Source organism: Periophthalmus magnuspinnatus, chromosome 18 (genome assembly GCF_009829125.3).
Source record: "Periophthalmus magnuspinnatus isolate fPerMag1 chromosome 18, fPerMag1.2.pri, whole genome shotgun sequence".
NCBI lineage: Eukaryota > Metazoa > Chordata > Actinopteri > Gobiiformes > Gobiidae > Periophthalmus > Periophthalmus magnuspinnatus.
The window spans coordinates 27,167,734-27,297,632 of NC_047143.1; the positions used below are offsets into that span (position 1 = coordinate 27,167,734).

Consider the following 129,899-nt stretch of genomic DNA (forward strand, 5'->3'; position numbering starts at 1 on the left):
GAGTGAGCAAATAGTCCAATGGTCTAAGAACAACGTTTCTCAACGTACAATTGCAAGGAATTTAGGGATTTCATCATCTACTGTCCATAATATAATCAAAAGATTCAGAGAATCTGGAGAAATCTCTGCACGAAAGCGACAAGGCACAAAACAAACATTGAATGTCCGTGACCTTTGACCCCTGAGGTGGTTCTGAATTAAAAACACACATGAATGTGTAAAGGATATTACCACATGGGTTCAGGAACACTTCAGGAAACCATTGTCAGTGAACACAGTTCGTCGCTACATCTCCAAGTGCAAGTTAAAACTGTACCATGAAAAGAGAAAGACAAATATCAACAACACCCAGAAACACCACCGGCTTTTCTGGGCCCGAGCTCACCTGAGATGGACTGACACAAAGTGAAAAGTGTGCTGTGGTCTGACGAGTCCACATTTCAATCTGTTTTTGTAAATCATGGATGTTGTGTCCTGTGGCCAAAGAGGAAAAGGACCATCTGGATTGTTATCAGCACAAAGGTCAAAGGCATCTGTGATGGTCTGGGGTGTGTTCATGGTCTGGGGGTGTGTTCATGGTCTGGGGGTGTGTTCATGGTCTGGGGGTGTGTTCATGGTCTGGGGTGTGTTCATGGTCTGGGGGTGTGTTCATGGTCTGGGGGTGTGTTCATGGTCTGGGGGTGTGTGTTCATGGTCTGGGGTGTGTTCATGGTCTGGGGGTGTGTTCATGGTCTGGGGGTGTGTTCACGGTCTGGGGGTGTGTTCATGGTCTGGGGGTGTGTTAGTTTTCATGGGGAACACATCTGTGAAGGCTCCATTGATGCTCAAAGGTACATTCAGGTTTTGGAGCAACATTTGCTGCCATCCAACCAACGTCTTTTTCAGGGACGTCCTGCTTATTTCAGCGAGACAAAGCCAAGCCACATTCTGCACGTGTTACACCAGCGTGTCTTCATAGTAAAAGAGTGCAGTACTATTCAATTCAATTCAATTCATTTATTTTTGTAACGCCCAAAATCACAACAACAGTTGTCTCGAAGGGCGTTCATGTTTTGGTTGATGGGGGAAACCGGAGTACCCGGAGGAAACCCATCCAGACACGGGGAGAAACATGAAAAACTCCACACAGAAAGGCCTGGTGACCCGGGGATCGAACCAACCTTCTTGCTGTGAGACATGAGTGATGGCACTCAGTCACCGTGCCGCCAAGACACAAAAAACAAAACAACAGGAAGAATCAGACACAACAAGAAAAATCAGACACAACAGGAAAAATCAGACACAACAGGAAAAATCAGACACAACAGGAAAAATCAGACAACATAAGAAATCGGCCAGGAGACCAGACGAGGAGGAGGAGAGCCCGGCGAGGAGGAGGAGAGCCAGGCAAGGAGGAGGTCCAGCTGTCATCGGGGCATCTGAAAGAGATACACTCCACAGGGGGAGTGGGACAGGGGACAACATGTGAATAGCATTGCTGATGAGAAAATAGGACAAAGCAGAGGATAGTGCTCAGGTTGCCATACTTCCCCCAGCTAGTTACTCCTACTGCAGCTTATCTTATCCCGGGTTTTAATAACCCTAACTCCCTCACTATGTAACCTGGTCTATACCGAAGAGGAAGGTTTTAAGCCTGGTCTTAAATACAGAGACTGTGGGGGCCTGTTTAACATCAACAGGGAGTTGATTCCATAGCACAGGAGCTTGGTAACTGAATGCTCTCCCTCCCACTGTACTTTTGGACACTCTAGGAACCACTAATAGTCCTGCATTCTGAGAGCGGAGTGCTCTGTTTGGCTGGTACGGGACAATAGCATCTTGCAGATAGGATGGGGCCATACCGTTTAGGGCTTTGTATGTCAGGAGGAGGACTTTGAATTTGATTCTAAGCTCGACAGGAAGCCAGTGCAGATATTTTAGTACAGGACTGATGTGGTCTCTTCTTTTAGTTCCTGTTAGGACTCTGGCCACTGCATTTTGGACCAACTGGAGGCTCCTTATAGTACTTTATAGTACTTTATAGTACTTTATAGTACTTTTGGGGCAGGTGGCAAGCAGGGAATTACTAGACTGTCCTGTCTGCAGTCCAGACCTGTCTCCACTGAAAATGTGTGTACAAAATAATTTTCAATTTTGTTTGAGGATTTGAATGTAAATTATAAACAAAATATTTACATTTACATGTTTTCTTCAGTAAAAAAAACAAATTAAAACATTGAGATGGTCCAGACTGTAAATGTAATACTGAAGAAAAACACAAACATAATGTGGTTTAACGGTGACGTTTTGATCTGAAAAAACTCGTCACCATAGTCAACGTTTCTAAGAGACGGACCCTAAAAAGAGGAACTTTGAATAAAACCTGAAGCTGCGTTTGCTTCTCAGAATGTGTCAAAACTCTAATCTGATAAACAAACTTCTTCTTTCTGTTTTTGTGGAGACATCAGCCAAACCATCTGTGACTTTAGTTTCACAGTCAATGGAGAAGTTACAAGGGTTTAAAGTTTAATTTATTCTCTCAAAAAGTTCTTATTTTTCCACGTTTTCATTTAGTCTCTTCATCATCTGCAAAAGTTTAATAAAAAATAAATAAAACCTCACAAATATTTCTAAGTCTTGAAAGCTGCATTATGTAACTTTTCCACGGGCCATGAGCTCAACGATCTCTTCTATTATAGTCTCTTCTAAACATGGAACTATTTGAACAGGAGGCACTGACCTCATTTACAGGCATTTGTCATGGAATTTCTAATAGTAAAAACCTTAAAAATATAAAATCAACAGAGAAGTTTTGTTGAATGAAAAAGTCTGGTTAATTGAATCAATTGTGCACAAAGGTCAAAGAGCTGTTCTCTCTAGTGTCGTCTCGCCCTCAGCTGATAAATGAAAATACATACAGTGTATTTATACCATCAAATCAATCACACACGTTTAGTTTAGTCAAAGTGGCTGGAGGCAGTGAGACGCACAAACAAGAGACACACTCGTACATAACAACAGATGGTATAACAAAGGCTCGGTCAAAAAGATCCATAACAATACAAATAAAGATTTAAGGTGAAGAAAGACATAACACATTCCACCCACGCATTGGTATCGACGTGTGGACGACAACTAGACCAAAATCTAAATTCAACACATGGAACTCTTTACTGCACATATTAATGCAGTGGATCCACACGTCAAGTTCACACGAGAAGAGGCCAAGAAGAACAAACTGTCCTTCTTAGATTGTGCAGTAACAACAGGAGAGGACCAGTGTCTCCAGGTAGAAGTCTTCAGGAAACACACACACACTGTTTGTTTCCCACCATCCACAAACTCAGAGTGATCTGTATCTACAAAACAGAGCTCAAGTCCACAGAGGGAAAAGTGAAGGAGGAACATGTGGAGAAAGCCTCTCTGCTTGTGGATGTCCAAAATGGGCCTTCAATAGATCTAAGAGAGACAAAAAACAGGACAACAGGGAATCTGAACCTAGAAGGAAAAGTGTAACTATTTATTACACAGCTGGTGTCTGAAAAGATTGAGAGAATTTTCAGACAGTACGACATTCTGTTCTATTTCAAACCTACAAACACTTCAAGACAAAAACTGATTCACCCAAAGGAAAAAACTCAGAGTCATAAACAAAGTAATGTGTTTACTCCATTCAGTGAAGAGTGAGCGTCACACTGGAGAAACTAAACACACTCCGTAAAAGAATGAACCAACACCGAGAGAGAGCAGCTCAGGACCACAGTCTGCTGTTCATCTGCATCTCAAAGACACTAATCACTCCTTTGAAGATAATCCCCAGACCCAAAGCAAACAAAGAGAACAAAGAGGTATCCAGGATGCCAATAGGTGCGAAACAACCATTAAGAGTTGAATGAATATGCTAAATATGCCTAAGGCACAGTGGACACTTAGTGTAGCTCAATAGATCTGTCCTAGAAACAGAAACTGTAAACAAAAGCTGTTTATAGTTTAATGTCATTAGCTCCCCCTTCAGACAGATATAAGGCAGTGTCCAGCAGGAATCTGACCACAACTGAAGAAGAGACTTGATCCATAGTAAAAGACGAGCAGCCAAACATCTTCACTCTAAAACCTTTTGTCCAGTGACAGATTTTAATTTTCTTTTACTGTGGATCAGACCTGGACGACTGAGACACTGTTATTACTGTTTGTACATTCAGGAGTAAAAATACATCAGGCCAGTCTTTCCAGTTCAACACAAATCTGACAGATGGATCTATAAGTGTGAAAAACATGGACAGACCTTTGCCCTTTGTACATTTACACAAATGGTCCTAATTAAATTAACAGAACCGGTGACAAAGGGCAGCCCTGGCGGAGTCCAACATGCACCGGAAACAGGTCTGACTTACTGCCGGCAATGAACACGGCTCCTGCTCCGGTCATACAGGGACCGGACAGCCCTTAGCAAAGGGCCCCGGACCCCATACTCCCAGAGCACCCCCCAAAGGACACCACGAGGGACACGGGCGAATGCCTTCTCCAGATCCACAAAACACATGTGGACTGGTTGGGCAAACTCCCATGAGCCCTCAAGGACCTGATGGAGAGTATAGAGCTGGTCCAGTGTTCAACGACCGGGACGAAAACCACACTGCTCCTCCAGAATCCGAGGTTCGACTATCGGTCGGATTCTCCTCTCCAGTACCCTGGAATAGACCTTACCGGGAAGGCTGAGGAGTGTGATTCCCCTGTAATTGGAACACACCCTCCGGTCCCCCTTCTTATACAGAGGGACCACCACCCCGGTTTGCCATTGACTTGGGGTACTCGGGGCGGATCTTGTCCACCCCCGGAGCCTTGCCACTGAGGAGCTTGCCAACCACCTCAGTGACTTCAGCCAGGGTGATGGACGAGTCCGCCTCCGGGTCCCCAGTCTCTGCTTCCTCCTTGGAAGACGTGACAGTGGGATTGAGGAGATCCTCCAAGTATTCCTTCCACCGCCCGACAACATCCCCAGTGGAGGTCAGCAGCTCTCCACCCGCACTGTAAACAGGGTTGCTGAAGCACTGTTTCCCCCTCCTGAGGCGTCTGACGGTTTGCCAGAATTTCTTTGAGGCCGTCCGATAGTCCTCCTCCATGGCCTCCCCGAACTCCTCCCAACCCCGAGTTTTTGCCTCTGTGAATGCGCGAGCCGCGGAACGCTTGGCCCGCCGGTACTCATCAGCTGCCTCAGGAGTCCCACGAGCCAACAAGGCTCGATAGGACTCCTTCAGTTTGACGGCATCACTTACATCCAGTGTCCACCACCGGGTTCTGGGATTGCCACTGCGACAAGCACCGCAGACCTTAAGACCACAGCTACGAGCGGCCGCATCGTCAATAGAGGTGGAGAACATGGCCCACTCAGAGTCCATGTCTCCAGCCTCCCCCGGGATCAGGGAGAAGATCTCCCGGAGGTGTGAGTTGAAGACCCCTCTGACAGAGGGCTCCGCCAGACGTTCCCAACAGACCCTTACAATACGCTTGGGTCTGCCAGGTCTGTCTGGCTCCCTGGCTTCTATTCATTATGTTTATGGACAGAATTTCTAGGCGCAGCCAGGGGTCGGAGGGGGTCTGGTTTGGGAACCACAGGATTTCATCTCTGCACAGGATCTGCAGCTCTGGGGCGGTTTGCAGCCGAGTGTGAAGTGGCTGGGATGAGAATCAGCTCCTCCAAATCCGAGGCCATGGTTCTCGACTGGAAAAAGGTGGTTTGCTCTCTCCGGGTGGGTGGTGAGTCTCTGCCCCAAGTGGAGGAGTTCAAGTATCTCGGGGTCTTGTTCACGAGTGAGGGAAGGATGGAGCGTGAGATTGACAGGTGGATCGGTGCAGCGTCTGCAGTGATGCGGTCGCTGTATCGGTCCGTTGTGGTGAAGAAGGAGCTGAGGCCAAAGGCGAAGCTCTAGATTTACCGGTCAATCTACGTTCCTACCCTGACCTATAGTCATGAGCTCTGGGTAATGACCAAAAGGACAAGATCGCGGATACAAGCGGCCGAAATGGACTTCCTCCGCAGAGTGGCCGGGCGCACCCTTAGGGATAGGGTGAGGAGCTCAGTCACACGGGAGGAGCTCGGAGTAGAGCCGCTGCTCCTACACGTCGAGAGGAACCAGCTGAGGTGGCTCGGGCATCTGCTCAGGATGCCTCCTGGACGCCTCCCTAGGGAGGTGTTCTGGGCATGTCCCACCGGAAGGAGGCCCCGGGGAAGACCCAGGACACGCTGGAGGGACTATGTCTCTCTGGCCTGGGAACGCCTTGGGGTCCCACCGGAGGAGCTGGAGAACGTGTCCGGGGTGAGGGAAGTTTGGGAGTCCCTGCTGAGACTGCTGCCCCCGCGACCCGGCCCCGGATAAGCGGAAGAAAATGGATGGATGGTCCTAATTAAATAAAAGTAAGAAAATGAGCTGTTACTGTCTGCAATCTTTATTTAATTTAAAAATAAAACAAAACATTATGTTGTTAGTTCCACATTAATATAAAACAAGTATTTGACACTTTGAGCTGCATTTTACAAAGAGATAACGATGAACTGAAAGAAAACAGGGAAGTCGACAGTCAAACCTTAAAAAGGCCACTGCCAAATTACATAAAAGTCATACTGCACATAATTACAAAAATGAACTAATTGTTGAACTTAAAATAATCCAACATAACATAAATATATGTACATTAGGTCCATACAGGTTTATCATCCCATTACAAAAGGAGCTTTGACTAAACAAACAAAAATGAATCATCATGTTTTTAAAAGATCTCAACATTTGTCACGTTCAGTCTGGTGAAGGCAGAGACTGGAAAAACATCACTGAAAAACACTTGCAGATTGAAATGTTACATGATATGGCATTAAACAAGATAATGTACAAGTCAGATCTGTGGAGAGGCGACCCCAGTGACACAAAGAATCTTTTTTTTTCAAGGTAGATAAACATGGACCTGAATAATCCAACATAGACACATTTGATATCAGAACAATCCAAACAAAGTAATAACATCTCCACGGAAACAAGCGAGAGACAGAACTCAACCAGAAAAGTTACACAGTGTAGCTTTAAGGCTGTGGTCCATTTGTATCATATGAAGTTTTTTACTGTGTGTTTTAGTTGTTGTCCAGAAAAACTCTTTCATCTCAGCTCAGGTCGTTTGGACAGACCTGGAGAAAAAGTGAAGTATTTGAATTAATTATTATTTATATATTTTAAACCTTTAAAATGTCTTAAGTTCTTGCATTAAAATGTAAAATCAGTAAAGTTAAATGCACCTGAGCGGTAAATTGCTGTAGTCCCCAAGCTGTTCATCTTAAAGTAAAACAAACATTACATTTACATACATTTAAATCTAAAAATAAAGACAGAAATAAAGTCATTTACCATCCCTGTTTCTTTTGTCTTTGATAGTTTCATACACACAAACGTCGCCTAAAATGCAGGAAACATTCAACGATTAGACTTTAGTTTAAAATATCTTAAAATGTGGTGTAATATTTTCATCTGACCATGGAGAAGAGATGAGTACAGTTGCTGCTGGTCGTCTTGTCCCGCCCCTGTTTCATTCTCACTATTGTTAAAATAAATAAATTAATAAAAAAGAAACTCTACACTTGAATTATGATGTACGAAGGACAAGACTGACCTGGACGAGCTTTGGCCTGAAAAACAAATACAAAATTATGATTCTGATAAAAACACAGACTTTACAACTCAGACTACATCAAGTCAGATAAAAGTGTTTAAATTAACTCAAAAACACATTTGACATTTACTTAATATCACATAGAACAAATGTGTCAGTGACATTTCAGCTTGTCTGTTTTCTCGTTTTAAACATTTCAAACCTTTTGACAGATTGTTTTTCTAATAACACTAAACAGTACAGATGTGGACCATGAAAATAACAGTTTGTGAAATGACTTTTTACCTTTATTTTTTATGTGGTGCCACAGAAGCAGCAGCAGAATGAGTAAAACCACTGCACACACAGGTCCAAGCGCCCACACCACAGGAAATGTCTCATTTATAGACACAGGAACAGCTGTAATCAACCAGTTATAGTCAATGTATATGTTTGTATCTTATATTCTACAGAAGACATATTATACACTTGTGTGCCATAGATTCCCTTTAAAATCAGCTATTTGTCAACTTGAGATGAATGATTCACGTTTTCTATCTTCAAAGAATCTCTTCATTTGGAAAACAATTATAAATCACTCCTTCCTTTCTAATGAGGCATTTAGACGTTGGAGCTCCCTCTGCTGTTAACAATGGGAATTAATAATGGGACAGTCAACAAATGAATCCTTACGCTACATGAATGCTATGCTAACAGAGCCATGCATTCATTAAGAAGACAATTTGAGCACAGAATGAGTCTGGAAATGGTTTATGGAAATAAAAACTGTAGGACTCTGGACTTTTACCTCTGTTGTAACAATGACAAAATGTGAACTGAGTATTTTTCAGGGCTCAGAGACTATGATAGATTAATGGATTAATGAACTAAGTAAAATACAACTACACTGCTCCAGGTACAAATTTGAAAAGACAACAACAATTTAAAAGATCAAAAAAGTCAATTTGACAAAATATGTGTCTTTAAAGAATAGTTTCACTGACTTTTAACCGACATCCAACTCTCTGGAGATATGACAGTCTTTGGTGTTGGCCGTAGTTTCCGTTGTCCCTCACATTTATAAAAGCCTTGGTCAGACCTGGACACTGCAGTGATGTTGAGCTCTGGTTCAGTCCCATTTTGAATCATTTTTCCATTTTTATAAAATTGAACTGAAGTAAAAGTCCCTGTGTTCAGTTTACAGCTGAGAGACACAGACTGTCCCTCAGTCACTGCACTCACTGGGCTCATAAGGATGATGTCCCCTGTGAAGTTAAACATGTCAAATACATAAAATACTTTAAAACACAACTTATACTTTATATCAAACTTACTGTGGACTGAGATGTTGACGGCATTGCTCATTTCTCCTGATCCAGACTCACACCAAAACACTGCACTGGTTTCCTCACGTAAACTAAACTCACATTTAGATTTAGTCCAATTACACTGTTGTGATAATCTGTGATCAGAAAACCTCCTCCAGACTGTGCTGTCTGCTCCAGTGGAGTTGAACCCACAACTCAGAGTGATGACATCATCAGTGAAGTGCTGTGCTCTGTCAGGACTGACCGAGAGAGACACTGGAGACTCAGCATCTGAGGAGCACAAGACCCAGGCTTAAGGAACACAGGCTTGAGTGAGTCAGGCTTTAGTGAGTCGGGCTTTAGTGAGTCAGACTAAAGTGAGTCAGGCTTTAGTGAGTCAGGCTGTAGTAAGTCAGGCTTTAGTGAGTCAGGCTTTAGTGAGTCAGACTAAAGTGAGTCAGGCTTTAGTGAGTCAGACTAAAGTGAGTCGGGCTTTAGCGAGTCGGGCTTTAGCGAGTCGGGCTTTAGCGAGTCGGGCTTTAGCGAGTCGGGCTTTAGCGAGTCAGACTTTAGCGAGTCAGACTTTAGTGAGTCGGGCTTTAGTGAGTCAGGCTTTAGTGAGTCAGGGTCAGAGGTCAGTGACATGAACATGTGGGACGTACCTCCAGACCAGACAAAGGCGGGGTCACTGTGTTCAGAGGAGAAGGCGGGACTTCCTCTTTCTGTTCGACACACAAACGCTGCTGAGTGTTTGAGGCCCTGGAGGATGAAGGAGTCCTGTTTAGAGCCGGCACTGGCCCCCGGGAGCCGCTCATATGTGTAAGACTCTGACTGAGTGATAGGTTCACCTTTTTAACCTATATTACAGTTCAAAAGAGAAGAGAAGACAAGAGAGATTATTTTGTCTCAATATTGAGGAGAAAGAGCGGGGAGGCAAAACCTTCAGTTTACAACCTCACTCCTTTCTGAAGTCTCCACCGTCTTTCTCCTCCTTTTATTTAGTTAGGGACCCTAGTTACAAATGCATTCTCAAGGGATGGGGGACATAGTTTACATAACAAAATAAAAACATATGATAAGATTCACAGAGAAATACATTTTGTTTTCGCATCTCCAAAGGTCATTCCCAAGATGTTTCTGTTTCACACATTCAGAGTGACCTTCTTCCCGTGGGATCCTGCAACTTTCAAAAGATAACTTCTGCAAGACTCAAGAACAAACATTAGTGCAGATTACATAGTTTACATAGTTGAAATTAATATAATGATTATAGTAACTACAGTTACAGTACAGTACCTACAGTACCTTTAAAATGAACAGTGAGATAACATCATATAACTTGAATATATATTTTGAATCCATCATTCCCTCCTGTTTATCGAACTGTGATTTGGAAGTGCTCCTTCAGGGTTCTCGTCATCACTGCCCTCCAATAGGTACATCTGCACCCCTTTGTCCTCAGGTGCGGGTGAGATGGCAGCGGTTATTAACCTATTGATCAGGGAACGAAGACAAGGAATACAACAGCATCCACACAAGGTTAAAATAGCTACAAACACAGCAATTGATACTAGGACCGATGAGACCAGTGCTCTGCAGCGCCCAAACCCCCTTAGCCAGTCATCCCAGAAGGGGGTACTCAACCCAGACTGCTCCTTTAAGCGTCTATTCATCGCACGCAGGCTGCCTATAGCTCTAGTCAGGCTTCCGTCTGCAGCGGTATTGTTAGGGATGACCACGCAACAGCTGGCCCCAATAACAGAACAAACTCCTCGTTCTGCCAGGAGCATGTCAACAGCTATGCGGCATAAGTGAGGTGGCGCTTAATTGCTCGTGCACTGCTTCAAACCCCTCCTGTGTGTAGTTTCCCAATTTTTGTAGTGGATGTAGTTGATTCTGTCTACGTTTTTTTATTGGGAGTGATTGGAATTATAGCGGCTATTAAAGGAATATTTTCAAATCCTGTGGCAGTTTGATTAGCTACTTTATATTTATCAGGAACCCCTCTGGGCACTCCAATCGCATGGTTTTCAGTAGATTGTTGTTCAATCAATGCTGTTAATTGTTTTTGTTCTATTGACATTACTTCTATAGGTATTATCAGATTAACTGGAGCGCATACTCCAGTAAATTCATTTGGCATATTTGCTCTAAGTATTTTCCCACTGGGTAGTGCTTTATTTGTAGTCAGATTTTTTTCACATAGATTTCCATCAATATTACCTAAAACATTTGTTACCGAATTTGAGCGTTGGATACAGGTGTAATTTCCTTTTGGCAATTTGGCCTCAAATATTGGTTTTTGTTTTTCAGGCCTAGTTAGTGCCTCTGGTGCTGTTTTAGTTAAGATATCCTCCACACATTGCACTGTTAATTCAGGAGGTGTTGGTACCATTCTCAAAAGCGGTCTGGGTCCCGTACAAGCAATACAGTCTTTATTAAAGTACTTTGATGCCTGTTCTATCATTGTTAGCCAATTGTTTCCAAAATCAGATACACCAGTTGCCATATTGAACACTTTATATTATTTATTGTTACCAGTAGATTGGATTCGGTTTTGGCTAAGGTTAGGAGCTCTGCCTGCCTACCTGCCGATATATTTGACCTATATGCTTTACCATCCCCACTGTTGATACATGTGAGACACCATGTGTCAAAATTGCTGCATATTTTAAAAGATTTTTTGGTAAAATAGGTTTTCCTTCTGGTAGTACTAATGTATGGAAAAGTATCACTAGTGTCTAATTTGGAGGAGTAAAATGCCACTGCTCTGAGCTTATCCCCATGTTTTTGTGTTAAAACTGACGTCATAAAATGACTTCTGTAAATGCTTTTTCACTCTCCTCTGTCCATTGTAGTTTGTCATGCATATTTATTGTCACATCATACATCATTTTACTCAATGGATGGGTGATTTCAGCATAATTAGCTATCCATTGTCTACAGTAATTAGTTAATCCTAGAAATGACATCATTTGTTTCTTTGTTTGAGGTTTTGGTGCTTTAAGTATAGCTTCTTTACGTCCTGCTATTATTGTACGGCCTCCAGCACTTAAACTATGTCCTAAATATTTCACTGTATTTTTGAAGCTTATTTTTACTCACTTTATGGCCATTTTCTATAGCATCAGGTTTTAATTTATACTGTTTCACACAAGGTCTGTATTATTCAGATTTGGGTCTAATTGTTACCGGTATTACCCCTTTAATCAGACCTACATCAGATGGCCCTTTTGACCACAAACACTGTGGTATGTCACTTAATATGGCCTCTTCCTCTTGTGTAAGTTCTAATGCATTTCAGGGAAACAGTTCTTCCTCGTCATTTGGGTGAATAACATATAAGTTGTTGTTGGTCTGAACTTCATCACGACCCAACAAATTTAACGGGCAGTCAGGGAAATACAATACAGCTAGTTTTATTGTCTTTCCCTTTGGATCTTGTATCATGACAGGTTTTGTCAGTGAAACATGTGTAACTTCCCCATTTGCTGCTCTCCCCACTGTGTATCATATGTGGGACTTTAGTTTTCATGGTGGTTTTGCACACACCAGTATCACTCAAGAAAGAAATTTGTACCCCATTAACTAGTAGATTTTGTTTGTTTTGTTTTCTTTTTGTTTTTGTTTGTTGTATCACACATCTGGACTATTGTATTTTTGTTAATGGTGTCTTATAAGCTGTGGAATTTAAGGGCTCGGCATTCTTTGTATGCAAGACACAATAATAAACAAACTAAAGTAGAACTAAACTAAAAAGTAGAGTAACTTTTGGTAAGGTGCGTCCGCACCCTAATGCAGCTTGTAAATCAACTAGTATTTTTCCTTCCTGTGGTTTTTTATCACTTTATCTGCATGCATTGCATGATCTACATATTGGTCTAGTGCCCCTGTAGCAAAATTTATATAATGCTTGTCAATCCAATTACGAATTCTTGTGGTAGAATTAGCGTGCAAAGCATTCTTTAATTGCTGTCTGTATGCACAATTTTCATTACCAGCTTCATCTTCTTTTTGTTTAGTTCTGTTTATTTTCATATAATTTGCTCTCCTAGTGAATCTATTTTGGATCCTTGTTTTTAATGCTGTCAACCTAACTAGGAGTTGTTTGTCATCATGGGACAGTATTTTTCACCTTTAGCTTTTGCCTCACTTCTAGTTTGTGTAGTTTTCATCTGGTGTAATAGCTCTGTTGCCTCTTGATACGGGTGATACGGAGGAGGGGGCACTTGCTGCTCCCCTCCCGCTACTGCTCCCTCTATCTCGGCTTGAGCCTGCTGTACTGGTGTTTCTGGCTGAGCCGCTATTACAGATTACAGTGGTGAAATCATCTTCCTCCTTTGTATTAAGCATAATTTGTTGCTTACGTTTTGCCTCTGGTTGGCCTTTTTCTCTGGCTTGTGCCAATTCCAACCATCTTTCCAAATGATAGTATAGTATAGTATAGTATAGATAGTATAGTAATGATAGATGGTTTACACATATCATATTCTTTATTTTTGCATTTTTCCTGTATTTTATTTTGGATTTTATTTTGGATTTTATTTTGGATTTTATTTTGGAGCTCCATTATTTTAGAAGATTTTAACTCGCCTTCAAATTTATATTTTGTTACCCACAAATCTAACTGTGTACATTTTTCAGGATATTTTGCGTGCACGGCTTTCTAGTCTTTTACTTTTGGTGTCAATTTTGTAGTTTTATTTCCCATTTTTATTTCCTCAAATTTAGTCCAGCTTTTAACTCCTAGGGAGGTCTCTATCGCTGGAATACAATAACAGGTTGGTACGAGTGATTAGTGTGGTATCTCTCACTTTAGCCTCAGCAGGCGGAGAGATCTTGCCTCTGCATCCACAGAAATACACCGTATTTCCCAACCTTTTTGGTATGAGATTCGTCACCTAGTGGTTCAGAATCTCCACTCACACGTCTCTCTCTCACACACACCCTTGCTTTTTATTCCACGGTTTTGTACCAGCCAGTAAAATATCACTATTTTACCCGGTAACGGGACTCCGCATCCGTCCCTCTTATCACGGTTTTGTACCAGCCAGTAAAATATCACTATTTTACCCGGTAACGGGACTCCGTATCCGTCCCTAGTACTACTACTACTATTAGTATTAGTAGGTTTTAGTACCTAATTGGAGCCTAGGATAATTAGGGTTTTTTCTACGCGCATGACCCCCAGTCATACCGTTTTTTTAAAGCAAGACTTACTCACTCGTCTCGTCTCTCTCCCTCGGTATCCCGTCAACCTTTAGACTCCAAAAGATATCGAAGAGACCAGTCCTGGAAAAGGTCTCATATGCTGTGGCCACAGTCTCTCCTGGGTCTCCGACATCCGCTGGAGTCCTCCAGTATATTGGGATCCGGCTCGAAGGACCAAGTTGATAGGTTCACCTTTTTAACCTATATTACAGTTCAAAAGAGAAGAGAAGACAAGAGAGATTATTTTGTCTCAATATTGAGGAGAAAGAGCGGGGAGGCAAAACCTTCAGTTTACAACCTCACTCCTTTCTGAAGTCTCCACCGTCTTTCTCCTCCTTTTATTTAGTTAGGGACCCTAGTTACAAATGCATTCTCAAGGGATGGGGGACATAGTTTACATAACAAAATAAAAACATATGATAAGATTCACAGAGAAATACATTTTGTTTTCGCATCTCCAAAGGTCATTCCCAAGATGTTTCTGTTTCACACATTCAGAGTGACCTTCTTCCCGTGGGATCCTGCAACTTTCAAAAGATAACTTCTGCAAGACTCAAGAACAAACATTAGTGCAGATTACATAGTTTACATAGTTGAAATTAATATAATGATTATAGTAACTACAGTTACAGTACAGTACCTACAGTACCTTTAAAATGAACAGTGAGATAACATCATATAACTTGAATATATATTTTGAATCCATCACTGAGGAACAGCCCTGTACCAGTGAAAGCTCCATCCTGCAGAGGGCCCTGTCACAGCACAGCTCAGAGAGACAGAGGCCCCAGGACTGAGCCAGGACACAGACGCTGACAGGACAGGACGGGGGGCTCCTGAGGAGTGGATGTTATATTTAGATCATCACAGACGATGTCATTGTGTCATATTAAATATAAACTTACTGTCAGACACATTTAGTGTGAGGGGGCGGCTCCACTCAGTGACTGTGTGTGGCAGGACTCCTCTGCAGCTGTAGGGCCCTCTGTCCTTCACTGCTGCTCTTCTTATGGTCATTTCTCTTTGTTTGTGCTTCAGGCTCTGTCCAGATCTCCTCCATTCAAACGTCCACTCAGCGTCTGCTCCGTGAGCGTTACAGGTGAGAGAGAGCTGCTCTCCAGAGAACAGCTGAGACCAGGGGGGGTCCACAGAGACAGAGGGGCTGGGGACTGGACACACAGATCACCACATAAAAGAACATGTACAGCACATACACATGGAAGTATAAGACACGTGTTAAGAGTCAAACTGACCAGTGGCTCTGAGTCTGAACTTCAGGCTGTGCTCAGTGAAGTAGGGAGGGCGCCCTCTGCTGGCTCTGCACTGGTACTCCCCTCCCTCTGACACTGAGACCTGTGCCTCAGATGAAGACTGTTTAAAGAGCTGCTCATTTCTGCTCCAGTCATATTTCCACCCAGAGGAAGGTGGAGAGACAGAGCAGAGCAGCTCCACACTGCCCCCTGTTGGCACCTCTGAGGCTCCACTCACTGTGAGCTGAGGTTTGTCTGTAGAAAACATAATTACATCAAAACATGAACTTCACACATTAAAGGCTCATATTATGTATATTTATATGTTCTAATGTTATTTCCTCATCATAAACAGAACTGGAGTTGTGTTTTGTTTCATTCACAGATGCTGAACACATGAACCCTGGACATTTAGGCTGAGTTCTTTTCTCTAACTGAAAACACTCCACCTTGTGATGTCACCATGTGGTAAAACAGGGAGAGCTCCACCATGTTTTTAAAATCCACACACCTTCATTTGGATAATATCGGCCCTGAAAGTTCCAATCTCAACTAAATAAGAGGTCAAATGTAGCTGTTGATTTGAAAATTAGACCTTCAAAACATCACAAGGTGGAACAGAGCATTTTTGGAGATGTAACAGACTAATAATAATAATAAAGTGTGACTCAAACATGTGTGAATGAAACAAAACACAACTTCAGGTCTGTTTTTGAGGGGGAAGAACATTATAACATGGCTTAAATTTCACAAGTCGAGATAAATTTGCGTAATATGGGACTTTAAAAACATGGAGGACAAACCCACAGTTTGTACAGTAAAAGTGCACATACTGAGTATAGTTACAGTAGTTCTGCTCCACACAGTGGTGAGGTGTGGGCCTCTCTGGGCTCTGCAGCTGTAGGCTCCTGTGTCAGACTCAGTCACTCTGGACACTCTGTATTCTCTGGTTGTTGGAGGTGGGTTCAGTCTGTTCCTGCTCCAGTGATAGGTCCACTCTGTGTCTGCTCCCTCCACCTCACAGATCAGACTCAGACTCTCTCCCACAAATAACTTAGACCAGTTTGGCGTCAGAGACACTGTGTAAAATAGAAATACTTCAAATACAGAAGGAGACTCTGATGCTGACCACAGGGCCAGAGAACAGGACTCACCAGTTTGTCTGACAGTGACTTCAGGACTTTGAGGTGTGAGGATGAACTGGTCCTGTCCTCTGCAGCTGTACTCTCCTCCTCTGGAGACACGGACTCTCTGTGAGGTCTCAGGTAATGTGTCAGTTTGAGAATAACTACGTCTGAACCATCTGTATCCCCCTGTAAACCCCTCTATGTCACAGCTCAGAGTCACACTGCCCCCTACTGGAATAACTGAGGGCCATGGTCTCACAGTGACAGTGCGTTGTGTTTCTGCAAAGAAGGAAAAGAGAAGGTAAAATGTTCAGACATAAATCCATAATAGAATATTAACTGTGCAGACCAGGGTAAATGTGGTTCAGTTGTGTTAAATACTGACGTGTTACTGTGAGTCTCCAGGGGTGTGACTGTACTTCCTCATTGATCCCACAGGAGTACTGACCCTCGTCTGATTCTGACACTGTGATCTTCAGTTGGACTGTTGTTGTAGATTTGTGCTGAGGCTGATGTTGAACAGGTGATCCATTTTTGAAGAAGAGTAACTGTCTCTGAGCAGGACCAGAACAGACCAGAGTCACTGAGTCTCCCCGATACACAGCCTGGACTGGAGTCTGCAGGTTCATACTGGCATCTGTGCAACAGGGGGCGATAGTGAGAAAACACTTTTAAATCACTTATTCTTTTTGACAAATGCCATAACTTTAACAACATATTTTATATCATTATTGACAATATCTAAAAGGAAAAAGCTAAAAAATCACCACTTTTATGATGTGAAAGTGCAAAGAGCTCCAAAAACACAACCCAAAAGAAAAATAATCTGACTTGGCGACTCTGTCCAGGAGCAGGGTGTAAACAGGCTGTTGTGGAGGCTGAACCCTGCAAAGCCCCTGGCCGTGATGGTGTCTCCTCTCCACCCTGAGACACTGTGCAGATGAGCTCACTCCCGTCTTCACAGACATCTTTAACTCCTCCCTGGAGTCATGTCCCTGTTTCAACTCATCCATCATTGTTCCTGTCCCCAAGAAGCTCAGATCACTGGACTCAAAGACGACAGGCCTGAGGCCTGACGTCTGTGGTCCCCCCACCCACATTCAACATTAAAACACCAATAGTGTAAAGTGCATTTAAACTGACACTGGATCAACAGACAAAAACACAAATGGTGCAATGCTGGATGCTCCTTTAGCGACATCTTCATTCACCTGCTCCTTTGTAAAGTCACAGTGTAAACAGAACACAGACTCACTGAGTACAGTGACAGTGGTGGTGCTGCTCCACACAGTGGTGAGGTGTGGGCCTCTCTGGGCTCTGCAGCTGTAGGCTCCTGTGTCAGACTCAGTCACTCTGGACACTCTGTATTCTCTGGTTGTTGGAGGTGGGTTCAGTCTGTTCCTGCTCCAGTGATAGGTCCACTCTGTGTCTGCTCCCTCCACCTCACAGATCAGACTCAGACTCTCTCCCACAAATACATCCAACTGACCCGGACTCACAGTGGGGACTAGAAGATTCAGAGAAAAAACATATTAAACTTGTTCAGTTTGTGACAGAAAGATGATAATAAAACATGTAAATGTCAAACTGAAGGAGAGAGATGCATAAAGGTAATGTGTTCTTTATATTCTGTACTCACCAGTGTTCACAACAGTGACGTCATTACTTTGTTCTGTGGTGATATGATTGTTCCACCCTCCGCACAAGTACACTCCATGAGAGACACTCAGAGTTTGTTCAACATTTAAAAGATCTTTCCAACCAAATCTAGGGTCGGTTTCTCGTCTGACCCACTGGAGTGTTTCATTCCACTCCTCTACATCACAGCTCAGTGTCACACTGCCCCCTACTGGTATTTCTGTGTTTGACACAGTCAGTTCAACTCTGCGGGTACTTTCTGTGAACAAACAGGAATAAATACATAAAACGTCTGATGTGTGTTTTATTCAGGGAGGATCATGTGCTCAGCCTACCTGTCACTTTCAGTTCTTTCTCAGGGGATTGTGTTTCCTCACTGGCCCCACACGAATACAAACCCCCATCTGATTGTGACACTGAATAAATGTTCAGATATGAAATGCCTGAATAATAGTACAGCACATGTTGTGAGTCCTTTTGTACGAGTTTCCCATCTTTGTAAAACTTCAGTACTTTTTCTCCATGACCTCTGCACTTCAGATCCACTGTTTCCCTCAGATACACAGACTGTTGAGTGACATCTAGAGTCGCCCTGTCACCTGTAACTGAACAAAAGAGAGTCCCAGCATGAACAGACACATGGAAAAAGATCAATATTTTATGATGGTACATAACTCTAGACACAGATGTACTGTACATTACCGTATTTTCCGCACTATAAGGCGCACCTAAAAGCCTTTAATTTTCTCAAAAACCCACAGTGCGCCTTATAATCCGATGCGCCTTATATATGGATCAATATTGGTCAATTATGACACCCGTAGTCAGGAGCCGTCACTGAAGTAATAGCGGTAATAACCCTTTAAGGACTGAGCACACTGTGGGCCAGTATAGCTCACCTAGACCTAGACTTTTATTCTTTTTTAGCCATAAAAATCATGTTAAACGAAGTATCAGCATTTGCTGCATTTTTTCCACACAACTACTTCTATTTTACACATCCATCCGTATTTTGTCTTTTACGCGTCGAATAAATGACTGACGAATGAGAGCGCGGGGCTGCGGAGATTTTCCCACCTTTGAGGGACAACAGAGGCAGATTACCGTAATGACGGTAAAATATTTAGATAGCCCCGTGTCTCCGCTTTGAGATGCCGTTTGAATTTACATGAGAGCACGACCGGGCGCGGAGTTACGCTGCTGGAAAGTCTGCAACCGCGAGTCTAACGGCGACGATAGGATCCGACGTTAAAGGGATAACGGGGAGACAGCGCCGTGCGATATACGCCACAATCTGCCAATGGATCGCGGATGCCTGGGCTGATATATCAGTCTCAACTGTGGTCCGAGTTTCACGAAGGCAGGAATTGTCACTGAACTGTTAAGACAACAGCAGCAACACGGATAATGGCGATTTTGACAAGACAGAATCGAGCACTTTGAATGAGCTCGACCAACTGTTCAACTCAGACACTGAAGAGGAAGAAATCGAGGGATTCGTGAATGAGGAATGAACTGAAAAAGTGAGGCTTTACATGTTTCTTTCACGTGTTTACAACTAAACAAGGCTGGAGATATTGTGAATATGGACATTAACGTTTGAACAACGTTGAGTTATTGTTATTACGTTGCACTATTTCGAGAGTTACTATATTGTGATGCATTAACTTGTTTTGTGAGTTTGACTGACTTATCTGACTGTTTTGTTGACATTCCCTTTAGCGCAGCTCCATCTCGTGGATGCGTAACACAACTCCAGCTACTACAGTAGTTTATATTCTATGCGCCTTATAATGCGGTGCGCCCTATATATGAAATTTGTTTTAAAATAGGCCATTCATTGAAGGTGCGCCTTATATTCCGATGCGCCTTATAGTGCGGAAAATACGGTACATTTAAAACAAAAGCTTCAGTTGGTTATCTTTTATTAGCATATTGTTAGAACAAGAACAAGGTTATTTTTGGGACGATAAAACGATAGCTGGTTTGTTCTAATTAATAATTTGAACAACAGTTTGTCTAGACTCTAGATGAGATGTACACTAATGAAGTATTTAATCACAATGCATCTTCAAAGACTAAAAGGATTTAAAAAGATATATACACATTACAACATTCCCCATGGAATAGTTTTTATGAACCAACCAGCCCACTACATTTAAAGTTTAATTTGAAATCATCATAAGCATGAAATGAATCACTTCAAGAACTATAGAGCATAGTCACCAAGTCCACATTAAATAGAGTTTATTACCTGTTGTCTGTTTGCAGACGGCGACACAAAACACTGGAATAAAAACATATAATGCCACATAAATCAGAGTTCATAATATTGGGAGATTGTAATATAGATTGTTGATGACAAAGTTTGATTTCTCACAGATTATTATTATTAGACAAGAAATACAAAATCTATTAAGACTGAGACTTAATAAATAATTATTTGAAATAATAATTGATGTCATGTAATTTTCTGACTAGATTTTGACTGGATCATAATTTAACTTTAATAGTGAGAAAACTAACCTAAAGGACATTATAAAAGCCCCAAATCTAAAAGTAAAAAGTGACATTTCCAAGTTAGACAGTGACTTAAAACAAATTGGAGCAACATAATGGAAGACAATGAAGTTGATAGAAGTTATCGGCACATCATGAGGATAATTGAAGAGACTGTGAGCAAATATAAAAATAAAGAAAACACAAATCCCTTAGATTAGAAAACCTGTTAAAAAAACTTGTGAAGCAACAAGACCTTTTTTTTTTTTTTTTTTGACAATTACAGAGGCCAGAGGAAATGTACCTATAATGTGGGAAACGATAAAAAACTTTAAAAAAAAAAAAAAAAAAAAAATCAAAAGTAGAACACAGTCCCAAGAACTTAAAACTGGAGAAAAATATTGGAAATAAAAGTAAACAGCTCAAAAACTTAATAGTTATTTTGTTACATCGATAAATTGTCTAATAGTTTTATTTGAGTCTTTGATCTACACCATGATGTCCTCATACCACTCCTTTCCACACTTTATGTCAATATATGCAGACGGTGCAGTTGTGTATGTGTGTGGCAAATCTATGGAAGCCATTACTGCTTCAACACCATCTAGAAACTGTAGCAGTCTGGTTTCAAAACTCTGGACTTAATCTTAATGTCAGTAAAACAGTGTCAGTTTGCTTCTCTTCTAGAGCACGTCCTGTTGAGGATCTGCATCTGACAAGTGGACAAGATGTCAAAAAAGTGAAAGGACAAATATCTGGGCCTTATCCTGGACTCACATGTATTATTTGAAAGTCATGTTAAAAAGGTTCTAAGAACAAAATCTAACTTGCACAGCTTCAAAATGATCAGAGACTGTTTGCCATCCCATGATGCAAATGTTTTAATGCAGTGATATTTTTCCCAGGTCAGTTATTTGTTTCAGCTGCTGGTCACAGGAAACAGCATCGACAATGAAGCCACTAAGAATGATTTACAACAAGGCCATCAAAATATTAGACGAAATAACCTATTAGAACAAACCATTGCCACTGCAGAGATTACACTTTGTTGGGTTTGAAAAGTGTATTAGATTTTGTCATTTAAAACTGATGTATAAATGTTTGCACAGTAGAGTTCCAGATGCCTTCAGTAACCTCAGAGTCACTGGGAATGACTAGAGTTTAAACACGTTAAAGAGGAGTTAGACATGTCATCACTGACAAACCTAACCTGCATTTGTCTTTGTACATTGTTAAATTATAAAGTGAACCCTGTGTGTTTGTTTTTGTTAAAACTCTTCTAGGGACGGACACTGCAAATCAGTCTTGGCTATAAATGTTGTAGTATGTTACACATCTAATGTACATACTTGTCCCTGTCAAATAAATAAATAAAAACACGTGTATTACTGTGTACATGAATCTAGATGACATTAATGCACACATTAATCTACATTAATGTAGTGACCCAGGTCTAAACTCTGACCCAAAGTGTAGTACTCACAGATGGACCGCAGTGTCCAGAGCAGAGAGGCTCCCATCCTCAGAGTCTGAACAGGCTCAAACTAAACACACAACTAAACACACTTTTGATAAAGGCTCCGTTTATGCACTTCATGATGTTTAACTGGACTGTGTCAATGTGTTTCCTTCCTTTTCACACCACACACAAAATTAGAAAACACATAACCAAGGAAACACATAAACAAGGAAACACATAAACAAGGAAACAAGTACAAAGGGCGATATAATCTAACATGACTTTAGTTGTTTTCAGACGTTCAGCAGTGATCATCAATACATCAGATTAAATGTGCCCACATGTGTGAGACTACTCTACAAGAGTAAAAATCACAAAGGATTCAATGTGATGATCTAGAAATAAAATAAAAATCACAATTATTTAGAATTATCATTGTTTGTTCACAAAATCATTTGACAGTGTAGTGCATGTTGATAATATTGATACTTTATAGTGACAGAGAAGTGCCATTTATTTAAGATCTTTCTAAAAAATGAAAAAAAAAACCCTGATCATCTGCAGTGTCAGAAAATACAACTTTAACAGTAACATTTGATATAACAGCTGCAGTTGAGTGTATAAAGTTTTGTTAATATTTGAGTGAGCAGTAGTTTGGCTGTAGCATTACTGTGATATTAAATGTCTGTGTGTGAGTGGACTGTGTGATCTCATACGTGTTAAAACGGCTGTGGTGAAGCCATGAACTTTACTCAGGAAGATGTGGTTCACTCTTGAGTGAATTTCCTCTTTGCTCCTCGGCCTTTACACCTCACATTAGTCCTGTATCAGCAAATTAAAGTGGCTATGTAACTTTAAAGATGGTGTTGCATTGCCTTGAATCTTCCACAAGACAGTAAACTTATCAATCTTGTAACAATTCAAGTCGTTTTACATCAAAAAACAAAAAGGAAAAAACAAAACAATAGAGTAACATGCATTCTTACAGTGAGAATGCTGCCTGTCTTCATGGGGATACACGTTTAATGTAATTCTGTGTGTGGTATACAGCTGGGATGTGGGATATAGCAAGGGTAGTTGGGGGGCCAAAAAAATGAACATTTATTGAAAATACAAGAAAACTGAAGATGTAAAGGACTGCTGGTATAAAAATGAACTGGGCAAACACAAGCTATACATTTAGAAATTGTGCAACACATTTAAAAATTAAGAATTATGATGTAAAGCTAAAATTTAGGTCAATTTGTTTATAAGCTTATACTGATAAAAACAATAACAAGAGGTAAAATCAAAACAAAAAGAGCTAGCTGGAGCCACTGACAGTGAGCAGACGACTCAAGAGAAGTGCTCAGGAGGGCTGCCTTATACTCAACACAGTGGGCACAGAAGACAGCAAAGCAAAGGAAATGTGCAAAACTAAACTTGTGAACCAGTAAATCACATGCATAGATGGGGGAATCTAACCAATGTGCCCACCAACCACCAGGAGGCGCATGGTGTCACTGAAACAAAACAAAAAATGGTTTATGCATGGACCCAGTTGGTGCGAACTACAGCTGCTGAGTAAGTAAACTATATTTATAAAGTGCTTTTCACACACACAGAGCCACAAAGTCCTTCACAGTAAAAATGGGATTAATGTTAAAGTTATAAATTCAAAACATTTAGACCTTTAACCAAATCAAAGACAAGGCAAAAAATAATAATAATAATTCAAACAAGTTAAAATGAGAAAACAAGTAAATATACCAAACTAAAGCAAAGCAAAAACTGTGGTGAGACAAAAAAAGCAAAATGTAAAAACAGGAAATGTAGTAAAGCTAAATGTTCAAAATTCAAAACATAAGTAGACAAGACATGATATGTAAAACCAAAACAGGGTTTAAGAAAATTATGGTAAAGTAAAAAATTCCAAAAACACAAATACAGCAGCAGCTTAGCCTACAAAAGGAGAAGGGATGTGTTAAAAAGGCTCACCTGTTTACCTTTGTCCGGTACCAAACTTACTACCCTCAACGCTACAGGAACCAGATCAGCGCTACACAGACATTTTAATGTTGTGATAAATGCTTTGTTTTGGTCAACATTTTGAGGACATTTTATTATTCAAAAGACAAATTAATTTAAATTCTAAATTATTATTGAACCAATATGTACAGTAACTTCAAGTGAATCACTGTTATTACTGTTTGTACAGGAGTAAAAATACATAAGATGACTGAAACATGTTCTGGAATTTCAGGAACAGATGACACTGCAAGACTGCCTATGTATGGTTGAGTGCAAAAAATAATATAGTGTTTTACTAATACAGTAGACGGGACTAAAAAAAGAGGAAGGGGATTATGTGATGTAAGTTGCAGATACATGTTATAAGCAGTATAATAGGCAAATACATGAAACCATTGAATGTTTAAGGTTTACAGTAAACTACACAATTGTATTTCATTCTCTGTTTTCCCTAAAGTAATATTAGTTGCTAACAGAGCAGAGCCTCAGAGATAATGCATTTTTATTTGTGCCAAGTATTATGTTGTGACATTTGCATGATTGTACACCATTTTCAAAATACGCTACGTTTTCTCTCAAACACGGGGCAATTTATTTTCAACTAGCTCACTCACAGATTTTACAGTTTTGTCATTCTTTGTTAATACTATCAAAACCTGAACAAATTGTCGAGTTCAAAATAGAATGCATGTAAGTACATTTACTTACCTCTGTAAACATTATGTCAGTAAATTCTAATGAAGGCTGAACATTTGTCTTTGAGAATTGTTTGGTTCCTGCTCATTCAAGTGTGTGTTCACAACACTGCAGCTGCAGTTCCACTTCACGCCAGGTGTGGCAAAAGGGCACAAAAACTTGAGCAATGCTGTAACTTGAGCAATGCTCCTTTAAGTTTCAATTGCAATTTTACACCAAGAATAAAATGTACATTCTGCTTAGCGTCATCCCCTTAGCTTCATCCCTTTAGCGTCGTCCCCTTAGCTTCTATTTGTGACAATTATTACATTGAGATATTTGCATGATTGTACACGGTCTTCAAAATAGACTACATTTTCTCTCAAACATGGAGCAATTTATTTTCAACTAGCTCACTCACAGATTTTACAGTTTTGTCATTCTCTGTCAATTACAAAATCTCAACAAGGTGCTTGTCTAGTCCAAAATAGCATGCATGTAATTACATTTTCTTAACTCTGTAAACATTATGTCCATAAATTCTAATGAAGGCTGAAAATCCAAGTTGCAGTTCCACTTCATGCCAGGTGTGACAAATTAGCACAAAAACTTGCACAACTCTGTAACTTGAGCAATGCTCCTTTAAGATTGAATTGCAATTTACCTTTTTACACCAATAATAAAATGTCCCTTCCCATTAGCTTCGTCCCCTGAGCGTCTTTATCTTACCTTCTTCCCCTTAGCTTCTATTTGTGCCATGAGTGCGTGATTGTACACTATTTTCAGATTAGATGTTTTTTCTCAAAAACTTTTACCTTTTTATACCAATACTAAAATGCCCCTTCCCCTTAGCTTCTATTTGTGCCAAGTATTACATTGACACATTTGCGTGATTGTACACTATTTTCAAAATAGACTACATTTTCTCTCAAACACAGGGCAATTTTCTATCATACATGGGGCAATTTATTTACAACTTGCTCACTACTCCGAGTTTACAGTTTTGTCATTCACTGTCAAACAAATTGCATGTCAAGTTGAAAATAGCATGTATGTAAGTACATTTGCTTAACTCTGTAAACCCAGCTCTCCTTCTCCTCGCCTGGCCCTCCTCCGCCCCCTCCCTCCTCCTCCCCTGGCCGATTTTTCTTGTTTTGTCTGATTTTTCCTGTTTGTTTTTGTGTGCAAGCAGCACGGTGGCTGAGTGGCAACACTCATGCCTCACAGCAAGAAGGTTTGGTTTGATCCCCGGGTCACCCAGGCCTTTCTGTGTGGAGTTTTGCATGTTTCTCCCCGTGTCTGGATTTCCTCCGGGTACTACGGTTTCCCCCATCAACCAAAACATGAACGCCCTTCAAGACAACTGTTCTTGTGATTTTGGGCATTACAAAAATAAAATGAATTGAATTAAACATTATGCCTGTTAATTCTGATGAAGGCCAAAAATTCATCTTTGAGAGTTGTTTCCACTTCACACCAGGTGTGGCAAACTAGCACAAAAACTTGAGCAATGCTGTAACTTGAGCAATGCTCCTTTAAGTTTCAATTTCAATTTTACACCAAGAATAAAAAGTACATTCTACTTAGCGTCATCCCCTTAGCTTTATCCCTTTACTGTCTTCCCCTCAGCGTCGTCCCCTTAGCACCTTCCCCTTAGCTTCTATTTGTGCCAAGTATTACATTGAGACATTTGCATGATTGTACACTATTTTCAAAATAGACAATTTATTTTCAACTAGCTCACTCACAGATTTTACAGTTTTGACATTCTTTGTTAATACTATCAAAACCTGAACAAATTGTCGAGTTCAAAATAGCATGCATGTAAGTACTTTTACTTACATCTGTAAACATTATGTCAGTAAAATCTAATGAAGGCTGAAAATTCATCTTAAGAGTTGTTTGGTTTGTGCTTATTCAAGTGTGTGCAGAGTGAATACGCTGTGGCAAACTAGCACAAAACTTGCTCAATGCTGTAACTTGAACAATGCTGCTTTAAATTTCAATTGCAATTTACCTTTTAACACCAAGAATAAAATGTCCCTTCTCATTAGCGTCTTTTTTTATCTTAGCTTCTTTCCCTTAGCTTTTATTTGTGCCACTTGTGCGTGATTGTACGCTATTTTCAAAATATACTACGTTTTCTCTCAAACATGGGGCAATTTATTTTCAAATCGCTCACTACTGAGTTTACAGTTTTGTCATCACTGTCAATTACAAAACCTAAACAAATTGCACGTCTTGTCCAAAATAGCATGCATGTAAGTACTTTTACTTACCTCGGTAAACATTATGTTGGTAAATTCTAATGAAGGCTGAAAATTCGTCTTTTTGTTTGGTTCGTGCTCATTCAAGTGTGTGTTCACAACACTGCAGCTGCAGTTCCACTTCACGCCAGGTGTGGCAAACTAACACCAAAACTCGAGCACTGCTGTAACTTGAGCAATGCTCCTTTAAGTTTCAATTGCAATAAATCCTTTTTACACCAAGAATAAAATGTCCATTCTGCTATGTGTTGTCCCCTTAGCTTTATCACTTTAGCGTCTTCCCCTTAGCGTTGTCCTCTTAGCTTCTATTTGTGCCAAGTATTACGTTGTGACATTTGCGTGATTGTACACTATTTTCAAAATAGGCAACATTTTCTCTCAAAAATGGGGCCATTTATTTTCAACTAGCTCACTCACGGAGATTAGTTTTGTCATTCACTGTCAATTACAAAATCACAACAAAGTGCTTGTCGAGTTCAAAATAACATGCATGTAAGTACAATATGTATATTCTGCTTAGCATCATCCCCTTAGCTTTATCTCTTTAGCACCTTTCCCTTAGCATCTTCCCCTTAGCGTCATCCCCTTAGCACCTTCCCCTTAGCTTCTATTTGTGCCAAGTATTACATTGAGACATTTGCATGATTGTACAGTATTTTCAAAATAGCCAATTTATTTTCAACTAGCTCACTCACAGATTTTAGTTTTGTCATTCTCTGATAATACCATTAAAAACCTGAAAAAATTGTCAAGTTCAAAATAGCATGCATGTAAGTACTTTTACTTACCTCTGTAAACATTATGTCGGTAAATTCTAATGAAGGCCAAAAATTCATCTTTGAGAGTTGTTTCCACTTCACGCCAGGTGTGGCAAACTAGCACAAAAACTTCAGCAATGCTGTAACTTCAGCAATGCTCCTTTAAGTTTCAATTGCAATTTTACACCAAGAATAAAATGTACATTCTGCTTAGCGTCATCCCCTTAGCATTATCTCTTTAGCGTCTTCCCCTTAACATCTTCCCCTTAGCGTCGTCCCCTTAGCACCTTCCCCTTAGCATCGTCCCCTTAGCACCTTACCCTTAGCTTCTATTTGTGCCAAGTATTACATTGAGACATTTGCATGATTGTACACTATTTTCAAAATAGACAATTTATTTTCAACTAGCTCACTCACAGATTTTACAGTTTTGACATTCTTTGTTAATACTATCAAAACCTGAACAAATTGTCGAGTTCAAAATAGCATGCATGTAAGTACTTTTACTTACCTCTGTAAACATTATGTTGGTAAATTCTAATGAAGGCTGAAAATTCGTCTTTGAGAATTGTTTGGTTCGTGCTCATTCAAGTGTGTGTTCACAACACTGCAGCTGCAGTTCCACTTCACGCCAGGTGTGGCAAACTAACACCAAAACTCGAGCACTGCTGTAACTTGAGCAATGCTCCTTTAAGTTTCAATTGCAATAAATCTTTTTACACCAAGAATAAAATGTCCATTCTGCTATGTGTTGTCCCCTTAGCTTTATCCCTTTAGCGTCTTCCCCTTAGCGTTGTCCTCTTAGCTTCTATTTGTGCCAAGTATTACGTTGTGACATTTGCGTGATTGTACACTATTTTCATAATAGGCAACATTTTCTCTCAAAAATGGGGCCATTTATTTTCAACTAGCTCACTCACGGAGATTAGTTTTGTCATTCACTGTCAATTACAAAATCACAACAAAGTGCTTGTCGAGTTCAAAATAACATGCATGTAAGTACAATATGTATATTCTGCTTAGCATCATCCCCTTAGCTTTATCTCTTTAGCACCTTTCCCTTAGCATCTTCCCCTTAGCGTCATCCCCTTAGCACCTTCCCCTTAGCTTCTATTTGTGCCAAGTATTACATTGAGACATTTGCATGATTGTACAGTATTTTCAAAATAGCCAATTTATTTTCAACTAGCTCACTCACAGATTTTAGTTTTGTCATTCTCTGATAATACCATCGAAACCTGAACAAATTGTCAAGTTCAAAATAGCATGCATGTAAGTACTTTTACTTACCTCTGTAAACATTATGTCGGTAAATTCTAATGAAGGCCAAAAATTCATCTTTGAGAGTTGTTTCCACTTCACGCCAGGTGTGGCAAACTAGCACAAAAACTTCAGCAATGCTGTAACTTCAGCAATGCTCCTTTAAGTTTCAATTGCAATTTTACACCAAGAATAAAATGTCCATCCTGCTATGTGTTGTCCCCTTAGCTTTATCCCTTTAGCGTCTTCCCCTTAGCTTCTATTTGTGCCAAGTATTATGTTGTGACATTTGCGTGATTGTATAATATTTTCAAAATAGGCTACATTTTCTCTCAAACATGGGGCAATTTATTTTCAACTAGCTCACTCACGGAGATTAGTTTTGTCATTCACTGTCAATTACAAAATCACAACAAAGTGCTTGTTCAAAATAACATGCATGTACGTATATTTGCTTACCTCTGTAAACATTATGTTGGTAAATTCTAATGAAGGCCGAAAATTCATCTTTGAGAGTTGTTTCCACTTCACGCCAGGTGTGGCAAACTAGCACAAAAACTTCAGCAATGCTGTAACTTCAGCAATGCTCCTTTAAGTTTCAATTGCAATTTTACACCAAGAATAAAATGTACATTCTGCTTAGCGTCATCCCCTTAGCATTATCTCTTTAGCGTCTTCCCCTTAACATCTTCCCCTTAGCGTCGTCCCCTTAGCACCTTCCCCTTAGCATCGTTTCCTTAGCATCGTCCCCTTAGCACCTTCCCCTTAGCGCCTTACCCTTAGCTTCTATTTGTGCCAAGTATTACATTGAGACATTTGCATGATTGTACACTATTTTCAAAATAGACAATTTATTTTCAACTAGCTCACTCACAGATTTTACAGTTTTGACATTCTTTGTTAATACTATCAAAACCTGAACAAATTGTCGAGTTCAAAATAGCATGCATGTAAGTACTTTTACTTACCTCTGTAAACATTATGTTGGTAAATTCTAATGAAGGTCGAAAATTCATCTTTGATAGTTGTTTGGTTCCTGCTCATTCAAGTGTGCATTCACAACACTGCAGCTGCAGTTCCACTTCACGCCAGGTGTTGCAAAAGGGCACAAAAACTTGAGCAATGCTTCTTTAAGTTTCAATTGCAATTTTACACCAAGAATAAAATGTCCATCCTGCTATGTGTTGTCCCCTTAGCTTTATCCCTTTAGCGTCTTCCCCTTAGCTTCTATTTGTGCCAAGTATTATGTTGTGACATTTGCGTGATTGTATAATATTTTCAAAATAGGCTACATTTTCTCTCAAACATGGGGCAATTTATTTTCAACTAGCTCACTCACGGAGATTAGTTTTGTCATTCACTGTCAATTACAAAATCACAACAAAGTGCTTGTTCAAAATAACATGCATGTACGTATATTTGCTTACCTCTGTAAACATTATGTTGGTAAATTCTAATGAAGGCCGAAAATTCATCTTTGAGAGTTGTTTCCACTTCACACCAGGTGTGGCAAACTAGCACAAAAACTTGAGCAATGCTGTAACTTGAGCAATGCTCCTTTAAGTTTCAATTTCACACCAAGAATAAAATGTACATTCTGCTTGGCGTCATCCCCTTAGCATTATCCCTTTAGTGTCTTCCCCTTAGCACCTTCCCCTTAGCTTCTATTTGTGCCAAGTATTACATTGAGACATTTGCATGATTGTACACTATTTTCAAAATAGACAATTTATTTTCAACTTGTTCACTCACAGATTTTACAGTTTTGTCATTCTCTGTTAATACTATCGAAACCTGAACAAATTGTCAAGTTAAAAATAGCATGCATGTAAGTAGTTTTACTTACCTCTGTAAACATTATGTCAGTAAATTCTAATGAAGGCTGAAAATTCATCTTAAGAGTTGTTTGGTTTGTGCTTATTCAAGTGTGTGCAGAGTGAATACACTGTGGCAAACTAGCACAAAACTTGCGCAATGCTGTAACTTGAACAACACTGCTTTAAATTTCAATTGCAATTTACCTTTTAACACCAAGAATAAAATGTCCCTTCTCATTAGCGTCTTTTTTATCTTAGCTTCTTTCCCTTAGCTTTTATTTGTGCCACTTGTGCGTGATTGTACACCATTTTCAAAATATACTACGTTTTCTCTCAAACATGGGGCAATTTATTTTCAAATCGCTCACTACTGAGTTTACAGTTTTGTCATCACTGTCAATTACAAAACCAAAACAAATTGCATGTCTTGTCCAAAATAGCATGCATGTAAGTACTTTTACTTACCTCTGTAAACATGTCGGTAAATTCTAATGAAGGCCGAAAATTCATCTTTGAGAATTGTTTGGTTTGTGCTTATTCAAGTGTGCGTTCACAACACTGCAGCTGCAGTTCCACTTCACACCAGGTGTGGCAAAAGGGCACAAAAACTTGAGCGATGCTGTAACTTCAGCAATGCTCCTTTAAGTTTCAATTGCAATTTTACACCAAGAATAAAATGTATATTCTGCTTAGCATCATCCCCTTAGCATTATCCCTTTAGCGTCGTCCCCTTAGCTTCTATTTGTGACAATTATTACATTGAGATATTTGCATGGTTGTACACGGTCTTCAAAATAGACTACATTTTCTCTCAAACACGGAGCAATTTATTTTCAACTAGCTCACTCACAGATTTTACAGTTTTGTCATTCTCTGTCAATTACAAAATCTCAACAAGGTGCTTGTCTAGTCCAAAATAGCATGCATGTAATTACATTTTCTTACCTCTGTAAACATTATGTCCGTAAATTCTAATGAAGGCTGAAAATCCAAGTTGCAGTTCCACTTCATGCCAGGTGTGACAAATTAGCACAAAAACTTGCACAACTCTGTAACTTGAGCAATGCTCCTTTAAGATTGAATTGCAATTTACCTTTTTACACCAATAATAAAATGTCCCTTCCCATTAGCTTCGTCCCCTGAGCGTCTTTATCTTACCTTCTTCCCCTTAGCTTCTATTTGTGCGATTGTACACTATTTTCAAATTAGATGTTTTTTCTCAAAAACTTTTACCTTTTTATACCAATACTAAAATGCCCCTTCCCCTTAGCTTCCATTTGTGCCAAGTATTACATTGAGACATTTGCGTGACTGTACACTATTTTCAAAATAGGCTACATTTTCTCTCAAAGGACATACACCAAGAATAAAATGTCCCTTCTCTTTAGCCTCGTCCCCTTAGCTTTATCCCCTTTCCCTCGTCCTGTACAAAGGCACAGTGAGAGAACTATAGAGGAAAACATCTCTTAGTTTCTAACAAATGTGTTGGACCCACTCACTCACACTGTCAAGTTTACTCACGGTATCGGAGCTAAAAGATGAGCTAAAAACTCGGCGCAGGACGGTCTGGGTCTGGCAAAACATTGAGTGCGTTGAAATATCGCAGTCTGGAAGGTTCTGAGAGCGAAGCAAAGGGACCGGCAACTCCACTCAGCTTACACCGCTCAGGCTCACTCTCACTGGGCAACTCTGATCACGGCTCCTGCTCCTTTTCTCCCGCTCTTTTCACTCCCGCTCCTTTTCTCCCGCTCTTTTCACTCCCGCTCCTTTTCTCCCGCTCTTTTCACTCCCGCTCCTTTTCTCCCGCTCTTTCTCTCTGTTCACAGACTCACCAGTCCGCGCTCCTCTTCTCTCGGTCTCCCGCTCCTCCTCTCTTTCTCTTTCTCTCCCGCTCCTCTCCCTCTTTCTCTCTGTTCACAGACTCACAGTCCGGGCTCCTCTTCTCTCTGTCTCCTGCTCTTTTTTACCTGATCCGTGCTTCTTTTTAACTTCTTTTTGCTCCAGATAATCGGAGCCTCCCGCGCGACACACTGTTCATCTGAAAGAGCGCGCATGGTCACGTGTACCCGCTTTACGTACAGCCAATCACCATCGAGTATTCAGAGGGAACGCCCCTAACGTCCAGTAATATTTTAATATTATTTTAACTAATTAATATATGAACCTTTTTTTTTTTACTTTTAATCACTTTAATGAAATCACAAAATATTTATCTATTTTTAATAATTTATAAAATAATCTGTGTTTTATATTGGGAATCATGAGTCACTCATTATTTATGCAAAGTAAATAAATGTTTACTTTTTACTAATCTCACCAGTTTGTGTGAAAAAAAAAAAGGATTAACACATCGAGTTTATTTTACAAGGTAATACCAAAGTTTACCACCGAGAGGCGTATGTTTCACACTTAAAGGCTCATTCTGTGTGTGCGCTGCTCCTCATGGCTCCTCTCTGCTCCTCATGACTCCTCTCTGCTTCTTATGACTCCCCTCTGCTCCTCATGACTCCTCTCTGCTCCTCACGGCTCCTCTCTGCTCCTCACGGCTCCTCTCTGCTCGTCATAGCTCCTCTCTGCTCCTCATGACTCCTCTCTGCTCCTCATGACTCCCCTCTGCTCCTCACAGCTCCTCTCTGCTCCTCACGGCTCCTCTCTGCTCCTCACGGCTCCTCTCTGCTCGTCATAGCTCCTCTCTGCTCCTCATGACTCCTCTCTGCTCTTCATGACTCCTCTCTGCTTCGCATGGCTCCTCTCTGCTCTCTCCTCATGACTCCTCTCTGCTCCTCATGACTCCTCTCTGCTCCTCATGACTCCTCTCTGCTCCTCATGGCTCCTCTCTGCTCCTCATGGCTCCTCTCTTCTCCTCATGACTCCTCTCTGCTCCTCATGACTCCTCTCTGCTCCTCACGGCTCCTCTCTGCTCTCTCCTCATGACTCCTCTCTGCTCCTCATGACTCCTCTCTGCTCCTCATGACTCCTCTCTGCTCCTCATGTGGAGATGTTCAGTGTTTCATATTGATTTTTTTTATAAATACCAAGTTTGACGTGATGAGTTGTGTATGCACATCTCTGACCTCGTTTTGTGCAAATGGAGGTTTTATAAATGAGGCCGAGGACTAGACCAGGGGCCTCATTTTGAAACGATTGCAGAGGAATTTCCCTGAGTGTGTATGTGCTCCTAATGACCACAAGGGGCACACGACACACAAACTCCTGACTTATAAAACTCTGGAAGATTAAAGCTCTCCTAAAGGGATATAAGAGTGAGGTTTATGGAGAGGCAAGCTCACAGCAAACAAAAAACAAAACAAAACACTATGTGGCTGTTAATGTTAAATCTGGTTCTTACGTGGCCCTGGTTTAGTCGTCTCTGTCCTGGTTTGGATAAAGTTTTAGTTTAATCGACTTTGACCTGGTTTAACCCTCTGGTGCACAGCGGTCACTGCAGTGGACAGTTACTAAAACACAACTTTCTCTTTAATGTATTGGTTTATGTGGTGGAGCTTCAGCCTCTAGAGTGCTCTCTGCTGCCACACTCCATTGAGGTTAATTCAGTGGTCAGTTGATGTAACTGCAAGTAAATGTCCTCTGGTTTTCTTATTCAGGCCTAAACATTGCACCTAAACAGTGTTGAAATTTCCCCAAAAATTGTTGAAATGTTTTTCAAAGCATAAAAAGAAACATGAGTTTGTATATTTGCAATAGAACACAAGTTAATTCATTTTTACAGGCAGCTCACAATGTTGTTTCACGTCCTGAGAAGAAGAAAAACACTTCAGAAAAAAAAAAAATCTTGACCAAGGCTTTCATAATTCATGCATCAGAGGGTTAAATGGTTAGAGGAAAAAAACAACAATGCAAGAACTGTCATTTATCGTTATAATTTTATTTCAAATACACAGGAAGCGACATGTAAACAACACGGAAACAGTGCATTTGGAATTGTGCTCACAACTTTAAAAACTTCAACCAACAATTCACACAATTTATGGCTTTTACCAGAAACTTTAAATCTAAACTTCACCTGCTACATAAATAGGTTTATAAAAAGAGTTTGAGGGAAGAAAGTGCTTTTCTTAAATACTAAAAATAGGATTTATTGAGGTACAAATGGTCAGAGAAAAGGTAAAAAAGGGACAAAAAGGCATTTAGAGTCATGCATAGATCAACTAAGACATTAACGTCAATCTTAAGAATATAAAGGTGATAGTGACACGAGTTTAAATCTTTCATTACTACAGGAGGCTATAGCGCCCCCTGGAGTCTAAACCCAACCTGGAGCACACTGGAAAAACACGATTAGATTTGAAATTATTGTTAAAAAAAAACCCAAAAACATCTTAAATCAGTGCTGTTGTGCTTGTGTATGTTATAATTCAGACATGTTAAATCACAATATTCATCTAAAACGACTTTTTTTTAAAATGGCGGCGTCCAACAGGAGCTGACGTCGCCGTAAACGTCATCACAACAAAGCGTCGCATGCTGTAGCGCCCCCTACGGACAGCTGTGTTGTACCAAAATTACGACGAGACGCGGCCGAATCCTACGACTGTCAGCGATTAAGAAAATAAAACTGAAGAAGGAAGTGCGGACGTCACAGTGGAGGTGAAAACAGATCAGCAAAAGCGATTAAAGATGATTCAAGTACGAGTTTTTTTTTGTTTTCCTTGCGGAGAAATAGAGTCTAAGGACGGCGGATGTTCTTTTGTTTTTGTTTTCTTCTGATTAAATCGCTCGTCTGTTTCTGTTTCATTGTTGATTTTTTAATTTTCTGTTCGTTAAATTAATTCTCATGTTCAGCCCTGTTGTGATTTGGGACTTTACAAAAATAAATTGATTTGAAATTGAATTGACTCACTCCAAATCCAACTCCGTATCAGTCCATTCTTATTGTGAACGGTGAAAAAGTGCTCAAAATGGCGCCTATAACAGAATCCTGAAACCCCCTGACTTCATCTGAGTCTGAATGAATCATGATGATGGAAAATAAGACAGTATTTTCTAAACACGTGGGCAGCACAGTTCAGTCTTTTGCTCATTTAAAAAGGACGACAGGAGCTAAAGTGACTGAGACGTGATATGTTTCTGTTTCTGTGGTTGTGGACGTCTGTAGGTCTGATTCTAGCACAGTTCGGTTTGGCACAGTTCAGATCAAGGCTATATACAGTAAACAGTTTGCTGATTATCTTTGGGTTTTGACCTGGTTTTAGGCTTTCGCATTTGTCCTGGTTTGGTCCTGGTTTGGTCCTGGTTTGGTCCTGGTTTGGTCCTGGTTCGGTCCTGGTTCGGTCCTGGTTTGGTCTGGTTTTAGTGCTAGTTTAGCTCCAGGTTTTGTCCCAGTTTAATCCCATTTGTGATGTGGTACGTGAAGTATGAATTCAGCCTGTGTCAGCCTGATTTAGTCCTGGTTTAGTCCTGGTTTAGTCCTGATTTAGTCCCGGTTTAGTCCTGGTTTAGTCACGGTTTAGTCCTCGGGAGGATAAAGACAGTAAAATAGAAAAAGCATTTGTCAGAAAAAGGCCAACACTGATTATCTGACGGCTCAATGACAGACCTCCTGGGAGAAGACACACTTTAGTCCTGGTTTAGTCCTGGTTTAGACACACTTTAGTCCTGGTTTAGTCCTGGTTTAGACCTAGTTTAGTCCTGGTTTAGTCCTCATTTAGTCCTGGTTTAGTCCTCATTTAATCCTGGTTTAGTCTTGGTTTAGCTATGGTTTTATCCTAGTTTACTCCTGGTTTTCCCTGGTCTAGTTTTGGTTTAGTCCTGGTTTAGTCCTGGTTTTGGACCCAGTTTAGACCCAGCTTAAATCTGGTTCAGTCCTGGCTTAGTTCTGGTTTAGTCCTTGTTTATTCCTGGTCAAATCCTGGTCCAGTTTTGGTTTAGTCCTCATTTTGGTTGATATTGTGTTGCTTTGGTCTCCTCAGCACATGCTCTCGTCTCCCTCCTCCTCTTCTTCGTCCTCCTCCTCCTCCTCTTCGTCTCCCTCCTCCTCTTCCTCTCGTTCCTCCTCTTCCTCCTCTGTGCTGTGATGTCGAGCCGATTTGCTCCAGGTTTGGCCCCATCCTCCTTCTACAAACCTAAAACACAGAAAAACCATCACATCTTCACAAACTGGAGCGTCTCCATCTTCTCTACGACGTCTGCGATCGTCTCAGCCTCTAGAGGGCGATGATGTCACACTCCCAGACGGCGAGAAGAGCCACATTTCCCCGTTGTTCACTTTGTACTTTGGTGTTAAATATCCAAAATATATTTAACTTTGACTTTTCCTATGGATCAGACCTGGACGACTGAGGGATCACACAAACTTCATGTGATATTCCACTTTTACGACACAAAATTCCGCACGCATCTCATTTTGTTCATGCGGCCGAGCGGTTAGAGCGTTTGCCCACCAACAGGAAGGTCGGCAGTTCAAATCCCAGCTCCGACCGTGTGCTTTTGTTGTGTCATTGGGCAAGACGCTTCACTCGTCTTGCTCGTGTGTTAATGTGGAGTGAATGAATCATGACCACAGCGTAAACTCTCGTAATTATGAAAACACAAACGCTCGATATTCACCTGGTTGTGTCCGGGGGAGCGTCTGCGTCGGCACAGCCCAGAGACAGAGCTCGAGTCGGGCCACACTCCCAACTACTGCAGCCCCAGAGGAACAAAACACAAATGTAAGTGACACGTTCAGATAAGAACCACCACAAAACACAAACTAACTCCAAAAGAACCGCAACAAAACACAAACTAACTCCAAAAGAACCACAACAAAACACTAACTCCAAAAGAACCACAACAAAACACAAACTAACTCCAAAAGAACCACCACAAAACACAAACTAACTCCAAAAGAACCGCAACAAAACACAAACTAACTCCAAAAGAACCACCACAAAACACAAACTAACTCCAAAAGAACCACAACAAAACACAAACTAAACGGTGACGGTTTGGTTGAAGAGCCAAGTTTCAAATGTTTGAATGATTTCTTTGCAAACCATGTGTGAAAATGAAGCTACAACTAGAACAGAACAGAACAGCACAGAACAGAAAAGAACAAAACAGCACAGAAAAGAACAGAAAAGGACAGAACAGAAAAGAACAGAAAAGGACAGAACAGAAAAGAACAGAACAGCACAGAACAGGACAGAACAGTTAAACGTTTTACAGAATGAGTCATAAAAATGCGACACAAATCAGGTTTAAACTTTAGACTTTTTTCCCCCCAGATTCAGAGTCACATGACCTGAGAGTCGTGAGTCTGAATCGCTCTGTGAATGAGTCTCTACAGAGTCTGATAAAGACGACCGGGCCGTGGAGCGAGCGAGGGGTCAGGGGTCAGGAGCTGGGGGAGACATTCGGACACAGACGTGCACTCGTACAAACAAAACACTGCAGCTGTCACCTGATTGGCTGAAATCCAAGTCCGTATGAATCTGAGAGACTGAGACTCCTCTGAATCAGAAACAAAACAAATCAAAATATTAGGGTTTTTTTTATGGAAATGTCCCTGATTTTTTTTACCGTCGTAAAATGTGACAAACAGATGGAGTTCGTTCTAAACAGTTTGCAGTGGTCCAGACTTATTCCTCACTTCAGAACATCTTAATTATTCACCATCACAGTTATGCTAACAACAGCTAGCATGCTAACAGCGCACTCCCTGATTATTAACAGTAAACACTTTATAATCAGACGCACAGTGGACTTATTCTGAGCTGCTTATACAGTTTATATCTGTGCTGCAGCAGAGACACAGATACAAACGTGGATATCGACGCTTTTAACGTAAAACTAAAGGAAACTGACCCTGTTTCCGATGGATTCCTGGAGGCGGCTGGTTATAATGTCGTCCAAACTGCTCCTGAAGAACAAAACGTCCAGGTTTGGCACAAGGAATCACCACAGAGCTTTCATTTCATTATTGTAAACTGGGAAATATGTTAAGTTTTTGCAGCGTGTTGATCCAGACCGGGTCCAGGATCTGGTCCAGTCTGGGTCCGGGTCCGGGGTCGTACCTGTGCGGGTGTGGGAGGGGCTTGTGTGAGGTGAGGAGGAGCAGGTGTCTCTCGGCGCGGTCAGCTCGCTCCAACAACGACTCGATGAAAACCTGCGACAAACAGCGGAGAGAAGAACATCTGAACTGTTTCACCGGAGAAGTTTTGAAAAAAGGACTGAAAATATGAGACACAACAAATGAAAAGAGAAAAAAGTGTTTTATCTGAAGGAAACAAACATCGTACCTGGAGTTTGACTTTAGCCTCAGCTTCTCTCTGAGCCAAACCACTGAGAAAACACTCGACCTCCACCATCTCCCTGAAACACACGAGATATAGGACTAAACCAGGACTAAACATGGACTAAACTGGGACTATACAGGACTAAACGAGGACTAAACATGGACTAAACCAGGACTAAACATGGACTAAACGAGGACTAAACATGGACTAAACCGGGACTAAACATGGACTAAACCAGGACTAAAACAGGACCTAAAACAGGACTAAACGGGACTAAAACAGGACTAAACATGGACTAAACCGGGACTGAACCGGGACTAAACATGGACTAAACCGGGACTGAACCGGGACTAAACCAGGACTAAACATGGACTAAAACAGGACCTAAAACAGGACCTAAAACAGGACTAAAACAGGACTAAACCGGGACTAAACATGGACTAAACCAGGACTAAACCAGGACTAAACCAGGACTAAACCAGGACTAAAGTAGGACTTCCCAAGGATTTAACAAACTTAATTAAGACTTAACCTGGACTTCTCTGTGACTAAACCAGGACTAAATCCAAATTTAACCAAGGACTAAACCCGGGCTAAACCAGAACTAAACTTGGACTAAAATTGCTCGGATGTTCCTTAAATATCTCACTGTTGTTTGTGGCTCAGCTCCGTCTCTTTCTCCTCCAGATCCTTCAGGAGTTTGCTCATGAGCTCCTCGGCAGCAGACACCTGTGAACCAGAGAATTCAACCTTCAACCTCCACTCTGGCTCCGTTCACACGCACAGCAACGAATGTGACAGGTACAAAAGTGACAAAAGCTCCGGGACCTTTCGGGCGTTCATACCTGCCCTGTTAGGTAGACCACGCGGGTGTTCAGCTCTTGTTTATCAGCCCTCAGCTTCTCCTCCAGCTCCTTTTGTTTCCTAAGCTCCGCCTCCTTCTGGTCCAGTCGGGATTTGAGCCGGTCCACTTTCCGGTTCACCCGCTCCTCCACCTCCGCCAAACTCCGAGCGATCCTGGACCCAAGATCCAAACCAAGACCCAGTCTCTCCTCCAGGCCGATGTCAACAGTCACAAAAGCCTAAAGGGGAAAGAACCGTGGTTTAGGGCTCGGTTTGATCCTCGTTTAGACCTGGTTTAGTCCTTTTTTGCTGGTTCAGAGCTGATTTTGTCTTAGTTTGATTCTGGTTTTGTCGAGGTTCAGACCTAGTTTGGACCTGGTTTTGACCTGATTTAGTCCTGCTTTAAATCTTGGTTTAGACCTTGTTTAGACCCAGTGCTGGTTTACAGGTGTCGATTTGATCTAGTTTGGAACCTGTTCTGTCCTGGTTTAGTCCAAGTTTATGCCTGGTTTTATTTGGGTTAGTACTGGATTACTTCTAGTTGAGTATTTGATTAGTCTCAGTTTTTGGACCTGGTTTGGACCTGGTTTAGACCTGGTTTAGACCTGGTTTAGACCTGGTTTAGACCTGGTTTAGACCTGGTTTAGACATGGTTTAGACCCACCTCTGTGAGTCTTGTTCTGGGTAGGACCAGAGGCTGGAGCAGCTGGACTGAGGAGGTAGACGAGGCCAGATCCAGACTCTCCAGAGGCAGGGCACTTTCCTGGAGCTCTGATCCCACTGATGAGCTCTGAGTCTGGGCCGACATCGGCTCTGGGAGCGGGAGCAGGGAGCGAGGTCTGGAGGTCGGCACACGAGCCTGGAACATTCAACAGGATCTGGAGGTTAGTCTTGTCAAGTTCTGGTTAAGTCGTGGTCCAGTCCTGGTTTAGTCCTGGTTTAGTCCTGGTCCAGTCTTGGTCCAGTCCTGGTTTAGTCCTGGTTTAGTCCTGCTTTAGTCCCGCTTTAGTCCCGGTTTAGTCCCGCTTTAGTCCCGCTTTAGTCCCGGTTTAGTCCCGCTTTAGTCCCGCTTTAGTCCCGGTTTAGTCCCGGTTTAGTCCCGGTTTAGTCCCGGTTTAGTCCTGGTTTAGTACCTGGGACAGCAGTAGCAGCGTCTCATACGTGTGTTGTGTGATGAGATGAACTCTGAGCTCCGCAATCGTGTTGAACTTGAATGTGTCTCCACAGCGAGGACAGATGAGGAGCCCCGACATGGTCTAGACCTGGTTCAGACCTGGTTCAGACCTGGTTCAGACCTGGTTCAGACCTGGTTCAGACCTGGTTCAGAGCAAATATGAAGGATCAGTCAGGGGAGGATCATAGTTTTAGACTTCCTGTAGTCCTGGTTCAGCTGGATGTGATTCAAATTAACCAAACCCTCATTTGTCTGCGAAAATGTTCCACAGTGTCTTTAATATTATATATCACAGTAGAGACAAGTAAGTGACTCCCAGAGGCCATATTACAGGTCAGAGCTGTGGAGAGGCGACACCGCTTACAGAAATAAAGATTTGAAAGAAGCAAAAACAAAAGAAACACCTGTAATGGAGTAAATGCGACATATTTTAATGCCACACTTTGGAACATTCCAGCAGTGACATCTCCAGGGATACACAGAGGAGGAGGACCCTCTTCCAGAAAAGTTACATAATGCATCTTTAGTATTACAGACACAACACAAGGAACAATAGGAGCCAAATAAAACAAATATTGCAAATGGTAAATGGTAAATGGTCAGTGCTTTCACGACTTTGAGACTCTCAAAGTACTTTACATTACGGAACCTTTCACACATTCACAGACACATTCAGGGGGATTAAGTGTCTTGCCCAAGGACACAACTACAGCGTTCACCTGTGAGAGCTGGAATCGCACCGCCAACCTTCAGATGCAACTGCAAATGCAACTTTAATGCAGAAAATGATAAACTCTAAAATAATAACTCCACATCGAGCAGAGACGCGGTTAGAGCTGTTTTAGTGTTTCCTCTGTGCCCCACCCTCACGCTCCTCACGCTCTGGACTCTCCTCACGCTCTGGACTCTCCTCACGCTCTGGACGCTCTGGACTCTCCTCACGCTCTGGACTCTCCTCACGCTCTGGACTCTCCTCACGCTCTGGACTCTCCTCACGCTCCTCACGCTCTGGACTCTCCTCACGCTCTGGACTCTCCTCACACTCTGGACGCTCTGGACTCTCCTCACGCTCTGGACTCTCCTCACGCTCTGGACTCTCCTCACGCTCTGGACGCTCTGGACTCTCCTCACGCTCTGGACGCTCTGGACTCTCCTCACGCTCTGGACTCTCCTCACGCTCTGGACGCTCTGGACTCTCCTCACGCTCTGGACTCTCCTCACGCTCTGGACGCTCTAGACTCTCCTCACGCTCTGGACGCTCTGGACTCTCCTCACGCTCTGGACTCTCCTCACGCTCTGGACTCTCCTCACGCTCTGGACTCTCCTCACGCTCTGGACGCTCTGGACTCTCCTCACGCTCTGGACTCTCCTCACGCTCTGGACGCTCTGGACTCTCCTCACGCTCTGGACTCTCCTCACGCTCTGGACTCTCCTCACGCTCTGGACGCTCTAGACTCTCCTCACGCTCTGGACTCTCCTCACGCTCTAGACTCTCCTCACGCTCTGGACTCTCCTCACGCTCTGGACTCTCCTCACGCTCTGGACGCTCTAGACTCTCCTCACGCTCTGGACTCTCCTCACGCTCTAGACTCTCCTCACGCTCTGGACTCTCCTCACGCTCTAGACTCTCCTCACGCTCTGGACTCTCCTCACGCTCTAGACTCTCCTCACGCTCTGGACTCTCCTCACGCTCTGGACTCTCTTGACCCTCTTTCTTCTTGCTCACTGAGGCGCACGCTGATCCCTGTCACCTCAGATCAGAAGAGCACGAGGGACGAGCCAGTGAAACATAAACCATCTCTGCGCTTCATAACACGGGAAAAATGAAAAAAATGAATAAGTTATTTCCAGAATTAGTTTGCAGGGCTGGTCAGAGCGGCAAACTCGAGCGGAAACGTGGATTATAAATAAAATAAACTGGGACAAAATGAGCTAAAGCAGCAGTGTGGACTAGAACGACTAAACTGAGGCTGGATTTGTGACTCAGGATGTGTTCATACTTGTCCTGGTTTGGTCCTGGTTTGGTCCTGGTTTGGTCCTGGTTTAGTCCCAGTTTAGTCCTGGTTTGAGCCCCGTTTAGTCCAGATGGAGTCTTGTTTTGGTCTTGTTCTAGTCCTGGTTTAGTCCTTGTTTCAGGGTCCTGTCAGTCTCAATTCTGATGATGTGAATAAAAGAATGTGAACACGCCCCCGACTAAACCAGGACTAAACCAGGACTAAACCAGGACTAAACCAGGACCAAACCAGGACTAAACCAGGACTAAACCAGGACTAAACCAGGACCAAACCAGGACTAAACCAGGACTAAACCAGGACTAAACCAGGACCAAACCAGGACTAAACCAGGACTGAACCAGGACTAAACCAGGTCTAAACCAGGACCAAACCAGGACCAAACCAGGACCAAACCAGGACCAAACCAGGACTAAACCAGGTCTACATCAGGACCAAACCCCAGACTCGTGGACTCTCGGTTCTGGTGTTGACTCTGGACAGATGCGCGCTCTCGTGGCTCACCTGTGCGCGTCCGTGTGTCATAAGCGCGTGCACGTCTGGAGCATCATTCCCGCGCGCTGCTCCTCGCTCCGGAGCTCGGTGCGGTCGATACGGAGCCGACACCCGAGAAACAGGCTCGATCAGCGGCTCAGCTCCTCCACCGACACGGCCTCCTCCAGCTCCTCCTGCTCCACCCGCGTCTGTGCGTCTGACGTCAGAGAACACGTGACACTGAACCAGGACTAAACCAGGACTAAACCAGGACTAAACCAGGACTAAACCAGGACTGAACCAGGACTAAACCAGGTCTAAACCAGGACTAAACCAGGTCTAACCAGTGCCAACATATTATAAACCTGAGAAGCCAGTACATCCAAAAAGTATATATATATATATATATATATATATATATATATATATATATATATATATATATATATATATATATATATATATATATATATATATATATATATATATACAGTCAATCAATTTATTTGTAGTCATTGTCACAGAAGAACAATGAAATTCCGTTTGGAGCCTCCCCCATAAAGTGCAAATCCATAAATAATAAATCCCCTTAAACCCAAGTGTAACATTGACCCAGTGGATTCAGTAAAACATGAGACAGAAGCAGAGGATGAGGAGAACATGCAACAATGCAACAGTTCAGTGTTATTAAGAGATGGATGTGGTTTTTGTCCGTGAGAGGAGGGCAGAGAGGGGCAGAGAGGGGCAGAGAGGGGCAGAGAGGGGAGAGAGGGGAGAGGGGCAGAGTTCAGGAGCCTCAGCCTGTGGACACAGACTGTTGGTCAGTCTGGATGTTCTGGCCCGTATGGACCTGGACCTTCTCCCTGAGGGCAGCGGGTGAAAAAGATGGTGCAGGGTGGTGTTGGTTGATGTTGTGCACTCTCCTCAGACAGCGGGTGGAGTAGATGGTGCTGATTTCTGGCAGAGTCGTTCTGATGATTCTACCGGCTGCTGTGTGATGTTCTCTGTGTAGATCTGACTTTTTATAATAAATTATAAGATATAAAATAACCCAAAGCTGCAGTTGGTCACCTGAGATACAGAGTTTGGTTAAGGCCAAAGCAAATCTCACCAGTTTAAACTTCTCTGTGAATAAACTTCTGCAGCTCTTTATTTCTCTCTTTTCTCTGCGCTCGTGCGTCACAGCCGCGTGAAGAGAAATGCAGTAGTGAAAAGTGACCAGCAGAGGGCGCCATTGTCTTTAGGATAAATGCTGTTTATTTTATGTCATTTATCCCAAAACAAATCAGAAAGAAACACGGATAATTCTGCATTTGTGTTTGAATGAGGTTAGTGATTAGTCCTGGTTCAGTCCTGGTTCAGTCCTGGTTCAGTCCTGGTTCAGTCCAGTTTTAGTCCTGGTTAAGTCCTGGTTTAGTCCTGGTTTAGTCCTGGTTCAGTCCTGGTTCAGTCCTGGTTCAGGCTTGGTTCAGTCCTGGTTCAGTCCTGGTTTAGTCCTGGTTTAGTCCTGGTTCAGTCCTGGTTCAGTCCTGGTTCAGTCCTGATTTAGTCCTGGTTTAGTCCTGGTTCAGTCCTGGTTTAGTCCTGGTTTAGTCCTGGTTCAGTCCTGGTTCAGTCCTGGTTCAGTCTTGGTTCAGTCCTGGTTCAGTCCTGGTTCAGTCCTGGTTTAGTCCTGGTTCAGTCCTGGTTCAGTCCTGGTTTAGTCCTGGTTCAGTCCTGGTTCAGTCCTGGTTCAGTCCTGGTTCAGTCCTGATTTAGTCCTGGTTCAGTCCTGGTTTAGTCCTGGTTCAGTCCTGGTTCAGTCCTGGTTTAGTCCTGGTTTGTATTTGCTTAAGTCCTGTGTCTGTTTCATAATTGTTTCCAGATGTTTTTTGCTTTAGTTGGTGGCTGCTCTTGTGGCTGACCGGCTGCACACTGCAGACTCATTGTATTTATACATTTTTAACTCATTTCAAAGTGATGCAGATTGTGTTGTTTAAATGACGGCAGTTCAGGGACTGGATTGTTTGCTTTGAGCAGTTTGTTTTTCTTGTATCCATGGCGACCCTGAGCTAGCTATGCTAACCAGCTAGCTCTGAAATGCTACAGACTTTTTACCACAAACATGACAGAGGACGTTCCAGAGGGACTGGCTCGTCTCATCACCGACTGAAACAACAGGAGTCAGAGGCTGAGAGGCTCGGCGCCCCCTGGAGGCTTTTGTGGACAGAGGGTCACTTTTGTCCTGAGGGCTGTTACTCGCCTCACACTACCCTGCACTGAATGTACTGACTCTACCAGATGAGCCGCACTGAGACCTTTGTTTGAGCTTTTCTATTATTACTGCATTTTACTCAAGTTTAGACTGATGGATTTGTCTGGAATGTTCCAAAGTGTGGCATTAATATCAGATTTAGGGTTGATTGTGCATTCTGACTGAAGGGGCCCCTCTCCACAGCAGCGCCACCTGATGGACACTTTGAAGATTCTGGTCCAGATCTGGTTCACTGCTCCACAGTAAAGTGGATAATAATAATAATAATAATAATAATAATAATAATAATAATGACAATAATAATAATAATAACAATAATAATAATAATAATAATAATAATAATAATAATGATGATAATAATAATAATAATAATAATGATAATAATAATAACAATAATAATAATAATAATGATAATAATAATAATAATAATAATAACAATAATAATAATAATAATAATAATAATAATAATAATAATAATAATAACAACAATAATAATAATAACAACAATAATAATAATAATAATAATAATAATAATAATAATGTCTTCATTCACTCTTGACTTGCTCGTGGGAAGATTCTATTGTAGCCACAGCTGCCCTGGGACAGACTGACGAAAGTAAAGCTGTGTCATCAACCCCTCTGACCAACAACACACACAGAGACACACTCACAACACACACACTCACACAGACACACACACCCCCACAGACACACACACTCACACAGACACACACACTCACACCACTCTCTAGGCCCGGCGGCTGAAGTGTCTTGCCTAAGGACACAACAGGCAGAGCTTGGTCCATGTGGAAATTGACCCCGTGACCTTCAGTCCACTGAGCCACTGTCCCCAGTTTAACATTTCACTCTGGTGTTTCTGTCTCTTTGTTTCATTTCCCAGTGTCTGTGTGTGTCCTGTGTGTGTCTGTGTGTGTTTGTGTGTCTGTGTGTGTCCTGTGTGTGTCGGTGTGTGTTTGTGTGTGTCTGTGTGTGTCTGTGTGTGTCCTGTGTGTGTCTGTGTGTGTCCTGTGTGTGTCTGTGTGTGTCTGTGTGTGTCCTGTGTGTGTCGGTGTGTGTTTGTGTGTGTCTGTGTGTGTCTGTGTGTGTCTGTGTGTGTCTGTGTGTGTCCTGTGTGTGTCTGTGTGTGTCCTGTGTGTGTCTGTGTGTGTCCTGTGTGTGTCTGTGTTTGTGTGTGTCTGTGTGTGTCTGTGTGTGTCCTGTGTGTGTCGGTGTGTGTTTGTGTGTGTCTGTGTGTGTCCTGTGTGTGTCGGGGTGTGTTTGTGTGTGTCTGTGTGTGTTTGTGTGTGTCTGTATGTGTTTGTGTGTGTTTGTGTGTGTTTGTGTGTGTCGGGGTGTGTATGTGTGTGTCTGTGTGTGTTTGTGTGTGTTGGGGTGTGTGTGTGTGTGTGTGTGTGTGTGTGTGTGTCGGGGTGTGTCTGTGTGTGTTTGTGTGTTTGGTTCCTTAGTGTAAATCACTTTTAACCTTGACGGTGTAAAAACGCTGTATAAAAATGTGACCTTTCACCTTTTACTTTTCACTTTTGACTGTTCCTTTTCTTAAATGTGCTGTTTCTTGCTCAGCTCCTGGTCTAGACCTGAGTTTTCCTTTAAAGCTTTAACCTGGTGAACACTTGAGTCACTTTTATCTGGTCTTATTTCCTCCTTTAAAGACTGTGACAGAAGAGGCAGGACGTGTTTGTTTGTTTGTTTGTTGTTGTTTATTGACAGCGTCTCATGCACAGAACAGTAACGTGCACAACATTTGTGCTACTCTCCGCTCAGACTCTCTGAGCACAGCTCCCATGATGCACCTGTCTGCAGAGGCGCCTGGGTCTGAATGACATCATCCAGAGTGTGTGTCATTTACACGGTACAAAAATATAAGTGTGTCAAATATGTTACAAATATAGAAGTGTTTAGACAAAATATCTCCACAGGTCATGCAGCGGCGGCACAAACATCTGCCACAAAAATATCCACCAACTTTAAAGACAAAGTGCTTCGTTAAATCCAGGTGTTTATCGTCCAATCAAGACCCTCCTGCGCTTTACGCCCGCCCCCAAAGTCTCTTATGATTGGTCCACAACACTGACAGTCTGTCACACTATGACGTCACGCTGTAACAGCAAAAACACAAACAAATACAGGATTCCCATGATCCTCTGCTGCAGTCAGTGACTCTGCTCCCGCTCAGTCCAGACCAGGTCCAGACCAGGTCCAGACCCTTTCATTCCAGGCCACGTGCCATGCACTGCGGGCTTTTGCGTCATGACGCACGCCTCGTGCCGCGGCTTAAACTTTTCAAAGTGTCACAAACTCCGTGACAGTGATTAAAGCTCCTCACGTGCCCGCGCATTACACTCCAGGCGCGTTCACGGCCAGCGCGTACGCGGCCATCATCTGTGCGCGCAGCTGCTGCTTGATGTGCACGCGCCCGTGCCTTTTCCTCTCGTCGCTGCGCGCGAACTTCTTCCCGCAGACGTCACAGGAGAAAGGCTTCTCCCCCGTGTGCGTGCGCGTGTGCGTGGTCAGGTGGTCGCTGCGGCTGAAGGCGCGCGCACAGATCGTGCACTGAAAAGGCTTCTGTCCCGTGTGGATGCGCACGTGGCGGTTCAGTTCATCCGAGCGCGAGAAGCGGCGCTCGCACCCCTGCACCGCGCACGGGAACGGTTTGGCTTTGGCGCTCTTCTGCCGCCGCCCGCGCGCCGCGGCCTTTGGAGCGGGCACGTGCACGCCCTGCAGCAGGGAAGAGAGCACGTGCGCGTCCACGACCGGATTCCCGCTGATGACGTATGTAGCGGGATCCCCTCCTGCTCCCGGGAGCCCGGTGCAGAGCCCGGTGCAGATCCAGTCCCGCGGCTCCTGCTTCAGCTCCAGGCCGGGCCTCGGTGCGCTCTGAGCGGCTTCGGGCTGAAGCAGAGTGTCCAGCAGCTGCGCCACGTCCAGAGCGTCCAGCTCCAGAGGCAGCGGCTCACAGTCTGAGCCGGAGCCGAGGCAGGAGCCGCCGCAGCTCGGGCTGAACTCCGTCTTCACCGGCACCGGCTCGGTCTTCACGGACACCGGGGGAAGCGGCGGCGCAGACGCGGGGCTCGGGGCGGGGGCGGCGGGCTCGTCGCTGCAGATGCCCACGATCTCCGTGATCATGTTGAGGATGGCGTCAGCCGCGCTGCTCAGACCCGGGGCCGCGCTCTGCTCCGGGAAGAAGGCGCCGTCCAGCCCCGGGGACTGAGAGTCCGAGGAGCAGTCACTAAAGTCCGAGAAGAAATCCGAGTCTGAGGCGTCGGTCCCGGGAGAGAAAACTGAGAGAAAAGAAGAAGAAGAAGAAGAGGAGGGTTAGACCTGAAGCACGCGGGTGTCCTCACGTGCACCTGCTGCCACATGCACACGCATTCACTGAAACATTCACACGCACAGAGCCGCGCACACGCACCTTGGCTGAACGGGGAGCCCACGTCCGAGTCCTCGCTGAGACTCGAGCCCACACTGTCCACCCACGCGCTGCACGCGTCCTCAAACTCCGACATGAAGCTGTCCTCGCGCTCCAGCAGCATGTTCCGTTAGTCCGGTTAGAGCTCGGTAAGTCCCGGTTAATCGCAGGTAAGTCCTCGTTCAGAGCCGTGAATCTTCGGCTCTTGTTTGTCTGAGTCCAAAGATGCGAATGATGCTGGTCCTCTCCTCGCGGCTTTTATATCCTCCGTCTCCTCACTTTCCTCCTCGGGCTCTGATTGGCTGCTCCGGAGTCAGGGATTCCCCCCTCCGCGTGCGTGTCGTAGCTGCCCAAATATGTCCCGTTTCCGGTGTTGACGCGCGGCGGTATCCCCGAACCATAAAAGGCACGAGGGTTTCCTCCAGCACTGCGGCAACGGGTTACACAACAGCAGCGGAGGACCCGGCTCTGCAGCGGCTCTGCGCGTGCACGGGGCCCGGCGCGAACATGAGGAAGAAACATGAGGAAGAAACATGAGGAAGAAACATGAGGAAGAAACATGAAGAAGAAACATGAGGAAGAAACATGAGGAACATGAGGAAGAAACATGAGGAAGAAACATGAGGAAGAAACATGAGAAACATGAGGAAGAAACATGAGAAACATGAGGAAGAAACATGAGAAAGAAACATGAGAAAGAAACATGAAGAAGAAACATGAGGAAGAAACATGAGGAAGAAACATGAAGAAGAAACATGAGGAAGAAACATGAGAAATAATAAAGTCAATGCAATGAGAGGGCACGTGCGCATACAGAGACACATGCACGAGGAGGGTCCAGAGGATGGACATGTGGAGGGACTCGGGACTCGGGACTCGGGACTCGGTTCTTTCCCTGGTGCTGCTCAAACTCAGAGAAGCTCCAGGTGCCACATGCTCCAGACAAAGATGTGACTGTGTTTGTAAAATAAATAAATAAAAGTGTGAGATTCTCTAAACCAGGTCTAAACTAGGACTAAACCAGGTCTAAACCAGGACTAAACCAGGTCTAAACCAGGTCTAAACTAGGACTAAACCAGGTCTAAACCAGGTCTAAACTAGGACTAAACCAGGACTAAACCAGGACTAAACCTGGACTAAACCAGGACTAAACCAGGTCTAAACCAGGTCTAAACTAGGACTAAACCAGGTCTAAACCAGGTCTAAACTAGGACTAAACTAGGACTAAACCAGGACTAAACCTGGACTAAACCAGGACTAAACCAGGTCTAAACCAGGTCTAAACTAGGACTAAACCAGGTCTAAATCAGGACTGAACCAGGTCTAAATCAGGACTAAACCAGGTCTAAATCAGGACTAAACCAGGTCTAAATCAGGTCTAAACCAGGACTAACACAGGACTAAAATAGGTCTTAATCTGTCCTGTGTGTTGCAGGATGGAGGGAGTGTGCAGAGTCTGGTGCCATCGTCTGAACACTCTCAATAATGCAACAGATGACACCTGGACCAGGACTGAACCAGGACTGAACCAGAACCAAGACCAGAACCAAGACCAGAACCAAGACCAGAACCAAGACCAGAACCAGAACCAACCCAGGACATTGATGTACGGGTCAAATGCACTGACCACTCACAAAAAAACACATGAATCAGAAGGAAGACTTAACAGGACTGAACCAGGACTAAACCAGGACTGAACCAGGACTAAACCAGGACTAAACCAGGTCTACATTTGACCCGGTTCTGTCCCGCTGTGATCGTCCACATTACATAAGTCGGTGTTAAAAAGATGAATCTAAGCCGGTCTCACTTGAGTCACATGACCCTCCCACAGCACCATGTGATCTGCTGCTGTCTCCATGGAAACGCCCGACATTCCCACACTCCTTATGTAAAAGTCCAACGACCATGAGACGTTTAGATGGTAGTCCTGGTTTAGTCCTGGTTTAGTCCTGGTTTAGTCCTGGTTTAGTCCTGGTTTAGTCCTGGTTCAGTCCTGGTTTAGTCCTGGTTTAGTCCTGGTTTAGTCCTGGTTTAGTCCTGGTTCAGTCCTGGTTTAGTCCTGGTTTAGTCCTGGTTCAGTCCTGGTTCAGTCCTGGTTTAGTCCTGGTTTAGTCCTGGTTCAGTCCTGGTTTAGTCCTGGTTCAGTCCTGGTTCAGTCCTGGTTTAGTCCAGGTTTAGTCCTGGTTTAGTCCTGATTTAGTCCAGGTTTAGTCCTGGTTTAGTCCAGGTTTAGTCCTGGTTTAGTCCTGATTTAGTCCAGGTTTAGTCCTGGTTTAGTCCAGGTTTAGTCCTGGTTTAGTCCTGGTTTAGTCCTGGTTTAGTCCTGATTTAGTCCTGGTTTAGTCCTGGTTTAGTTCTGGTTTAGTCCTGGTTTAGTCCTGGTTTAGTCCTGATTTAGTCCTGGTTTAGTCCTGATTTAGTCCTGGTTTAGTCCTGGTTTAGTTCTGGTTTAGTCCTGGTTTAGTCCTGGTTTAGTCCATATTGTTAAATGTGTTTTATTTGATCATCTGTTGATTCATTTATTTTTTGTTTGTTTTCTTCTCTTTCCGTTCGGACTCACTAGCGCCTCACGGTGGACGTCCAGAGAAAACCACATTATGAAACGGAGGAGCAAACATCACGGGACAGAGGACGACAAAACTATAGATTATGAACCGGGACGAGGGGCCGTTTTACTGTCACACACCTGAGACACTGTCCTGAAGACGTCAGACTGCAGGTGGCGCTGTCGTTCCGCCTCCGCCGGAAGAAAGACGGCACCAAAACCTGTTTAAACCAGCTGACCAATCACGACATGGCAACATCACATGACCACTGTGAGGCGCTAGAGAGCCGTCCAAACTCTCAGGGATGAAAACAAACTAAATCTGGAAAAATAATCTATGAAAATAAAACATATTCTTATTTTATTTATTTATTTTTTGTCAAACTCGAGACGTAAAAATCACATTCACTTGTGTTTTTCTCACGATATATTTATTTATTCGTTTGTCTGAAAGTATTTTTTATTCTTTTAGTTACTTAACCAGACTAAACATAAATGAGTTTTCTAAATGACAAACCGGGTCCAGTCGGTTTAAAATGATTTATTGAAAAAGAACAATAAAAATAACTTTGTGTATTTGTATATTTGTTGTTTTTCTGTCAGTAAATGCACTTGTCTGCCCCCATGTGGGAAGAAGCCGGTATTACACTGTCTCCCAGCAGAGGCGACCGTGGCTCAGTTGGTAGAGTGTTTCTCGCCCCAGCCCGGCCGGGGCGTGACCACGACCCGATAGGGCAGAGGCTGCAGCACCACGCCCAGCGCCCCCTGCAGGTTGGGGGCGGGCTCAGAGGGCGGGAGGCTGAAGCTGATTCGCTGCAGCAGAGACGACAGGAAGAGGAAGAGCTCCAGACGGGCCAATGACTCGCCCACGCAAACCCGAGGCCCCGCCCCGAACGGCAGGAAACCAGAAGGAGAATATCGCTCGCCGCGTTCGTCCAGGAAACGCTCTGAGGAAAACGGAAATGAGAAAAGTGTTTGTGGTTTAGTGCAGCTTCAGTTTGAAACTTTCAGCTTCAGTCCAGGTCCAGTACCTGGTTTAGTCCCGGTCCAGTCCTGGTCCAGTCCTGGTCCAGTCCTGGTTCAGTCCTGGTTTAGTCCTGGTCCAGTCGTGGTCCAGTCCTGGTCCAGTCCTGGTCCAGTACCTGGTTTAGTCCTGGTCCAGTCCTGGTTCAGTCCTGGTCCAGTCCTGGTTTAGTCCTGGTTCAGTCCTGGTCCAGTCCTGGTCCAGTACCTGGTTCAGTCCTGGTCCAGTCCTGGTCCAGTACCTGGTTTAGTCCTGGTCCAGTCCTGGTCCAGTCCTGGTTTAGTCCTGGTCCAGTCCTGGTTCAGTCCTGGTCCAGTCCTGGTTCAGTCCTGGTCCAGTCCTGGTCCAGTACCTGGTTTAAAGAGGTCCGGTCGGTCCCAGTGTTGTGGCTGGTGGTGAATGGCCCACATATTGACCAGGACACGTGTCCCCGGTTGGACGGAGTGTCCCCCCAAACTGCACAGAAAAAACACATAGACTTCCATGTATTTTAATCAGGGAAAAAACAAGACACAACATATTAAACTATTTAACTCCTGCAGAACACACAGCTCCTCGGCGTTTACAGCTCACTTCAAAGATTACAATAGCTTTAAAGATGCACTACGTCACTTTTGTGTCGGGGGCTCTACCTCCTGCTCAGGGATGTTATTGCCTGGAATATCCCACAGTGTGGCATTAAACACATCTATCATGCATCAAACACAGCTGCTCTTATTTAAAAAACAAACAAACATTTGGACAACATTTTTTTTGTGTGCAGGCTCGCCTCTTCACAGATCTGACTTGTAACTTGCTCATCTCAGTGGACATACTTACACTTATGCTGCTTAATGCCATACTGTGGAACATTCCAGGCAAACAGTACCATCTCCATAGAAACAAGCAAGAAGCAGACTCTCTGCAAGATCCACTTTTGTTCATTTTTTTCTGGTGGTGGATCTGCCATCTTCTTGTTTCCATGGAGATGTTCTTGCTTTACCTGAAATGCTCCAAAGTATGGCATTAAACTTCTGTCTCCACGGAGACATGCAGATACATCATGAGGTCAGGTTATCTGTCAGATCTGTGGAGAGGCGACTCACAGGAAGAATGTATGTTTTTATTTCTGTAGGTGAATAAAAGAGACAGATACGTTTAATGTCACACTGTGGAACATTCCAGGCAAAGCAAGAGCATCTCCATGGAGACCAGAAGGCGGGGGACCCGGGTCTCGTTTGGTCCTGACCTGGTCTGGGTCATGGCGGTGTGGGGGATCAGGACTGGACTCACGGGTCGGATCCTCAGTCCCTCCTGGATCACGGCCTCAACAAACGGCAACAGAGTCCGGTCTGAGACCAGAACCGGACGATCCAGACCAACCCGGTCCTCAAGCTCCACCTGAGCCCGAGTCTGGACCTGGACAAGACACGAGGCCCGGTTCAGTCCTGGTTCAGTCCTGGTTCAGTCCTGGTTTAGTCCTGGTTCAGTCCTGGTTTAGTCCTGGTTTAGTCCTGGTTCAGTCCTGGTTTAGTCCTGGTTTAGTCCTGGTTTAGTCCTGGTTTGGTCCTGGTTTGGTCCTGGTTCGGTCCTGGTTCAGTCCTGGTTCAGTCCTGGTTCAGTCCTGGTTTAGTCCTGGTTCGGTCCTGGTTCAGTCCTGGTTTGGTCCTGGTTCAGTCCTGGTTTAGTCCTGGTTTAGTCCCAGTCCAGTCCTGGTTTAGTCCCAGTCCAGTCCCGGTTTAGTCCCGGTCTGGACCCGGTTCAGTCCCGGTTTAGTCCCAGTTTAGTCCCAGTCCAGTCCCAGTTTAGTCCCAGTCCAGTCCCAGTCCAGTCCCAGTCCAGTCCCAGTCCAGTCCCAGTTTAGTCCCAGTCCAGTCCCGGTTTAGTCCCAGTCCCAGTCCAATCCCGGTTTAGTCCCAGTCCAGTCCTGGTTTAGTCCCAGTCCAGTCCAGTCCAGTCCCAGTCCAGTCCCGGCCCAGTCCCGGTCCAGTCCTGACCTCTGACCTCTGGGTGGTGCAGCAGGTAGGCGATGATCCACAGTAAAGTCGTTGACGTAGTTTCGACTCCGGCCCCAAACGCCTCGGCCGCGGTCATTAAAACGTGATCGTCTGAGATGGCACTTGACCTTTCACCTTTCTGACCTCTGAGCAGCGCGTCCAGGAGGTCACGGGGGTCACCGGGGTCACCGTCGCTCATTAAGGCCTGGAGGAAAAAAGTCTTTAGAGTGAGGGGCGGAGTCTGGAGGAGCTGCACTCAGGTGTGTGCGTCAGAAACACCTGGCTATAATCAGGACAGTCTTTTGTGATGTCACCAACTACTTAAAATGGCGGCACACACTTAGACTTAGGCAGAAACCTCCATGTTCATGTTCAGTTTAATAGTAAAAAGGTGGATTTCGTGTTTAGTTCTGCTTTAAAAAATAGTTTAAACATTTGTTCCAAAATGGCGGCAACTTTTTTGAACAAATTTGAATTTTTTTTTGTTTTATTAATGTCGTAAAAAGTCACTAAAGTGGACGTCGTACTTTGTGTTGGTCCAGTTTCTTCTGCAGCAGCTCGTCTCTGACCCTGATGCACCGCTTCAGTTTGTCCAGAGAACTGTTTGGAAAATACTGACAAAAACATAAATAAATGTATTAAATTTACGTCTTGCTTTGCTGCTTGTTCTTCTTCTTCTTCGTTTTGACGCCATTTTGATTTTTTTTTTTCCCTCCAAAAGTCAGTTTGTTATTTTAAATTCTAACCTGCTTTAAGAACTGTCCCGATGTCCCATCACTCTGAAACCTTAAACCTTCTGCTTGTCTCCATGGAGATGTTGCCGCTCTGCCTGTAAAGTTTCGCAGTGCGGCATTAAACTTATCTGTCTCCATGGTTACAAGGATTTAACAGAACAGGGGCAGGGTTTTTTTTGGGGTTTTTTGAGCAATAAAAAATGGCTGTAACTCAGAAAACGCAAGATTGGATTCGTTTAATGCCGTACTGCGTAACATTCCAGGCAAGACTGTAACATTGCCGTGGAAACAAGCGATACTGAAGTTTCATAATACCAGTTTCAGTATCGATCATCATGTTTTCGATACTCCGGCGTCGCTCTGACCTTCATCCAGGGGTAGATGTCGACCAGCGCTCCGGCGGCGATGGTCTGGACGATGCCGTTGTTGTAGCCGATCACCTCCTGCAGCTCCTCGTCCTCCGGCCTGTAGGAGGCGCTGAACACCAGGGTGCACACCACGTTCGTCACCGCCCGAGTGACGGCGGCGCACGGGTCAAAACAGCGCCCCCTGCTGGACAACAGCTCCTCCACCAGGTCGTCCACGGCAGACAGGACTGACAACACAGCGGCAGAGTGGTTATCCTGTGTCCTCAGAGGAGCAGAGGAGCAGAGGAGGTCAGAGGAGCAGAGGAGGTCAGAGGAGCAGAGGAGGTCAGAGAAGGTCAGAGGAGCAGAGGTGCAGAGGAGGAGGTGCAGAGGGGCCGGTGCAGAGGAGGACATGCAGAGGAGAAGGTGCAGAAGAGGAGGTGCAGAGGAGGAGGTGGGGGGAGGTGCAGAGGGGGAGCTGCAGAGGGAGAGGTGCAGTAGAGGACCTGCAGAGGATGACGTGCAGAGGAGGAGGTGCAGAGGGGGAGGTGCAGAGGAGGATGTGCAGAGGGGGAGGTGCAGAGGAGGAGGTGCAGAGGGGGAGGTGCAGAGGATGTGCAGAGGGGGAGCTGCAGAGGGGGAGGTGCAGAGGAGGAGGTGCAGTGGAGGACCTGCAGAGGATGACGTGCAGAGGAGGAGGTGCAGAGGGGGAGGTGCAGAGGAGGAGGTGCAGAGGGGGAGGTGCAGAGGGGGAGGTGCAGAGGAGGAGGTGCAGTGGAGGACCTGCAGAGGATGACGTGCAGAGGAGGAGGTGCAGAGGAGGAGGTGCAGAGGAGGAGGCGCAGATACCGATCTCCTGCAGTCGTCCCGTTCCTTCTCCAAACAGGGTGAAGGAGGTGTGGACGAGGCGGCGGTGACTTTTCCACAGAGGAGAATAGTCACAGAAGGCGATGTCCTTCCCTCCTCGGGTCAGGAGGTCTGTGGTCACCTGATTGGACGGTTTTTAAACGTGAACGCGGCGAGAAGGCGGGCATTATGTTAATGATGATGATGTCACTTTGGTCTGACCATATTTGGGCGTCCGGCGAAGTCCCTCCCCCTGGTCACAAGAACCTCACGAGCCAAATCATAACTGTTCACCACCAGAGTGAAGTGAGGGCCCAGGAACAGAGAGAACAGGGGCCCCAGCCTGAGGAGGGAGGGAACGAGTGAGAGGAGGGAGGGAACGAGTGAGAGGAGGGAACGAGTGAGAGGAGGGAACGAGTGAGAGGAGGGAACGAGTGAGAGGAGGGAACGAGTGAGAGGAGGGAGAGAGAGAGAGAGAGAGGAGGGAGAGGGCAAGTGAGAGGAGGGAGGGAACGAGTGAGAGGAGAGGAGGGAACGAGTGAGAGAGAGAGAGGAGGGAGGGAACGAGTGAGAGGAGGGAACGAGTGAGAGGAGAGGAGAGAGAAGAGGGAGAGAAGGAGGAGAGGAGGAGAGAGGAGAGAGAGACAAATCAAAACTGTTCACCACCAGAGTGAAGTGAGGGCCCAGGAACAGAGAGAACAGGGGCCCCAGCCTGAGGAGGGAGGGAACGAGTGAGAGGAGAGGAGAGAGAGAGAGAGGAGGGAGAGGGCGAGTGAGAGGAGGGAGGGAACGAGTGAGAGGAGAGAGAGAGAGGAGGGAGAGAGGAGAGAGAGACAGAGAAGTGGAGAGAGAGTCTGATGTAAAGTGAGAGGGTCCATCCATGAGGTCTAATAAAATCATAGAGATCATCACCGTGACAACAGAAAGTAACAGACAAACTGCAGCGAAAATATAAAACAGAGGAGAGAGAAAAAAAAGAAGAGAGGAGAAGAGAGAGGTGACCCAGCTGGAGAAGAAGAGAGAGATATGAACAAATAAGAGGAGAGAGAGTCTCTATGGAGATAACACTACTTGGCCTGAAATGTTCCGCAGTGTGGCATTCAACTAAACCAGCCAACATTTAGTCATTTACATGGAGTTTGTGTTATTGAACAACTCGCCTCTCCGCAGATCTGACCTGCACCTCGGCCTGGTGTCTATGGAGATGGATAACGCCACACTGCGGAACATTACCAGCGAAGCATTAACACGTGAGCCGTACCTCCTGGAGATCCCGGTGAAGAGGAGGTGAGGGGGCAGACCTGAGGAGGACACCCAGGGGAGGCTGCCCAACACGGGGACACGGGGCAGACACGGCACCCCCCCGACCCGGGACGTCCCACGACACGAAGACAAGAGCACGAGGACAAATGTGAACGCTGCAAAAGAGAGAAAGAGAACAGGAGCAGAGGAGGAGGAGAAGGAGGAGAGGGAGAGAGAGAACATGGTGAAAGTGAAGACACAGGAACGAGCGAGGATTTAAACCTGAGGAGAGAGAGGGAGGAGCACAGGGGGAGGAGCACAGGGGGAAGAGCACAGGGGGAGGAGCACAGGGGGAGGAGGAGCACAGGGGGAGGAGCAAAGAGGGAGGAGCACAGGGGGAAGAGCACAGGGGGAAGAGCACAGAGGGAGGAGCACAGGGGGAGGAGGAGCACAGGGGGAGGAGCATAGAGGGGAGGAGCACAGGGGGAAGAGCACGGGGGGAGGAGCACAGAGGGAGGAGCACAGGGGGAAGAGCACAGGGGGAGGAGGAGCACAGGGGGAGGAGCATAGAGGGAGGAGCACAGGGGTAGGAGAACAGGGGGAGGAGAACAGGGGGAGGAGCACATGGGGAGGAGCACAGGGGGAGGAGCAAAGAGGGAGGAGCACAGAGGGAGGAGCACAGGGGGAGGAGGAGCACAGGGGGAGGAGCACAGGGGGAGGAGCACAGAGGGAGGAGGAGCACAGGGGGAGGAGGAGCACAGAGGGAGGAGGAGCACAGGGGGAGGAGGAGCACAGGGGGAGGAGGAGCACAGGGGGAGGAGCACAGGGGGAAGAGGAGCACAGGGGGAGGAGAACGGGGGTGTCTCCATGGAGATGTTTTTGCTTTGCTTGGAATGTTCCTCAGTGTGGCATTAGTCAAACTTATTGCTACTCGCAGGTCAGATCTGTGGAGAGGCGACTCACAGTAATCCAAGTTTTTCTTGCTTGGTCATTTTGAGCCAAGACTGATGATGTAATTAAAAATGCCATACTGCGGAACATTCCAAGCAAAGCAACAACAAACTCTGTGCCAGAAAAGTTCCAGAGTGTCTCTTTAACGGCTCCATTATGATTCAAGTAGAATTCAAGTCGTTTTAATTAATCTGTTAGTCTTTTTTTTCATTTGTTCCTTTTTACACAGTTTGTTAACAACAACTAGCATGTTAACAGTGCACCTCTGAGAAAACACATGGGAAAAGTCATGTGTCCTTTAGTCGAAATGTTTATGTAAATACAGATAAAAATAATGATTCACATGAAAAACAGATGAAGTGTAAAAATACCTCTTCCATCTGGACGAGACTTCCCTCACTCCAGACACTTCCTCCAGGACCAGATGCCCGAGCCTCAGCTGCTCCTCTCCACGTGGAGGAGCAGAGACTCTACCCCGAGCTCGTCCATATAAAACATTTAGTTTAGTGAAGCTCAGGAAATAAAACAACAACAGAAGGGAAAACTAAAAAGAATAAAGAGAAAAAGTCCTCGTTTAGACCAGGTTTAGTCCTTGTTTTGGTCCAGGTTTAGTCCTTGTTTTGGTCCAGGTTTAATCCTTGTTTTGGTCCAGGTTTAGTCCTCGTTTAGACCAGGTTTAGTCCTTGTTTTGGTCCAGGTTTAGTCCTTGTTTTGGTCCAGGTTTAGTCCTTGTTTTGGTCCAGGTTTAGTCCTCGTTTAGACCAGGTTTAGTCCTTGTTTTGGTCCAGGTTTAGTCCTTGTTTTGGTCCAGGTTTAATCCTTGTTTTGGTCCAGGTTTAGTCCTCGTTTAGACCAGGTTTAGTCCTTGTTTTGGTCCAGGTTTAGTCCTCGTTTAGACCAGGTTTAGTCCTTGTTTTGGTCCAGGTTTAGTCCTTGTTTTGGTCCAGGTTTAGTCCTTGTTTTGGTCCAGGTTTAGTCCTTGTTTTGGTCCAGGTTTAGTCCTTGTTTTGGTCCAGGTTTAGTCCTCGTTTAGACCAGGTTTAGTCCTTGTTTTGGTCCAGGTTTAGTCCCTGTTTTGGTCCTGGTTTAGTCCTTGTTCTGGTCCAGGTTTAGTCCTTGTTTTGGTCCAGGTTTAGTCCTCATTTAGACCAGGTTTAGTCCTTGTTTTGGTCCAGGTTTAGTCCTTGTTTTGGTCCAGGTTTAGTCCTCGTTTAGACCAGGTTTAGTCCTTGTTTTGGTCCAGGTTTAGTCCCTGTTTTGGTCCTGGTTTAGTCCTTGTTTTGGGCCAGGTTTAGTCCTTGTTTTGGTCCAGGTTTAGTCCTTGTTTTGGTCCAGGTTTAGTCCTTGTTTTGGTCCAGGTTTAGTCCTTGTTTTGGTCCAGGTTTAGTCCTCGTTTAGACCAGGTTTAGTCCTCGTTTTGGTCCAGGTTTAGTCCCTGTTTTGGTCCTGGTTTAGTCCTCGTTTTGGTCCAGGTTTAGTCCTTGTTTTGGTCCAGGTTTAGTCCTTGTTTAGACCAGGTTTAGTCCTTGTTTTGGTCCAGGTTTAGTCCTTGTTTTGGTCCAGGTTTAGTCCTTGTTTTGGTCCAGGTTTAGTCCTCGTTTTGGTCCAGGTTTAGTCCCTGTTTAGACCAGGTTTAGTCCTTGTTTTGGTCCAGGTTTAGTCCTCGTTTGTTCTCAGAGGCTGTAATAGGAAAAGTCTAAATGAAAAATAAAATGTTTTTTGTTTCATTTGGACCATGAGGCTCAGTGTTATTGTGGCCTTCATTTTATCAACGACCTCGAACCAAGGACCAAGACACGAGATATGTGCAACGACCTAGACCTGGTTTAGTCCTGGTTTAGTCCTGGTTTAGTTCTGGTTCAGTCCTGGTTCAGTTCTGGTTTAGTCCTGCATCATTTTCAAATCAAATACAGACTTTCATATTTTCTTTTCATTTGTCGTTTTTGTTTCTCGTGACAATCAGAGCAGAATCAGCTCGTCTCCTTGTGTTGCCAGATCCTAAAAAAACAGTTTTATTTGACAGATTATTATGTTATATAATAATAATAATAATAATAATAATAATAATATTATTATTATTATTATTCGTCAGTTCAGTTACAGCGACTTTAAGACAAAAAACACAAAACAAAAACAGAGAAAAACGAGCCCGATGTTTTTTTTTCCAGTTTTATTTGTTTGTCACACGTTACAACAGGCCGAGTATCACACACTCTCATTTAACAGAATCACACCAGAACCAGGGGCCGTGTCCAGAACGACTATTATTATTATTATTATTGTTATTATTATTATTGTTATTATCATGAACTGCATTTTACACAAGAAATTTAAAACTGTCGCATGTTTGGATTTAGCCATTCACAAATCAACGAGGTCGACGTACGCTGCAAAAAACCACGGCTACGTCCTCCCGTCGCGATTTAGCGGAGCCGTTTTTTGATTTTTACTCTTTTAAAAACGTGAAAAACAGTTTGTACTCGTCCAAAGTGACTCTCTACACATTCAGAACATCTTAATTATTCAAAAAGATGAGTTTATAAGTGTTTTTTTTACAACTTTCAGACCCCAGAGCGGAGTTTGGCTGTGACGGTTAAGCTAACAACTAGCAAGATAACACGTACTTCCTGATTTTCGCTTTTTGATTGGATTTTGACGTCAGGAGCTGCTTCTACCGTAGATCTGCACTGGGCCGGACGTTTTTACGTAAATAAATGGGAATAAAATCCTGTCCAGCTCCGTTATGAGCACGAGAATATAAAACGGGAGGGCATCTGACACATTTTCCACATATTAAATCAACATTTCAACAGCTCAAATCCAGATAAATGTAGTTTTTTGCAGCGTCGGCTCCTCATAAATATATTTTTTCGTTGCTTTGTGGAGTTTGGCGGAGTTTACACGAGCTCCATCGTTTTTCGGCTTTTCAAAAAAAACACACCGTCGCTAATCTAAAGTGCACCTCAAATCAACAGAAGTCAAATTTTTAGGATAAAGTCCACAGATTTTTACAGTATATCGGTAAAAAAAAATCACACAGATGTCGTTTTCCGATGGGACGCGATGGACATTTCGCCGATGTCATTCGCCCAAACAAAAAAAACGATTTATGTCAAAAATAAAATAAAAAAAATTCAAAAATCCACAAATTTACCAGCTGTTGACCCGAAACGGAGTCAAAACATTTTTATCTATTTTTTTATTTATTTATTTACTCGGTAAGTTTGGATTATTTCACTTTTTTAGACACATTACGGGTCAGATCTGCGGAGAGGCACCCCCATCGCAATAAGAACACGTGTATTTGAGGTACTCTGAGCAACAAAAACACCTGTAATTTAACACAAAAAAAAAAAAAAAAGTTTAATTCCAAACTGCGGGACATGATTCAGGTAAAGCAATAGCATCTCCATGGATACGAGCGAGTGGCGCAACCCTCGACGGGAAGTTACGTAATGCAGCTTTAGCTTTAAGTGCGAATGTCGTTAACGCAGCTGTAGGTTTCTCGAGCAGCGTTTCTTTCACATTAAAAGTCCAATTTGTCGTCATAAAATCCAAATCCGTTTTTCGGGGGCGGAGCTGGTAAGGCTGAAGATTCTCGAGCGAATATTTCCACACGTTTCGTCATTCACTCGTTTAAACTTCTCAAATCTAAAAGCTAAGAGTTTAACAGTATCGCGTAAAAATGGCACGTAATATCATCAAAACCACAACAAGAGAAGCACGACATCGACTGCTCAGTTTGCTCAAATCTACCAAAGGTTTTTTCAACAACAAATTTCCAGATTTCAGACGTTTTCTGAGCTCGGATTCTGTCTAAAGTTCAGCTCAAAACGTGACAAACGAGTTACAAAATGATCCAGTTCTTGTTGTTGGTTGAATTCTGCGAAACCGACTCTGAAATTGGCGAGTTTTTGTAGATTTTTCAGTTCTTTTTCAGTCCGTCGAAAGCCTCCAACGAGAATGAGTTGAAGTTGTAGTAATGCAGCATGAAAACAGGGTTTAAAATAAGATGTTCCCATTGGTCGATATCAACCAATGAGATCACAGATAGTTCTTTCAGATGCGGTAAAACTAGATCCAATCAGATGAACCGTTCAAACCTCGTCGTCGTGTCAGCGCTGGAAAAAAAAGAGGTCTCATTTTAAAGATACGGAGCCGTCCACGACAAAACGGTCAAAACGACAGATTTAAGTCTCAGTTTGGACTTTTTCAAAACCAAAAAATATTATTGTCCTGTAAAAATATAAATATATAAATATATATATATAAAGTGTCCTGTTGTACAGCCATGACTCATGACGAACTAAAACAAAAAAACAGGACTAAACCAGAACTAAACCAGGTCTAAACCAGGACTAAACCAAACCAGGACTAAACCAGGACTAAACCGGGACTAAACCAGAACTAAACCAGGGAATAAACCAGGTCTAAACCAGGACTAAACCAGGACTAAACCAGGACTAAACCAGGGAATAAACCAGGACTAAACCAGGCCTAAACCAGGTCTAAACCAGGACTAAACCAGGACTAAACCAGGGAATAAACCAGGACTAAACCAGGCCTAAACCAGGACTAAACCAGGACTAAACCAGGGAATAAACCAGGTCTAAACCAGGACTAAACCAGGGAGTAAACCAGGTCTAAACCAGGCCTAAACCAGGTCTAAACCAGGACTAAACCAGGACTAAACCAGGGAATAAACCAGGACTAAACCAGGACTAAACCAGGACTAAACCAGGGAATAAACCAGGACTAAACCAGGACTAAACCAGGGAGTAAACCAGGGAGTAAACCAGGGAGTAAACCAGGTCTAAACCAGGGAATAAACCAGGACTAAACCAGGACTAAACCAGGGAGTAAACCAGGTCTAAACCATCGACTAAACCAGGACTAAACCAGGGTCTTAAAGGACTAAAGCAGAATCTTACTCAGGGATTAGACCAGAACTAAAACAGGATTAACTAAGATAAAAAGTAGATTTACAATAATTAGTTCAGGGGAATTCATCACGACCGTAATATTTTTTTCAATTTAAATTTTTTCTAAATATTAAAATATTTTAGTTTTTTTTTTACATTTTTAAAACCTTTAACGTCTGACCTGTCCCGCTGCAGTGGACGGCGCCGTATATTTATTTAAAGCGTTTTCGGTGTCGCTCCACGAGACCAAACTCTGTATTTACACAATTGCTCATGAAAAATATTGCTATTCACTTTCAAATCACTTCACAAAATATATCATTTGTCGGAAAATACCCACAGAAAGTCTATGGAATCACACTTCTACTTTTGTACTGGTTGGATTCAGTGAAAGTAAAGTCACAGAGCGAGGAGGAGGAGAAGGAGGTGAAGAAGGAGGAGAAGAAGGAGGTGAAGAAGGAGGAGAAGGAGGTGAAGGAGGACCCGCCATTTTAAGAACTTTTAAAAACATCTCCCAGTTTATCGTCTTTAATTTTGGCAACTTCGCGATGGAACCTGCTCGTCTGCTCATCTCCGTGGAGCGAAATGTTCCACGGTATGGCATTAAATTCATCTATCCCCATGGAAACTAGCAGTACACACACCCCGGGGGTCGTGTTACAGGCCAGATCTGTAGAGAGGCGAGCCCACTCACAGTAAGGACACACGTTTTTCCACGACATTTATGAGCGAACAAAACACCTGGAATTGAGTAAACGCGGGACAGACACGTTTAAAGCCACACTGTGAGACATTCCAGGTAAATAAAGCAGTAACATCTCCATGGAGACGAGCAGGTGACAGACCCCTCCGCCGGAAAAGTTCCATGGATCATCTTTAGGAGGAGAACGTAGAGCTTTGTGTCAGTTTTAGTTTCAGGAATTACAGAGATATTAACCATGAATCATCTCAAAAAACGTCTTTATGAGCTAATTCTGCCGCCGTTTTCTCCGCCGCGCTCTTTAAAAAGCCCCGACGCCGCACGATTATCCAAAAGAGACACAAAAAGTCGCCTCTTTGTCAGTTTTTCACGTCAGAAATCCTTTGTTTAACTTCCACTGAGGACGATAATAACCCGATGTCTAACTGCTGCTCCTACGCTCGTGTCCAAAATACAAACAAAACCAGTCACTGTTTTTGACTAATTCTGTGCGTCACAAACTCCACCGGGTCTCAAACGGTGGTACGTGCCCCCCTGGTGTTAATAATAGAAATGACAACAGGTCCAGGGTTCTCACGTTTGGGAATTTGAGGAATCTGCAAAACGAAAATCCAAAAAATACTGAACCTGATTTAAATTAAGTCTGGATTTAATCTGGAATCGTGCGATCATTTTCCAACCAACACAAAATCTGCCTTATTTTACTGCACATGGGAGGGCATCTGACACAAAGCCATAAGGGAAGTTGATGGTAGATGTGTTTGAAAAGCTCGAACGGGTTTTAATTTGATCAATTTTCGATAAAAATGGTCTTGAACTTATAACTAACGACTGAAACATTTAGAGGCGTCAAAACTCAAGGCAAGATCCAGCCACATTCCAGCAGGTTATTGTCATTTTAGGAATAGATTTTAAACTTTTTCTGCACATTTTGACGTTTTAATTTGAATAAAGTGATTTTGCGCAGTAGTGGTTTAAAAATTGAACAGTTTAGGCTGTTTAGCTGCAGATTTAAACCAGATTTCGTCCCGTTTAAGAACCAGTTTAGACTCCATCTTAGACTGTTTACATAAATGGACGTAGCTAACCTGCTAGCCACCGCGCTCCAAACAGGAAGTGAGCGTGGACGCACTTCCTGCTCCGTCGACTCTGACTCCAATTCACTTTCTATTGAACAACTGTGTCCACTCTCTCTGTAACTGTTACTGTCAGACTCGTCGTTTTGGTCTTAAATGTTCGAAATCGAAATATGAAGCTCGTCTCCAGATTAGCCGCTATGCTAGCAACGATGAGCTGCAGTTGGAGCTGAAGCTGTGGTGACGTCACACTCAGTCACGGTATTTGATATTGTCTTGCGTCTTGTATTTGCCTCTTTTTTTTAACACCTTTTGTACAAACCAAAAGTCCAGAATATTTTGTTAAACTTCTATAAAGTTCACTCAGGTCAGTCAATTTGTAAAAGAGAGTTTCCATTTTCGATAAAACTTATGACGTCTAAATAATCAAACCAAAAACAAAACTATAGATGTAAATAAAACAGCAGAGCGAATGAACACACTTGAATTATGAGAAAACAACAATATTAAACCAATAATTTAAACCAGTTTGAACTAAATCTGTGTCCGATCTGTTTGACCACAGTAAAAATACACATTGTTGCACTTAAAGTCAGAAAAAGTACTGGAAATACTGACAGGTCAAGGCAAAATTCTTAAAAAAGTGCAATTATTTATTATTTATTATTTAGTTTTTCATTATAATGGAAACAAAATTAAACGGTTAGACTCTTAAACTGGGTGGATTTGTGAATAATAATCACTACATCAACTTATCGTTCAGTATTTCAAACTTAGAGCAGTGTATTTTGGGCCTCGATATTTAAGTATTGAGGTAAATTTGTGGTATTTTTGTTGTAATATGATCAGATTTGAGCTGTGGAGTGAGAATAAGTGAATAATAACCTTTTTCGGACGAATTATTGGTTCATTCTGGTGTTGATTTGTTGCTGCTTGTGTCTTTTAATGAAACGGTGCATTTAAAAATCCCCCAAATCCCAAATTATGGGAAGTCTAAGTAGTACTTTTTCTTAACAGTACTTTCCATCTCTTATTTTAAGTGACCAACAATATTTATCATTTATAAAACCAGTCCAAAATCCACTTATCAAGATGAAACTGTTAATTAAACTCATTTAATATTGTTGTTTTCCCATTTCCCATGAATCCGATAAAGAATAATCCCTCATTTACAATCGTTTCGTGCCCTTTGTTTTTCCAGATTACACAGTTTCAACAGAAATCACCACTTTCTCATCCGGACCCTGCGTCGTTTCCGTGTTACACAAACTTAAGTCGTCTCCGCCCTTTTGGCTCCTCACCGGACAATCCACGCTGTCGTGAAGCTCCGCACTGCCGACGAATAACTTCTTCTCTCCTCCGTCTTTGCCGCCATCTTGTTTCAGCTCCTCCTTCTCATCGTCGTCGTCGTCTTCGTCTTCAACTCGGCAACGGCAAACTTCGATACCCGAATCCCCCGTTAACCTTCTGTGTCGGTATTGGCTTTCGTCCGCCGCTACGTCGCTATCCTCGCAGTACTCTTCGTCGGCCTGCTCCTCGGACTCCTCGTCGTCCCAGTTGGGGTTCACGGGTTCGAAAACGTCTACGCACGGCGAGAATAGGGTTTGTTTGGGCGGAGACTGCGTGTTCCGCGGAGAGGGGGACAGAGACGAAGCGTGACCCGAAGACGCGGCGCTTTTCTCAGACACGTGGAGAGCGGCGAGAGGGTCCAACAGCAACATGGAACCCGGCGGAGAGGGAAGGGAAGGCGAAGGTATCGAGGAAGGTGAAGAAGGTGAGGTCGTGAAAGACGGAGGATCTGCTTGGATTGTAATTGCGGGGAAAAAAGAATTTGAATTTTCGTTTTTGACCGGCAAATTTGCAAAAGAGTGCTGCAAATTAAGGCTATGCGACTGGGAGACGCCTAAACTCAAGGCGGACTCCGTCGGGAGCGATTTCGACAACGTTTTCTCGTCTGACACATCCTCAGTTTTTCTATCAAACGTCGACCAAAGAATATCAGAAGCTAAGGTTAAGTCCGACTTAGCTTTTGAATTAAAACTTGGGTCTTTGTAAAAACCCAAACTCGATGCAGTGCTTTCTTGGCAACTCAACTCCTTCGAGGCAACGTCTTGGGACAAAGGTGAAACAGGACAGTCCAAGTTGGCGTGATCTGGTGTGGATATTGAAACTGGGGAAACTGTGGCGATTTCTAGAGTTTGGCGAACCGTCGGAGACTGAATTTTCGAATCCGCATCGGTTGAACTTGGCTTTTCAGTTAAATTTAGCGTTTCAGGAACTGGCGGAGGAGTTACAGCTTTCGTTGCAACTTTAGGTTCAAGTTTGTCTGCAGTTTCTGGGCGAGAAGAAGCGAGTTCGAGTAATGTTTTGGGTGCCCGCAAAATACCTGAATTTTGTAAAGTGCTTGTATCTACGTTATCACTTTTTTGGTCAACATTTGTAGCTACCGTTTCTGTTGATTTCACCAGTTCTGCAGTTAGTTTGCAAGACCCAAACGTGTCTTGATGGTTGTTAGTAACGTCAACTTCGTTTGTAGGTGCTGGGCTTGTAATTCCCGAAGTTTTGCTTGGCCCTTTGACGAAACACGTAACTTTATCATGTTGTTGTGTGATATTAGATGTTTTTGTGTCTAATTCTGAAGTTTCTCCAGCTGGTTTGGTAGAAAAATGGGAAATTCCTTGGCTTGGAGGTGACGGGATCATAGGCTGGTCAGGATTTGTGGCATTCGAGTCGGCAAATAAATGTAAAGTTCTTGTGGGAGATGAGTTGGCGGGGGTAGTTTCTGGAGTTTTGGAATCTGATTTGGACGTGCAAGTCTCATCAGATAAAATAGGTCTGTTTGGATTCTGCGGGGAGACCGAAATCGGGACTAAACTTGGGTTTGTGTCCGTGTTCCCGCCCATAGAGTCTAGTATTAGGTTAAGAGTCCTTGGCTGTTTGTGGCTGGTGGTGCTATCAAAAGTTCTTGTTACGTTTAAGCTAGCTGGAGGGCTAGTCGTTGGCGAGCTGGATTTTGAATTTTCTGTGCTCTGAGGACAAGAAGTCGGATTGGTTGTAACTGTTTTGATGTCCAGTTGTTGCTTTATCGGCGGCGTAATCCCAACCGGAAACGTAGCATCCGAATTGGGCGAGGCTATTGTTTCCAAAGGTGACGCGGATCCGGCAGCAACAACGGCGACGCTTTCTGTTGCGGCTACCGGATCGGTTTCCTCGATTAAAATGGTGACCGCGGCAGAGTCGTCCGTCTTGCCCTGGGGCAGCTCCAGGCGAGTGGCGGCCGCGCTGATCATCTCCATGGTGACGGAGTCCAGGGCAAGGGGCGTGGCTTCGCTGGGCGTGGAGGTGTGGCTTGTGTCTGTCTCGTAGGTGACGGGCGCAGAGAGGGAGGAGCTACACGGGGAGGACGGGCAGCAGGAGTCACAGGAGCAGCTGGAGCTAAAGACAGAAACAAAATACACAATATTAAAAAAAAAAAATCTAAATTATTCAACACGATGAGTTTAAAGAACTTTTCACTTTTCATAATGTTTAGAGATTAAAGCGTAGATTTACCGTCCTGCTTTAGTCCTGGTTCAGTCCTGGTTTAGTCCTGGTTTAGCTTTGGTTTTGTCCTGGTTTAGTCTTGGTTCAGTCCTGGTTTAGTCCTGGTTTAGCTTTGGTTTTGTCCTGGTTTAGTCTTGGTTCAGTCCTGGTTTAGTCCTGGTTTAGCTTTGGTTTTGTCCTGGTTTTGTCCTGGTTTAGTCCTGGTTTTGTCCTGGTTTAGTCTGGATTTAGTCCTGGTTTTGTCCTGGTTTAGTCTTGATTTAGTCCTGGTTAAGTCCTGGTTTAGTCCTGGATTAGTCCTGGTTTAGTCCTGGTTTAGTCTAGACTCTGTGTAACCAGGACTAAACCAGGACTAAACCAGGACTAAACCAGGTCTAAACATGGAGAATGTTTCGTGTCTGTTTAAATGTCACTTTTATGATGATTATTTATGTTTTGATTTGTTGTTTTGTTGTATTTATTGTTGTATTTATTGTTGTATTTATTGTTGTATTTATTGTTGTATTTATTGTGTAAAACACTTTAAATCACTTTGTGTGTCACTTGTGCTGTGGATAAACTTTTCCTGACTCTTACGATTCTTCAGCACAAACAGTTCAGACATGTCAGAGAATCAACCGCACACCACAAGCTGAACGTCACACCAGCTGTTTCCTGTCGACAGTGAAACGACTCAGACTAAAGTTGATCAGAGCTTCACTTCTGCTTCAGCTGCAGCAGAGAGAAGCACATCAGGCCTTCACCTCCTGAGACCTGGTGTTCTCCTCTGAGGACAACACATTTTGGGTTGTTTAGGCCACAGTGCAAATTTTTAGAAGAACAGCAACAAGATTATGTTTAATTTTGAATATTTCTAAGAGTTTAGAATATTTATTTATTTAGATTTGATTTGATTTTTTATTGTATTTTAATTTATTTTACTTTCATTTATTTTAATTTTATTTTTGTATTTTTTTATTTTATTTTATATTTTTCTATTTTTATTCTTTTATTTTATTTTTTTTATTGTATTGTATTTTATTTATTTATTTTTATTTTATTTTTTATTTTTATTTAAAGGCATATATCTTCCTGCTCCTGCACGGGACATTTCACACACATTTAAATCATTTTTAAACACTGCAGAGTATCGATCTATACAGAACGATTTCCCTCATCAGTTTTGTTCTGGGGTAAGTCACGATAACACATTTTGAAGTAGGATATATTGTTTGAGAGATGTATTCTGATAAACGATAATACTGAAACTACTTTATACCATTAAGTAAAACAACATAATCCAAATAAAACATTTTTAAATAAACAGTATCAGTCAAAAGGCCTGAGAACAACAGATAATCAGCCACAGAATGGACTTATTCAAACTTCACCAGCTCAAATCTCGGGGTATTACAACAAAAATAAGAAAAATCTCACCAATTCTGCAAAAACAAAAAGTCCCCACGATAAAAACTGAGTCCCAAAATATATAGTTCCATCTTTCATGTATTAAAAGCGAAGTTGACGTGGTGATTATTGTGAAGTCGTGCCACACTTCTGCAAAGAGTTACAAAGGACCGGTTGTCGTGCTGGTGAAGCGTTTTGAGACTTCCTCAAATCGACTTCCTGTTAAACTTCGGCACATTAGACTTTACTGTGCGTGCGAAGCGAAAACTGCAGCTAGTAATGTGTCGCGGTGGAGAAATGGACGAGTTTATACGTGTTGAGTCTAGAATTTAGTTTTCTGGTGTCGGTTTTTCAGAGATTTTAAGCGGGTTTTAGTAGTTTCCTTCTCGTTTACGCTCTGAAGTTGTATTTGGAGTGATTTGTGAAGGTCTATTTCCATATAAATGTATAAGGCTCTTGTATTTTTAACAGGGAAATGTAAAAGTGCAGATGTTCAGTGCAGATGTTCAGTGCAGATGTTCAGTGCAGATGTTCAGTGCAGATGTTCAGTGCAGATGTTCAGTGCAGATGTTCAGTCCGCCTGCTGCTCTGACCTGTTGTCGGAGCTGAGCGAGGACGGCCCGTCGCTCAGGGGCTGCAGGGGCCGGTGGAGCGGGGTCCCTGGGTGCTGGGTGAGGAGGTGGGGGTCGGTGGTGCGGGGGGGTTGCGGGTATCGGGGAGCGGTGAACACGGAGCTGTACGGAGGAGGAGGGGTGGAGGGCTGCGCCGCCACCTCCTCGTACGACGGCAACTTCAGGGACGCCAAGAAACCTGAGGAGGAAGAGGGATGGAGAGGGTTAGGCCTGGTCCAGTCTTGGTCCAGTCCTGGTCCAGTCTTGGCTCAGTCTTGGCTCAGTCTTGGCTCAGTTTGGGTCCAGTCCTGGTCCAGTTTTGGCTCAGTCCTGGTCCAGTCTTGGCTCAGTCTTGGCTCAGTCTTGGCTCAGTCCTGGTCCAGTCCTGGTCCAGTTTTGGCTCAGTCCTGGTCCAGTCTTGATCCAGTCTTGGCTCAGTCTTGGCTCAGTCTTGGCTCAGTCTTGGCTCAGTCTTGGCTCAGTCTTGGCTCAGTCTTGGCTCAGTCTTGGCTCAGTTCGGGTCCAGTCCTGGTCCAGTCTTGGCTCAGTCTTGGCTCAGTCTTGGCTCAGTCTTGGCTCAGTCTTGGCTCAGGTCAGGTCCAGTCCTGGTCCAGTCTTGGCTCAGTCCTGGTCCAGTCCTGGTCCTGGTTCTTACTCAGGTCCAGCATGGAGGAGGGGAAAGAGGAGGCCCCCTGGTAGGCGAGGAGGCTGATGTCTCTTTGTCTCTGCTGCTGTTGGACTCTGAGTTTGGCTCTGCGATGGCGATAAGCGCAGCAGCAACTGAACAGGATCAGAACCGTCCAGAGCAGCCAGAACCCTGAAGAACACAGACCCGAACACCCATGAGCCACAGGAAACAAACGGTTCAAACTTTACTCTAGTACTAGACTCTGGAGATACAATAAACACACGGCCTCCACTTTAAACCTTTAGACTCACTCAGCCCTTATTTTGCTTCACAAAGATGGAAACATTTAAAGGACAAAACTGGACAGAGCCACTAAAGTCTCTAATGATCAGGTTTGGTTTCTCAGCACACGAACGTCAATATGTAAAGTACAAAACTGTCCACTCTGCACGACAGGTGGGTCCATGTTTTATTTAATAATCCTGCCTCCAGAGTTATTTGGGAAACTGCATTTGCCCCAGAGGGACATCAGGACCAGGCCTTAAAGTTTCACCTACAAACACCAAACTCTACAGCCCGGACTGAAAATGAGGGGATCAAGTTTACTCAAAAACTAAGATCCAAAACACCTCTTTGTTTTTAGAATCTAATACGACAAAAAGAATCGAGACATTTAAACTTGGCTCTTTTCATGTTTCTGTTTTAAACGTCCCAAAAATCGTCACATGATGAAAAACTTGTTCTTACATTTATGAAAATGACAAAGAAATTTCAAATTGATGTCCCTGAATTTTATTTAAAATAAGATTTTTTAAAAATGTATCAATCATAAAATCATCTGAAACGATCCAGAAAAATGTTCAGTATCTGTGGAAACACCAGCTCTGGACCAGGGCGTCTCCGTCTGCCCCGGGGCAGATGTGGCTACAGAATCAGGACTTTACACAGGGTTAAACTGGATTTTCTTCTGTAAATGACACAAAATATTTTCTGGTCGAACTCAAATGAGACAGAACACGAGACAAACATGTTCACTGAGTGTTGACGACTCTGCGTCACTGGAACTTTTGTGAGTTTTGTGTTGTATTTTATAACACGGCAAAATACGGGACGAGTGCGACGCTAAAGTCCCGCCAAACAGGAACGACATGAGGTGTGGGGGGTTTGGAGCTCCGCCCCCAAGAAACTCTGTAACTTCCTGCATTTTGGTGTTTTCAATATATATATTTCCAGGATATTTGACTTTTTTCTTCTAATTTTCTACATCTGGAAAACAGATTTTCCAGATGTTCCAGGGAGCGTGAAAACTCTGTGTAAAGTATCTGGAGTTATACAAAGCGACTGTATTATTAATATTATTATTTTTATGAGTGGACTTACACCAGAGCTCGTAGTAGTACGTGCAGCAGCCGCTCTCGCCGCAGCAGTGTCCCGTCTCACACAGGTAGCCTCCATTAGCGTTAGCACCGGGGCAGTAGCGCGGTCTCCCCAGCAGGGGCAGGCTACCACCGGAGTGGTACTCCATCACACCCCCGCTTCTCCTGCAGCTACTCTACGCCACGGCTACGGCTAATCCCGCGCGGACCGCTAACGGACCGCTAAAGGCCCTAGCAAGGCCTCCGCTGTGTCTCCAAGCAGCTCAAGATCGAAATCCTCACTTTTTATTATGTTTATAGGATTTTAGTGAGGAAAATGTGTCAACTGAATATAAAAAACAGCTAAAGCTAAAGCTAAAGAAAGGTTAAGCTAGGTCCAAATCAAGACCTGATCAATGTCTAAAACCAGGACTAAACCAGGACTAAACCAGGACTAATCGAGCAGCTTGTTTGTCGGCCGGATGACGTCTGCAGCTGGTGGCGAGGAGCAGGACGTACGCCAACTGAAAAAAATAAAAACACAAAGCTTTATTGATAAAAGTGACAATGACGGGCTTTAGCACAGTCCTGATTGAGATTCACCCCAAACACCAAAGACTCGACCAACGAACGAAACAAAGACGGCACTTTACGAACCAGGACTAAACCGGGACTAAACCAGGACTAAACCGGGACTAAACCGGGACTAAACCAGAACTAAACCAGGACTAAACTAGGACTAAACCGGGACTAAACCGGGACTAAACCGGGACTAAACCAGGACTAAACCAGAACTAAACCAGGACTAAACTAGGACTAAACCAGAACTAAACCAGGACTAAACCGGGACTAAACCAGGACTAAACCAGGACTGAACCAGGACTAAACCAGGACTAAACCAGGACTAAAACTGGACTAAAACTAGACTTAACAAGGACTAAACGCTGAACCCACTGAAATCGGAGATAAAACTTAAACTTGCACTACGGAACTTTTCAGGTGGAACCACAGGCACCTGCTTGTCTCCATGGAGATGTTATCATTTGCCTGGCATGTCCCATAGTATGGCATTAAACTTAAGTAACTCCATGGTGAAAAGCAAGTGACGCCATCGGGCCAAGGAGCAGGTTGGATCTGTGGAGAGGCGAGCCCGCTCTCAGTAATAATTAATATTTTTCAAGTTTTTTTTTTTCGTGTTTTGCAATAAAACACCTGTAACTGCAAATGGACACGTTTAATGCCACACTGTGTAACATTTAAGGCAAAGCAATAACATCCCCCACCAGAAAAGTTACATACTGCAGCTTTAATGGACATAAAACCACAAAATACATAAATAAATGAAAAGTGGAGCAGAGGAGGAACAGAGGAGAAGAAAAGGAACAGAGGAGGAGCAGAGGAGGAGAAGAAAAGGAGCAGAGGAGGAGAAGAAAAGAAGCAGAGGAGGAGAAGAGGAGGAGAAGAGGAGGAGCAGAGGAGGAGAAGAGGAGGAGCAGAGGAGGAGCAGAGGAGGAACAGAGGAGGAGCAGAGGAGAAGAAAAGGAACAGAGGAGGAGCAGAGGAGAAGAAAAGGAACAGAGGAGGAGCAGAGGAGGAGAAGAAAAGGAGCAGAGGAGGAGAAGAAAAGAAGCAGAGGAGGAGAAGAGGAGGAGAAGAGGAGGAGCAGAGGAGGAGCAGAGGAGGAGAAGAGGAGGAGAAGAAGAGGAGCAGAGAAGGAACAGAGGAGGAGCAGAGGAGAAGAAAAGGAACAGAGGAGGAGCAGAGGAGGAGAAGAAAAGGAGCAGAGGAGGAGAAGAAAAGAAGCAGAGGAGGAGAAGAGGAGGAGAAGAGGAGGAGCAGACTGTCCAGGAGGTGTTGATGCTGCAGCGTTTGGGCCAAGTTCGAGTGGCGCGAATTTCACTGCGGCGCGCGCTCAGACCCCCCCCCCCACAGGACAGGTGCGACCTGGACCGGGTCTGGACCAGGTCTAATCCAGGTCCACACTGGACTGAAGCGGGTCCAGACCAGGTCCAGTCTGAATCAAATGCGTAAAGTCCGAGTCCAGAGGAGCCGCTGTGTGTGAGACTCACCGGGACAAACACGGACCTAGACCCGGTGCTAGACCCGGACCTAGACCTGGACTAAAGCAGCGGCTCCATTTTGATTCAGTGCGCATGCATGTGTCCCCGTGCGCGCGTCCCGTTCCAGCCCGTGCGCACTCACCTACATCAGCTCCGTGGACCTGGACTCGGCTCTGCGGCTCTGCGGCTCCGTGCGTCGGGCTGGGTGCGCGGCTCTGGTCGGTGTGTGACTGCGGGGCCTGGTCTGGAGCGTCTGCCCTCCTCCCTGCGCTCCCTCCGCCGCCATCAGCAGCGCCAGCGGCTCGTCAAACCCCCACCGCGCACCGGGCGCTTCCTCTGCGCGCGACCGGATTTCACAATAAAATGAGTTTGTTCCAACGGAAAAACATTTACCCCGTGACTCACTGCAGCTGCCCCAGAGTAATACCCCCCGGACCAGAGTAATGTCTGTGTCTGTGTCTCTGTCTCTGCGCGCCCTCGTGGCTCCAGTCTCATTTTAAGTTCAGGATGTTTTTTTTTTTAATGCTCATGTTTAATTTTTTACAGAATAAACATATTTTATTTTTTTAAACGCGACCTTTCTTCAGTTTTTTTTCTGTCGCGTCCAAACTTTTCCAAACCGGAACTGGAGCCTGTTGCCTTTTTATAACTTGACCCCTTCGCCATTTCAGAGCCGTGCGCACAGAGTCAGACTCATGCTCCGATAAACCCGCACAAACAGCACGCGCTTTGGGCTGTGCGCGTGATTCAGGCGCAGAGACTGAAATGTCCTCGTCCCGCAGAGACACGGTGGAGGAGGAGGTGGAGGAGGTGGTGGAGGAGGTGGTGGAGGTTTTGTAGTGGGGCTGGCCGCGCGCACATTGTGGATTCTTGTGGCGCACGCACTGAGCGCTGATTGGCTGAGGCGGCGGAGGGAGACGCGCGCGGCCCCAGCAACAAGGGACAGATTTCTTTATTTGTCACAGATCAGTTTTCAGCAGAAGAGCCAGAGTATTTACTCAGGAATACTCGAGTACAAGTACAAGCAGTTACCAGACAGTTTAAAGTGAAAGTGAAAGTAAATCTGAAAGAGACAAAAACAACATGAAACATTTGAAGGAAACGTTTTTAAAATAATAAACATGTGATGATCAGGTGTGTGTGTGTGTGTGTGTGTGTGAGTGTGTGTGTGTGTGGGTGAGTGTGTGTGTGTGTGGGTGTGGGGGTGTGTGGGTGTGTGTGTGTGTGTGTGTGTGTGTGTGTTTACCTGCAGAATACTGAATACTGCAGTAAAATGGAACTTATTCTGACACATGGTCCAGTCAGAGTACTGTGTTCTGAATACTTAAAGTACTTTTACACAGTTGTAGTATTATATATTATAGAAGGAGCGCACAGCTGTGTTTTCTCTGATTTTGTGCAGTTCAAAGACAAAATGCAGACGAAGAACCTCCATGTTTCATCTGATTTTATAAAAGTAACTGTAAAAGTAAAAGTAACTGTAAAAGTAACTGTACTCTGAAAACCACAGATGAAAAAGTAACTGAACCAGAGGCAAAAACTGTAAAACCATCAGGACACTAAGTTTAAAAAGTATAAATATGATGAGATAAATGTAGTAAAAGTACAGAACGTGCTGCTGTGAGTGGACGCTCCTCCACCAGATGGCGCCATTTGCAGCACAAAACAGAGTCAGATCAAAACTGAATAAATGTAAAAGTGCAAAGAGGAGAAAAGGACAAAAGACAAGAGTCAGAAATATGTAAAAATATCACGTGATCATAAAATAACTGTTCATAATAAATGTAGATCACTGTAGATGTGGCTCCAGCTCTAGTTTATCCAAGTCCTGGTTCAGTTCTAGTTCAGTCCATCGCTCAAATCCAGGTTTTTGTTCTAGTTTAGTCCTGGTTTCATCTCTGTTTGAAACCATCTCTGTAGTCCTGGTTTAGTTCTAGTTTAGTCCTTGTCTGCTCTGACCTGGTTCATCTTTGGTCCTGTTATGGTCCAGAGTCTGGTCCTGGTCTCGTCCTAATTTAGTCGTGTGTCCCTCAGTCGTCCAGGTCTGATCCATAATAAAAGAAAATTCAAATCTGTCACTGGACAAAAAGTTTTAGAATGAAGATGTTTGGCTGCTCGTCCAAGTCTCTTCTTCAGTTCTGGTCAGATTCCTGCTGGACACTGCCTTATGTCTGTCTGAAGGAGGCGCTAACGACACTGAGAGAGTTTATGTCTCAGGCTCCATTTCTGTTCAAGGAAGGATTGTGTTTCCTACAAAAATATCTTCTTTAACTCTCCTCTCAAACCGTTTCTTTTCTCTGGCTCAGATCTGACCCTCTCTCTCTTTAAAGTTGTGGTCAGTGTGTTTCAGATGCAGATGGACATCAGACTGTGTCCTGAGCTGCTCTTTCTCTCGCGTTGGTTCATTCTCTTGTGTCTGTTTAGTTTCGAGTTTTACACTGGAGAAACTAAACAGCTGCTTATGTTAAATATGACTCAGGTACATTTCACATTAGACCAAACAAACAAAGATCAGATCAGATCTGCCTTTATTTGTCCCACAGGGGGGAAATTCCAGTGTTGCACCGCACAGTTAAAGAACAGAAGGAAAATGGAACAGGCAATAAAACAAGATAAAAGAGAAACAGCTTAAAATAATTTAAAAATAGACTTTAAAAAAATAAACTAAAAATAGACTCTAATAAAAAAAGACAATTAATAATTGTCTATTTTTTATTACAATAAGAGCAACAGTGCAGCACATGAACAGAATAAATGTAAAGTGACTCTTGTATTGCACATGGGTGTGGTTCAGTGACTCTTGTATTGCACATGTGGTTGACACATGTTCATTGTTCAGTCTGAGGAAGGACAGACCTGAAACCTTCACACAGGGAGAGTGAATCAGTCACTGAAGCTGAAGAGCGTCCTGCAGGGGGCGAGACTCATGACCCATAGAAATGACCTTAGCCTGGACCCTCCTGTCCCCCACCCCCTGAGTCCAGAGGACAGCCCAGGACGGAGCTGGACTTCTTGATGACCTTGTCCATCTTCTCCCTCTCTGTGATGCTCCTCCAGACCACACTGTACAGGACGAGGCCTCCACAGAGTCATTCAGGTCTTCAGGAGTGTCCCTCTCACTCCAAAGACCTGAGTGTCCTCAGGAGACAGATCCTGCTCTGGTCCTTCCTGTACATGTGTGAGTCCAGTCCAGTTTGTTCAGATGAACATTCAGGTGTGTTAGCTTCAGTGTCGTTAGCGCCCCCTTCAGACAGATATGAGGCAGTGTCCAGAGGAATCTGACCAGAACTGAAGAAGAGACTCGTCTACAACTTTTTGTCCAGTGACAGATTTGAATTTTTCTTTTTCTAATTCAGTCCTTGTTTGGTCTTGACCTGCTTCATTATCTAGTCCTGTTTTATTCCATGTCCATGGTTTAGACCTGGTTTAGTCCTTGTTTAGTCCTGGTTCAGTCCTGGTCTAGTCCTTGTTTAGTCCTGGCTTAGTCCTGGTTTAGTCCTGGTTTAGTCCTGGTTCAGTCCTGGTTTAGTCCTGGTTTAGTCCTGGTTTAGTCCTGGTTTAGTCCTGGTTCAGTCCTGGTTTAGTCCTTGTTTGCTCCTGGTTCAGTCCTTGTTTAGTCCTGGTTTAGTCCTGGTTTAGTCCTGGTTTAGTCCTGGTTCAGTCCTGGTCTAGTCCTTGTTTAGTCCTGGCTTAGTCCTGGTTTAGTCCTGGTTTAGTCCTGGTTCAGTCCTGGTTTAGTCCTTGTTTGCTCCTGGTTCAGTCCTTGTTTAGTCCTGGTTTAGTCCTGGTTTAGTCCTGGTTTAGTCCTGGTTCAGTCCTGGTCTAGTCCTTGTTTAGTCCTGGCTTAGTCCTGGTTTAGTCCTGGTTTAGTCCTGGTTCAGTCCTGGTTTAGTCCTGGTTCAGTCCTTGTTTGCTCTTGTCCTGGTTCAGTCCTGGTTCAGTCCTGGTTTAGTCCTGGTCTAGTCCTGTTTTAGCCCTGGTTTAGTCCTGGTTTAGTCCTTGTTTGCTCTTGTCCTGGTTTAGTCCTGGTTTAGTCCTGGTTTAGTCCTGGTTTAATCCTGGTTTAGTCCTGGTTTAGTCCTGGTTTAGTCCTGGTTTAGTCCTGGTTTAGTCCTGGTTTAGCCCTGGTTTAGTCCTGGTTTAGTCCTGGTTTAGTCCTGGTTCAGTCCTGGTTTAGTCCTGGTTTAGTCCTGGTTTAGTCCTGGTTCAGTCCTTGTTTGCTCCTGGTTCAGTCCGTGGTGAGACTCATTAAACAAACAGACTCAGACTTTGGACCAAAAAAACCCTGAAAACCCCCGAGGTCTTTGGATCTAGACCAGGGCCCAGACTCGGACTAGAATTTGAACTTGGAAAAATGTCGACTCAATTTCACGACGAGCCCGACGAAGACGACAACAGCTCCTTCTGGAACAAAGGTATTTGGAAAGAACCACGTCTGAGAGTTTGAGTCTTTGGTTTGTGAAGTAGCTCCGTGTTCAAAAAGTACTACTACTACTACTACTACTACTACTACTACTACTACTACTACTACTACTACTACTACTACTACTACTACTACTACTACTACTACTACTACTACTACTACTACTACTACTACTACACACTGTGGTTCTGCTTCTGTCTGAACTCAAGTCCTGGTTGTGATCCTCAGACCCAGGTCCAGTCCAGTACTCGGTCTGGTCCAGGTATCGACGATGGCTGATCCCAGGATTAATCACAACCTTCATCCTCATCCTCATCCTCGCCTTTGGAGTCAGCAGTGAGTAGAACTAGACCAGGACTAGACCAGGACTAGACCAGGACTAGACCAGGACTAAACCAGGACTAAACCAGGACTAAACCAGGACTAAACCAGGACTAAACCAGGACTAAACCAGGACTAAACCCTGTCTAAACCAGGTCTAAACCCGGTCTAATCCCGGTCTAAACCCGGTCTAAACCCGGTCTAAACCCGGTCTAAACCAGGTCTAAACCCGGTCTAAACCCGGTCTAAACCCGGTTTAAACCAGGTCTAAACCAGGTCTAAACCCGGTCTAAACCCGGTCTAAACCCGGTCTAAACCCGGTCTAATCCCGGTCTAAACCCGGTCTCTCGTGTCCAGACTCGGGGCTGGCGTCTCGTTTGGGTTTTGTGGAGGAATCTGCTCTGAACCTGAGTTTGTCTTTGATCAACGCTCAGAAAGAAACTAAAGGTATTTTCACATTTTACAAACATCAGATTTATAAAACATGATTCAGAGGCAAAGACTCAGACTTTAAATCTGACGTCATGTTTATTTAATAATGTTTGAATATATTTGGACACAAACACTTCAAAATAAAAGCCTTATGTGCACTTTTATTCTGAAAGTCCTGTGTATGTGGCAGATGCAGCTAAAGGCGTCCAGAGGCTCAGCTTTTCTGTGGAGAGCAACAAGGACCAGCTCAACTCAGGTCAGACTTTAAATCCGCCCGGAATGTCCCGCAGTGTGGCATTAACTCATCTATCTGGCATCGCTTGAGTTACAGATGTCGATACAGCATTTATTTTAACTATGAGCTTTAAACGTGACTTTGTTTTTTGTAACGTCGGAATAACATCTCCATGGAGACAAGCGGGTGGCAGAAAAGTTCCACAGTGCATCTTTAAACAAAAAGCACAATTTGTTTTATATTTTAGCTGTTTTCTTAGTGTCACATCGAACATTTTTTAAGATCTGCACATGTACAAACTCCACAGTGACATTATGAGGCTGGAAACTGTCCCAAAACGAAATATTTAACATGAATATTTATAAAAATCTGCAGATTAAAGTCGCTGTACCTGATTTTCTCCCTGTATTTGACTAAAAATGGGTCTTTCCTCAGTTTAAATATGTTGTAGAAGCAGAACTTGAGGTTGAGCTAATCAGGAAGTGCACGTTAGTATGCTTGTTGTTGCGGTTGTTAGCATCACCGTGACAAAAACCTGCTCTGGCCTCTGAAATCTGAAGTTAAAGAGCTTGTAAACTCATCATGGTGAGTCATTAGGACGCTCTGAATGCTTAAGGTCAGCGAGGAGCAACTTTGGACCAAACGGTTTAAAATTAACCAGTTGTTTTTCCACGTTTTAAGACGCTAAAATACAACAGGAGCAGTTTGGGAGGGCATCTGACACACGAGCAGGACGTGTTGAGTCTGGCGTGAATCTCAGCTGAACCTGGTGTGTTTTTTTTCAGTGGCAGAGTCGTTAAAGCAGCTCTCACAGTTGGAGGTTCTGTCCAAAACCGTGGCGGCTCTGAAATGTGCCGTGGACCAGTTAATCCACAACAGTGAGTTTGTTTACATCCTTTTTATTTTATTATTTAGCGTAAAATAATGAAGACAACGAGCTAAGATAAGATTTTTCTTGTAATTAGCTCAGTTATGACGCTCTTTTTAGGTTTAATCTGAACAAATAGGTTGAGACACTTAATAACACTGGTCTCCTTATGGCTGTTGTTCTGATGTTGTTTCTACCATTATGATGATTTTATTTTTAAGCATATCTTTTTTAACTTTATTACAAATACAAATAAGGGCATGCATAGCTATTTTTCTAAGTTTTTATATTATTATTCAGTGTTTTATGTTGCACTTTATCACCGAAGAAGGTTCCTAGTTTGTGACGTTGTGTCACTGACGATGGAAATAAAAGTCGTCTGATTCTGACGACATCATGTAAGGCTCCAAATGAAGCTCGTCGAGGCTAACAGTTATAGCGGCTAATTTGTCTCTTATTAATGTTCATATCTGGATTTACAGACACAAAAGTGAAATAAAAACCCCAGGATCATGTAGAGGGTTAATACGAACATTTAAGACCAAAATGATGAGAGGGGACACAGATTTACAAAAGAAACAAAAACAACAAAAACAACTCAAAATAACTAAAAAAAACAACAACCTCAAAATAACAAAAAATAAAGAAAATAAACAAAAAAACACATCAAAATAACAAAAAGATTATAATAAAAAAAAACTAAAAAAAATTCAAAATAAAAAAAAACTTAAAAAAAACAACCCTCAAAATAACAAAAAATAAACAAAATAAACAAAAAAAAAACCTCAAAATAACTACAAAAAATTAAGAAAAAAAACACATCAAAATGAAAAAAAAAAAAAATAATAATAAAAAATAACTTAAAAAAAAAACAAAAAAAAAACAAACTTCAAAATAACTAAAAATAAAACAAAACAAAAAAAAACTTAAGAAATAAAAATGAAACCCAGGATCATGTAGAGGGTTAATACGAACATTTAAGATCAAAATGACACTCACTTCCTGTTTGAAAGGTGGGGCTAGCAGTTTAGCTACGTCCATTTCTATAAACAGTCTGTGTGTGACTGTCAGATACAGATGTGTGGACCTGGTTTATGGTTAAATCTGTGGAATCTCTGGGTCTATCCACATGAAACTAAAACTGGCACAAACTTGAGCCTCTTCTGTCAGTTTAAATTAGCAAAAGACACAAGATTTTCACACTACAGCTTCAGAAAACGGAGACATTGTCCAACCTTCCAACCTCAAAGACATGATTGTCGTCGGGTGAAACGACTTTAAACCATAAGATTAAAATAACACGTTTGTGGAGCCGATCCCAGACTAAAAATGAGCCGGTAGCATCATGACCGTGTTGTAGTAAAAGTGTTAAACGGTTGAAACCTAAAACAGAAAACGTTTATTGTATCATCTGTGTTGTAGAGACGGCCGCCTCCGGCTGCTGTCCGCTGGAGTGGGACACGTTTGAGACGTCGTGTTTCTTATTCAGCAAAGTCTCCATGTCGTGGCACGAAGCCCGAGACTGGTGCCACGCCCACCAGAGCCAGCTCCTCATCCTCAACGCCGACAAGGACTGGGTAAGACCTGAACCTTTACCCGCTCATGTACTTATTTAAACATGTGACGTGGAATAACCAAGACGACTGTCCCTCTGTTCAAACACTGTACATTTGACACACAGAGTTCATTTTATTCATGTCCTCGTGGTTATATGTTTCATTTGAGTTTAAAAACATCTACGTCTTAAGCCCTGGCCCAGGACGGAGCCGGTCTCACTGCTCCTGTCTAACTGCTCCTGTCTAACTGCTCCTGTCTATCTGCTCCGGTCTATCTGCTCCGGTCTAACTGCTCCGGTCTCACTGCTCCGGTCTCTCTGCTCCGGTCTCTCTGCTCCTGTCTCACTGCTCCTGTCTCTCTGCTCCTGTCTCACTGCTCCTGTCTCACTGCTCCTGTCTCTGCTCTGGTCCAGGACTATGTGGCCAGTCGGACTTCGGGCGTCCATTACTGGATCGGACTCACAGACGAGGGCGGCAAATGGGAGTGGGTCAACGGAACTCCCTACACCATCGACCGCAGGTAACACCTCTGCTCCTGTCTCCTCCTGCCTGCTCCTCCTACCTGCTCCTTCTCTGTCTGCTCTGCTTGCTTCCGTCTGCTCTGCTTCTATCTGCTCCTCCGTCTGCTCTCCTCCTGTCTGCTCCTCTGTTTGCACGTGTCTCCTCCTGTCTGCTCCTCTGTCTGCTCTGCTCCTGTCTCCTCCTGTCTGCTCCTCTGTCTGCTCCCGTCTCCTCCTGTCTGCTCCCGTCTCCTCTGTCTGCTCCTCTGTCTGCTCCTGTCTCCTCCTGTCTGCTCCCGTCTCCTCTGTCTGCTCCTCTGTCTGCTCCTGTCTCCTCCTGTCTCCTCCTGTCTGTCTGCTCCTCTCTGCTCCCGTCTCCTCCTGTCTGTCTGCTCCTCTGTCTGCTCCCGTCTCCTCCTGTCTGTCTGCTCCTCTGTCTGCTCCCGTCTCCTCCTGTCTGCTCCTCTGTCTTCTCCCGTCTCCTCCTGTCTGTCTGCTCCTCTTTTGTAGGCGGTGGCGTCCCGGGCAGCCTGATAACTGGGAAGGTCACGGTATGGGGGCGGGGACGGAGGACTGCGCCCACCTCCACTCGGAGGGACGCCTCAACGACATGCACTGCCTCGTACGATTACGATTCATCTGCCACAAACGCAGCTAATGCTAAACGCAGCTAATGCTAAACGCTAACTTAAATGTACCGCCTCGTATTGTAATAGTAATAAAATTCACTCATGGCTTCGTCCTGGTAAGGTTTTCATGTTATTTCTTGATGAGTCTGACGGCAGCAGATACAGTCGATGGAGCAGGAAGTGCGCCCATGATCACTTCCTGTTTGGAACGCGGCGGCTAGCAGGTTAGCTATGTCCATTTACATAAACAGTCTATGCTATACCAGGAAGTAAAATTATAAACCTCGACAAAATGCTCAAACTGGAGAAAACAAGGTATTAATGAAAGATTAAATATAAAGATGTTACGTTTGTGTGAACTTTGACCCCGTCAGGAGCCGTGTGGGGGGCTGTACGCTTTAGTCTGAGGGAGAAAACCAACTCAAAGTCTCCCAGACACAGGTAGAACATGCAAACCCAACGTGGTGCAGGACTTGAACCCGAAACCCTCTTGTTGTGAGGTTGAAGTGCTAACCGCCTCATTCACCCTATAGAGTCAGTGATTCATTGCAAAAATTGTTAAAATAAAACTGTATTATTATTATTATTTAAGTCAAACTCTCCAAACGTGCAAAAAGTGAACATTTCCAAACATTTAAAATAAGAAAAAGTTGGAAATATGTCAAACAAAAGTGCAAAAACACACAAAAATATACAAAACACAACTTCACAGTGTTAATACAAAACAATAAAATTGGAATAAAACATAAATATATAAAAACAAAGGTGCATCAATATTTAAAATAAAATAAATATTTTTAAATAAAGAAAAATCTGCATCACGATTTGAACTGGATTTTTTGTCGAAACCAAATATTTCTTCATAAAAAATCAAAAACTGGACGATTTGTTCATATGAAATAAAATAAAAAAACTTCATCAGATTGATTTTTAATTGTTTTTTTTAAAGGTGCACTATGTAGCTTTTCTGGTTTGCTGCCTGCTCGTCTCCATGGAGATGTTATTGTTTTAGAACGTTCCCCAGATTATAATGATTATAATGATTTTGTTTTTTTTTGTAATTTAACATTTGTAATTGAACAAATACTGTATCTACCAGTCTAATGCCACACTGAGGAACATTCCAGGTAAAGCAGTTTAAAGAAAATCACAACTTTAGAATCTGAAGTGGCTGCAGTACCAACTCTGTCCATCTGAGGAAACAGGGGGCGCTCTCAGCTCAAGACAAACGCTCGGATCAGGACCAGCTCCGTCGCGTCTCCGCCCAGATGACACGCCTCCAGCACGCACAGCAGCCTCTGATTGGACAGCTGCGTCGCCGTGGCGATGAGGTCAGCCGGGGAGGGGGGCGGGCCGTGCGGCGAGAAGGCGCCGTGAGACAAAATGTCCGCCCAGGAGTTCGAGTGACGCAGAGGAGCCGGCGCGGAGTCGGGGAGGAAGAGGACGTCCAGAGACAGGCCGGAGAGGACTGAGGAGGAAGAGCAGAGGACAGTGAGGGACGCTGTACCTGATTTTGACTGGTCAGATCTGCGGAGAGGCGGGCCCGCTCACAGTAAGAACAGATGCCATTTTTTAGCCACATAAACGCCTATAATGAACTGAATATAAATATGTTTAATGCCATACTGTGGAAGATTCCAGACAAAGGAACAACATCTCCATGGAGACAAGCAGGTGGCGCAAACCCCATCAGAAATGTTCCGCAGTGCACCTTGGTAGTAGTACAGTATTTGTAGTAGACAGTAGTAGTACCTTGCAGCCTGACAGAGTAGTAATCCTCAAAGGCAAACTGGAAATCGCGCGCGGCGGCGTCCACGTTGGCGCCCATCGTCACGGCAACGGCCATTTCCTCCTTGCGGGCGGGGTCGAAGCGCACGGGCAGCGTCTCCACGGCGATGGGCGAGAGGGAGGGACACGTGGTGATGTAAGAGGAAGAGGCGGAGTCGTCCTCGGGGTCGTCGGACTCCTGCAGGAACTCGAGAGACGCCTCGAACAAGGCCACTGCAAAACACACACGTGCGGAAGGGCATCAGGGCTAATCACAACCAACATGTCCACTGCAAACACACACGTACGGAAGGGCATCAGGGCTAATCACAGTCAAATCTGGTTTATGGTTAATATCTCTGTAATCAAGCGCTTTGAGGGGAAAAGAGCTGTATAAAAATGTGATCGTTTACCGTCACAGTGAAGTAAATGGTAACGTTAGCACCAATTAGCATGCTAACAGCGGACTTACTGATTATAGCACAATGAAACGCTTTATAATTAGATGCAAACAGAACATAGCAGTCTGTTTTTTACCTGAAGAGCTGCTTAAACATAAAAGTACTGGGGTAAAACACTCAAATACACCGAGGCCCTTTAAAGTTGATCGGATTGAAGTGTAAAAAGACGTCGTACCTGAGTTATGGCTGGGCTCGGGTCGGAGCGCCGCAAACGGAGATCTGCAGGAGGAGCAGCAGACACGTTCAGACGGTTAAACAAAAGCAGATTTACCTGTTGGTCACACTGGACTTTACCACGAAATGTTCAAAAGGTAAATTCACAAATGTTAAACCTGATCATTTCCATCAGTGACTGGACCCAAGAACTGAGTTAAATATGATTGGTCTATGGATGTGATGTCATCAGCGATAGAGCGAAAGAAAAACTAGCCCCTTCTGCTTTCTGATCGACTTTGGAACATAGACTGTTTATATAAATGGTGTTTATATATAAATAATCTGTAAGACGAGAAGCAAATGCAGGACCCGTCTCGCTCTGGTGATTATTTTTCTCCTTTTTTACTCGTAAGAAAAGTTGCCATGTTTGTTTTGACACAAACAGATCACGCTCGTCTCTGATTGGTTAATCCACCTGTCAATCACGCCCATATGTTTCCAGACCATTTACGTTTTTGTAGCTGATTTTAAAAGTGTGATTTTTGGCGCTGACCGTTTGTTTGGAGACTGGGCCTGGAACAACTTTCTCTTCACCGAACGGCTGCAAAATAAAAAAACAACAACATTTGAATAAGTTTGTTAAATGTCCTTAAAAAATAAACACGCAAAGTGAAGTTTCTCCAGTGGGGGGCGCTGTGGAGGCTCTGACCTGGGGGTGTGGTCCAGGGGGCGGGGTCTGAGTTGATTGACAGGCGACGACAAGCAAGAGGAGGGGCTTCTGACGGAGTGAGGCGATTGGTTAGGGCGAGGAGAGGAGCCAGTGAGAGGGGAGGATAGGGGCGTGGCATAGGGAGTGGGCGGGGTTAGCGACCACGACAAGCACTGATCCTCCTGGGAAAAAAAAAAAAAAAAAAAAAGTTTAAACATGTTCTAGGCCGGATGACGTCTTTTTCTTATACAAAAATAACACGTCTGTAAGTGAAACATAAATAGTATCATTACCTGCCCCCGGCGACAGTGTGTCACCGTGGAGACCGTCGCCTGGAAACAGAAGCTGCGTCGCTCACGGTAACAGAGTTGGTCCAGCTCCCTGCGCAGCTCTGCCCCCTGGAGGACTGAGGGTGCAACTGGACACACACACACACAAAGAATTACAGGACTAAACCAGGACTAAACCAGGACTAAACCAGGTCCTGATTTGGATTCTGACCTCTGCGTGACTTCATGAAGGTTTCCATGGTGACAGGAGGAGACGGGAACACGAAGAATCCTCCAATCAGAGCGCGGCTGAGGACCTGTCCGTCGTCCTGTGTCCGGAGCCACTTCAGGAAACACTTCACCGGGTTCAGTTTGCGATAAGACATCCGAGAGTGGTGACCAGAACCTAAAGAGAACCAGGAGTGAACCAGGAGTGAACCGGGACTGGACCGGGACTGGACCGGGACTGGACCGGGACTGGACCGGGACTGGACCGGGACTGAACCAGGACTGAACCAAGACTAAAATAGGACTAAAACAGGACTAAAACAGGACTGAACCAGGACTGGACCAGGAGTGAACCTAAAGAGAACCAGGACTGAACCGGGACTGGACTGGGACTGGACCGGGACTGGACCGGGACTGGACCAGGACTGGACCAGGACTGAACCAAGACTAAAATAGGACTAAAACAGGACTAAAACAGGACTGAACCAGGACTGAACCAGTACTGGACCAGTACTGGACCAGGACTGGACCAGGACTGGACCAGGACTAATGTTTATATGTTGATTTACAGACACAATAGTGAAATAAAAACCCCAGGATCATGTAGAGGGTTAATACAAACATTTAAGACCAGAATGACAAGAGAAAGTGAATTGGAGCCAGAGTCGATGGAGCAGGAAGTGCGTCCATGATCACTTCCTGTTTGTAACGCGGCGCTAGCAGGTTAGCTCTGTCCGGTCAAATACACAGTCTATGGCCTCACCTGTGCAGTAGACCTGGGTGTAGCTGGTGTTGGTCAGATAGAACTGGGTCTGATCCAAAGTCCGGACCAGTTTGAGCTGAGTGCAGACGACCACGGACACTGAGGACAGAGAGGGGACGAAATCAGCAAACGCAACAGGGTTTAGGATCATCACACACTGACGACGGCTGAGGAGATGTGTGATTTATGTTCATGTAGGATTCTGTTCAGAGTTCACATTTTAAGAGGCAGCGTGTCTGTGCGTGTTCACGTGGAAATAAACCTACGTAAATGCAACTCTGGACCTAGACGTTGATTTTGTTGTTCCCCTGCTTATGTTTAGTCCTAAATTTGCTTTTGTTTGTTAGTTTTCACTGACAAATCGTCACTACACGTGCACCAATATTTTATACAGGTGGGAGCAGCTAAAATGAGTCATATTAAAGCCACAGTATGCAACTTTTTAGTCTAAAATCGACCAGCGGAGAAGTACGGGCTTTAACTTTAACGGTGAATCTCACTTGGAAGCAGCTGTCTGTGGACTTTGGGCTGTGACGTGGCAAAAAGCTTCACTGCGATTGGCTGACTGCAGCTGCCATCCTCCAACTGCAGCCAGCGGTACTCCAGGAACAGCTCCGCCCCCTGAGAATCTGCCCAATCACGAGAGAGGAGAGAAGAGTGGAGGAAGAGGAACAGGAAATGTCATAGCCCAGTTCGAGTCACTTCTTAAGTAACATGACTGACACGCACTGGGCGGAGACTCTCACCTTTGGAGCGGAGACGTTCACTTCTTCCTGAAAACGTCACCAAACCGATGACATCACAGACGTCCCCGTGAGGCCTGTGGCGCAGCTCCGCACTGAGGACACAACGGGGGAAAACATGTACAAGTCTGACACACAGAGCTTACACTAAACAACTCTTTCTTCTTTATAGGGCATGATAGAAAATAATAGAGAAGCACTGGTTTAAAGGAAATGACTCCCCCATGCACAGATCGGCTCTGTGGAGAGACGGTTTAAACGGCAGCATTTTAAACACAGACGTGAAAATGTCTCACCTGGAGCAGAAGGAGTAGGCGGAGTCTGGGGGCAGGTACTCTGGAGACACAGAGGATTCTGGGAGTTTTCTGATCTGAGACGTCGGGTTCCTGCTGTTCACACTGATCTCTGACGACACACAGAGAAACCCGGGTTAGTCCTGGTTTAGTCCCGGTTCAGTCCTTGTTCAGTCCTGGTTTAGCCCTGGTTTAGTCCTGGTTCAGTCCTGGTTTAGTCCCGGTTTAGTCCCGGTTTAGTCCTGGTTTAGTCCTGGTTCAGTCCTGGTTCAGTCCTGGTTCAGTCCTGGTTCAGTCCTGGTTTAGTCCTGGTTCAGTCCTGGTTTAGTCCTGGTTTAGTCCTGGTTTTGCTCTGAGCTCACACCGATGTCGTCCGGGCCCTGTCCCTGGTACAGTGGTTTGATCCTGAAGCGTCGCAGACTGATGATGTCACCGGGCGTGAGACGCAGGTACCAGTCCAGACACACACTGTTCCACAGAACCACACACACTGAGCCGGACCCGTCGCACACCTCCAGAACGGCCTGGGAACACAGAGACACATTATTTATCCTTTATTTAGGCCGGAAAGTCCCACAGATGTTTGGTCCAGGGGGGAGGAGCCTGTCGTACAGTAAAGTGTTTTTAGTAGAAACTCACACAGACACGAGGAGAACATGCAAACTCTGAACACTCAGCATTTAGAGAAAATATATTACAAGTGTGGAACATTTTACATTTTTTGTACATTTTTATTCCTGGTTTATTCCTGGTTTATTCCTGGTTCAGTTCTGGTTTAGTCCTGGTTTAGTCCTGGTTTAGTCCTGGTTTGTTTACCTTAAATGGACAGGCACAGTTCTTCTCCGGTCGGCCGTAGTACGTCAGAGTGGACTTCCGGAGGATTCTAACGATCAGCAGCTTTTGGGATGTTCCAACAGGAAAACTGGAGAATCTGAGTCTGAGCTCCGCTACAGACACAGACGGGACCAGGCCTGAGGAGGGAAAGACCCGGGTTAGTCCCAGTTTAGTCCTGGTTTATTTTTATTGTCGTTTTGTCCTTTCTTTGTTTAGTTCTGGTTAAATCCGAGCTTTGTCCTGGTCTAATCCAAGTGTAGTCCTGGTTTAGTCCTTTTTTAGTCCTGGTTTAGTCCTGGTTTAGTCCTTTTTTAGTCCTGGTTTAGTCCTGGTTTAGTCCTTTTTCAGTCCTGGGTTAGTCCTGGTTTAGTCCTTTTTTAGTCCTGGGTTAGTTCTTTTTTAGTCCTGGTTTAGTCCCAGTTTAGTCCCGGTTTAGTCCCGGTTTAGTCCCGGTTTAGTCCTGGTTTAGTCCTGGTTTAGTCCCGGTTTAGTCCCGGTTTAGTCCTGGTTTAGTCCTGGTTTAGTCCTGGGTTAGTGCTGCCTCTGGCACACTCACCTTCTTGCTCTTCCTCGTCTGACTCCTCCTCCTCCTCGTCGGTGGGTGTGGCCTGTCTCCAGCTGTTGCCGTGGGGATCAGAGTTGTTCCACAGCGACAGGAACACGCTGCGTTTGGCTCTGAGCGGCAAAACTCCGGCATTGGCTTTAAAATGGACACACGGATGTTTTTATTTAAATGTGCACCATGTAACTTTTCTGGTTTTCTTGTCTCCATGGGGATGAATTTGTTCGGGGCCTGGAATGTTCCACAGTATGTCTTTGAGTTATTAGTCAAATTTGTGTAAGTCATTCTAGTCGTTAGTTTTATTTTCATTATTATGTAAAAACACGGTCAAATCCTGTATCGCTGTAATCACTTTAATCAAACCGATCAAACCGGAGCCTTAACCAGAAAAGTTACGTAGTGCATCTTTAATCATGAGTATAGTATTTACCATGAGAACCTGGGCCAGGACCAGACCCAAACCAGGACCATGGACCAGGATCCAGGTCCCGATGAAGACCACAGAGCTCCAGAGACACCAGGCTGAAACTGTACAAACATGAGAGTGTGTGAGTGGAGATGTGCCCTTGAGCAAGACACTCACCCCCTGTGAAAAAAGACACAAACTCAGACGGACCAGACCTGAGGAGCAAAAACAGGGTTAGTCCTGGTTTAGTCCTGGTTTAGTCCTGGTTTAGTCCTGGTTTAGACCTGGTTTAGTCCTGGTTTTGTCCTGGTTTTGTCCTGGTTTTGTCCTGGTTTAGTCTTAGTTTAATCCTGGTTTAGTCCTAGTTTAGTTGTGGTTTAGTCCTGGTTTAGTCCTAGTTAAATCCTGGTTTAGTCCTAGTTTAATCCTGGTTTAGTCCCACAGTTTCCATTGCTCTGATTGGCTGCTCTACCTGTCAATCAAAAGCTCTATATAAACAGATGTCAGACTCACCTGTCTGTGTGGGGGGCGGGGTCTGTGTGGGGGGCGGGGTCTGTGTCCTGGGCCGTGGTGCATTCTGGGAGCTGTAGTGCCAGGCTGGTCTTGAAGGTGGCGCTCTTTATAACAGATCCACGACAAAGACTGTGTTTTTCTACCAAACGATTGAGCGACGGATCCAACGACACCCGTAGAACGCAGTCGCCATCGAACAGGGTCACGTCGTAAAAATCTGGACCTAAAAAAACATGGACGCTTCACCTGTACGTGTGTTTGTGAGGACGTTTCAGCTGTACGTGTGTTTATGAGGACACTTCAGCTGTACGTGTGTTTATGAGGACGCTTCAGCTGTACGTGTGTGTTTGTGAGGACGCTTCAACTGTACGTGTGTGTTTATAAGGACGCTTCACCTGTACGTGTGTGTTTGTGAGGACGCTTCAGCTGAACATGTGTGTTTATGAGGACCCTTCAGCTGTACGTGTGTGTTTGTGAGGACACTTCAGCTGTACGTGTGTGTTTGTGAGGACGCTTCAGCTGTACGCGTGTTTGTGAGGACGCTTCAGCTGTACGCGTGTGTTTGTGAGGACGCTTCACCTGTACGTGCGTGTTTGTGAGGACGCTTCAGCTGTACGTGTGTGTTTGTGAGGACGCTTCATCTGTACGTGTGCGTTTATGAGGATGCTTCACCTGTACGTGTGTGTTTATGAGGACAAAGACGCGTGTGTGTGTTTGTTTAGAAACATGAACTCACCATGAAAGACATTTTGGGGGAAGCACAGAGCTGAACTTTGATCTCTTGTGTAACGTTCCACGTCCAAAACTATGAGCTGTTCCCGACAAACGACAGGAGCCTGAACGGAGCAGGAAAAACAAACTCATGATGAAATACTGACGGAACTGTTCCAATGAAGCGACTCATTTCACTTCATGACCAGAAGGAGGCGCTGACTTAGCTGGATTGGGTATCGGTTCCATGATATCGGTTCCAAAATTCTGGTTAGGCCTTTAATTGGACATAATTAGCCGATTTTCAGGCTGATTTTGGCCCAGATCATCTCATAATGTTTGAACTTTCACACACAGATGATCAGTGGTGATTTTTGTGATATGCGTTTGATTTTTCATACAGTAAATACACATTTGATTTTCCACAGAATAAGAGCACATATGTAGATGGAGGATGCGTTTTATCACCGTTGCCCACCATCCCATCCCGCCCCAGGACCTGTACCCCCCTGACCCCCAGGTACATTAACCATCAAGAGAAAAAAAATAAATAAATACATAAATAAAATGAAATATGATACTACTAGAAACGTATTATTGGTTGTAGTTAAGACCTACAACGATGAACGACTATCTGTCTGTGTCATTTGTAACAAAGATTTATTCTTAATTACAAAAAAAAAAAAAAAAAAAAGATGACAATGCTCCATTTATTTGTGCTATAATTAGATGTTTAATTATCCAATCAGAAGCAGTTTTGTTTCCTTTAAGTGCAGGTTTTTGGAACTGGCGGCTCCTTTAGATTACTGCTTTTAACATATTTTATTATTGTTATTTATGATTAATATTAGCCCTGGGTATGATTTTACAATAACAAAAATGAAACTTTGCTTCAGATGATTAGTACTTAATTAAAACAGATAGTGCTTCTAACCAGGCTCCATTCAAACTATGATAAACATGAGTTAATCCCATTTCTCTGTTAAATCTTTACATTAAATCTCACTAAAGTGTTATTAAATTGAATAAAACAGTTGGACAGTGTATTCGGCGTTAGTTTTATTCACCTGGAGCGTGTTAATTTTAAGCAATTTACGATTTTAGAGTCAAGTTGAAGATAAAATTCTGCACAACTCGAGTCACATTTACAGGTTAAATACTGAACAAATGAAACTCACGCAAAACAAAAGCAACAATAAGCGAAAATACTGTGAAATATAACTGCAAACTGTGGTTTAATATTAAAATCATAAGAATAAAGTGTCTTGGGAGAGAAATAAAAGGAAGTCGCGTTAAAATTGTAAATAAATGTAATGAGGTTTGGCGCGCGGGGGCAAAACGTCACTACGCAGCACGTAAATGAGAAGACCCGGATGTAACGGAAAGATCCTGACCTGGTTTGGACCTGGACCGGGTCTGGACTCAGCTCTGGACTCGGGTCTGGACTGGGACCGGACCAGAGTTCTGTGGAAGACGCAGCCCGCCGCCATGACAGCTGCCTGTAAACACCGCGGTGCACTCTGGGTAAACACCGCGGTGCACTCTGGGTAAACACCGCGGTGCATCCTGGGAAGGAGTTTAAAAATTGATCCAAAAATTTGTATTACGGTAATTTATATCATGAAAAAAATGAAAGTTTATGGCCCAATATACCAGATAAAAACATAGTATGTGTCTCTGTGATAAACATGAAAACACTGTGTCAGATGCCCTCCCATTAGTACAGTATAAGCTAATTATTTACTTTTAGAATTATTTTTGCACACATTTTCATTTTGTATTTTTTGTAATCCCTAAAATAATGTGGACACAGAAATAATTAGTAGTATTTTCAATGTAATAATTGTTTAAAAAAAATAAAAAAAATTATAATAAATAAATAAAAAATGTAGTTTCAAGACGAGTTGTTCAATCCAGACAAAGAAAAACTAACAACAACACACCAGAGTGAAAACTGATTATTATTATTAGTAGTAGTATTGGTATTATTAGTTATTATGATTATTGTTATTATCATTATTATTGTGATTATTATTATTATTGTGACTAAATAGTTAAAATATTTCCACTTAGTTCATTAAACTGACAGATAAAACACTGACTTTACTTTGTGCCTGTTTCATTTGGACAAGGCCCAATAATTAGAGATAATAAAATAAACCAGGTGAAACATCCATTACCACAACGATCTAAATCAAAAAACAAATGTAAGAACAGACAGTCTGAGTCCTCCACGTTACTTTTATTGTTATGAGACAGATGTGCCGCTCTTTCACTTTATCATTCACTCAAAAACAAAACGAATGGAGGGAATATTACAATAAAAAGAATTTAAAAAAGGAGGTTAAAAATGTCAGGCTTAAAAAAAATCTAAGTCGTCTGGAGCGTCCAAGTCTCTGTATTCAATGATGCTGCGCGGGTCTCCTCTCATCCCCCTGGAAAACAAATATGGATGAAGAGAGTGAGAGAGGAAGGAGAGGAGAAGAGGGAGAAGGGGAAGGAGAGGAAGAAGAGGAAGGAGAGGAAGGAGAGGAAGAAGAGGAAGGAGAGGAAGAAGAGGAAGGAGAGGAAGAAGAGGAAGGAGAGGAAGGAGAGGAGGGAGAGGGAGGAGAGGAGAGGAGGAAGAAGAGGAAGGAGAGGAGAGGAGGAGGAAGAAGAGGAGAGGAAGGAGAGGAAGAAGAGGAAGAAGAGGAGAGGAGGAAGGAGAGGAAGAAGAGGAAGGAGAGGAAGAAGAGGAAGAAGAGGAGAGGAGGAAGGAGAGGAAGAAGAGGAAGGAGAGGAAGAAGAGGAGAGGAGCAGAGGGTCAGAGGAGCAGAGGGTCAGAGGTCAGAGGGTCAGAGGAGCAGAGGGTCAGAGGAGCAGAGGGTCAGAGGAGCAGAGGGTCAGAGGAGCAGAGGGTCAGAGGAGCAGAGGGTCAGAGGATTCACCTGGAGCCTCTGGGTTTATTCTGAAAACTCGGGTTTCCTCTAAAAGAGTCGTAGTTTCCTCTTCCTGCTCCAAACTGAGCTGGATAAGGACCAGCACCTTCAACAAACACAAAAATAAACCTCAGTAAGATTTTTAATTATTTTTTCATTTTTCAAACTAAATCAAAATGGTAAAATGGGTTTCCGTTCTCTCACAAATGTTTGGTTTCTGTTTGAGACTTTACATTGACGTAGTGGCTCTGGTTAAGATTAGGATCAGCTTTTTCACTTCTGATATCGATTTAGACATTTTAGTTTTAAGAATCTGCAGATACCAGAGACCAACAGAACCAGAAAGAAGAACGAAACTAAACTAAGACACAACTGATCCAAATGTGTTTATGTGGCTGTTATTTAAAACAGAACTGAATTATATCACTAATCAATAATAGTTATTCACTGATACCAGATCATTTAATCCCTGATCACATGATGCATAAGGCCGAGGACGAGCTGCACCAGAACTGAGACGAGAAAGAGGCTTTGAGCCGTTTTGCTTCACAAAAACAGAACACACTGCAAGAACAAGCAAAACTGGAGACTTTAGAGACACAATCGCAATTTAATAATCTGGTAATGAACGTTTATCCACACACCTGCTCCTGTTTGAATGTTTTATATGGACTCGTTTGTTTTGTTTTCTGCTCGTGTTGTATTTTAAACAGAGCGCCCATGAAAAACAGACTACACGGTCTCAAATAAAGAGAAAGAAAAAAGAAACTATAGAAGATTCTGAGACTTTCTGGGCCGACCGTGTCCAGTAAATTGTCTTATTACATCAGTTTAAACGTCCAACCTGGATATCGACTGAACTGATATTTGGAAGATGATCCAGCTAAATTTCCAGTATCGCTGCTGATATTCGATACCAGTATTGGATCTGTGCATGTCTAGTTAATACTTGACCAAACTTATCCTAAATCCAACCTTCACCTATTTAACCCAAATCATGTCGACGTAATAATAAAGGATTATATCACGAGGACCTGATTTTTGTTTCTAGAACATAGATAAAACTTTACAGTAGAAGTATAATTAGTGCAGTGGTGTAAAGACGTACAGAAATGTTTTAGTTGTTTTTTAAAATAGACACAACAACAGTAAACGAGGAGGGACTTTACCAGGGAAACCAGGCATAGGCGGCCTCACTCCAGGAGGGTATCCCAGAATGCTTTGCTGCTGCGGGGACTGGCCAGGAAACGGCTGAATCGCTGTGGGAGGAGCTAAAGAGAAAAACAGAAAACATACGTGTAACTGGAGATGCACGGAGCGGTTGGTAAATACTACGACTATCACTATTTTAAATTTTAAACAACAATATCGTATCTTCTGCTGTCGATATCACCGAGCTGCGGTCACCTGGAGGGGGGAGGGGCTTGTTCTCGGGGAGGGCGGGTCTCTTGGGGTCTAACAGGAAGTTGTTGAAGAACTGCACTTCCTGTCTGACCGTGGCGACTTTTTCTCCGTGTTTGTTGAGGATGTGTTTACGAACAAACTCTGGCGCCTGCGGAGAGACAAAACGGACAAAATGCATCGATCCAATACTGGTATCAAACGTCGGCTTCCAAATATCGGTTCAGTCGATATCCTGGTTGGACGTTTAAACTGACGTAATAAGATGATGTTAACGATAATGACGTTTTATTTATTCTGTGGTCACTTGAGAGATAATAACAGCTGCATCTGAATCAGTTTTGTCTCGCATTATTTTAGTTTTAAGTAAATAAACGCTGCTCTCTGTCTCCGCTCTGGTATCGACTGGTATCAGGTATCGACAAATAATTAAAGATGTATCAGTATCGGAACTGAAAAAGTCGGATCGTCCCTAATTTGTTCTAGGTCTTGGTTTAATTCTCCTTTTCTTTTCTCCTCGACCTCACCGATTCGATATTTATGCGTTCACAAACTCATGAGAATCCATTGGGCCACGGACCAATCGCGGGGCAGCGCTGTGGTTTTTGGGCGGAGCCTAAAGTGAGCGTGTATTTTAAGTCCTGGGTCAGACCTTGAACTTCTTTCCGCTGAGGGGACAGAGCCACTTGTCTTTGCTGAGCTCCTGAGTGTTGGCCGTCAGGAACTTCTCCACCTGAAACGGAGAAAAGTGTGAGGGTTTGTGCTTCACTCTGGTCACATACGTCCTTCCCTGAGACGTCCATTTTGTGAGTTTCAAACCTGCGTCTCTCTTATACTTTTATACTTTTATACTCCGCAGCAGATCGTGCAGTAGATGTTTAACGTACCTCCTGTTCTGGGTCCTTCTTCCCGAGTCTGGCTGCCTCCTCTTCGCTCACAGTTTCAGACAGACACAGAAGAGGAGCCATGCGCTGGTCACACATCTTCAAATGCTCCGACACTGACCAATCACGGAGGAGAGAGGAGCATTACATCATCACTCACCGACCAATCACCAATCACACGGCGCACCTCTGAGCGACGGCATTATCCGGGACTAAACCAGGTCTTAAACACGACTAAACGAAACACGAACTTAAGCAAAACGCAGAATATAATGTTGTAATGTTGAGTTTCACCTTCAGCTGCAGTGATCTTCCCCACAGGCAGGGGGCCCCGCACGTGCATCAGGCCACAGCGGTGCGGCATCTCGTCCTCCGCCGGGTACTCGCAGAAGTTATAATAATCGACAGAGTGAACGAGACGCAGGTACAAGAGCAACCTGTCCAACACCTGAGGAAGGCAAACAAACAGGTTTATGGTTTTTGAGACGTCACACGCTGCGTCAGATGCCCTCCCGTCCTCCAATAAACACGGAATTCCTGAATATCCCATGTATTTAAGCAAAAATGTCTTTCCCCAGTACGGATACATGTTATAAGCAGCTCTTCAGAACAAAATAAGCCCGCTATGTACAGTCTGCTTCTAATTATAAAGAGTTTCATTGTGAGACAGTCAGGAAGTGCACGGTTAGCATGCTATTTGTTTATTAGCTGTATCGGTGATGCCAAAAATTTCCGTTCTGAATTCTGAAAGTTGTGAAAAGCACTCAGCAGAATCCGAAAACCACCAGAGGAACCGTGCGTTTGTCGTCCCACCTGTAGCAGCGTCTCGTCCGTTTCCAGGGCGACCTCTGACGGGTCTTTAGCCTCGTTGGTTTCGTTAGCAGCGACCCCCGTTAGCTCCTCCTCCTCCGCGCTCACCTCCTCGATCAGGTAGTCTGTGATGTTCTTCAAAACTGGGTTGGACTCCATCTGAAACAGAGACAGGGGCTTAAACCAGGACTAAACGAGGACTAAACGAGGACTAAACGAGGACTAAACCAGAACTAAACGAGGACTGAACCAGGACTAAAGGAGGACTAAACCAGGACTAAACCAGGATTAAACGAGAACTAAACGAGGACTAAACCAGGACTGAACCAGGACTAAACAAGGACTAAATGAAGACTAAACCAGGACTAAACGAGGACTAAACCAGGACTAAACGAGGACTAAACCAGGATTAAACGAGGACTAAACCAGGACTAAACGAGGACTAAACGAGAACTAAACCAGGACTAAACCAGGACTAAACGAGGACTAAACCAGGACTAAACCAGGACTAAATGAGGACTAAACCAGGATTAAACGAGGACTAAACCAGGATTAAACGAGGACTAAACAAGGACTAAACGAGGACTGAACCAGGACTAAACCAGGACCAACTCGTACCTCAGAGCTCCAGAGCGCCCCCTTCTGGTCCAGGGCGTGTATGAGTTTGGCGGAGAGGCGGATGTCGTTCCTGATGATGGGTTTGTGGTGAGTGAGTCCGTTCACGCTGCGCACTCGTCTGCACAGGTCTCTGTTCACCACCGGGGCCAGCTCCACGTCCTTCAGCTGAAAACACAGGTCAAAGGTCAAATACAGATCACTCTCCTCTCTCCTTGTGTATGCCTCCTCCTCCTCCTCTTTCCCCCTCCTCCTCCTCCTCTTACCCGAATGTTCTGCAGGTTCCAGCATGTTTCTTTAATGTTCACACTGCGATCGAACGTCACCCAGCAACGCCGGAAAAATCTGAAACACACACGCAAAGTTACTCACATCTGATAATGACAAACATTTGAAAAGCGTCTTTAAATCTGAAAAACTGACCTCCTCTCGGGTTGAGGGTCGGACAGCGCCACCCGCAGGAATCCTGGATACCGACGACACAGCTGTAAAGACAAATACGCTTTAATCAGGTCAGTTTATATCACTTTTTGACAATGAACTTTCAGGAATTTTAAAACTCTGTACTTTGAGTGATCCATGTGTGTTTGAGTAATCCTGTACTGTGCTGCGTTTGAGGCTTGAGTGCTCAGAAAATTGCCGTTTTCACCTACCCCTTATCCCCGCCCATGGCCTTTATACTGCCTGACATTCTTTTCCCCCGTCTCTATTAAAACCCTGTGTGTGTAGAACGTGTTGAAGAGTTTTGGATGCGTACACTGGTGAGCTCCTCCTTGGAAACCTCCGGTGGGATGGTCCGGATGAACAGTGACGTCGTCAGGTGAAGGGGGCGTGGCTTCGCTGGCCCCTCCTCTTTCTTTCTTCTCTCTTTACGCTCTTTTCGGCGCTCTAAAAAAAACAATGAAACTGAGTTCGGGACATGTGATTACTGTATTTTCTGGACTGTAAGTGTCATTTTGTTCATAGTTTGTCGTTGGTGCGACTTATACGTGAAATTATTCAAATATATAATGTCACATGTTGGTTCTTGTCACAGTGACGACCACACGAGGGCGCTCTAGTGTCTACTCCTCCTGAACCACTGAACATTTAAAATATCAACATTACAGTGATTTTAAAAAACATCTGAGAAACACTGAACAAAAACGCCCCTAAAATAAAAGTTTAACTGTTAATATCTTACGTTAACAAACCAGACACGTGTTCAGTTCTGTCTGTGCTTCAGCTGAATAAATATAAATGTGTTACGTTAGCATTAGCGTGATGTACTGATATTCAGCCTGTTGTTCCACATTTTATTATTATTATTAGAACTTGATTTAAAGATAAAATGTCTGTTCTTGGTTTCAGATTTTGTAAAAAAAAAAAAAAAAAAAAAAGTCCCCAAAAAAATGCGACTTATATGTTTTTTTGTTCATTATTATGTATTTTTTGTCTGGTGCGACTTATAGTCTGGAAAATACAGTATATTCAGATTTTAAACTAGTATTTTTAAATATTGTAAAAATTCAACTTGTAGAGATACTAGAAAAATACTTTAACATTCATGTGGTGATGTTTTATGGGCCCGCTTACTTGTCTCCATGAATTTGCCATATGAATTTGTCTAGAATGTTCCACAGTATGGCATTAAACCCACCCACTTAAAAAAAAAAACATGCATTCTTCAAACTCCTCTCCAAAAGATCTGTTAACTTTACTTTGTGGTGTTTCCATGGAGATGTATCATTTTTACTGTCATGTTGTGGAACATTCTAGGCAAAAAAAGCAAGAATCTCCATGGAGACAAGCAGGTGGCGAACTGTGTCTTTGTTTTAGGCTAAATCACAGGTCGTAGCATTCAGGACAGAAATATTTTTTGAAAACATGATTTTTGTAATTTACTAAAGCAAAACTTTGCAGTTACGGAGCCAAAACTAAATCTGTGGTCTCACCGCTGTCAGGCTCCTCCTCCTCGTCTTCCTCGTGCTCTGATTGGTCCTTGTCCGACTGCTCCTTGTCTGATTGGTCAGAGTCTGATTCAGAGGCGCTCCCTTCTCCCGAGTCGGCCGAGACGCTGCGTTTTCTTTTCCTGCTCTGGAAAAAAAAAAGACAAGCAGAAAAGTGAAAGGTGGTTCAATCTAAATGTGTGAAACGTTTAACAAAAAGAAAAAGAAAACTTAAATCAGTAAATGATGGATTATTATTGGTTTATTTTTATTTATTTACTTCTTTTTTTAACAGATGTAACAGATCTCTTTGTGCTGCCATTGTGGCCGGTAACCAATATTTTGCCTGTGTTTTAAAATTCATGATGTAGAGCGATATTACAGTTTTAAAGATGTAAAAATAAAACAAAATGTGTTTTCTGTGACATAATATGTGCGTTTGTTATGATGATGATGATGTAAACAGGTCAGGCCAGGTCCGTTGACAGAAATTTGGAGACCCAGAGCAACACACCTCACATGGGCCCCCCTCAAATATAAATGATTTGTGTTCCCTGCACACAGCCACCTCTGTTTCATTTCAAACTAAAAGAGCTAAAAGTGCAGAAAATCACTGGGGGATGTTGTTGTTGCTGATGTTTAGGCCTGAGGAGGATTCAGTTTTTACGTTTTCACTACCATCTCCTCACAAAGTCTTTACTCAGTGTCTTCTCCTCTAAAATAACAGATATAATAATAGTCATATATTCTATTGAAATACTCGAACGTTAAAACTCACCCGTTTCTTCTTGTCCTCCTCCTCTTTCGTCTCTTCATCCATCTTTTCCTCCTCTCCGTTTTGTTTGGTCTCTTCGTTCTCCTCCTTTAGGTAAAAACAAGACGACACGTTAAAGTTAAATGGAATTAAAACAACAACAAAAAACAAGCCCCTCCCCATTTCACGTCAGAGACAAGCAGGTATCTCTCTTTCAATAGCGTCGTTACAGTTTACAGCTCATTTAACATTATAATGGGAGTGTTTTTCTCTATCTGAATAAAAGTATAAATACCACGGTTCTTCTGATGTCAATATTAGCAAAAAAAATCTAATATCACACATTTTTCAGGTATCGTATCGGCGAGTACTCAGACCAAATCACCGATCCGATTCCACTCTGTATTTTCCAGAATGAAGACCCGTAGATGCAGCTGCTTTTCACGTCTGTGGCTAATGCTAACGCCCAGAACAGGTTAAATATCGACTCTGCAGACACTTAACCCACGCTAATAATGACAGAAAAGACGTGTGTTAGCCTTTGGAGTGGACGCTGAAGTTATTAAAATAACTACGGAGAGTGTAGTCCGACAACAACGCTAACACAACGACGGCGCTAACATCTCAACAGTGCTAACACAGACTGAGGATGAGGTCTTTTTCCAGCCTCACTGCTGTTTTGATCCTCGCTCTGTGGTACAAAGTGAAACTAAAAGTGCTTAAATCAGAACAACTCATCATCAGGAACATCGGACGTCTGACTCTGACACTTCAGTCTCAAACTCTCATTTATTCTTAGAGGTTCTTTAGAGAAATTTTTATTTTTTGCTGTTGTGATGTAACAAAATTAATTAGCACACTACACGGTATTGGACTGGTATCGGTGACTACATAAAGCCAAGTATCTGCATCGGAAAAAGTGTGTTAAACTACGACATTTTGAAGTTGTGTTGCTCCATTAGCATTAGCATTAGCCTAGTACACTCCTGTCACCTTTTTATCTTGGTCCTTGGTCTCAGGGCTGGCCTCCGCTGCTTTTGGTTTTTCGTCCGAAGTTCCTGCCTGATCTGCATCTTTGCTGTCACTTCCTGGTTCTGCCGTAGCCCGGCCCTCCGTCGCCGCACTGGCCCCGCCCTCAGCGTCTCCGGCGGCAACAGGAGTTTCCAAAACCTGCAGGTCCAGGTCTGTGCCTCCCTCCATCTTTATCACAGCTGGAAAAAACAACAACAAAGGACTACATTACCCATAATCCTACTCCATAGATCAGCGGTCACCAAACATACTCACCTGCGTCCATAAGTTTGACGATCTTGGAGGCGTGGTCCATGTCCAGCTTGATGTCGTCCAGCCAGTGGTTGTCGAGCAGGAAGAGGAAGACGTCCAGTCGGGTCTTGAGCGCGGCCTGAGTCTCCGCCCTCCTGGCCGTGATGTCATCGGGGTGGTATTTGGACCTGAACCACTCGTGCTGTTTGTGCGAGAGGAAAAAGTCCTGGAGCTGCTGCCGCCTGAAGTCCAGTTTGTACTGATTGTAGCGCTTCACCGCCTCCGTCTCGTCCACGTTGTCCTCGAGGTTCAGTAGAAAGTCCTGGAACGGAGCAGAGGAGGCGACTGAAGACACGTGCGGTTGATCCAAACTAAAAGGGGGCGTGGCTAAGGGTCTTGAAGCAGACTTATGGTACAAAATGGACGTTTCAGACCACGTTTTAACCGTGTTGTAGTCGTTTCCTTCTCATTTATTGTCTCCAAGTTGAATTTAGAATGATTTGTGCAAGTGTGAGCCATTTTAAATCACTTATTTTCTGAGTTTTCACCACAGTTAAAAAAACATTTGAATTCTGGTGCAGTACCTTGAAGCTCCTCATGGTGGGGGGACCTGGAGGAGGCAAGTCTGGATCCATCAAACCCAACCTGCCACAGACACTCACATTAAAACATCCACACTTATTACACGTTTAAACCAAAAATACACACACTGACAGTCACACGTTTGGACACACCCAACGTTTTTATCTTTATTTTTACTACTTTCTACATTTTAGATAGAAAGACAGCAAGTATATGAAGTAAGACAAGAGTGAAATAAATCTAGATATTTTTAAGTAGAGCGGTTACATTGAGGATTTAAATATTAAAAAAAATATTGAGTTTAACCTTTTTTCTTTGCTACATTATTACATAATCCTACTTCACATATTTGATGTGTTCTGTGTTTACAAAATATAGAAAGTAGTAAAAATTAATATAAAAAAAAAAAAAAACTGAATGAGAGGGTGTGTCCAAACGTGACTGGTAGCAAATATGTACGAGGGTCATTCAATAAATAAGGTGAATTTTTTGGTATAAGGACTTTTAATACACATAGAAGCTTAATTTTTTTTTGTTTGTTTTACTTGTTTTTCACATGGATTTAATTTCTTTTGCAGATGAAAAAAAATAAAAAATTGAGAGTTTTGGCGATTAACAAAGATGGCCGACCAAGAAGCTCCAGGATTGAACAGTGGTCAGTTATCACGTTTTTGTGTTGCTGAAGGTGCAAACCCGTTGAAATCCATAGGAGAATGTCACTGTGTCTGGTTCACCTCAGGAGGCCTCACTTCTGTAGCCTCCCTCCCTTCATCCTCATCACTGCTCCGTCCTTCTTTAAATAATTTAGCCACTTGTAGACATTTTTTTGGCTGAAACATGTGGCACCAGACACAGTGACATTCTCCTGTGAATTTCAACGAGTCTGCACCTTCAGCAACACAAAAACGTGATAACTGACCGCTGATCAATCCTGGAGCTTCTTGGTCGTCCATCTTTGTTAATCGCCAAAACTCTCAATTTTTTTATTTTTTTTATCTGCAAAAGAAATTAAATCCATGTGAAAAACAAGTAAAAAAAAAAAAAAAAGTAAGCTTCTATGTGTATTAAAAGTAAAGTCCTTATACCGAAAAATTCACCTTATTTATTGAATGACCCTCGTATATTGATACATTGCAGCGGGAGGAATGAAGCTAACTGGAGGCACTGCTCTGTCTGACGCTCTGTGATGTGAATTAGACTTTAAAGCTGCCATCTGTACTTAGATTGGCCGGTGTCACTGCAGAGTATCAATACATTTAAACACTAATCCAGAATGAACCACAAAAGCCCGTTACGCCCCGGTGCCGTGTCGTGTCGTACCGTCCCTGCAGGGGGTGTCCGTGCGGAGGGGGCAGGTGGGGCAGCTCAGGGGGCCAGTGAGGGCCTCCGGGAAACGGAGGCCCACCGTACGGCATGTCATATCTGTACGGCTCCCCCCGGTGGTCATCCCTGAAAACACAGGATTCAGTCAGACAAAGCCGCCCGTACAATTCAGCGCACACAAACTTACATTTAGAGACAGACTGAGCCTTAAACATAGTCAAACTTCACCTAAATCTACTGCATATGACAAGCTTCTATGACTTAACTTAGAGGGATAATACCCATTGTACATTTTTTTTTTTATTTAACCAGGAAAGTCCCACTGAGTTACATTTACATCACACACAGACATTTCAACACATCACAAAACGGATTCTTAAAAGCAATTACAAATCAGACTTCATTTCCAAACCTTTCAACATAGATTTAAACTGAACTATTGAGGTCAGTCCTTGTAATTTCAAGACTTTTTGTAAATTATTCCATTCCGTGTACTTGGGTATTTGACGTGACGCACATTTTCAGCTTCATCACTTTAAATGAATTTCGAAATAACATTTTTCTTCCTCCAAAATTATTTCTGTAAAATTCTACTTTTCTGAAAAGGTCTGAACATGGACCAGTTTGATGCCCTGTGTTTTTTAAAATACAATTCTAACTGTTAAAGATATTTTTTAAGATGGGACAGTTACATGTGTCCAGCAGGGGGCAGGAGAGGTCACACCACAGGGCAGATTAAAACATCCACAGTTTAAAGAGTTACACAAATTATGACGTAATATTTGTGAAAAGGCGCCTTACAGTTGTTGCAGATCTGATTTGTTTTCACACAGAGGTTTGTACTGACCAGTCCCTCCTCATGCGTTTGTGCTGTGGGCTCATGTGTCTGGGTGGAGAGAAGCGTTCTCTCCGTCCTCTGTCGTACTCTCTCCTCCGCTCACGGCCACGATCCCAGTCCCTGAACGCACCACACAAAACACAGCAGTCCATAAACGCACCGCAGCGAAAACAATTAACACAGATGAACGCTTCAAGATAGTGTTGTCACGATACTAACATTTCTAACGTGATTTCGATACTTAGGAATAGACTTGATACTCAAAACCAAGTACGATACCACGATGATAAAAGTAAACACTCTTTCTAGATCAGAGGCGTCAAACTCATCTTCATCGAGGGCCACGTCAGCAAAATGGCCGCCATCAAGGGCCAGATGTGACTGTGGCAGGATAAATGTCACTAAATGTAAAGAAATGTCATGTAAAATAAATGTAACTACTTTTAAAACTTGTTAAATAACTGTTTCTGTGTTTATTACTGTACAAGTTGTAAATATTACGTGTCTGTGTAACTGTGTATTTCCTGATAAACTGACATTTTTAAAAGTGTGGATCTGGTCAGAACCTTCAGCTCTGATTCAAAAACAGACTTTTTTAGCCTTTTAATTATTGGACTATTTGTTGTTTTTCTTGCAGACTCACTTTTTCACACTTAGCTCCGTGTTTTGTGTCAAAATGTCGACGTAGATTGGACCGACCGCGCCTCAAAACACAAAAAACATACAGATTTTCTCCTTAAAGCACAAACTTGTATTCACCTTTAGCGTCTTTTTTGAAACTTCCTTCCACGCCCACAATTTTCCTCTTCCTGAACAATTTGTGATGATTATTCTCAAATATTTCTCAGTTCCACTTGTTGGGAAAATCTCATGAGTTTATTGTCAGTGCAAACATTAAAGCAGCACAGACTTATTTTAAAATGACACTCAAGTCTTAATTTACCTTCTCACGGGCCACATAAAATGACATGGCGGGCCGCATTTGGCCCCCGGGCCTTGAGTTTGACACATGTGTTCTAGACTGTGATTTTCCACATTAAAAGGTACTACTTTGTTTTCCATGTGGCCTTGTATCTGGGACTTTTTTAATATTGATACCTGTGCAAAATTAGTTTTTCATTTTGATACTAGTTTTAGTATCCATTAGTGTCTGATTTAATACTTTTAAGAACCCTACTTCAACGTCCAGAAATACGTGTTCATGTTATGTTTCCTCATCAAATCCATTTCAGGAGTCGTGATTGTTTCACTTCAGCGAGTTTGAAGAATCCTGTGTATTTAATAAGTACAATAATGATGGTTTATGTTTGTATCAGGGTCCCTCACAAAACAACATCATGATACGGCAACACATAACCATAATCCACTGTTTGTTAGCTTCAAATAAGACTCAGGGTTTGACAATAAGTCTCCACCAATCACACCCTCAACACGAACGAGGCGGGTAAAGTGTCTTGCCCAAAAACACAACAGTAAACAGAGGGAGGATCTCACAGCTCCCTCTCCACTTGTGCAATTTGTAATCAATGTTGGGAAGTAACTAAATACATATACCAAGAATACAAACTGTATTCTGGTACAGTTTCATTTGATGCTATTCAGAACACAGTAACTTCCATAAAAATTAAAGGTAATACACTGCAGTACTTCAACTCACATTTACGTAAAGAGTGAAAAACACTGCTCTTATGATGAGGCAGGTGTGATTTTTCCTCATCTATTGGTGATAAATAAATGCAGAACAAATATTGAAACAAACATAAAGTCGTTTTATTCCTATGTTATGTTTTTAATTCTATAATTTAAATGCAGCTCTGTGTAAAAGTATTCTAAGTATTCAGAACACACTGCTCCGATTGGACGATGTATCGGAATAAGTCCAAAATACATTCCACTACAGTATTTAGTATTCTGTAACTTAAGTATTCTTCCATTGCTGTTAGTACCAGACGAGTACCTCTCGGGCCAGTCGTCTCGTCTCCTCTCCTCTCGCTCTCTGGACCGCTCCATGTCGCTTCTCTCCCTCCGGAATTTGTCCCGACGTCTACGGTCCAGCTCATCGTCGCTGTCGCCCATTTCTGCTCAGAGAAGACACTTTTACTCAAACTAAACAGGAGAATGAAGGGATAAGGACAATAAAGGGAGGATGGGTAAAGCTGTAACAAACACTTTTCATAGACGACTAGTCAAATGATTAAAGTAAATTGAGATACACTCCAGATACTTCCAGCTCCACCGGGAGAAGCTGAGAGACATACCCGAGCCAGCTCCTCCTCTCCACGTGGAGGAGCAGCGGCTATACCCAGAGTTCCTCCCGTGGCATTATTATACAAACATTAAACACAGATTTAACCCAAAAAATCAAAAATATAATAAGTGAATTTCTGATGAAAATAGTTTATTCTGTTTCTTTTAATTTTGAGACTTTGATTTAACAGTGAAGATATCTTTGTTGAGTCTTTTGAGTGTTTCAGAGAGTGTACAGTCCTTAAAACAACTAATGATCATAAAGTGCGTAATACTATTTTAATGGTCGATTAAACCGACTAAACGCTGCAGCTCAGCCGGTGAAAGTCTAAATGGTGTTTTCTCTTGAGTTTAGGTTAATATCTCTGAAATATGGACTTCAACTATCTTAAAGGCACATTAACGTTACCACAGATTAAAAAAACACGTCTCGTCTTTACAAAAACCTTAATTTTTATGAATGAATGAACAGCTACAAAACAATAGCATCGTTAGCATTTAGCATCACATTTATATACAACAATAACGACACAAAAACAGCTCCTAAACACACGCAGATTAAACAAGTGTTAGTATTAAATGGGTTAAATTGAGTGAAATAAGTTCAGCTGAATGTTTAAAGTGTAAAATGTGTAAAAGTGTAGAGTTGATCTGCAGCAGGACGTGGTGTGTTAGCACAACAGCTAACAGTGCTAACACTTCACCGCTCTGTTCTCATTTAAACCAGTGAATTTATGTTTTTTACGTTTTGGGATGAGAGACAGAGTGTAAAAGAAACACATCTGTGAGTTTTACCTGAGGTTTTTGGGGCTTTGTGGAGGAAAAAGAGGGAAAAGCTGCGAGAAGAAGCTAAAACAGAAGCAGAAGAGCCGCGGACGCGCAGGAGCGAAGGGGCTGCCAGGTTTGAAACAACAACGAGAAAAAGAAAAAAAGACCAAAACAAGTGGGTAAAGGTCAGAGACGGGGTAAATAATGACACTTAATGGAGCAAAACAGTAAAACAGTATCGACTTTGCACCAGTTTAAACTCAAACTCCTTCAGTCAGTTTGTCAGTTTGTCACTGCTACATGTGGAAAACAGAATATTTAACATCAAAATCTGTTTTAAATCACTAATTATCAGTGTATATTTAATCTTAATGAGGTGTGTTATCGTGAAACTGACTTGAAAAAAGGCAACAAATCTTTAATTTTATGAAAAAGAAAGTGCCGCTCAATAGTGAGGCAAAAAACAAAAAAAAAACAAAAAAAACAAAGCGCTACCTTTAACTGTCAAATTTACCAGCAACTTTCCCCCCCAAAAAATTAAAATAAAAATATATATATATATAAATAAATAAATTAAAACACTCCCAAATCCGCTGTAAAGAAGCAGACTTGGCAACATCTGCTGGACACACTTCCGGTGGATCTGAGGCTGCGCAGATCAGACAGCGCCTCCAGCGGCGGGAGGTCAGTGCGCTCTGTGTTGTTTTTTATTATTATTATTATTTTTTAAATAAACCTTTTTAATTAACAGCAGAATAATAACAAATGTTAAACAAACTAAACTAATAAATAAGTAACAAATAAATTCTAACACTGGACTGACAGACTCAGGACACACGGGGTAAAGAGGAGGGGCCCACAACAAAACAGCAAAACACTGCAGTTTCCTCCTCACATCTTTATTTATATTACTTATTTTAATTGGGGTTTATTGTTGCCAGATCTTTCTTTTCTAATTGCTCTGGTTGGTCATTTGAAAAGAGCTGAGCAGACTGTGTGGATTATTAAAGTGTTGACACAGGATTAGTCCCAACATGTTTGAGTCAATCAAAACACAACTTTAAGTAAAGCTTATTATGAGGCAGAGGTTTGTTACTTAAGTAAAAGTACAGTTACTGGAGTAGAAAAATACTTAATTACTTGAATTATTTACTGAAGTAAATGTAAAATGCATTTAAAGAGTAAAAAGTATGCGTAAAGTAACATAGTTTGAGATCTAATACGTCTTCAAATATGATGATTTTGATAAAGATTTGACATTAATTTTGTTCAATAATATTATTTGTCATACTTGCTTTTATTTGTATATTTTTGTTTTGCTTAAATTATGAACTTGTTAAAAATAAACCCTCACCTTTTTCAGCAGCTCTCACACAATAAGAAAAGTACTTTTACTTTTCAGTCCAGTTCAAAAATGTATTGTAGTAAAAGTAAAAAGTATACACTTTCACAGAACTTCACTGTCACTATGTGTATTTGTCACTATCCATCCATCCATCCATCCATTTTCTTCCGCTCATCCGGGGCCGGGTCACGGGGGCCTCAGTCTAAGCAGGGACTCCCAGACTTCCCTCACCCCGGACACGTCCTCCAGCTCCTCCGGTGGGACCCCAAGGCGTTCCCAGGCCAGAGAGACATAGTCCCTCCAGCGTGTCCTGGGTCTTCCCCGGGGCCTCCTCCCGGTGGGACATGCCCAGAACACCTCCCTAGGGAGGCGTCCAGGAGGCATCCTGAGCAGATGCCCGAGCCACCTCAGCTGGCTCCTCTCAACGTGTAGGAGCAGCGGCTCTACTCCGAGCTCCTCCCGTGTGACCGAGCTCCTCACCCTATCCCTAAGGGTGCGCCCGGCCACTCTGCGGAGGAAGCCCATTTCAGCCGCTTGTATCCGCGATCTTGTCCTTTCGGTCATTACCCAAAGCTCATGACCATAGGTGAGGGCAGGAACGTAGATTGAGGTAAATCGAGAGCTTCGCCTTTGGACTCAGCTCCTTCTTTACCACAACGGACCGATACAGCGACCGCATCACTGCAGACGCTGCACCGATCCGCCTGTCAATCTCACGCTCCATCCTTCCCTCACTCGTGAACAAGACCCCGAGATACTTGAACTCCTCCACTTGGGGCAGAGACTCACCACCCACCCGGAGAGAGCAAACCACCTTTTTCCGGTCGAGAACCATGGCCTCGGATTTGGAGGAGCTGATTCTCATCCCAGCCGCTTCACACTCGGCTGCAAACCGCCCCAGTGCTGCAGGTCCTGGCTCGAAGAAGCATCAGGACAACATCATCTGCAAACAGCAGAGATGAAATCCTGTGGTTCCCAAACCAGGCCCCCTCTGGCCCCTGGCTGCGCCTAGAAATTCTGTCCATAAATATAATGAACAGGACTGGTGCATGTTGGACTCCGCCAGGGCTGCCCTTATTTGTCACTATACATCCTTTATTATTATTTCTACACATTTAAATATTATGACCGTTATGCTCATTTTTCCAGAGAATATTGTGAAGTTTGTCCCATGTGGACGGGGCTGGTAATTACAGAGAAATGAACCATAAACCATGACAGAACATTGGTCAGGACTAAACAAGGTCAGGACTAAACCAAGTCTGAATAAGTCGCACGAGTCTAAACCAGGACTGAACCAGAGCTAAACCCTCTGACCCAGGTGGTCTGTAATGTTTTGTTCATATTTGTCATTTGTGGTTAGAACAGGATTTCCTCAGTCGCACTCACTGCTGCAAAATGAAGCGTCTGCTGCTGATTCTCTGTGAGTACAATAAAAAAAATAATAAAAAAAAATTAAATAAATGTAAATTTTCATCAGATTTTCTTTAATGTCTTTTTGTTTTTAGTGGTGGAGGCTGTGAGCTGTGAAGTCGTCCAGGGTCGAGGTACGTCTCAGATAAACCCATTTATTTTGCATGTCTTTAGTGTGACAGTTTATGAAAATACTGATAATATTGTGAATGTTTTATGCTTTATAATTGAAAAATATGAAGAAAAAGCTGATTAAACGTGTCTTTCTGCACTACTATCCTTAAACTGTGATGCTTATACTTATATTTTTAGCATTTCCACAACAAAAAGACTTCAGACACAGTTGGTGATGCAGTTAGAAAAGTACTGTATGAATCTAAGGCAAGTTTATTTGTACAGCACAATTTGTACACAAAGTAATTCAAAGTGCTTTGCAGAAGAAAGACATTAAAATCACAGTACAACAAATAAAAACGTAAAAATAATCATCATAAAATCAACATTAAAAGAGAAAAGTGCAGAATTAAACCCTTTCAGTCACAGCAAAGAAACAGAACCATTTGAGTCTGGATTTAAACATCGTCAAAGTCGAGGCCTGAGTCACATCTACAGGAAGAGAGAAGGTTTAAACTGAACAAAACTCAAACACTGATTCACCTGGTTTAGTCCTGGTTTAGTCCTGGTTCAGTCCTGGGTTAGTCCTGGTTTAGTCCTGGTTTAGTCCTGGGTTAGTCCTGGTTTAGTCCTGGTTTAGTCCTGGTTTAGTCCTGGGTTAGTCCTGGTTTAGTCCTGGTTTAGTCCTGGGTTAGTCCTGGTTTAGTCCTGGTTTAGTCCTGGTTTAGTCCTGGGTTAGTCCTGGTTTAGTCCTGGTTTAGTCCTGGGTTAGTCCTGGTTTAGTCCTGGTTTAGTCCTGGTTTAGTCCTGGTTTAGTCCTGGGTTAGTCCTGGTTTAGTCCTGGTTTAGTCCTGGGTTAGTCCTGGTTTAGTCCTGGTTTAGTCCTGGGTTAGTCCTGGTTTAGTCCTGGTTTAGTCCTGGTTTAGTCCTGGGTTAGTCCTGGTTTAGTCCTGGTTTAGTCCTGGGTTAGTCCTGGTTTAGTCCTGGTTTAGTCCTGGTTTAGTCCTGGGTTAGTCCTGGTTTAGTCCTGGTTTAGTCCTGGGTTAGTCCTGGTTTAGTCCTGGTTTAGTCCTGGTTTAGTCCTGGTTTAGTCCTGGGTTAGTCCTGGTTTAGTCCTGGTTTAGTCCTGGGTTAGTCCTGGTTTAGTCCTGGTTTAGTCCTGGTTTAGTCCTGGTTTAGTCCTGGTTTAGTCCTGGTTTATTCCTCCTCATGTGAGATGGTTCGTGTGGCTCATGTGGGAGATGTTCTTTGGTCCTGGTCCATGGAGACTCTTGTTCACTCAGAGCTGCTTTAAAGTCTCTGAGCCACAGGAGCCACAGGAGCCAGAGACCTGAGCCACAGGACACATGTGTGAAGTACGTGATGTGTCTGTTAAAGTTCAAGTCTGAGTCCATTTTTACCTCTAGATTTCTGTCCTGAGTTGAAGGTTTTAGAGAGAGAGACTGGAGGTGACGCTGACCCTTTCTCTGTGTTTCTCTTCAGTCTTGTCTTTTATCTGGACAAAGTTGTTTTTCCTCCACACACTGATCTGTTGATGCAGTGAATCCACTGGTCCAGATTCACCTGCTGCAGTGAGACATAGATCTGACTCGTCTGCAGAGTTGTGTGTGACACATTATTGTTGTGTATTAACTGTCCTAACAGCAGCATGTAGAGACTGAACAACAGGGGCCCCAGGACTGACCCCTGGGGCACCCCACAGCTCAGGGACATTTTATCTGAGACATATTTTCCAATTTCAACAAAGTACTCCCTGTTTTCTAGACAGGACTTGAACCAGTGCCGTACCACAGATGCCCTCCCAGTCCTCTAGTCTCTGTAAGAGGATCCCATGATCCACAGAGTCAAAGGAAACACTCAGATCTAACAGGATCAACACTGACACTTTGCATCAGTGTCAGGAGGACGTCATGTGTCCTTGATCAGAGCATCTCAGTCTGTGGTGGGTCTAAAACCTGAAAACATCAAAGGAGTTGTTCATTTGGAGGAAGTTAATAAGCTGTTGGTAAAATACTTTTTCAAGGACTTTGCCTAAAAACGGCAGATTTGAGATGGATCAATAATTGTTCAATATTGTTGCATCAAGACTGCTCTTCTTTAGTAGAGACTTGATAACCGCAGTTTTCAAAGTTCTTGAGAATGTTCCAGATTGAAGTGACATGTTCACTATGCAAATGAGTGGTGACCCACACAGCAACGTGCCGCCATCTTCTCACTAGAATAGTAATGTTATTCTCTGTTCAATGTTTAGACTCTAAAGACTTTGTTGAGACCAGGTACAGGTGCATGTTCACACCTGCTGTGTCTGAGTTTAAATCAGTTTAACTCCATTTGGTTCTGGCTTAATACTTCTTAGTCCTGTTTTAGTCTTGGTTTAGTTCCACTTGAGACAGAAACTGAAGTTTGGCGTGAGAGACTTGGTGACTAGTGGAGGAAATGACGTGGAAATGTCTGACCAAGAACCACAACGACAAAATACCAAACCAAAAGATTTCTTCATAGGCCTGTTTTAGTCCTGGTTTAGTCCTTTTAGTCCTGGTTCAGTCCTGGTTTTATATTATAATATTGTGCCATCATTTACATTTCACTGCAAATATTATCTCTTGTGTTTTCAGTTCAATTCTAATGTGTTTCTGTCACTTTTAAAACAACTTGAGCTGAACAAAGAGCTTCACTTAAAAGTCAACAACAAACAAATATACAACAAATATACAGATACACGACACACAGGAAAAGAACAACACACACCTGTATATTCTGTCTAGTGTTAAATACCAGGGAGGAGAGGTGGGTTTAAGTCTAGTCTTAAGCTGTGTTAAAGATTGAGAGGATCTGACAGACAGAGGGCGCTGTTTCATAGTCTGCTACAGAAAAGGCACCTCTGGGTTTGAGTCTCGCTTTGGGCGCAGCTGACCTCTGACCTCAGGGCTCAGGCTGGAGTATAAGGCTGCAGGAACTCGCTCAAATAAAGAGGACACATAGAGCGCAGACAGAGGACACACAGAGCGCAGACAGAGGACACAAAGAGCGCAGACAGAGGACACACAGAGCGCAGACGGAGGACACACAGAGCGCAGACAGAGGACACACAGAGCGCAGACAGAGGACACACAGAGCGCAGACAGAGGACACACAGAGCGCAGACAGAGGACACACAGAGCGCAGACAGAGGACACACAGAGCGCAGACAGAGGACACACAGAGCGCAGACAGAGGACACACAGAGGGCAGACGGAGGACACACAGAGCGCAGACAGAGGACACACAGAGCGCAGACAGAGGACACATAGAGAGGACTCAGTTGAGCTGCAGTGTTGTGGACATTCTGTGAGCGCTGCAGGGAGCCCTGCTCCAGCACCACAGACAAATAATTACAGACGGCAAGTTACAAATGTGTGGATTGACTTTTCAAAATCCGCCTGTGGACGACAGGACTTTATTTTAGCAAAGATCCTCAACTGAAAGAAGCTGGACTTTACCACTAATGTGCTGGTCCAGTTTGAACACAATCACACCCAAGATTCCTCACTGTAAGAGGACAGAGGACCTCACACTGTCAGGCCCAAGAGGACCTCACACTGTCAGGCCCAAGAGGACCTCACACTGTCAGGCCCAAGAGGACGTCGCTCTGTCAGGCCCAAGAGGACGTCACTCTGTCAGGCCCAAGAGGACGTCCCTCTGTCAGGCCCAAGAGGACGTCCCTCTGTCAGGCCCAAGAGGACCTCACACTGTCAGGCCCAAGAAGACATCGCTCTGTCAGGCCCAAGAGGACCTTACACTGTCAGGCCCAAGAGGACGTCGCTCTGTCAGGCCCAAGAGGACCTCACACTGTCAGGCCCAAGAGGACATCGCTCTGTCAGGCCCAAGAGGACCTCACACTGTCAGGCCCAAGAGGACCTCACACTGTCAGGCCCAAGAGGACGTCACTCTGTCAGGCCCAAGAGGACGTCCCTCTGTCAGGCCCAAGAGGACGTCCCTCTGTCAGGCCCAAGAGGACCTCACACTGTCAGGCCCAAGAGGACGTCGCTCTGTCAGGCCCAAGAGGACGTCGCTCTGTCAGGCCCAAGAGGACGTCGCTCTGTCAGGCCCAAGAGGACGTCGCTCTGTCAGGCCCAAGAGGACCTCACACTGTCAGGCTCGAGCAGTCTGATAGTTTGGACAAACACCACAATCTTAGTTTGATTTTGACTCAAGTTCAGGAAGTTTGTGCTCAGCTCTGCACGTCTCTGAGACAGAGCGCTGACTGTGGTCACAGCTTTGAGACAGTCCTGCAGAGCTCAGATTGTGGTCACATCTGACACAGTCCTGCTCTGACTGTGGTCTGGCTGTCTTTCTAATCAGATATATTTGAATGTCATCTGCAAAACAATAAAATGCCACATTGTGCTTTCCAAAATAATCACCGGGGGAAGCATGTACAGAGCCTTGTTCATAATATGCTTTGTTAATTAAGTCTGTTTAAATCTAAGGGTTTGTTAAAATGTTTGAATGTTTATGTAACTTTGGTTTGGTCTTGTTTTGGTCCTGGTTTAGTTCCAGGTTTATTCCTAGATTAGTTCCATGTTTGACGTGGGGGTTGTACCAGTGTCAATGCACCTTAAGAATCTGTTCTGCTGATGCTCTGTTCTGTAGCCTCCGTGAAGGTGACACCGGACTCGACCCAGTTCTCGGAGCGTAAAAACATCTCTGTGAGCTGTGAGGACTTTGGACCTGACTGGACTGTGTGGAGGTTCACCAAGGATGAAAAGTAAAGTCTTTTCCTCCTGCTCTGCTCCTCTGGTTCTGCTCCTGTCTAAACCTGTGTGTCTTTCAGGTGGGACTTGTCAGGATGTGGGCCCCCATGGGGCGTTAAGACCGGGTCTTCGGGCTGTCATCTGGCTGAGGTAAAAAATCAGGCCTCTGGAATTTACTGGTGTGAATCCAAGTATCGAGAGAGCAGTGACACCATCAACATCACTGTCACAGGTGAGTCCTGGTTTAGACCTGGTTCAGTCCTGCTTTAGAAAGAACTATTCTTTTGTCAGACAGGAGCATTTTGTTTTACACGTTTTGGCTCCTTCCTATAGCCTTCCTCATTACAGTCACGTGATGATGTAGTGATGGTCCTGGTTTAGTTCAGGTTAGATCCTGCTTAAGTCTTGGTTTTGTCCTCAGGAAACCCAGTGATCCTGGAGACTCCGGTTCAGGTAGAGGATGGGCAGGAGGTGGTTCTGAGGTGCAGATTCAAACCTGGATCCCAGAACCTAAATGTGACCTTCTACAGACACAGAGACAGAGACAAGGACCCCATCAAGTCCAGCCCTGAACCTCAGACCACCATCACGTTCAGCAGAGACCAGCAGGGGGAGTACACCTGCGAGTACAACAATCAAGTGTCTAACTCAGTGCACATATATCTCCAAGGTCAGTCCTGGTCACATGTGCACACAGCCCAGGTTACCCCGTCCTGACTTAAAAGGTCCTGTTCTATTCTCTGATCTCTTGTTTCCCACAATTTTATAACATGACCAAAAGCTCGCAAGAATCAAATCTGTATAAAATAGAACCATTAAAGTTCTCTTTAACTTCTCTGGTGGACGGTCCAGCACCTGCTTGAAGATGCTCTAGTTGCACGATGCTAAAACAAGTTGTCTTGCTTCTTATGTCGCCTGAATTGACTTTTACAAATAGAGGTGGCCTGGAATTGAACCTGCACCAGAAAAGTTAGCCCCATGATGAGGACCTTTTAGGGCGTCTGTCAAACTTTGGGCACAGCAACTTTTGGAAAATCAAACACATTTTTACTTAATTGTAATCAAGATATCAAATGGTAGTACAACACGCTTCATGTTTTGTCTTTAGACTCACTGAAGTGAGCAGAGCTTTGTGAGAGTCGTCCAGGTTTGATCCAGAGCAAAAGAAAAATTCAGATCTGTCAAAAATGTTTTAGAGTGAAGACGTTTTGCTGCTCATCTAAGTGGCTTCTTCATCAGAACTAAAGAGGATGAGGAAAATAGATCGACGCAGGGATGAGATCTTGATTCCATTTTGATCACCAAATAACACAGTCCTAAAACCACAGAGTTTATACAAATGGACAGAGCGTGATCACATGTGTTTGGAACACAAAGCAAAACTGGAAGTGCCCCTCTCTCTGTAACTGCTGCAGTCAAACATTGTGAGATTTTGTGTAAGTGGTTGAGGTTTTGAGCAGGTCTCTCTTCTCAGAGGACTCTCCAGCCCCGGTCCTGATCTTGAGTCCGGACTCGGGTCAGTTCTTCAACTACAACTATGTGAACTTCTCCTGTGAGCCGCACACTGAGGGCTGGACCGTCCACCACAAGCCTGGACCCGAGTCCAAATGCAGGTCCGACAACACGTGTCAGTGTGAGCCGGGCTGGGTCTCCGTCAAATCTGGGTTTGTCTGTGTGGTCGATGTCAGGGAACGAGACAGCGGCATCTACTGGTGTGGCAAGAACACGCGACGCAGCAACTCTGTGGAGCTGGTGGTCAAAGGTAAATGTTTAGTGCTGGTTCAGTCCTGGTTTAGTCCTGGTTTAGTCCTGGTTTAGTCCTGGTTTAGTCCTGGTTTAGTTCTCATTCTTCCTCTTGTAGCCTCTCTCAGCAGCTCTTGAGGTCAAAATAAATCCTCTGTGTTCTGTCTGCATCTGATTATAAAGTTTATTATTGTCAGAGAATCAGGAAGTGCGTGACCAGCATACTAGTTGTTAGCGTTACAGTGACGGTAAATCTGCTGCAGCGCCATTAATATTATGTCATGAAAAACTCATAAAACAAGAGCATAAAAACGTGTCTTTTTTTATTCATTACCTCTTTCTCTCGCTCTGTCACTCTACCTCCCCTCCCTCTCTGTCACTCTCGCTCCCTCCCACCTTCTCTTTCTCTCCCTCTCTCTCTTTCTCTGTCACTACCCGCCCCTTCCTCTTTCTCACTCTCCCTCCCTTTCTCTGCCTATCTGTCCCCCCCTCCCTCCCTCTTCCTCCCTCCCTCCTTCTTCCTCCCTCTCTCTCCCTCTCCCCCTCCCTCCCTCTTTCTCTCCTCCCTTTTCTTTCTCTCTCTCCCTCCTTCTTCTCCCTCCCTCCCTTTCCCTCCCTCCCTCTTTCTCTCTCTCCCTCCCCCACTCCATCCCTCTCCTCTTTCTCTCTCTCCTTCCCTCCCTCCCTCTCTCTCTTCTTCCCCCCTCTCCTCTCTCTCTCCTCCCTCCCCCTCTCCTCTCTCTCTCTCAGACTGCGGTGTGATTCTTCAGATGCCCGTCCTCCCTGTGTCTCCGGGACAAAGTGTCAATCTGACTTGTCGACATAAGACTGGCTCCGCCCACTCAGCCCGTTTCTATAGAGACGGGCACTTCCTGTCGGAGCGGTCTGAGGGGAGAATGACCCTCCAGCAGGTGGCGCTGTCTGACGAAGGCGAGTACCGGTGTGAGATGGAGGGGGAGGAGTCTCAGCCCGGTCGGCTCATGGTCAGAGCAGGTCGGTCTTTTATATCCGGGCGCGTTGGACGTCACTGGCGTCTTATTAAACCTAAAACTCTTTTTTTTGTCCCTTGTCTCGTTTGTTTCAGCCGCTCTTCCTCCCGACACGCTCCGGTCTGTTCTCTCTCTTCTTCACCTCAGGTACATCATCGTGTTCTCTCCGTACGTCGTCTCCACTCTGCTCTTCATCTCCATCTACAGGCAGACAGGTGAACTACAGCAAACTGTACAGACTATGGTCAACACACACACAATCACACACACTGAGGCAAACACAATCACACACACTGAGGCAAACACAATCACACACACTGAGGCAAACACAATCACACACACTGAGACAAACACAATCACACACACTGAGACAAACACAATCACACACACTGAGGCAAACACAATCAACAGTTCGCTGGTCTGGACAGGCTTGACCTGGGAGACGTGGAATGTTGGATGGATCAGACAGACGGAGGCAGCTGGAGTCGTACAGCGGACGGATTTATGACTCTGACAATCTTAAATGGCCCCAGGAAGCGGGGTGACAACTTGCTGGAGTCTGTCTTCAGCGGGATGGTTCTGGACGAGAGCCAAACCTTTTGGCCAGGTTGGTATGCGGGCGCCGGGATGCGGTGACGATCCGCCGCTGCCTTGGTGCGTGCCCCGGCTCGAAGGAGGGCCGCTCTGGTTTTACTCCAAACTCGGCGGCAGCGCTGGAGGTGATGCTGGACGGACGGGACCGCGAGGTCTCTTTCCTCTGTGGGGAAGAGCGGGGGCTGGTATCTCAGGGACGCTTGGAAAGGGGGAAAGGCGACTCACACCGGGATGGTAGGCGAACCTGCAGGTGTGGACCCACTGGAGCACCTGGGAACGAACAGGATCGGGGACAAACAGTTTACCAGGTGGGCCATTACCTGGGTCAGGACCGTTGGTCTGGGCCTCTCGGATAGTGTCCTCAATTTCCCAATGAACCGCTGCGACAACGCAAGAGGGGGGAATGATAGTCTCCGCGGAGCCCGGGCTGTCTTCCAGGGTGAATTGGCGGGAAAGGGCGTCTGGTTTGACATTCCGAGATCTGGGACGGTAGGTCAGGATAAAGTTGAAACGGCTAAAGAACAGGGACCAACGGGCCTGGCGGGAGTTGAGTCGTTTGGCGGACTGAATGTACTCCAGGTTCTTGTGGTCCGTCCAAACCACGAACGGCTGCTCCGCTCCCTCTAGCCAATGACGCCACTCCTCCAAGTTTGACGGCTAGGAGTTCCCGGTCCCCCACGTTGTAGTTGGCCTCAGCCGAGGACAACCGAGTTGGAGGCGTCCACTTCCACAATGAATTGTCGCAGGGGGTCGGGCTGGTGCAGGATGGGAGCGGAGGTAAACAGCTTCTTGAGTTTATTGAAGGCCTCGGGGGACCAGGTGAACTGCAACGAAGGAAAGGTAAGTTTAGTAAGGAGCGAGATAACCCTAGTAAAATCTCGTATAAACCGTCTGTAAAAGTTAGCAAAGCTGATAAATCTCTGAAGCTGCTTGCGATTGGCTCTGACGGGCCAATCTGACGGCCTGGATCTTCTCCGGGTCGGCTTTCACTTGACCCCGCCCTACTATGAAGCCCAAAAAACTGACCTCCTCTGCGTGGAACTCGCACTTTTCAGCTTTCACAAACAGCTTGTTCTCTAGGAGGCGCTGTAAGACCTGGCGCACATGACGGTGATGCTCCTGAGGGGACTGAGAAAAAATCAAAATATTATCCAGGTACACTAAGACAAAGTGGTTCAAAAAGTCACAAAGTACGTCATTAATAAGGGCCTGGAAAACAGCGGGGGCGTTAGTAAGACCAAAGGGCATCACCAAGTACTCAAAGTGGCCAAGGGGGGTCTTAAAGGCCATCTTCCACTCGTCCCCCTCCCTTATGCGCGCCAGATGGTACGCGTTCCATAGATCGTTTCAAAAATATGGTAGCTCCATGGAGGGGCATGAAGGCAGAATCCAGTAGGGGGAGCAGGTACTTATTCTTGACCGTGATGTTGTTCAAGCCCCGGTAATCAATGCAAGGCTGCAGAGACTTGTCCTTTTTGGCCACAAAGAAGAAACCCGCCCCTACTGGGGAAGATGATGGACGGATGTTTCCGGCAGCCAGGGATCCACGGATATACTCCTCCATGGACTCTCGTTCGGGCTCCGACAGGTTATACAGTCGACTAGAGGGTAAGGGAGCGCCCGGCAGGAGGTCTATGGCACAGTCATACGGGTGGTGCGGGGGTAAGGAAAGCGCTTTACTCTTGCTAAAAACCTCCCCAAGGTCGTGATACTCCGCTGGAACTGAAGACAGGTTGGGGGCGTCCGGGGACGGGCCGGAGGTGGAGCCAGACCCCCCGGCAAGAGGTAGGGCGGACTGGAGACACTGGGCGTGGCACTCGGGACTCCACCCCAAAACTCTACCCCCGGCCCAATCAAAGATGGGGTTATGAGTCCGTAACCAGGGGTAGCCTAAAACCAGCGGGGAGGCGGAGGAGGACAGAACATAGAACCGCCGGGTCTCACGGTGGTTGCCAGACAAAACCACGGTGACGGGTTCCGTGATGTGCGTCACGTGGGCCAGGAAACGTCCATTGAGCGCCTGGGTGTTTAGGGGGCGTTCGAGGGGCTCCAGTCTGACGCCGAGCTGCTCCGCGACTTGGGCATTGATAAAGTCTTTCTTAGCCCCAGAATCGACAAGAGCTAAAACAGGTAAAGTCTCTGAACGTACACACAGGTTGGCACTGAGCCGCAGTCTATTGTTCGTATCCGGGATGCGAGACTCACCCACCAGTACTCCCAGCGCTACTGGTGGGCGCCCCCTTTTGGCCGAACCGGACATGTGGCCACAAAATACCCGTGCTCGCCGCAGTAGAGGCAGGACCCAGCCAGGCGACGCCTCCGCCGGCGCTCTTCGGCCGAAACAAGCGTCCTGTCGATCTGCATGGGCACCTCCGGAGGCGGCGGGCCACGCGTTGCTCCGGTGGGACCGGTGACCGGCGTCTCTCTCTCCGGCGTGCCCGCAGCCGGTTGTCTATCCGGTTGGTGAGGGTGATGAGCGCGCGTAGACCCGAAGGTTCGTCACGGGACCCCAGCTTGTCCTTAACATGTTCGTTCAGGCCGCATAAGAAGGCGACCTGCAGCGCACTGTCTGTCCAGTCCACCTCAGCAGCATGCGTCCAGAACTCGATCGTATAATCCGCTACCATCCTGGAGCCCTGGTTAAGAGTCAGTAAGCGGGCAGCCGCATTGTCCTGGTAGTGCGGGTGATCGAACACAATTTTGAAGGCGGAGATGAAGTCGTTAAAATCCAAATTGTCCACAGGTGTGTTCGTTAGTCGTGCCTCAGCCCACTGGAGAGCTTTTCCCCGGAGTAATCCACACACGTAACAAATTTTAGCAGCTCCAGAATTAAAGCGAGTGGGGCACTGCTGAAAAAGGAACATGCACTGGAACAGGAACCCCTGACAAAGGTGAGGCTGACCTGAATACGGCTCAGGGTCCGTGCCTCTCGCCGTGGCAGCGCCCCAGACACAGCCGGTGGGGCAGCTAGAAGAACAGCCACTTGATTGGTGAGCTGCGCCACTTGTTGAGTCAATGTCTGACTAAAATCCAACAGTGTCCGAATAGATTGTTCGTGTTGTCCGATAATCACCTCATGGTGGGAGCGCGCTTGTCGGAATGACTGATCCGGGCCTGAGTCCGCTTGGTCCATGCTGGCCCGGGGCAAGTTAGAGTGCAGACTCGGGGCAAGTTAATAGTGTTTATTTACAAAATGGTGAATTTCAGTTTTTAATAGTCCATTAAACACACACGGGGAACCAGGGAGCGGGAGGCTGACCGGACGGGCGTAGTGCAGAGCGGGGACAGGAAAGCCAGGACCAGAGCGAGGACTGGATCGGGACGAGACCGGGTCGGGCCGAGCCGGAGTAGTCCAGAGAGCTGGAGCGCAGAGGCAGGAGCAGGAGCGAGCGAGAGCAGGAATCTGGAAGGTGGCAAGAAGTCCAATGAGTAACAGGCAAACGGGCAACAAAGATGCAAAAACTAAGCTGGAGCATCACGTTGACACGCGGACGGTCTGGCTCCAAGTGTCTTCTGCCGAGCCCTCAAATACTCGGCAGCAGGTGGAGGTAACTGTGCTGATGCACTCCAGGTGTGTCAGGGAGGAGTCAGGAACTCCGCCCAGCTCCAAGCAGACAGGTAGGGGAGGGGGAGAGCACACAGGGAGACAGAAAATACAGGCATCATGACACGTGTACATTTCTCTGTGTATCTTGTGTACATTTCTCTGTGTATCTTGTGTATATTTCTGTGTACATTTATCATGGGTTTACTTCAGTTAAGCAGCAGTTTGTGAAAACAAAGTCTCAAAATACAGGAAGTAGTGATGAGGCGCATTTGTGTGTCCAACCAGGAAGTAAAAAGATGAACTTAAAATATAAAATAGATGAATTTAAAGTGTAACTACGCCCACTCTGTTTTTGTAAAATGAGTCATCTCTGTGTCATGAAATTAAGCAGGTGGCCACAGTAACGGCTTTAAATACGTATTAAAAAGTTTTAAAAGATAAAAAGGTGACAGTAGCTCGAGGTCGGGGGGTGGAGCATTTGTCCACTGAGCTGAACGTTGATTGGCTGATCCACCTGTCAATCACACACACGTGACAGTTATATTTGTGATTTATGTTTTAATAGTTAGATTCTGATCAATGTCACACTTTAAATTTATATTTTTTGTACAGAATGAAACTACAGGGTTAACTGTGTTTATGCAACACAGGGAGGGCATCTGACACACACAGGGAGGGCATCTGACACACACAGGGAGGGCATCTGACACACAGGGACATTTTAAAGTGTGATATTTTGCTGAAGTAAATATAGATGATTAACGATAATATTGAAACCAAACTATAAAGAAGAATTATTTACAAAAAGTATTCTAAATGTACAAAATTGTTTAAAAATATGAGCTGCAAAAAATAAAATACAGAACACAACAGTTTAGGTTTAGTTTGTGTCAATAATGAGCCACAGAAGCTGAAAATCTCATCACAGAACAAAAAACTATCTGTATGTTTGTGTGTGACATCGTCCTGCTTCCTCACAGGGCGGGGCTTCCTCACAGGGCGGGGCTTCCTCACAGGGCGGGGCTCGCTCACTCAGAGGAGACAGTACACCCTGGACCCTCAGTACGAAGACGTGATCCCGGACGTCACCACCGACTACCAGTTCTGACCCGCGCTGCCACATTTCACACGAGAAACAAGCGACCGACGCTTCAGTCCCGGATTAGACCTTTTTTTTAGACCTGTTTTAAAACACCAGCCGCTTCATGGTCCTCCACCTTCGACCCCACCCCTGAGGTCACTGAGTCTGCAGATCATTAAAGGATAATGGATAATAGTTTTTGTTTTAGAGATATGGATAATATTTTCTATAATAGTCTCTGTGCACAGCAGCGTCCTCGCTCACTGTGTCTCAAACTTAACATTCAACCCTCCATTTTTTCACTGGGGCGGGGTCGCGGGGGCACCAGTCTGAGCAGGGCAGCCCAAACTTCCCTCTCCACACACTGACAATGGGGGGCGCTGTTGTGCACAGAGTCTATTAAAACTATTAAAAAACACAAAAGTGGAAAATAATATTCTTTTGGTCCATTTACATTTTGTGCTTGAATCTCAACCGAGACATTTACAGGCACATTTTAGCACATTTCAGACGCATTGTTCAAATATATGTTTAAAATAAATAAATAAAATTAAATATAAATATAAATATAAATCATCCACAGCAGCTCCTCCTGTTCAAAAAGACATTTCACCAACAAGAAGCAGATTTTATTTTCATGTAGTGGCTTTTATTGTTAAGACAAGGCTACGGGACTTTTTTACTCCAACATTTATTAACCCTTTTATTCATTTTTTTGCAAACTGAAAAAAAAACAAAAAAACAATTGTAATAATAAAAATAAAAATGTTTACAGCATGTTGTGTTCACGTGACTTCACCACATTCTCCAATCGCTCCAGATACAGACGTGTTGACTCGTTTATGTTTTTTATCTCTGGAATTACAAAAAACAGGCACAAAGTTCAACGCCTTTTCAGCTATTTTTTTTTTTTTTTTGCCATTTCTCAACTCCACAGACGTGATTGTTTTCATTTGAAAGAACATTAAACCATAAGATTAATATAGTAAGTATTTGGATCATGTCTCCAACGAATCATGGAAAGGTTCAACGTTTGTGGATTTCCAGTTTGAATATTTCTTTCATAAACAGTGAATGTCTCAGAGTTTAAAGGTTCTTCTTGTGTCTCGAGGTAGAACGCTCCAAAAAGTCGAGTTTGCGTAATCCCACCTCCTTTAAAATCCTTGTGTGTTTCTCCAAGTCGAGTTACGTTAAAGTTCCTCTGGGCTTAATTTGACCTCAGTTTGTTTCTCTTATAACTCAGCTTGAGTACATCTGAGAGCAGTATCTGTACTTTTTACTTCACTACATTTTTGAACTGGACTGAAAAGCAAAGTATTTTTTTCTCAGTTTTATCTTTTGTCTGAGAAAATTTGAACAAACAAAAGTACAAGAAATAAAACCCCCAAAATAAACATTCAATTATTCAGCTTAAATCTTTATCAAAATCACCACATTTTAAGACTCTGCACAAAATACTTTCACTTTTTACTCTTAAAGTACATTTTTAAACAGGTACTTTAACACTTTTACTTAACTAGATTTTTTCATGTGATACTTTTACTTTTGTCACGATCCCTGTCTGTCCTGCCTTTTATTTTGGTCTTTCCTCCCTTCTGTGTCTGAGCCTGGAGCTGGGCGGAGATTTTGGCTCCTCCCACTCACACCTGGAGCTAATCTGCAATCAGCTGCACCTGAGGAGGACGAGAGGAGCCAGGACCTGACAGATCGTCCATGGCGGATGCCCAGGTTAGCTCCAGCAACGGGATAGCCGGACAGACGGCCAGAGCGCGCGGGATTGGATCCACCTGTGGCAGCCGGTTTGGCTTGTGGTTAGTTTCTTTCTAGTTTACACTGGTTCATTTAAACTCTTTGGGGGAGAGGTTTGGATAGTAAGGTAAGTTGCTGTCAGTTTGTCCCTGTCAGGCTAAGAGCGCTTTCCTGGTGGAAGTCGCTGGGTTGGGAGTGAGGAGGAAAGTGGCTGAAGCTCTGCTTGGGAGCACTCCGAGGCTGCAGGTGGGTCGCCGTTTCAGTTGCCTTACCGGGCTTGCGGGCTATTGTGCATAACAACCCGCCACAAGTACTTCTCTGAAGACTAGGGGGGGAGAGTAGTTAGATAATTGGACAGGTAGTTAGAGGGACATAGCTGCAGTGACTCCTTGCTATTAGATAGCTAGCAGGTAGCCTGCCACTCCTGTCACGCTAGGTGGCGTCAGTTCCCATAGAGATGGATGAAGAGGAGGAAGGGAGGATGCCCAGGAAAAGAAATGGAAGTCATGGGGGTAATGCTGCTCATGGAAATCTTAGTGATGGCAATAAGGGGGGAGCTCCTCTCAACTCTGATATTGTGCGATCTGTGGCTGAAAGTGCTCAAAAAATCTTGGGGACTCCCCGGGTAGATCCAGAGTACCTGTACAATTTGATTTTTGGAAAAGATAAAACACAGACTGGCTCTGCCCCAAGTTCTCATGATGATGGTGGTGGGGGCCTACTTAATCTTGTGATGATGTTCCACATCTTTCAATGGAATGCGCGGAGTCTCATAGCTAATGGGCAAGAGTTAAAAGGGTTTATTGGGGCATTTAAAGAGTCACATGTGCCGAAAATTATTTGTATACAAGAGACTTGGTTAAGGCCGTGCTTAGATTTTGTAATTCCTGGTTATGTCTGCCTGCGTAAAGATCGAAATTCCTCTGGTGGTGGATGTTTATAACAGAAGATGTCCAATACCGCAGAGTAAATATTGAGTTAGAGCTTGAATGTGTAGTGGCTGAGATCTGAGATCTGGATGACCACTGGAAAGCTGACAGTTATAAACTTTTACAACCCTTGTCTAGCTTTGAACATAGCTCAATTAGAACAGGTAATGGAACAAGTGCGACCCCCAGTGGTCTGGACTGGAGATTTTAATGCACATAACCCATTGTGGGGTAGTGGAAGAAGGGACTCAAATGGGTCAATACTAGAAGAGTTTATGGACAGATTTGATTTGGTAGTTATGAATGACGGGAGGCCAACAAGGTTTGATGTAAGGAATAAATCTACATCCTGTATTGACTTGACGTTTGCTTCAGCTGAACTTGCAAGGTGTGGGGAGTGGGATGTACTTGGTAATTATACCATGGGCAGTGACCACTATCCAATCTTAAGCAGATTTAGTAAAGGACTTCAGGTGGAGGAAGGGGTGATATCTAGTGGGTTTAATTTTAAAAGGGCTGATTGTGATAAGTTTAATGAGTGTCTGGCAGAGACGGCAGATGATTTGAACAGTGAGGGAAGTGCTGAGGAGTATTGTGAATCATTTTGCAACATCCTTAAAGAAGCAGCCAGAAAAGCAATTCCAAATAAATCACAAAGGAAAAAGCATGCAGCATGCAGCGATGCTATCAGAGCTATGAGTTCCAGCTCATGCTGGTGTTGAGGGAAACGATGTTGCAGTCTTGCTAAGGCTAGTCTTGCTAAGGCAGAAATACACCTCAGAGTACCTCTTAGTAGGATGGAGTGTCGTTCTATTATACAGGCCAGTTTTAAAAAGCAGTGGCAACAAAAGTAGGATGATGAAACAAAAGGCAGACAGAGTTGAAGTTAATGACATTTTCAACAGTTAATGACACTTTTAGGCCCGTTCTCTCACGCCAGGATGACACTAAACTGACACGCCTCCGATTAGGCCACTGTGGGGTGGCTAGTGGGCTATTCCTCATTGGGAAACATGATGATGGTTGTTGTGAGTGGTGTGGAGTTTCTGAGACTGTGGTACATGCTGCACTGTCCAGTATATAGTGCTCAGAGAAGTGACATGTTCAGTGGGTTATCTAAGATAGGACTTAATAACTTTTCTTCAAGGACAATATTAGGACATGGAGCTTCCCCCAAGGAGAGGGCTCGGTTGGTGACTCGATTTCTAATACAAACTGGGGTTTATTACAGAATTTAGGGAAGAGCAGCTTCAATGTCCTTTTCCTTTAGGCCAGCATTTGCCACGCAGTATAAATCTACATGAAATCTCCTGACCAGTAGAGGGCAGCAATGCACTAACCCGTGCCCAGTCTGCCGGAAATTAACCACAACAACAACAACAGATCATCCGTGTGTCTCTGTGATACTCTCTGCTTGGCTCAGTTCATGTTTTTTCGCTTTTTCACTTTGCTAAACTGGACACTTTTGCTTACTTTTCCTAGACCTGCCCGTACTGTCCGTCCTGTCTCCAGACTCAGTTATGACAACTTCGCTCCAATATCTGTACTTTTACTTAACCCTTTACACTTCCTGGTCATTTTAGTGAAATTGTCTTTGTTCTGACGTCTCCAAATTAAAATGATCACATTATTGATCCCTCAGTAGTAAATACACAAGTTTGGGTCTTTGTAAAGGTAATGCCCTATAGTTTTACCCACAGGTGTCACAATCACTACGTTTGTCTGCTGAGCATTTATACACTTTGGAACACAGAAAAAAAGATTTTTCTCATTCTCGCCTACATTTTTTTTTTTTGTTAAATTGAAAGTGTAGAAAGCTGCAGTAGGGAATTGGAGATAAAAATACACTATATCTCAACTGAAAATACTATTGTCCTCAAATTTGACATGTGGGAGCTCAACATCTATAAACATGAGATTTTTACACTTGTTTTATGAGTAAATCCAGGTGTTTTATGGAGGGACTTTTGATGTGTCCAAACCTCCTGCTGCTGCTCTATTACTGTACATTTATATATCAAAACACAATATAAAATGTATATTTGTATGTAAAATATAGTCAGAACAAGTGGTCTGGGTCAAAATAACAATATATTTACAGATTCCACACACTGTAAACTGAACACACTGTACATGGTTCTGCCTAGTCTTCTTTGTGCCAGTCGGACGGACAGCCCTTAGCAAAGAGCCCCGGACCCCATACTCCCAGAGCACCCCCCAAAGGTCACCACGAGGGACACGGTCGAATGCCTTCTCCAGATCCACAAAACACATGTAGACTGGTTGGGCATACTCCCATGAGCCCTCGAGGACCCGATGGAGAGTATAGAGCTGGTCCAGTGTTCCACGACCGGGACGAAAACCATACTGCTCCTCCTGAATCCGAGGTTTGACTATCGGTCGGATTCTCCTCTCCAGTACCCTGGAATAGACCTTACCGGGAAGGCTGAGGAGTGTGATTCCCCTGTAATTGGAACACACCCTCCGGTCCCCCTTCTTATACAGAGGGACCACCACCCCGGTCTGCCATTCCACAGGTACTGTCCCCGACTGCCACGCGATGTTGCAGAGACGTGTCAGCCAAGACACACAACATCCAGAGACTTGAGGTACTCAGGACGGATCTCGTCCACCCCCGGAGCCTTGCCACCGAGGAGCTTTAATCACCTCAGTGACTTCAGCCAGGGTGA

The 129,899-nt window shown here is 44.1% G+C and overlaps 8 protein-coding genes across 11 annotated transcripts; 1 reads left to right on the top strand and 7 right to left on the bottom strand.

Moving 5' to 3' along the window:
* Nucleotides 1-6,931: 6,931 nt before the first annotated feature.
* On the bottom strand, nt 6,932-22,300 carry LOC117386123 (basement membrane-specific heparan sulfate proteoglycan core protein-like). The gene is made up of 21 exons (XM_033983432.2): nt 22,130-22,300; nt 20,402-20,434; nt 18,483-18,746; nt 18,149-18,406; nt 17,765-18,016; nt 16,895-17,146; nt 16,537-16,788; nt 16,216-16,461; nt 15,386-15,637; nt 15,038-15,301; nt 14,860-14,968; nt 10,306-10,412; nt 9,584-9,769; nt 8,949-9,212; nt 8,619-8,879; nt 7,921-8,034; nt 7,636-7,651; nt 7,499-7,560; nt 7,374-7,421; nt 7,271-7,301; nt 6,932-7,158 (listed from the first exon to the last, which is right to left on the bottom strand). The coding sequence occupies exons 1-21, from the start codon at nt 22,164-22,166 to the stop codon at nt 7,128-7,130; spliced, it is 3,339 nt and encodes a 1,112-aa protein (XP_033839323.2). The 5' UTR covers nt 22,167-22,300; the 3' UTR covers nt 6,932-7,127.
* A 12,458-nt stretch (nt 22,301-34,758) lies between these two features.
* On the bottom strand, nt 34,759-43,847 carry LOC117385993 (protein ZNF365-like). The gene is made up of 11 exons (XM_055229092.1): nt 43,663-43,847; nt 41,106-41,289; nt 40,637-40,831; nt 39,975-40,211; nt 39,779-39,858; nt 39,133-39,205; nt 38,908-38,999; nt 38,699-38,753; nt 38,295-38,344; nt 37,460-37,534; nt 34,759-36,975 (listed from the first exon to the last, which is right to left on the bottom strand). The coding sequence occupies exons 2-11, from the start codon at nt 41,223-41,225 to the stop codon at nt 36,819-36,821; spliced, it is 1,134 nt and encodes a 377-aa protein (XP_055085067.1). The 5' UTR covers nt 41,226-41,289; nt 43,663-43,847; the 3' UTR covers nt 34,759-36,818.
* A 4,341-nt stretch (nt 43,848-48,188) lies between these two features.
* On the bottom strand, nt 48,189-49,525 carry LOC117385985 (E3 SUMO-protein ligase EGR2-like). The gene is made up of 2 exons (XM_033983293.2): nt 49,317-49,525; nt 48,189-49,185 (listed from the first exon to the last, which is right to left on the bottom strand). The coding sequence occupies exons 1-2, from the start codon at nt 49,435-49,437 to the stop codon at nt 48,242-48,244; spliced, it is 1,065 nt and encodes a 354-aa protein (XP_033839184.1). The 5' UTR covers nt 49,438-49,525; the 3' UTR covers nt 48,189-48,241.
* Nucleotides 49,526-52,536: 3,011 nt separating this feature from the next.
* LOC117386124 (steroid 17-alpha-hydroxylase/17,20 lyase) lies at nt 52,537-59,022 on the bottom strand. The gene is given in 11 exon segments (XM_055228906.1): nt 52,537-52,808; nt 53,238-53,341; nt 54,114-54,283; nt 54,869-55,066; nt 55,389-55,475; nt 55,961-56,190; nt 56,792-56,930; nt 57,011-57,131; nt 58,050-58,198; nt 58,201-58,312; nt 58,994-59,022. Coding segments are annotated over 11 exon segments (1,611 nt in total).
* Nucleotides 59,023-63,863: 4,841 nt separating this feature from the next.
* LOC117385983 (mucin-2-like) lies at nt 63,864-75,606 on the bottom strand. 3 transcript variants are annotated; one of them, XM_055229088.1, is made up of 5 exons: nt 75,405-75,606; nt 73,228-73,726; nt 71,875-72,036; nt 71,202-71,418; nt 63,864-69,114 (listed from the first exon to the last, which is right to left on the bottom strand). In XM_055229088.1, the coding sequence occupies exons 2-5, from the start codon at nt 73,370-73,372 to the stop codon at nt 66,882-66,884; spliced, it is 2,757 nt and encodes a 918-aa protein (XP_055085063.1). In that variant the 5' UTR covers nt 73,373-73,726; nt 75,405-75,606; the 3' UTR covers nt 63,864-66,881. The 3 variants fall into 3 exon arrangements, with proteins under 3 accessions (XP_055085063.1, XP_033839182.1, XP_055085064.1); XM_033983291.2 differs by having other exon boundaries at nt 75,409-75,568; XM_055229089.1 differs by lacking the exons at nt 71,202-71,418; nt 71,875-72,036; nt 73,228-73,726; nt 75,405-75,606 and adding an exon at nt 70,639-70,766.
* Nucleotides 75,607-79,585: 3,979 nt separating this feature from the next.
* Nucleotides 79,586-84,947, top strand: LOC117386125 (C-type lectin domain family 10 member A-like). Its single transcript, XM_033983434.2, has 8 exons — nt 79,586-79,677; nt 79,914-80,021; nt 80,364-80,453; nt 80,629-80,694; nt 81,459-81,551; nt 82,964-83,118; nt 83,511-83,617; nt 84,108-84,947. The coding sequence occupies exons 1-8, from the start codon at nt 79,617-79,619 to the stop codon at nt 84,253-84,255; spliced, it is 828 nt and encodes a 275-aa protein (XP_033839325.1). The 5' UTR covers nt 79,586-79,616; the 3' UTR covers nt 84,256-84,947.
* Nucleotides 84,780-94,157, bottom strand: si:ch73-71d17.2 (RPA-related protein RADX). Of its 2 annotated transcripts, none has more exons than XM_055229090.1 (18): nt 94,036-94,157; nt 92,667-92,766; nt 91,931-92,153; nt 91,442-91,539; nt 91,006-91,149; nt 90,432-90,586; nt 89,980-90,139; nt 89,619-89,727; nt 89,326-89,417; nt 89,080-89,208; nt 88,580-88,678; nt 87,821-87,994; nt 87,613-87,737; nt 87,320-87,501; nt 87,164-87,211; nt 86,630-86,673; nt 85,979-86,227; nt 84,780-85,694 (listed from the first exon to the last, which is right to left on the bottom strand). In XM_055229090.1, exons 1-18 carry the CDS (start codon nt 94,129-94,131, stop codon nt 85,441-85,443), a joined length of 2,481 nt encoding a protein of 826 aa, XP_055085065.1. In that variant the 5' UTR covers nt 94,132-94,157; the 3' UTR covers nt 84,780-85,440. The 2 variants fall into 2 exon arrangements, with proteins under 2 accessions (XP_055085065.1, XP_055085066.1); XM_055229091.1 differs by having other exon boundaries at nt 85,182-85,694; nt 91,451-91,539; nt 94,036-94,149.
* A 707-nt stretch (nt 94,158-94,864) lies between these two features.
* Nucleotides 94,865-109,097, bottom strand: LOC117385984 (serrate RNA effector molecule homolog). The gene is made up of 21 exons (XM_033983292.2): nt 109,000-109,097; nt 107,915-108,035; nt 105,967-106,077; nt 105,117-105,245; nt 103,799-103,859; nt 103,239-103,536; nt 102,945-103,162; nt 101,976-102,059; nt 101,204-101,345; nt 100,027-100,157; nt 99,693-99,754; nt 99,536-99,614; nt 99,273-99,437; nt 98,658-98,813; nt 98,139-98,292; nt 97,848-97,960; nt 97,613-97,693; nt 96,967-97,111; nt 96,729-96,830; nt 95,569-95,665; nt 94,865-95,076 (listed from the first exon to the last, which is right to left on the bottom strand). Exons 2-21 carry the CDS (start codon nt 108,031-108,033, stop codon nt 95,001-95,003), a joined length of 2,523 nt encoding a protein of 840 aa, XP_033839183.1. The 5' UTR covers nt 108,034-108,035; nt 109,000-109,097; the 3' UTR covers nt 94,865-95,000.
* Between the last annotated feature and the right edge of the window lie 20,802 nt (nt 109,098-129,899).

Bases quoted from the DNA above. Each gene is read 5' to 3' on its own strand.
- LOC117386123 (XM_033983432.2), bottom strand. From the start codon at position 22,166: ATGGGAGCCTCTCTGCTCTGGACACTGCGGTCCATCT. The intron at 17,147-17,764 runs GTGAGTCTGTGT...CCTGTTGCACAG, and splicing joins CACCACTGTCACTGTACTCA to ATGCCAGTATGAACCTGCAG. The intron at 16,789-16,894 runs GTCAGTATTTAA...CCTTCTTTGCAG, and splicing joins CTGGAGACTCACAGTAACAC to AAACACAACGCACTGTCACT.
- LOC117385993 (XM_055229092.1), bottom strand. From the start codon at position 41,225: ATGTCGGGGCTCCTCATCTGTCCTCGCTGTGGAGACACATTCAAGTTC. The intron at 40,832-41,105 runs GTACTAAACCAG...TGAATGTTCCAG, and splicing joins CGCTGCTACTGCTGTCCCAG to GCTCGTGTGCCGACCTCCAG. The intron at 39,000-39,132 runs GTACGATGTTTG...TGTTTGTCGCAG, and splicing joins AGGCTAAAGTCAAACTCCAG to GTTTTCATCGAGTCGTTGTT.
- LOC117385985 (XM_033983293.2), bottom strand. From the start codon at position 49,437: ATGCTGCTGGAGCGCGAGGACAGCTTCATGTCGGAGTTTGAGGACGCG. The intron at 49,186-49,316 runs GTGCGTGTGCGC...CTTTTCTCTCAG, and splicing joins GGGCTCCCCGTTCAGCCAAG to TTTTCTCTCCCGGGACCGAC.
- LOC117385983 (XM_055229088.1), bottom strand. From the start codon at position 73,372: ATGGAGTACCACTCCGGTGGTAGCCTGCCCCTGCTGGGGAGACCGCGC. The intron at 71,419-71,874 runs GTAAGAACCAGG...CTTCCTCCTCAG, and splicing joins CTCCTCCATGCTGGACCTGA to GTTTCTTGGCGTCCCTGAAG. The intron at 69,115-71,201 runs GTCAGAGCAGCA...TTCTGTCTTTAG, and splicing joins TCGCTCAGCTCCGACAACAG to CTCCAGCTGCTCCTGTGACT.
- LOC117386125 (XM_033983434.2), top strand. From the start codon at position 79,617: ATGTCGACTCAATTTCACGACGAGCCCGACGAAGACGACAACAGCTCC. The intron at 79,678-79,913 runs GTATTTGGAAAG...TGTGATCCTCAG, and splicing joins CAGCTCCTTCTGGAACAAAG to ACCCAGGTCCAGTCCAGTAC. The intron at 80,454-80,628 runs GTATTTTCACAT...TGTATGTGGCAG, and splicing joins CGCTCAGAAAGAAACTAAAG to ATGCAGCTAAAGGCGTCCAG.
- si:ch73-71d17.2 (XM_055229090.1), bottom strand. From the start codon at position 94,131: ATGGCGGCGGGCTGCGTCTTCCACAGAACTCTGGTCCGGTCCCAGTCC. The intron at 92,767-94,035 runs GTCAGGATCTTT...TGCTCCGTTCAG, and splicing joins CCGGTCCAGGTCCAAACCAG to GCTCCTGTCGTTTGTCGGGA. The intron at 91,540-91,930 runs GTGAGTCTGACA...ATGTTTGTACAG, and splicing joins CCCGCCCCCCACACAGACAG to TTTCAGCCTGGTGTCTCTGG.
- LOC117385984 (XM_033983292.2), bottom strand. From the start codon at position 108,033: ATGGGCGACAGCGACGATGAGCTGGACCGTAGACGTCGGGACAAATTC. The intron at 103,537-103,798 runs GTACTGCACCAG...GCTCCGTTCCAG, and splicing joins CCACCATGAGGAGCTTCAAG to GACTTTCTACTGAACCTCGA. The intron at 95,077-95,568 runs GTGAATCCTCTG...TTTGTTTTCCAG, and splicing joins AATAAACCCAGAGGCTCCAG to GGGGATGAGAGGAGACCCGC.